Source organism: Oncorhynchus mykiss, chromosome 28 (genome assembly GCF_057628025.1).
Source record: "Oncorhynchus mykiss isolate SJ-2025 chromosome 28, ASM5762802v1, whole genome shotgun sequence".
Classification (NCBI taxonomy): Eukaryota; Metazoa; Chordata; class Actinopteri; order Salmoniformes; family Salmonidae; genus Oncorhynchus; species Oncorhynchus mykiss.
The window spans coordinates 12,729,380-12,855,418 of NC_143049.1; the positions used below are offsets into that span (position 1 = coordinate 12,729,380).

The window sequence follows — 126,039 nt, forward strand, 5'->3', positions numbered from 1 at the left end:
GCATGATGCTGCCACCACCATGCTTCACCGTAGGGATGGTGCCATGTTTCCTCCAGACGTGACACTTGGCATTCAGGCCAAAGAGTTCAATCTTGGTTTCATAAGATCAGAGATGTTGTTTCTCATGGTCTGAGAGTCCTTTAGGTGCCTTTTGACAAACTCCAAGCTCGCTGTCATGTGCCTTTTACTGAGGAGTTGCTTCTGTCTGGCCACTCTACCATAAAGGCCTGATTGGTGGAGTGCTGCAGAGATGGTTTTCCTTCAGGAAGGTTCAACTCCCATCTCCACAGAGGACCTATGTAGCTCTGTCAGCTCCCTGACCAAGGCCTTTCTCCCTTGATTGCTCAGTTAGTCCGGGCAGCCAGCTCCATGAAGTCTTGGTGGTTCCAAACTTCTTCCATTTAAGAATGATGGAGGCCACTGTGTTCTTGGGGACCTTCAATGCTGCAGACCCTTTTTTGTACCCTTCCCCAGATCTGTGCCTCGACACAATCCTACCACAGAGCTCTACAGACATTCCTTCAACCTCATGGCTTGGTTTTTCCTCTGACATGCAGTCAACTGTGGGACCTTATATAGACAGGTATGCGCCTTTCCAAATCATTTTATTTACCACAGGTGGACTCCAATCAAGTTGTAGAAACATCAAGGATGATCAATGGAAACAGGATGCACCGGAGCTCAATTTCAAGATCATAGCAAAGTGTCTGAATACTTAAGGAAATAAGGCATTTCGGTTCATTTGTAATACATTTAGAACACCTTCAAAAAAACTTTTCGCTTTGTCATTATGGGGTAGTGTGTTGATTGATGAGGGACATTTCAAATAAAATATATATTTTAGAATAACACAATGTGGAAAAGGTGAAGGGGTCCGAATACTTTCCAAATGCACTGTAAATATAGACCATCGGAGGGAAAGATACCACTTACCATCTGTGTGCTGGGTAAAAAAAAAGACCACTGTGAGGTTAAGGGGAGACAGTTGGGTGAACAGCTGGATGAATTATCCCTTTAAAACATAGCTTTGCTGTTTCTGTTGTGTTGCACAGTATGTTATGTGGCCGGCCCAAGGGGGTCTGGTCCTTGTCCTGAGCAGTGGGTGTGTGATCAGCAGCAGATAGGCAAGGCAGGCAGTCTGCTGGGGGGATCCAATCATGGCTCAGACCCAGCCAGGCCCAGTCGTCCATTCAATCATCCATCACCCTGACTGACTGACTGCAGCACTGCCACCCCGTCGGGGTGCTGGAGACAGCACTATCTTCGCTGGCCTGAGGATTGGGGAGAATAGCTGTGCTGCATGAGGGGAGGGCTGTTTGCTGACAGGGTCGTGAGGGGTCGGGGGTCGTTATTCCCCCACCAGGCAGTCAGTTTGTCAGTTAACCCCTGCTGGGTGCGAGTGACAGGAGCCCATTAGGTCCTGCCCGTGTAAGAGAGGGATGGAAATGACAGTCACACCAGGACACTGACTGTCTTTGACCCCCCTCCCCCCAGCAGTGGATTTAGGTACAGGCGACATGGGCAAGCCGCCCAGTGCAGCAAGGGACACCCGCACAATTATTATTTTTTGAATATTCCAAATGGTGACTTTTGCACGATGGGTTTTCTATCGCTCATTCACACATCACGTTAATGATATCATGTCACTGTGTGAGACTGTGGGTCAATTAACCTGGTCGGAGCGGGCGCCCTGATTGCAGTTTGTGAGCTAAGCAGGCTACTGCCTGGGAAGGTCTACCACTCAGAAGTACGAGATGGGGAGGGAGGTGGGGGTAGGTTGACTTCAGATCTCCCCACTGGAAGCCAGAGGTAGGGGGAGCGGGGGAATCTATCAAATAGCTCACCTCTTACTTTGTACAGTACTAATGCAATTAGTTGCCCAATTTAGTTTATGTGTTTCTTGTTTGAAGTGCAATAGTGTAATAATCAGGCTCTCTTCTTTATAAGTGTGTTATTCCATTTATGTATTTTAGTGATATAGGATTTGTGAAATGTAGTTGTTTTTTTGTTAAAAGTAGTGTACCCCAATGTGTTTCAATAAGTATTTTTCTTTTTGTATACATTTTTATATGTTTTTAAATGTTTTGATTATAATGTATTTATTTGTGTAAAAATTTGTTAGTGCAGAATGGTGATTTTTTTTTTTGGGGGGGGGGGGGGTCACCCAGGGAGCCATACAAGCTAGAACCACCACTGCCCCCCCAGGACTGTGCTGTGATCAGTGAGGGAGATCATAGAACCATTCCTAGTGTCTGCTGATTTACCTTAGTTTGCAGCCCTTCAATTTTGTTTAGTCAATCATTGTTTTGTATATTGATGCGATCAGCCAAATGCCTCTAAATGTAAATTTGTCAAAAACAAAGACAGTGAGACGCCAGCCTACACAGCAGGGGAAAGGCAACATGCTAATTAATTGTCCATCAAACATTTATAAATAAACAAGTTGACACTGTCGTCCTTCAGTCAATTTACGTTCACAAGAAACAAATAAAAAAAGGTACCTGTGGTTAGGATGTCCCAAGGTTCATTTTGAACTTTATTTCAGCTATACGTTTGTTTTTTAAAGCACTTTTAAGCAATACAATGACCAGCTTTCATGATACATGTTGTACTGCATACATCAAACATTCATGCCAAAAAAAAGGAGAGAATACTACCGAAACCTTTTTTAAATCTGAACAGATATAAGTATGGAAAATAAGGTACAAAATAGGCCTTTATAACAACTGCATCAAGACAATACTACGATAAAGCAATATTAGTGCTTCAAACTTTTAAAACGTTAACGTGATCAGTGAAAGGAATAAAAACGTTATTTCCTATAAAAAAAAAAGAGCTCGTTTGCACTGGCAAACCCATTTGCGAGGGAGCTGGTCACCTTATACAGAAGTGATCTGCTTTTCCCTCCAGAGAGGGATGTGCTGTATTAGTGTCAACATTGCCAGGGGAACCATGTTCTCCTTAGCCAAAAAAAAAACAAACACTGGTAGAAGGACACATGAAGAAGCTGACAAAAATATATCCCTTTCCTTATCAATCAATCTTACTATTGACTCTGAACATGTTAGACTTGCAGAGACAAAACAAGATATAAAATAATACTTTGATAATTTTTGTTGTTGCTGGAAGTCAATCAAAATAAAAGACCAATTTCAACATTGATATTGAAGCAGGATGTGTGGGTGTGGGAGAGGCTACATATAGATCCTATTTATGGGCAGCAATACAAAATAATTTACTCTATATTATCGTTTTGGCTTTCCATTAGATTTTACACTACCTCAATACATTATTTTATATATATTTTTAAATAAAATACAAGGTAAAGAGCACCTTATCCCCAAACAACTTCTTTAACAGGTACATAATTTTTGGAAGCAATGGCACAGGAATAATCAATGGTTATTAGCGGTGCTTATAAGAATCATAGGATGGATGAATATCAGACAGACAATACCACCTATAGTCTCGGGAAAAAAGCTCCACAGCAACTTGTGACATACGTGTTGACATACATGCTCAATAATGTGCGAATTCATCCATCCAGCGCGTACATGACGGACACTATTCACTTAGAGAAGGAGGCTGAATGAGACGTGTCTTGACTTGCACCTCCACTGGGCGTACAGTATTTAACCGCTGCAGCCCAAAGGTGACGCAATGCTAAACATGTGCTGCCTGCCTGCATTTCTCCACAGAGAGAGCGCGCGCGCGAGAGAGAGCGAGAGGTTGGTAAACAAGGTACAGCTGATGAGGTGTTGCCTGGCGATTGGACGACCGCCGTATCACTACGTTACCAGAGTTACGGTGGCGGTGGACCTCCAAAAGACCTCAGAAAGAACAGCACTTTTGCTTTTACGTTCAATCAGACGTTTTTTCTTCTACCTAGAGAGCATGCCAACTAGTGCAAACCGGTCCTGTTGGATTGGTATTAAACACGCCGTAGGGGAGCATGTCACAACAATAACCCGACCTCGAATATGCACGTGTCGCAGGAGACCGGCTGAACTTTTTAAAAACGGACATTGCATTTGTACAAACATGCCATCATACTGTAATTATCATTGATTAACGTTGAGTAAACTCCAAAAGAACAGAATATCCCAGTCAGTAGCTTCCATTATGAATACGCTTGCATAAGAAACACAATTCCAATAGAACCAATGATGAATGGGCTTTAGATTTAGCATCAGAGGCACTCTTCCAGGCTATTTCGCAAAGCCAAGAGTCCAACATGACAGGGCTGCGTGCCAAGGACCCCACCACAGATATCATTATAAGAGGACGAGTTTCTCTCCCGAGAGAGAGAGAGAGAATATTTGTAGAATCAATGATAAATGGGCTTTAAATTTAGCTTGAGGGAGTCCTTCAACAGAAGAGTTGACATGTCTTCCGGGCCTGTACATTTCCCAAGGCCAAGAGTCCAACACAACAGGGCTGCGTGCCAAGGACCCCACCACAGATATCATAACAGAAATGGTAAGAGAGAGAGATAGAAAGGAAGGTGAAAGGGCATTCTGAGGAGCAAAGCACTTTTTCCTGACACAGGGGGATCAAGAGACTAGTCTGCTGCAGGCTTTTAACTGAGATACAACACCAAGGTTCTCTGAAGACAATGTCAGCTTTTTTTTTTTTGTAACAAGGTTTCCATTTTTAAAAAGAAGCCACAATTGTAATGCTTAAGTCTATGTTTTGTTTTTCTGGTTGTAAGACGTCCTACGCTGGGCAGGGCTAGCAGACACAGAGGGGAGAGCAGTGAAGTTCAGAAAGATGAGAGAGCAGCAGCTGGTGTTGTTGGTTGTTGATGGGGGGGGGGGGGGGTATGGGTGGTATAGTAGGCCAAGACTGAAGCCTGGGACACTAGTAGAGGAGGATGCGTCTCTCGATGGCCTTGCGGCAGATGGGGCACTCGCTCATGCGGTCGCCACACAGCTGGCAGGTGCCGTGGCCACACATGAAGATCATGTTCTTCAGCCGGTCCAGGCACACAGGACACATGGTCTGGAGAGATACGCACAGTAACACTTAGTACTCATCCCAGTTCTGATATAAACATACTGTATTTGGAAAATGGTTGCTGTAAGACATGGCTACAGATGCCAAGAGAGTCTAAAGCCATGTCTAAGGGCAAGTTAAAGGTGTTTAATATCCCCACGCTACTGTGCCATCAGAAAGTATTCACAACACTTGACTTACACATTTTGTTGTGTTACAGCCTGAATTCAACATGTCTCACCCATCGACACACAGTACCCAATAACGACAAAGTGAAAACATGTTTAGACATTTTTGCAAATTCAGTGAAACAAAACAGAAATCGAATTTACACAAGTATTCACACCTGAGTCAATACATGTTAGAATCACCTTTGGCAGAGATTACAGCTGTGAGTATTTCTGGGTAGGTCCAAGAGCTTTGCGCACCTGGATTGCACACTCTTTTTTATTTTTTATTCTTCAAGCTCTGTCAAGTTGGTTGGTTGAGCATTGCTTGACAGCCATTTTCAAGTCTTGCCATAGATTTTCAAACCAATTTAAGTCAAAACCGTAACTAGGCCACGCAGACCTTGGCAAGCAACTCCAGTGTATTAGGTTAGTGTCATGCTGAAAGGTGAATTTGTGTCCCAGTGTCTGTTGGAAAGCAGACTGAACCAGGTTTTCCTCTGGGATTTTTGCTGTGCTTAGCTCTACTCAGTCACCACCCCCAAACAAAAAAACCTAGCCCTTGACAAGCATTCCCATAACATGATGCAGGCACCACCATGCTTGAAAACATGAAGAGTGGTACTCAGTGATGTGTTGGATTTGCACCAAACGCTTGTAAACTCATTTAAAAAAAAGGTCCCTTTTTCAGGACCCTTCCTTTCAAAGATAATTCGTAAAAATCCAAATAACTTCACAGATCTTCATTGTAAATGGTTTAAACATGGTTATCAATGAATCTTAAACAATTAATGAACATGCATGCACCTGTGGAACGGTCATTAAGACACTAACAGCTTAGACGGTAGGCATTTAACACAGCTATGAAAACTTAGGACACTAAAGAGACCTTTCTACTGACTCTGAAAAATCACCAAAAGAAAGATGCCCAGGGTCTCTGCTCATCTGCGTGAACGTGCCTTTGGCATCCTGCAAGGAGGCATGAAATTGGGCAATAAATTGCAATGTCCGTACTGTGAGACGCCTAAGACAGCGCCTACAGGGAAACAGGATGGACAGCTGATCGTCCTCACAGTGGCAGACCACGTGAAACAACACCTGCACAGGATCAGTATATCTGATCATCACACCTGCGGGACAGGTACAGGATGGCAACAACAACTGCCAGAGTTACAACAGGAATGCACAATCCCTCCATCAGTGCTCAGACTGTCCGCAATGTTGTAAGGCAGGTCCTCACCAGACATCACCGGCAACAACGTCACCTATGGGCACAAGCCCACCGTCGCTGGACCAAACAGGCCTGGAAAAAAGTGCTCTTCACTGACGAGTTGCAGTTTTGTCTCAGCAGGGGTGATGGTCGGATTCACATTTATTGTCAAAGGAATGAGCGTAACACCGAGGTCTGTACTCTGGAGCGGGATCGACTTGGAGGTGGAGGGTCAGTCATGGTCTGGGCAGTGTATCACAGCATCATCGGACTGAGCTTGTTGTCATTGCAGGCAATCTCAACGCTGTGCGTTACAGGGAAGACATCCTCCTACCTCATGTGGTACCCTTCCTGCCAGCTCATCCTGACATGACCCTCCAGCATGACAATGCCACCAGCCATACTGCTCGTGATTTCCTGCAAGACAGGAATGTCAGTATTCTGCCATGGCTAGCGAAGAGCCCGGATCTCAATCCCATTGAGCACATCTGGGACCTGTTGGATCGGAGGGTGAGGGCTAGGGCTATTCCCCCCAGAAATGTCCGGGAACTTGCAGGTGCCTTGGTGGAAGAGTGTGGTAACATCTCACAGCAAGAACTGGCAAATATGGTGCAGTCCATGAGGTGGAGATGCACTGCAGTACTTAATGCAGCTGTTACTTTTGATTTTGACAACCCCCCTTTGTTCAGGGACACATTATTCCATTTCTGTTAGTCACATGTTTGTGGAACTTGTTCAGTTTATGTCTAAGTTGTTGAATCTTGTCATGTTCATACAAATACTTGCACATGTTAAGTTTGCTGAAAATAAATGCAGTTGACAGTGAGAGGACGTTTCTTTTTTTGCTGAGTTTATTTACGAAATGAAGTTGTATTTTTGCAGTTTTACTTTAGTGCCTTACTGCAAACAGGATGCATGTTTTGGATTATTTCATTATGTACAGGCATCCATCTTTTCACTCTGTCATTTAGGTTCGTACTGTGGAGTAAATACAATGTTGTTGATCCATTCTCAGTTCTCTCCCGACACAGCCATTAAACTGTTTTAAAGTCACCATTGGCCTCATGTTGAAATGCCTGAGCGGTTTCCTTCCTTTCCGGCAACTGAGTTAGGAAGGATGCCTGTATCTTTGTAGGGACTGGTGCATTAATACACAATCTAAAGAGTAATTCACCACAATTCATCACCACGCTCAAAGGGATATTCAATGTATTTTTATTTGTTAAAAGTACCGTCTACCAAAGGTAGAAAAGGTGCCTTTCTTTGCGAGGCATTGGAAAACCTCCCTGGTATTTGTGCTTGAATCTTTGTTTGAAATTCATTGCTCAACTGAGGGACCTTACAGATCATTTTGTGAGTGGGGTACAGAGATGAGGTAGTCATTAAAATAAATTATGTTAAACACTATTATTGCACACAGAGTGAGTCCATGCAACCTAATATGTAAAGCACATTTTTACTCCTGCACTTATTTAGGCTTGCCATAACAAAGAGGTTGAATATTTAGACTCAAGACCTTTCAGCATTTCATTTGTAATAAAAAATAATAATAATTTCCAAAAAAAACACACTTTCCCTTTGACATTATGGGGCATTGTGTGTAGGCCAGTGACACAAAATCACAATCGAATCCATAGTAAATTCAGACTGTTACAACAGAACGTGGAATAAGTTCAAGGGTGTGGATACGTTCTGAAGGCATTGTAAGTGAATGGTTTGTGCCGAGCATACATAAAAAAGGGAATGTTCAACATTTGTTTATTACAATTAAACCAAATCTGAACCAAGAACAGGGGCAGAAAAGTATTTAGTCAGCCACCATTTGTGGGTACACTTCAACTATGACAGACAAAATTAGGGAAAAAAATACAGAAAATCACATTGTAGGATTTTTTATGAATTTATTTGCAAATTATGGTGGAAAATAAGTATTTGGTCACCTACAAACAAGCAATATTTCTGGCTCTCACAGACCTGTAACAACTTCTTTAAGAGGCTTCCTCTGTCCTCCACTCGTTACCTGTATTAATGGCACCTGTTTGAACTTGTTATCAGTATAAAAGACACCTGTCCACAACCTCAAACAGTCACACTCCACTATGGCCAAGACCAAAGAGCTGTCAAAGGACACCAGAAACAAAATTGTAGACCTGCACCAGGCTGGGAAGACTGAATCGGCAATAGGTAAGCAGCTTGGTTTGAAGAAATCAACTGTGGGAGCAATTATTAGGAAATGGAAGACATACAAGACCACTGATAATCTCTCTCAATCTGGGGCTCCACGCAAGATCTCACCCCGTGGGGTCAAAATGATCACAAGAACGGTGAGCAAAAATCCCAGAACCACACGGGGGGACCTAGTGAATGACCTGCAGAGAGCTGGGACCAAAGTAACAAAGCCTACCATCAGTACCACACTACACCGCCAGGGACTCAAATCCTGCAGTGCCAGACGTGTCCCCCTGCTTAAGCCAGTACATGTCCAGGCCCGTCTGAAGTTTGCTAGAGAGCATTTGGATGATGCAGAAGAAGATTGTTAGAATGTCATATGGTCAGATCAAACCAAAATAGAACTTTTTGGTAAAATCTCAACTCGTCGTGTTTGGAGGACAAAGAATGCTGAGTTGCATCCAAAGAACACCATACCTACTGTGAAGCATGGGGGTGGAAACATCATGCTTTGGGGCTGTTTTTCTGCAAAGGGACCAGGACGACTGATTCGTGTAAAGGAAAGAATGAATGGAGCCATGTATCGTGAGATTTTGAGTGAAAACCTCCTTCCATCAGCAAGGGCATTGAAGATGAAACGTCGCTGGGTCTTTCAGCATGACAATGATCCCAAACACACTGCCCGGGCAACGAAGGAGTGGCTTCGTAAGAAGCATTTCAAGGTCCTGGAGTGGCCTAGCCAGTCTCCAGATCTCAACCCCATAGAAAATCTTTGGAGGGAGTTGAAAGTCCGTGTTGCCCAGCAACAGCCCCAAAACATCACTGCTCTAGAGGAGATCTGCATGGAGGAATGGGCCAAAATACCAGCAACGGTGTGTGAAAACCTTGTGAAGACTTACAGAAAACATTTGACCTCTGTCATTGCCAACAAAGGGTATATAACAAAGTATTGAGATAAACTTTTATTATTGACCAAATACTTATTTTCCACCATAATTTGCAAATAAATACATTAAAAATCCTACAATGTGATTTTCTGAAATTTTTTCCCCTCATTTTGTCTGTCATAGTTGAAGTGTACCTATGATAAATTACAGGCCTCTCATCTTTTTAAGTGGGAGAACTTGCACAATTGGTGGCTGACTAAATACTGTATATAAACTCAAATGATGCATGGCGTTTAACAAGGTCTTTAGTACATACCACCATGTCGTCTTTCGTACATACCACCATGTCGTCTTTCGTACATACCACCATTACATACCACCATGTCGTCTTTCGTACATACCACCACGCTTACCTGCTCCTTGATGTCCTGCAGTTGCTGCTGCAGCTTCTGAACGTCAGCGTTGACATTGGTGTTGTCTTTGTCTCTCTGCATGGCCGGGATGTTACCGCTGGCTGTAGGGGGGAAACAAGGATAGAACGCACACAAAGTTGAGAAAGTAACCAACAACCAACATATGCAGGCTCTCAAACTAGTGGCCCCCGGAGCCGTTTCAATGCAGCCTAGAGAGACCGCAAGCGGGAGAGATTGAGAGAGAGAAGGGGAGATGCCTTTCATTCTGTTGGTGGCAATGTCAACGCAAACCTCCCTTATATTGACATGCTGCTCTAAAGGCCAAACGAATCAAGCAATCATACAGCCCCGTCTATGTGGGCCATTCTGGGAAGAGTTCTACACTTGAATCCAGGCCTTTTTTTAACAAGCAGAGATTTCAGAGTTCGACACATGCACTTCCCCAGACAGTGTTCGGCCGAAAGTGGTCCGAGGCCACGTGCTTGAGGGCACAACCTGTCTGAATGGTGGAAATCAGTGTAATTGTGGGTGTGTGCGATTCTGTGTGTGGTGTGGAGCGGTGAGCGAAGGACCGCTGCAAAGGAAAAGGGGGTTTAGGCAGCAGGGCCTAGGCCAGGCACGGCAGACAGCAGAGGGGAGTTTTGAACCAGGGCAGAGGATGAGATACTTACACCAACTTAGCGCCAGATTGTTGGGCTGGAGCAGATCCTGCTGCGACCCCCCTGCCATTAGAGCTGAGTTAGAGCTACCTGCTGAGAATAACCAGTCACAGTGTTATAGCAGGAGCCCCAGATACAACTCCACAAGACAAGGCCTGAGGAGGAGCAGTCTACTCTCTATTAAAAGGCCTCGAGAGACAGACAGAGAGAGAGAGAGAGAGAGAGAGGGCAAGGAAAATGAGGTTATTAAATCAGAAATAGATGTTAGGTGGGAGGTGGGGGGTGGGGGGGTGGGGGGGGGGGAGTCTTCTCTAGATCGAGTAAGGCAGCTGGCTGCAACCGCTTCCTCCCAAGTCGAAAAACAAAAACACACTAAATAGTGTTATTAGGACCAGGAAAAAAAGCTGTTTGGGTCAGCAGTACCCAGCAGGTAACCTGACAACTCTTTAGTGCTCCCCATTAAACACTAACACTAAGGCTAGGACAGTCTCGTCTAGGTTGGCATCCCTCTTCAAATGTCAAGGGACATACGGGAATGTGCATGTGCGCATCTGTGTGTGATAGACGATGTACTGTGTATTTGAAGAGATCGGTGTGTGTGTGTGAGTATGTGTGTGTTTGTGCGGTATGTGAGTTTGTGGCAACACACAGAAAGATCTTTCGACAAGCGAATCTTCGGCAAATCAATAGAAAAATCAGTGAACTTACAACAGTTTCCCCTTTAACTCAACATAAAATAATAAGGACAACAAAATAAAGGGAACTGCGTGTGAGGTGCAGTCATAAAGGAGGGACAATAATGTGATCGAAGACCGTGGGCAACTTAAAGACAACACTAGGGGATGGTGAACGTAACCCAAAATACACACGTTAAAAGAAATGACCAACATTGTACCGTCACTGCTTAGCTAACAGATTGATTTGGATGGAGAAATGGACTGATGGCGATATTGGAAGCAGTTTGACAAATATACTTCTAGGGGCCATTTAAGGGAAAATGAATAGCCAGTTATGGATGCCAATTTCTGTTAATCACATGAGTGCATGCTGCTAAAATGTTATAAAACTGACGTGACTGAATTACATGTTATGATTAAACACATTCCATTAAAATTGGTCAGCCAGTTCTCGTCTGATTAAGTTGACGATCATAGATGACGCATTAAATGACCTCAACTAGGGAGGTGGTGTCCAAGTCTGGGAAAATAACACACTCGACTAAAAAACACAAAACAATGACAACGCTTGAATAATGAGTGAGCAAGACGGCTGTGAATCAGAAAAACCAAAGCCAACAGCAACAGAACATGTTCATCGTGGGGGGTGGGGGGGAAACGAAGGGACGGTGAGTCATGACAAGAAAGGAAGGAGGATAAAAAGGGAATTAAAAGGGAACGTGTGGAAGATTCACTCACTAAGGTCCTCATCATCCTCATCATCATCATCATCATCATCAGCTGCATCATCCTCCATACCTTTCCCTCCACAACACAGGACGAAGGGCGTGCGGCGTTCCACAACAGCCCGGCATTGTACGCACTTCTTCATGAGGCTGGCACAGTCTGCAGCGAGGGAGGGAACAAACACGGACAGAGTCACAGGTCAGTAAGGCCCGCTGGAACAGGCGACAGGGCCCCATTCCACAGGGCACGCCGGACGCGACCTAGGCTGGTTCACTTAATGTACTTACTCTCACAAGCGCACATGTGACCGCAGGGCTCGAAGAGCACGGCAGCCTTCTTGTCGGAACACACGACGCACTCCTCAATCTGTACGGAGACAACAACAAAAAACAACATCCGATGTCAATGAAAAGAAGGAGAAGAAAAAGTCGTACCTCCGATTGGAGGATGTCTTTACCACCCCCCCCCACCCCCCGCCCCAAACAGATTGAAAACATCTATCAATTGATTCTCTCATTAGCAACTTATTCAGCTTGATACTTACCGAAGCGCAACAACGGTTAGCGTAAATCATTCAGGGACATCAATGGGAGACTAAAGATCCTAAGTCAGAACCCCTCCCTAAAATGCTCCAATACAGACATGATCACTTTATTGAGGCTGGGTGGGTGTGCAACAGTACCTTGGTTCTGGACTGGACCTGGTCCTTGCAGATGAGACACTTCTTGACTCGGGGGGAGCAGAGAGAGCAGGTGGCGATGTGTCCGCATGGTCCGAACAGGGTGTCTCTCTTCATGTCAGAACACACCATACACTCCTCCAGGGTCTCACCGTTACTGTTCAGAGACGGGCTGCGAGAGCCCACCTGGCCACTGGAGGGGAGACACGGGGAGAGAAGAGGGCGTTGGTGAGAAAGAGGAGACCGGACACAACGGAAGGTAGGGGAGACAACTACTTGAAGCGCAACAACCGCGTTATAGTGTGGGTTATAAGGTCTGGGCTGGGAGCTGGGTAAAGGAGCTGGGGTTTCTTACCTGGTCTTCTCCTTGTGGCACTTGGCCAAGGCCTTACAGAGGCTGGGGTCGGGGCAGAGGTCCAGAGGGGACTGGCCCTTCTTGTTGCGGATGGTCAGGTCTGCTCCGTTAGCCGCCAGGAAGCAGGCGATGGACGCTGCACTCTTCTTCTCTGCTCCCTGGGTGCCCAGGCCCATGATCAGCTGTGGAGGACCAACACACAGGAGTCAGTAACGCGGCCTTTTTCTGTCTCCCTTATTCTTTCACCCATTCTCGGTCTTTGTCCCATTCCATCTCCCATTTACCACCTCCCCCTCCCAGCTCCACCAGACAGAGGAGAGGAGAGCAGAGCAGACAATGTGTAATTAGAATGTGTGAACTAGCGTGTAGGGCTGTACAGGTTGAGGCTGGGTCACTCTCCCATAGCATCACTTTACAAGACGGCAGTTGAATTAGCCACCCAAATGGCTCCATCAGTACAGATGTAAGCCACTGGTTAGAAAGAGTCAGACATGTTGAGGATAAATGATTTGGGAGACGGGGGGCTTTGAAAAGGCCCAGCCAGCCGAGTGAGGAGCTGTCTCTCCTCACTCGGCATAGTAATCATTCGAAACGGTGCTTGCAATCACAATGAAGCATGCCCCTTTATGTAAATCTCTCAATGGGACTTTCTTGTTTAACCCATCTAGATAGTCCATTGATGCGCCAGCGAGTCAAAATCCCAGTCAAAATCCGTCAGTATAAGCTAGATATCTGTTTTTTTGTTGTTGCTTTGGATGTGTCTCAATCCACCACATCCGCCAGTGTCGCACCTCCGCACCTGCGGTGAAAGGCGGCAGAGCAAGAGCGTGGTCTGTTAGACCATGAGACATCCCAAAAACGGTTTGGCCTACAACCTATAATGACCACTCTATGGAAAGGGGAGACTCCCCACGAACGCGATGGTGTTCTCCATTTGGCTCTACGACCCCGCAAGTGTCACGGGATTCATCTCAAGGTAACCGGTACCGGTTTAAAAGAAACAAATGAAGGTATGAAGGTACAGTGCCTTGCGAAAGTATTCGGCCCCCTTGAACTTTGCGACCTTTTGCCACATTTCAGGCTTCAAACATAAAGATATAAAACTATATTTTTTTGTGAAGAATCAACAACAAGTGGGACACAATCATGAAGTGGAACGACATTTATTGGATATTTCAAACTTTTTTAACAAATCAAAAACTGAAAAATTGGGCGTGCAAAATTATTCAGCCCCTTTACTTTCAGTGCAGCAAACTCTCTCCAGAAGTTCAGTGAGGATCTCTGAATGATCCAATGTTGACCTAAATGACTAATGATGATAAATACAATCCACCTGTGTGTAATCAAGTCTCCGTATAAATGCACCTGCACTGTGATAGTCTCAGAGGTCCGTTAAAAGCGCAGAGAGCATCATGAAGAACAAGGAACACACCAGGCAGGTCCGAGATACTGTTGTGAAGAAGTTTAAAGCCGGATTTGGATACAAAAAGATTTCCCAAGCTTTAAACATCCCAAAGAGCAATGTGCAAGCGATAATATTGAAATGGAAGGAGTATCAGACCACTGCAAATCTACCAAGACCTGGCCGTCCCTCTAAACTTTCAGCTCATACAAGGAGAAGACTGATCAGAGATGCAGCCAAGAGGCCCATGATCACTCTGGATGAACTGCAGAGATCTACAGCTGAGGTGGGAGACTCTGTCCATAGGACAACAATCAGTCATATATTGCACAAATCTGGCCTTTATGGAAGAGTGGCAAGAAGAAAGCCATTTCTTAAAGATATCCATAAAAAGTGTCGTTTAAAGTTTGCCACAAGCCACCTGGGAGACACACCAAACATGTGGAAGAACATCTGGTCAGATGAAACCAAAATTGAACTTTTTGGCAACAATGCAAAACGTTATGTTTGGCGTAAAAGCAAAACAGCTGAACACACCATCCCCACTGTCAAACATGGTGGTGGCAGCATCATGGTTTGGGCCTGCTTTTCTTCAGCAGGGACAGGGAAGATGGTTAAAATTGATGGGAAGATGGATGGAGCCAAATACAGGACCATTCTGGAAGAAAACCAGATGGAGTCTGCAAAAGACCTGAGACTGGGACGGAGATTTGTCTTCCAACAAGACAATGATCCAAAACATAAAGCAAAATCTACAATGGAATGGTTCAAAAATAAACATATCCAGGTGTTAGAATGGCCAAGTCAAAGTCCAGACCTGAATCCAATCGAGAATCTGTGGAAAGAACTGAAAACTGCTGTTCACAAATGCTCTCCATCCAACCTCACTGAGCTCGAGCTGTTTTGCAAGGAGGAATGGGAAAAAATGTCAGTCTCTCGATGTGCAAAACTGATAGAGACATACCCCAAGCGACTTACAGCTGTAATCGCAGCAAAAGGTGGCGCTACAAAGTATTAACTTAAGGGGGCTGAATAATTTTGCACGGCCAATTTTTCAGTTTTTGATTTGTTAAAAAAGTTTGAAATATCCAATAAATGTCATTCCACTTCATGATTGTGTCCCACTTGTTGTTGATTCTTCACAAAAAAAATACAGTTTTATATCTTTATGTTTGAAGCCTGAAATGTGGCAAAAGGTCGCAAAGTTCAAGGGGGCCGAATACTTTCGCAAGGCACTGTAGTTTACCCAAAAAAGGCATTATATATGTATTAAATAAATATATATATTTCATCAGTTTTTTTAATATCTCCAAGATTTAGGGCAGACACGTCAAAACCTTGATTCTTATGATTTATTTTCGGACTGTCCTTTTTGCCATTTATGAATGTATTACTCAAAAAGGGTCCTAAAATCCCAAATCAAACAGCTAAATGATCCATTGTTTGACCATCTTAAAACAACTCCATATGTTAGCTTAGCACCCCCTCTCCCCTCCCTCGACGTCTGAGACTCTAAATAATTCAGTAAATAAATAACCCTGTACCGTGTTTTTGGATGGTTCCCAGGGCTCCACCTTGCTGACGTCCTGCATGTCCTGCAGCTGGCGGAGCTGGGACAGCGTGTGGTGACGCAGCGCTTCGTGGAGAGGAGTGTCCCCATCCTTGTCCTGCACGTCCAGCTTGGCTTCCGCTCGCACCAGCAGCTGGAGAGAGACACAGAGCGTTCCAAATGAACATGGTGCTAATTTACAATGAGCATTTATTTATATAACAGTTCAGTACCAATTTTTAAAAGCGATCATCATCCAAATGAGTATAGCACCATATCGTAGCAAGACGTCCAGAACATGACTGTGGTCGTGCTGTGCCAGTCTGAGGCTGCACTTGCCAACCACTCCACAAGATGGCGATGTAACAGCTTTACCCAGACAGGAGCCCCATTACTCCCCTCTCACGTTCCCTCCCAGAAAGCTTTCTCCTTTCTTTGGCACTACGTCAGCTTGGACCGAGCGGGCTAATTCTACTGCAGGAGATCCTCCATTTTAAATGAAACGTGGGTAACTGTCTTTGATGTTCTCAACAGCCTTTAGTGCACCGTCAGGGGGACAGATGGCGAGATAACTACAGATAGCATCTTCAATTAGTGGTAGGAGAGAGGGAGTGAGAGGAGAGGAGCGAGGGAGTGAGGAGAGGAGCGAGGGAGTAAGGAAAGTAGAAAAGAGGGAGGGAGGGAGTGAGGAGAGACTGACCCTGACTATCTGTGTGTGCTGTCTCTCCACAGCCAGGTGCAGGGCCGTCTGTTGGTTTACATTCTGGATGTCCAGGCTGGCACTGCCCTGAGAGGAGGAAACAGAGGGAACACACAGAGATGGGGGGGGGAGAGAGAGAGAGAGAGAGAGAGAGAGCTATCGTTCAAATAGTCCTGTATAAACTCCCCAGTATAACATGCTGGTTCTGTGGTGTACCTCCTAATGTACACTACAGTACATTGGTGCATGACTGCATGGTTTAAGCTAGGGCTGAGCAATATAGCAAATTCATACACATTTATATAAAAGGAATTGGCGACTAGTTCTCATTCTGAGAAACAAGCGTCTTCTTATCCAGGTAGGCGACTTGATTTCAACATCTAAAAAAGTGGACAGGCTAGCATGTTGTTCAAACAGACAGAGATGGACAGAAGGGTGTGTTCAGAACAGTTCAACTCTTCTACCTTTTTAGCAAGAAAATACATCTAAGTTGGCTAGACTTTACATATAAAGATTAGCAGGTTACTCACTAGCACATGGGCTTGTGCTTCAGGGATTGTTTGAGACATTTTCTATAATGCCTGCTACAAGAACTTGGTCATTCTTAGTGGGGATGTGCATTGTACATGGTTCTGGTTCAATTTGTAACCAAAAGGGCATTTTCATAGCCAGATCAGTGACTATTGAAAAAAGCAGGTTCCAACTATTTCGATAAAATAAAAATGATAACTCGTATGGTTGTGGAAGGCTTATATTTGGCCTAGGTATAATTTTACAAGCCCAAAATTCATTCGGCTATTCCAGACCGTTTGAAATGCAGTGGTGTGTTAGTGTGTGTCCTACCTGGTGAACCAGCAGCTCGGCCACCTCCACGTGGTTGTTGAGTGCGGCCAGATGCAGGGCGGTGTAACCATCGTCCTTCTTCTCGTCTACGATCCAGGGCCGCGGCAGCTTGGACAGCAACACACGCATGGCACTGCAACGAGAGAGAGAGAGGAGAGAGAGAGGAGAGAGAGAGAGTGAGAGAGAGAGAGACAGAGAGGGAGGGAGAGAGAGGGAAGAGCAGGAAGATGACAGTTTGGTGCATGACAACAGAATCCTAGGAAGGAAGGAAGGAAGGTCATGGGGGCGCAATCAATTGATCAGTGCTGAATGACTCGGGATGAGTCCCAAATGGTGCACTGCCTTTGACTAGATTCCTGCCGGCCCTATGGGATAGGACAGTGATGGTCCAGTCACGTGGCCAGGATACATTTTGGAAATATGATAACATTCCTCAACGTATCTATAGATTCCATATCTCAAAGTCCAATACGTCTATTGAAAGGCATCACTCCACTGAGGACCAACATACACTACAGAGAAAGGTGCCGAAACACACAGCAGTGCACCCCCCCAAAAAAATCAATTTTTAAAAAACACATACACCAGTTTGATTTTTTCCAACAGTACATTCATTCTTACATGGAAACTACTAGAATGCTAAGGATGGCCTTGGCTAGTGGCACAACCACAGCTTCTATTTAGGCTAACCTTTGTGGAGTAGTGTACGAGTGCCTGACGGAATTTGAGAAACCCACATCCTCAAGTCAAACCCAGTTGAAAGAAGAGAGAAAGTCTCTCCCTGGTGAAGCAGCACAAAAGCCCCCGTTAATTGAGAGGCAAACTGGTCATTACACCACAGTTAGCTGCTTTCAGTCAGCTCTCCTTATGGGACGGGGGGAGATCTATTGTTTAAACAGGGTTGTTTAAGAGGGGTGCGTTGCGAGGCAGCAGCGAGCGGCTATGCTCCTGTTTGAAGGTCATTTGGAGGTTACATGCCTTATAGAGAGATGGCTGCTGCACGGGGAAACGACATGACGAGAAGGCAGGTAGTAGTGTGTCCGGACTGGAATAAGGCCTATTGACAATCTGCAGAGCACTTGGAAAAGAGAGCCAACTATGCAATGACGCCACACCAAAACAGAGAGGGGATAGAACATTGGACTGGAGAGAGCAACATTACAATGGAAAACTGGCCTATATGGGCAGACCATATTTGAATGTGGGAGAGAGGCGGAGCGGTAGGAGGACAGAGACAGGCATGCGACAAACCCCACTGCTGAGCAGACTGGGTCTTCCATCAAACCTCCACAGCTAGCCAACACACATCCAAGTATCTCTCTATCCATCTCTCCATCCCCTCTTGCCCTGCCCAGCCCAGCGTAAGCAGCCTGGGCTAGAAGTGACCAGCCCACAGACCAGTCAAGTGGCTCTCATCCCAACACACACTGCATGCAGTGAGGCAATATCGTAACCTCCCTAATACAGTCAACTAGGCCAATAGTCAAAGACTAAACCTGGCTATATCTACTGACTTTGTTGGGGAACTTTTCACCTCGGCCCGCCCTAGCCGTGGAACGGCGTAGGTTGCATCTTTGAACTGCGACAAAAAGAAACACACAAAAAAAGCCAAGTTCAAAAGGGTTTTGCCTTGCCAGGACTTTACAGCCGTGTCATGTACTAGAGAACCAGCAGTGGAAGGAAGAGGGAGCGCAGTAGTTGCTAGGTAGATATTAGGTCCTTATACACATGTAGTAGTGAAACAAAAAGAACGATAGAGGAAGAAAGAAAGTAGAGAAGCAGGCACACGCTGGGAGTAGAGTAGGCTTTGGGGCTCGGAGCTCTCTGGAGTACCATTTAGCTGCAGGGTGGATTCTGCTAAACCCACACTCTCTCTCTCTTTCTTTAGAGTAATAAATAGCATCAGCATAGTAACCCTCCAAGCTGCAGCAGAAGTTCAGTATACATCTGTACAGAGCCGAGCTGACTGCTGTATTACTGCAGTGCTGCAGAATACCCTGATCCCTAGTCTCTCTCTCTCTGTCTCCGCACAGCGCCTGTCTTAAGCACACCTGCATTGCTTGCAGCCATCTTAAAATGCTTAATGCAGGAGAGCGTGGCTTAAACGTGTTGCCAACCAGCCGCAGCTCTACTGCTACCAATTCTCTAAACGGTCAAGACGTGTCACTGCGAAATAGTGCAGTTGTTCGTAAGATACGATGTAATGATCACGTGGAACACTTTCGAGAAATTTCCCTCAAGAATATTTAAACAACTGTATAAACTAATAAATATTTGACTGCTGTATTCTTATTCTCTATTCTACAGCACTGTTGAGTTGAGAGAGAAGATAATGTTGTCATCCCAAGAACTCTCTACAGCGTGACATTGAGAGTCAACCTTCCTGAGTTTGCACTCTCCTTGACGACAAGAGTTTTCATGAGATCCACAGGCAACCATCCCATGCAAAAGCTTTTGTTCTCTGGTCCTTGCTATCTGGTATCCTTGGGATGTCCCTACCCCACATTGAAGATGAAAGGTAAAATGGTTAACGCTGCAATGTGTAACTTTTTGGGCGACCCGACCAAATTCACATACAAATGTGAGTTATAGATCTGTCATTCTCATCGAAAGCAAGTCAAAAAAAGTGGTAGATCTGTTCTATGTGCACTACTTCTATGCTTCCCGTCAAATTTGGTTTTTGCATCTTTTACTTTCAGTTTTGTATACCTGCTTCAAACAACTTAAAAAAAATGTTTTAAGTTTTTTTGAAAATATATTTCACCGCGGTTTAGACAGTACAATGATTCTCTCTCTACCGTATACATCGTTTTGTCAAACTTAAATTAGCAGATACCCATAGACTTCCAGTCATTGCGCTAAAGCTAGCTAGCATTGGCTCGCAAAACTACCCCTCTAACTTCCTTCTTACTGGACACAGAGACATAAGAAAGGTAACCATGAGCTCATCTGACTGTGGAAACAAATAAAGGGCCTCATTGCAAAATAGCCTATCTTGACTTTGTGTCTGTGAAAACTAGTGACAACCGGAAAATGACGCAATTATTCCAAAACTGGAGCTCATTGTTGGAACACATTTTAGGTTGTGTCCCGCAAATTCGCATGTAAAAATGGAACAGAAAAAGCAAATGAACATCGTCTTCAAGAGTCAGTCAGACCTACAGACGTTTTCATGGGAATACTGATTTTCGTAATGTCTCATGGTCTCACAAACACCGCTGTAGCTCGGCCACCTTTCAACGCAGATGCGGAAGGCCGACAGAGACAGATGGGGTGGATAGAGACGCAGCCAGACCAACAAACATCACTAGCTTAAATTAATGGATTTTGATGGCCATTTTTTAAATTTGACAGATTGAAGATTTAAGGATTAAGATTTAAGGATTAAGGTAAACTTAAAGTTACAGGTCCCCAGTCCCAGGTCCCCCACCAAAGTGACTAGGGCCTGGCAGCAGACTGGTGGCCTCTGGTGTTTGTTAGGTGGTACTGCAGCACTGTGCTGCACTGGTCAATTAGTGCTGGTTGGGGTGGAGAGAGACAGAAAGGAGAGTCTCTCCAGTAAAGAAGAAGCTTGACCATAGAGATGGATAGAAGTCGCATTTGCACACTGCATGGACAGTGCCATCGAGGACTTTTACATTAGCTATCATGGCAAAGATAGGTACTCTCTCTTTCCAGCTCTATGAGGTTGGATAGATTGACAGGCTCCCTGCCACGCTGGGTGAAATGGGCAGACATTAATATTAATGCACCTGCCATGCTGCCTGGCCGGCACTGCTGCAATGCAGTTAGCTATTTGCCGAAGAGGCAAGATTTTTTATTTCTTTTAAAAGGGAGGATGGATGAAGAAATAACATACTAAATATCTCAAACTAAAAGCATAATTTTTGGGACAAATCACTCGCTCAACGCTAAACCTCATTTAGATCTATTACTAAATAATGTGAGCATTGAGCAAGTTAAGGAGACTAAACTGCTGGGTGTAACCGTAGATGGCAAGCTTTCAAGGTCAAAACAGACACAAATGGTTGCTAAATGGGAAGAGGTCTGTCCATGATAGGGCGTTGGTCTGCCTTCTTAACATCAATGCACAGTATTAAATAGAGCAATGACTACAAGTAACTTATCCACCCCAGGTAACTCAAACCAGCATTAAATCCAGTTTCAAAAAACAGATAAGGTTTGACATTTTTGCAAATGTATATTTTTTTTAAATACAACATTTACATAAGTATTCAGACCATTTACTCTGTATTTTGTTGAAGCCCTTTTGGCAGCGATTACAGCCTCGAGTCTTCTTGGGTATGACGCTACAAGCTTGTCACATCTGTATTTGGGGAGTTTCTCCCATTCTTCTCTGCAGATCCTCTCAAGCTCCATCAGGTTGGATGGGGAGCATCGCTGAACAGCTATTTTCAGGTCTCTCCAGAGATGTCTGAGCTTGACTGGGCCACAAGGACATTCAGAGACCTGTCCTGAAGCCACTCCTGTGTTGTCTTGGCTGTGTGCTCAAGCTCGTTGTTGTCCTGTTGGAAGGTGAACATTCGCCACAGTCTGAAGTCCTGAACGCTCTGGAGCAGGTTTTCATCAAGGATCTCTCTGTATTTTGCTCTGTTCATCATTCCCTCCATCCTGACTAGTCTCCCAGTCCCCGCTGTTAAAAAACATACCCACAGTTTGCTGCTGCCACCACCATGCTTCACTGTAGGGATGGTGCCAGGTTTCCTCCAGATGTGATGCTTGGCATAAATGCCAGAGTTCAGTCTGTTTCATCAGACCAGAGAATCTTGTTGAAAAAGTCAAGGGGTCTGAATACTTTCGGAATGCACTGTAGATCTTGTATTGTAATTTGCACTGTACCATGTATTAGACATATATATTCTTTGTATGTACTGATATGTAGGCCGTGTGTGTATTTCAGTCCCTTATTCATCATGTTTTATACTATGTATTATGTCATGTTTCATGTAGACCCCAGGAAGAGTAGATGATGCTTGTACAGTGGCTAATGTGGATCCTAATAAATACCAAATACTTGATGTTTTATCTTGGTGGTGTGTGAGTGTGTTTTCACTGTGAGAAAGGGGTTATGTGGGAAAGAGGGGGAGATAGAGGGAGAGAGCACATTGGAGATGGGAGGCAGAGGCTGTGGACAAGAGGTCGACCAATTAATCGGAAAGGCCGATTCTGCGTTGCATATAATCGATGCAGTGCGCATTCGCAAAAAAGGACTGTCGTTGCTCCAACGTGTACCTAACCATAAACATCAATGCCTTTCTTAAAATCAATACACAGAAGTATATATTTTTAAACCTCCATATTTAGCTAAATGAAATCGAGGTTAGCAGGCAATATTCACCAGGTGAAATTGTGTCACTTCTCTTGCGTTCATTGCACGCAGAGTCAGGGTATATGCAACAGTTTGGGCCGCCTGACTCATTGCGAACTAATTTGCCAGAATTTTACGTAATTATGACAGAACATTGAAGGTTGTGCAATGTAACAGGAATATTTAGACTGATGGATGCCACCCGTTAGATAAAATACGGAATGGTTCCGTATTTCACTGAAAGAATAAATGTTTTGTTTTCGAGATGATAGTTTCCGGATTCGACCATATTAATGACCAAAGGCTCGTATTTCTGTGTGTTATTATGTTATAATTAAGTCTATGATTTGATAGAGCAGTCTGACTGAGCGATGGTGGGCACCAGCAGGCTCACAAGCATTCATTCAAACAGCACTTTCGTGCGTTTTGCCAGCAGCTCTGCTGTTTATGACTTCAAGCCTATCAACTCCAGAGATTAGGCTGGTGTAACCGATGTGATGTGAAATGGCTAGCTAGTTAGCGGGGTGCGCGCTAATAGCGTTTCAAATGTCACTCGCTCTGAGACTTGGAGTAGTTGTTCCCCTTGCTCTGCATGGGTGACGCTGCTTCGAGGGTGGCTGTTGTCGTTGTGTTCCTGGTTCGAGCCCAGGTAGGAGCGAGGAGAGGGACGGAAGCTTTATTGTTACACTGGCAATACTAAAGTGCCTATAAGAACATCCAATAGTCAAAGGTATATGAAATACAAATGGTATAGAGAGAAATAGTCCTATAATAACTACAACCTAAAACCTCTTACCTGGGAATATTGAAGACTCATGTTAAAAGGAACCACCAGCTTTCATATGTTCTCATGTTCTGAGCAAGGAACTTAAACATTAGCTTTCTTACATGGCACATTTTGCACTTTTACTTTCTTCTCCAACACTTTGTTTTTGCATTATTTAAACCAAATTGAACATGTTTCATTATTTATTTGAGGCTAGATTGATGTTATTGATGTATTATATTAAGTTAAAATGTATATCATTATATAATATATCATTATTACACATACATTTTAAAAATCGGCCGATTATTCAGTATCGGCTTTTTTTGTCCTCCAATAATCGGTATCGGCTTTGAAAAATCATAATCGGTCGACCTCTACTGTGGATCTCCAGTAGTAGCAGGGCATATAGACTTGACCAGGGCGTTAACACAAAGGAGGCTTGGAGAGAGATTCCGGAGCTCATGGAGGGAGGGAGGGAGGGGAGAGAGGCCAAGTGTTAAAGGATGATGGAGACTCGAGCTGGAGAAATAAAAAGGCAAGCTCCTTTTGTTAGGCGCTGTGTTAAAGCTTGCAGGCAGCAAGAGAGAAAGTGCCTCAATGCAGAAGGGCACAGCGGAGAAAGTACGGGGGGGGGGGGGGGGGGGAAGAGCGAGAGAGCGAGAGAGCGAGAAAGGGACCAATACAGATGGGGAGAGAGGGATAGAGAAAGAGACGGAGGAAGAGAGAGCAGAAGTGAAGGCGTTGATGGAACTGGGTCACGCTGCGGGAGATCTCAGAAGTCCCTCAGGAGCACTCTACCAGGGCCTGTTGTCTTGGGCTGCAATTTGTCATTGACTGGGAGCCTGTATAGCGAGGGTGTGTGTGTGCATGGGTGGGTGGAATGGTCGACAAGGCCATTCTGCTACCCTTGCCTAGCTGACAGCCATCTGTGTGGTGGTCAGTACCTGGTACCCACAATGCAACAGGAGGTGAGCGGGAAAATAACTAATATAGGATAGAGCTAAATAAGAACAGTGTGTTCCATAATGTTTCGCTGAAGAAAAAAAAAAGAAATCCAGACTTATATATTTGGTGTTGTCAATATTTTATTTGGTGTTGTCAATATTTTAAGTTAACAGATAATGCGCTGTTTTCATCATGCAGGTATTTCATTGAATAATATGCAAGATGGAAACCTGTCTACTGCCAACTCCTGGCATTCAGGCTACCATCCTCTAGCCCTCTCTCTGGTGTGAGTCTGGGGAGTGACAGTCTTCAGTGAGAGCTCGGCTAGATGATGTAAATATATGATGATGTAGCCTAAATAAGTAAATCGAGCCCCACAGGATGGTCTTGGCTATTAAAAGGGGTATGGATGCCCACTGACCCAGTCCCACCGTTGAGATGGACTCCACCCTCTACTCTCTCTCAATGTAGACTGAAAGGCTAAATAAACCAGTGCAGGCCAAAGCAGCACATCACAGAGGAACCAGGCTCCAGCTCAATAGAAAAGCCTTTGATTAGGCTGGCGTGGCTGGAATAATTCTCCCTGCAAAGTGACCTTTGCTGTCTACCTGTCGTAGGCCCTGCGTGTGTGTGCTTATGTTAACCACTATTTATTTGCATATAACAGGATGGGAAGAAAGTTAATTGACTTGTGCATTTCTATGTTTTGGTTTGAATTGCTAAGCAATATATTGAATTGTGTGGTGACTGAGGAGACAAATAAAAAATAAAAATAAAAACATTATCATTTTTTAAAGCAACCGACCCAGATTTGGTTTTGTCCATCTGTGAAGTAGGCAATGATCATGCTTCATTTTTTAAAATTATCCTTAAATCACTTTGCATTGTGGAACATTCTGATTCATAGCGATTTAAGAAAACAGAGGTAGACAGTGAGGGGGACCTGAATGGCACATTAATGTCCCATTGGATCTATATGACCCAATTACTTTCCCACAATGCTCCTCTGCCCCTTGCACTTGCCTCACTCATCTCTGCACCAGCCATAACACACGTCCTGCCATAATACTCATAATCTACGTCCTGCCATAACACACGTCCTGCCATAATACTCATAATCTACGTCCTGCCATAACACACGTCCTGCCATAATACTCATAATCTACGTCCTGCCATAACACACGTCCTGCCATAATATTCATAATCTACGTCCTGCCATAATACACGTCCTGCCATAACTTATAATACACGTCCTGCCATAATACTCATAATCTACGTCCTGCCATAACACACGTCCTGCCATAATACTCAATCTACGTCCTGCCATAATACTCATAATCTACGTCCTGCCATAACACACATCATGCCATAATACTCACAATACACCGCCTGCCACAATACACACCCTGCCATAATACTCACAATACACGTCCTGCCATAATACTCACAATACACGTCCTGCCATAACACACATCCTGCCATAATACTCATAATCTATGTCCTGCCACAATACACATAATCTACGTCCTGCCACAATACACATAATCTACGTCCTGCCACAATACACGTCCTGACATAATACATGTCCTGCCATAACTCATAATATATGTCCTGCCACAATACAAGTCCTGCCATAATACTCAATCTACGTCCTGCCATAATACTCACAATAGACGTCCTGCCATAATACTCACAATACACGTCATGCCACAATACACACCCTGCCATAATACTCACAATACACGTCCTGCCACAATACACGTCCTGCCATAATACTAATAATCTACGTCCTGCCATAATACACGTCCTGTCATAATACTTAATTTACGTCCTGCCATAATACTCATAATACACGCCCTGCCATAATACTCACAATACACGTTCTGCAATAACTCATAATATACGTTCTGCCATAATACACACCCTGCCATAATACTCACAATACACGTCCTGCCACAATACACGTCCTGCCATAATACACGCCCTGCCATAACTCATAATATACGTTCTGCCATAATACTCAATCTACGTCCTGCCACAATACACGTCCTGCCATAATACTCACAATACACGTCCTGCCATAATACTCAATCTACGTCATGCCACAATACACATCCTGCCATAATACTCACAATACACGTCCTGCCACAAAACTCATAATATATGTCCTGCCAAAATACACGTCCTGCCATAATAGTCATAATCTACGTCCTGCCACAATTCACATCCTGCCACGATACACGTCCTGCCACAAAACTCATAATCTACGTCCTGCCAAAATACACGTCCTGCCACAATTCACATCCTGCCACGATACACATCCTGCCACGATTCACGTCCTGCCACGATTCACGTTCTGCCACGATTCACGTCCTGCCAAGATTCACGTCCTGCCACGATTCACGTCCTGCCACGATTCACGTCCTGCCATGATTCACGTCCTGCCACGATTCACGTCCTGCCACGATTCACGTCCTGCCACGATTCACGTCCTGCCATGATTCACGTCCTGCCATGATTCACGTCCTGCCATGATACTCATAATTTACGTCCGGCCACAATACACATCCTACCCCAACACACGTCCTGCCACAACACACGTATAATTCACGTCCTGACATAATATTCATAATTCACGTCCTCAAGCAGGGGAATGGATCCAGAAAATTGAAAAGAGGAAACACAAGGGTGTGTGTACGTAGATCAAATCACATTTTATTTGTCAAATACACGTGTTTAGCAGATGTTATTGCGGGCGTAGCGAAATGCTGCAATATCTTTTTTACATTTGTATTTTATTTTAATTTCCCCCCAATTTTGTGGTATCCAATTGTTAGTACTATCTTGTCTCATCGCCCCATGGACCGCCCGGTCACTGCCGGCTGCGACAGAGCCTGGGCTCGAACCCAGAGTCTCTGGTGGCATAGCTAGCACTGCAATGCAGTGCCCTTGACCGCTGCGCCACCCGGGAGTCTAACAGTAATATCTAACAATTTCACAACAATACACACAAATCTAAAGAAAAGGAATTAAGAATATATAAATATTTGGGCTAGCAATGACAACACAACAACGTTCCAAGTCACATGGACTAATGGACAAAATAGCTGGTAAACTATTACAGAACATACTTTCACTATTCCGACCCTGCCAATTTCATTCACTACAATCCTTTACCCTCATGATTGATTTCCTGACCATTTTTTCACCACAACTACCATGACTCGGACCATCAAAAATGGCACAAACAGCACACAGTATAACATAAAAAATATTCTTGCCCCTGGGGATTTTTCATGCTGTTTCACACTGGAGGTTAAGAAGCCATGCTTAGAGGGATTGACTAGGGGTTTGCAGAGCAAAACAGTGGTGGAGAATTAAGCTGCTCGAAGCGAGGGCCTTCGATCGACGGCCAGTCAGGCAGCCTCCTGCCTGTCAAAATATGGTCGACCGTCTGAGAGGCACCAAGGATCTACAGCATGCTCGTAAATCTAGCACTCTAAATCACCGGCTGCCTCGGCCCCCGGCCACACACACACACGTTTACACTCCAACGGATGGCTGAGTTCACTCTGTAGTAGATGAGCTGCAAGGGTACCAGCCACACTAGAATATAATAAACCAACACCTTTAAACCAATAACAAAAGGAGGAACAACCCTTTACCAGATTCTGTACATAAGTAAAGTGCAGTAATTGTAGAAGATCCAAACAGAGATTAAGAGGCTGCTGCAGTGTTGCGGGGATGGATGGGCATCCTGTGGTGAATTCTAACTTCTCACCCTCTTCCCAACTACAAATTACTTTGGGGATTGAAGATACACGGGCAGAAAGGAGTCCATATAGCTAATTCAAATGTATCCATTGTTTGCAGAGGAAAAATTGTGAGTAAAATGCTTTGTATCCAATACCCCCCGAAGCACTGAAACAACAGGGCCATATGCCCCAGTGCAATCCAGAGGATATGTATAATGTGGCTCACGAGGGAGCTGGGCTGTTTAAATGTACATTGTTGTACAGATAAGAACGAGCCCATAAAAACATGAATAAAATCCAACTGTAGTCCACCAGATCCATGGGGGTGCAAAGACAAAGAGTACCATACAGTTCTCAAGTTCTTGCTTTTCGTGTCCAAGCTACAGGCTAAATAATGGACTTGATAACTTCTGTATGGTTTTCCTTATTCGCAATTCCTTATTCAATGGTGTTGTGCTGGGGTGTCAATTATTTTTTGCCCCAGGTTGCTGCAGGGTAGCCTAGTGTTTAGAGCGTTGGACTAGTAACCGAAAGGTTGCAAGTTCATATCCCCGTTCTGCCCCTGAACAGGCAGTTAAACCCACTGTCCCTAGGCCGTCATTGAAAATAAGAATTTGTTCTTAACTGACTTGCCTAGTTAAATAAAAGGTAAAATAAATTTGGTCTTCAACTGAAAACGGATTACACATTTCCTCGCCATCAAAACTTGCAGAAAATAATCCTCCATCCATCATTTTTTGAATTTTCAATATTTCATGTCTGTCTAGCTTTAATTTCAGTGATTATTAGCTAGCTGAACAGTCAAAATCGGTATAAATGTAGGTCAATTATCTCTACACAGTTTCGATTTCGTTAGTCAGTCTGCACCTACCCCCCGATACACAAATCCACTGCGGACTGGACCCCCTCGCTTATTTTATGAATATATACAGATTAAGTCTGAAGTTTACATACACCTTAGCCAAATACATTTAAACACTTCTTCACAATTCCTGACATTTCATCCTAGTAAAAATTATCTGTCTTGGGTCAGTTAGGATCACCACTTTATTTTAAGAATGTGAAATGTCAGAATAATAGTAGAGTGAATGAATTATTTCAGCTTTTATTTCTTTCATCACATTCCCAGTGGGTCAGAAGTTTACATGCTACCAAATACTAATAGAGTATATTGCCTTTAAATTGTTTAACTTGGGTCAAATGTTTCAGGTAGCCTTCCACACGCTTCCCACAATAAGTTGGGTGAATTTTGGCCCATTCCTCCTGACAGAGCTGGTGTAACTGAGTCAGGTTTGTAGGCCTTCTTGCTCGCACACGCGTCTTCAGTTCTGCCCACAAATTTTCTATAGAATTGAGGTTAGGGCTTTGTGATGGCCACTCCAATACCTTGACTTTGTTGTGCTTAAGCCATTTTGCCACAACTTTGGAAATACACTTGAGGTCATTGTCCATTTGGAAGACCCATTTGCGACCAAGCTTTAACTTCCTGACTGATGTCTTGAGATGTTGCTTCAATATATCCACATAATTTTCCTGCCTCAAGATGTAATCTATTTTGTGAAGTGGACCAGTCCCTCCTGCAGCAAAGCACCCCCACAACATGATGCTGCCACCCCCGTGAGATACAGTGAATTATAAGTGAAATAATCTGTCTAAACAATTGTTGGAACAATTACTTGTGTCATGCACAAAGTAGATGTCCTAACCGACTTGCCAAATTTATAGTTTGTTAACAAGAAGTTTGTGGAGTGGTTGAAGAACGAGTTTTAATGACTCCAACCTAAGTGTATGTAAACTTCCGACTTCAACTGTGTGTGTGTGTGTGTGTGTGTGTGTGTGTGTGTGTGTGTGTGTGTGTGTATACAGTGCCTTGCGAAAGTAATCGGCCCCCTTGAACTTTGCAACCTTTTGCCACATTTCAGGCTTCAAACATAAAGATATAAAACTGTATTTTTTTGTGAAGAATCAACAACAAGTGGGACACAATCATGAAGTGGAACGACATTTATTGGATATTTCAAACTTTTTTAACAAATCAAAAACTGAAAAATTGGGCGTGCAAAATTATTCAGCCCCTTTACTTTCATTGCAGCAAACTCTCTCCAGAAGTTCAGTGAGGATCTCTGAATGATCCAATGTTGACCTAAATGACTAATGATGATAAATACAATCCGCCTGTGTGTAATCAAGTCTCCGTATAAATGCACCTGCACTGTGATAGTCTCAGAGGTCCGTTAAAAGCGCAGAAAGCATCATGAAGAACAAGGAACACACCTGGCAGGTCCGAGATACTGTTGTGAAGAAGTTTAAAGCCGGATTTGGATACAAAAAGATTTCCCAAGCTTTAAACATCCCAAGGAGCACTGTGCAAGCGATAATATTGAAATGGAAGGAGTATCAGACCACTGCAAATCTACCAAGACCTGGCCGTCCCTCTAAACTTTCAGCTCATACAAGGAGAAGACTGATCAGAGATGCAGCCAAGAGGCCCATGATCACTCTGGATGAACTGCAGAGATCTACAGCTGAGGTGGGAGACTCTGTCCATAGGACAACAATCAGTCGTATATTGCACAAATCTGGCCTTTATGGAAGAGTGGCAAGAAGAAAGCCATTTCTTAAAGATATCCATAAAAAGTGTTGTTTAAAGTTTGCCACAAGCCACCTGGGAGACACACCAAACATGTGGAAGAAGGTGCTCTGGTCAGATGAAACCAAAATTGAACTTTTTGGCAACAATGCAAAACGTTATGTTTGGCATAAAAGCAACACAGCTGAACACACCATCCCCACTATCAAACATGGTGGTGGCAGCATCATGGTTTGGGCCTGCTTTTCTTCAGCAGGGACAGGGAAGATGGTTAAAATTGATGGGAAGATTGATGGAGCCAAATACAGGACCATTCTGGAAGAAAACCTGATGGAGTCTGCAAAAGACCTGAGACTGGGACGGAGATTTGTCTTCCAACAAGACAATGATCCAAAACATAAAGCAAAATCTACAATGGAATGGTTCAAAAATAAACATATCCAGGTGTTAGAATGGCCAAGTCAAAGTCCAGACCTGAATCCAATCGAGAATCTGTGGAAAGAACTGAAAACTGCTGTTCACAAATGCTCTCCATCCAACCTCACTGAGCTCGAGCTGTTTTGCAAGGAGGAATGGGAAAAAATGTCAGTCTCTCAATGTGCAAAACTGATAGAGACATACCCCAAGCGACTTACAGCTGTAATCGCAGCAAAAGGTGGCGCTACAAAGTATTAACGTAAGGGGGCTGAATAATTTTGCACGCCCAATTTTTCAGTTTTTGATTTGTTAAAAAAGTTTGAAATATCCAATAAATGTCGTTCCACTTCATGATTGTGTCCCACTTGTTGTTGATTCTTCACAAAAAAATACAGTTTTATATCTTTATGTTTGAAGCCTGAAATGTGGCAAAAGGTCGCAAAGTTCAAGGGGGCCGAATACTTTCGCAAGGCACTGTATATATATATATATATATATATTAATATATATATATATATATTATGAATGCATTTGAATTAACAGGTGTGCCTTGTTAAAAGTTAATTTGTGAAATGTCTTTCCTTAACACATTTGAGCCAATCACAAGTGTTGTGACACGGTAGGGGTGAAATACAGAAGATGGTCCTTTACCAAATAGGACTAAGTCCATATCATGCCAAGAAAAGCTCAAATAAGCAAAGAGAAACAACAGTCCATCATTACTGTAAGACATGAAGGACAGTCAATATGGAAAATAAAACCCCTTGAATGAGTAGGTGTCCAAAATGTTGACTGGTACTGTATAACGTAATGTATATAATGAGAAGGGCTTTCTTTGAGGGGGGGAAGCAGCGTCTTACTTGCACGCAATGCATCACATAGACTTTTCACTTCATTCTCCTGTCAGACTGCATTTATATGAGCGGTCCAACTTAACCAGGTAACTCACTGTGAATTATTCAGCAGATGTCAGATTATGAACATCGTAGAACCAGATCTTTCCGAGATCAGAGTGTGTACCATGCATGCAGTAACGTGGTGGCTAAGAACACACTAGATTTGAATGTGTACCATGCAGTAGCAGGCTGCAGTATTGTAGTCCTTGGGGGTGACTCATCCATCAAGATATAATATGTTCTGCATTAATCTAACATGGACTACTAAACCGGTGTGGTTCATTGAGTTCATGTGCACAACATGATGTAGGCTAGATCCCATTATGAAGCTTTGCGCAATCAGAATTCGGGTTTCATTACATCTACAGTAATCATGCATGAAACACAAATGATAACATAGTCAACAGTGTCCAAAAGGTGTCCTCCACAACACAACACGCCAAAACACTATCATTGACTATAAAGAACTATCAAGTTGTGTCCGAATAGAAATTACGACCGCCGTTCCAATACATCAAATGAATATAAACGTTTGTTTTTAAAAATGGAGTGAGAAAATATTCATAGACCCCTGTCAGCCGTGTAGTAAGGAGTATATCCCCTTCATATCCTATATTTATCACCTGCATTGCTGAAGCACTTAAAGGGAAACAACACAAATAAATCCTGCTCTTTCTAGGTTTGGCAAAGAAGAGCAGGGCACAGTATACACACAGTACCACTGCTTCCTATACAGTACAGTGTTTTTTCTTGATCAAAATGGGACTGGGCTGTGGGCAGGGTGGTGGGCACGGCAATGGGTGCAGTCAGCCCGTCGACGCAGCTGAATTTTAGAACATTTTTTATTTAATTTTTTGTTTACCCTTATTTTACCAGCTAAGTTAACTAAGAACACATTCTCATTCATAGCAACAACCTGGGGAATAGTCATTGGGAAGAGGAGGGGGGATGAATGAGCCAATTAGAAGCTGGGGATGATTAGGTGGCCATGATGGTATGAGGGCCAGATATGGAATTTAGGCAGGACACTCTTCAAATCAAATTTTATTGGTCAAATACACGTGTTAAGCAGATGTTATTGCAGGTGTAGCTTGTGTTCCAAGCTTCAACAGTACAGTAATATCTAACAATTTCACAACATCAACAAATATAAAGTAAAGGAATAAGAATATATAAATATTTGGACGAGCAATGTCAGAGCGGAATAGACTAAGATACAGTAGAATAGAATACAGTATATAATTATGGTGAGTAATGGAAAATATGTAAACATTAAAGTGACTAGTGTTCCATTATTAAAGTGGCTAGTGATTTCAAGTTATATATATATATATATATATATATATATATATATATATATATATATATATATATATATATATATATATATATATATATATAGGGCCGCAGGCTCTGTGCTAGTGATGGCTATTTAACAGACAGAAGCTGTTTTTCAGTCTCTCGGTCCCAGCTTTGATGCACCTGTACTGACCTCGCATTCTGGATGATAGCGGGGTGAACAGGAAGTCACTCGGGTTGTTGCTGGCCTTGATTATATTTTTGTCCTTCCTGTCACATTGGGTGCTGTAGGTGTCCTGAAGGGCAGGTAGTTGGCCCCCGGTGAATCTCTGGAGAGCCATGGGTAGCGGGCGGTGAAGTTACCGTACCAGGCGGTGGGTGATACAGCCGAACGGGATGCTCTCAATTGTGCATCTGTAAAAGTTTTGTAGGGTTTTAGGTGACAAGACAAATTTCTTCAACCTCCTGAAGTTGAAGAGGGGCTGTTATGCCTTCACCACACTGTCTGTGTGGACCATTTCAGATCATTAGTGATGTGTACGCCGAGGAACTTGAAGCTTTCCACCATCTACACTGCGGTCCAGTCAATGTGGAAAGGGGGGTACTCCCTCTGCCGTTTCCTGAAGTCCACAATCAGCTCCTTTGTTTTGTTGACGTTGAGTGAGAGGTTATTTTCCTGGCACCACACTCCCAGGGCCCTCACCTCCTCCCTATAGGCTGTCTCATCATTGTTGCTAATCAGGCCTACTACTGTTGGGTCGTCAGCAAACTTGATGATTGAGTTGGAGGCGTGCTTGGCCACGCAGTCATAAGTGAACAGGGAGTACAAGTATTCCCAGTCACCTTGTCATGGTTTAACGCGGTGGTTTGCACTTTCAGTTTTGTGCGAATACTGCCATCTATCCACGGTTTCTGGATAGGTTTTGATAGTCACAGTGGGTTTACCATCTCTAATACACTTCCTGATAAACTCAGACACCGTATCAGTGTATTCGTCAAAGTATTTCTCGGTGGGAACCCAGAACATATCCCTGTCAGCGTGATCAAAACAATCTTGAAGCGTGGATTCCAAATTGGTCAGACCAGCGTTGAACAGTCCTTAGCACTTCCTGTTTGAGTTTCTGCCAATAGGAAGGGAGGAGCAAAATGTAGTTGTGATCAGATTTTCCAAAGGGAGGGCGGGGGAAGGCCTTGTAGGCATCCCGGAAGTTGGAGTAGCAGTGGTTGAGTGTTTTAGCAGAGCGAGTACTACAGTCAATGTGTTGATAGAACTTGGGTAGCGTTTTCCTCAAATTTGTTTTGTTAGAATCCCGAGCTACAATAAATGCGGCCTCAGGACATGTGGCTTACAGTTTGCATGAAGTCCAGTGAAGTTCTTTGAGGGCCGTTGTGGTATCGGCTTCAGGGGGAATATACACGGCTGTGACTATAACCAAAGAATTATATTGGGAGGTTAATTATGAAACATACACCCCCACCCTTCTTCCTGTATGCGCGATGAACTTAGAACCCAGCTGGCTGTATGGACAAAGGCAGCATATCCCGAGAGAGTTATGTTTCCCTGAAACAGAGTATGTTACAATCACTGATGTCTTTCTGGATGGAAATCCTCACCCTGAGATCAACTTTATTCAACTTTATTATATAGAAAACTGAACATTAGCGAGTAATATACTCGGAAATGGTAGGTGGTGTGCGCGCCTCCTGAGTCGGACTAGAAGTCCACTCGGAATACATCTTCTCCACTGGCTGTGTTTTGGATCAGCCTCTGGAATCAGTTCAATTGCCCTGGGGGGTACAAACAAAGGATCCGATCAAGGAAAGTCAAATTCTTGGTCACAACGCTGGCGAGTTACCGCAACTCTGATATCCAAAAGTTCTCTCCGGCTGTATGTAATCAAACCCCCAAAATTAATTGAAGTAAGAAATAACAAAAAAAAAATGGAAAGTTGTCTAGGGGCACGATCTATCGGCACCATTTTCCTTATGATAAATGCCATGGGATCTTTAGTGACCAGAGGGTAAGGACACCAGTTTAATGTCCTGAAAGACAGCACTTTATATAGGACGATTTCCCCAATCAATGCCCTGGGGCAATGGGATATTTTTTGATGGCCAGAGGAAAGAGTGCCTCCTACTGACCCTTCAACACCACTTCCAGCAGCATCTGGTCTCCCATTCAGGTACCATCCAGGACCAACACTGCTTCGGTTCAGAGACAAACCAGCAGTGGGATGCAGGGTGGTATGCTGCTGGCAGTGTATAGACATTCTTGCATTTTTAAGCATATTTCCTGCAATTATTCAAAAATTCTTCATGGAACAGAGTATTTCTGGTCATTTTAAAGCGAATTTCCTACGATTCTACATATTTTGCCATGGAGCTGAGAGAAAATGTTGTACTTTTAAAGCAAATTTCCTGCAATTCTATGAATTTTGCCATGGCTAAATGGTGTGTTTGCTTAAACGTAACAAAATCAATACAGCTAAATTTATGTAATTTTCAAATCTCCCTGACAGTCTAGCTTTTATTTAGGTGACTATTAGTTGTCAGATTATATTATTTAAAAATACACTGAGTTTACCAAACAATAGGAACACCTAATATTGAGTTGCACACCTAGGGCTATTACGGTGATTGCACTACCGCCACATCAGAGGTCACGAGTCATGAAGGCAGTCAAATTCCAAGTGACTGTTTAGTCATGGTAAATTGGCTTCTCCAAGCTCTGACGCTGCTGATGGTCATTAGTAGCCTACCAAACTTACTAACTGCCTTGTACTCTGCACTCTTATTGTCCCTCTAATCACTCTTATGCAAATGTCATCGAAAATCAAAATCTGGCACTTAATGAGAGCCCATGAGCTCATGTTGTGCAACGTTTTCATATCCTTTGGAGAAAATATTTATATTTTATTCAGCATTGTTCAATTGTATTCTTCATACTATAAAATAAAGCCATGGAATTCTAAGCAAATATTGTCTGCTAAATTACCTCGTGTAGCCCACAGCCATATCAGGAGCTAACGTAAGGACAACGCAGAGTATGCTATTCTGTTCTTCCGAAATATAAATTTTCTTCACATCATCTTTCTTTAGACCTGTAAAATAAATAATGGATTCATTGCGAAGGTGTAGGGTATATTACATTCATTTAGACTTTTAAAAAATGTATATGTTCCAAAAGGTTTTCATCAGTGGCTTGTAGGCTGTGTGTGGAATCCAGGAGATGCTACATTTGTTTATGTTAATTAACAGTCAATTACTGTGAGATTACAGGAAGTTATTTGCTTGACAATCACCGGAGGACAATATTTTGTGACCGCCACAGCCCTAGGTTGCACCCGCCTTCAGAACAGTCTACAACAACGTGTCGAAAACGTTCCACAGGGATGCTGGCCCATGCTGGCCCATGCTTCCCACAGTTGTGTAAAAGTTGGCTGGATGTCCTTTGGGTGGTGGACCATTCTTGATACACACGAGAAACTGTTGAGTGTGACAGACTCAGCAGTGGATTTAGCAAGTGACGTCAAAAATAAATCATAGCTTTCTCAGTCAGTCTGTCATGGAAAGAACAGGTGTTCTTAATGTTTTGTATACTCAGTAGATCCATTATCCTTTCTACACCATTTAAATCTGGCTTCAGTCATTTAAGTTTGGATTGAAAGTACCCCCCCCCCCCCCCCCCAGGGCATTAACATGGAGTTGGTTCCCCCTTTGCTGTAATAACAGCCTCCACTCTTCTGGGAAGGCTTTCCACTAGATGACAGAACATTGCTGAAGGGACTAGCATCCATTCAGCCACAAGAGCATTAGTGAGGTCAGGAAGTCTGCGTTAAAATTCATCCCAAAGGGTGTTTGAGGTCAGGGCTCTGTGCAGGCCAGTCAAATTCTTCCACACCAATTGACAAACCATTTCTGTATGGGCTCCCGAGTGGCTCTGCGGTCTAAGGCACTGCATCTCAGTGCTAGAGATGCCATACAGACCCTAGTTCGATCCTGGCCTGTATCACACCCGGCCGTGATCGGGAGTCCCATCGGGCGGCGCACAATTGGCCCAGCGTCATCCGGGTAAGGGGAGGGTTTGGCTGAGTTAGGCAGTCATTGTAAAATAATCATTTGTTCTTAACTGACTTGCCTAGTTCAAATGGACATCGCTTTGTGCACAAGGGTATTGTCATGCTGAAAGAGGAAAGGGCCTTCCCCAAACTCTTGCCACAAAGTTGGAAACACAGAATCATCTAGAATGTAATTGTATGCTGTAGTGTTATGATTTCCCTTCACTGGAACTAAGTGGCCTAGACGAAATCATAAAAAACAGCTCCAGACCATTATTTATCCTCCACCAAACTTTACAGTTGGCACTATGCATTGGGGGCAAGTAGCGTTCTCCTGGCATCCGCCAATCCCAGATTTGTCCGTCGGTCTGCCAGATGGTGAAGCGTGATTCATCACTCCAGAAAACACGTTTCCAATGTTCCAGAGTCCAATGGCTGTGAGCTCTACACCACTCCAGCCAACGCTGGACGAGCAGTTCTTGTGCCGATGTTGCTTCCAATGGCAGTTTGGAACTCTGTAGTGAGTGTTGCAACAGAGGACAAATTATTTTTACACTCGGCGGTCCCATTCTGTGAGCTTATGTAGCCTACCACTTCGCGGCTGAGCTGTTGTTGCTCCAAACGTTTCCACTTCACACTAATAGCACTTACAGTTGACCCGGGCAGCTCTAGCGGGGCAGAAATTTGACAAACTGACTGGTTGGAAAGGTGCCACCTCATAATGACAAAGCAAAAACAGGTTAAAAAAATGCCAAGAGTGTTCAAAGCTGTCATTAAGGCAAAGGGTGGCGATTTGAAGAATCTCAAATATAAAATCTATTTGGTTTGTTTGACTTTTTTGGTTACGACATGATTCCATGTGTTATTTCATAGTTTTGATGTCTTCACTATTATTCTACAATGTAGAAAATTGCAAAAATAAAGAAAAACCTTGGAATGAGTAGGTGTTCTAAAACGTTTGACCGGTAGTGTAAAACATCACTGTTTGGATTTAAATGGCAGAAAAATCCCAGCAGTAGGTAGGTAGTCTACACAATACAAAGGTTACATTTGAGTGAGTGTGTACATGCACTTGTGTATGTAGGTGGACTGAGTGGACACTGGCTGGGTTGGGGATGATGGAATTAAAGTCCCTCTCTGCGTGTCACTTGGGTTACAACAGGTTGGAAGGCGGTGTCATTTAGGTGTATGGTAAAACTGGCTCTTGGCAGGGCTCTACGCTTGACTTAATTTTTTTTTACAAGTAACATGCGGTCACCTAAGATAAAAGGTAGAAATAAAAAAACTGACTTTTTCTAGGTGCACTGCGTGCTACTAAATCAAAATTCAAGGTCACACAGCAAAATATTCCGACTCATATAAGAGTCAAATGGTCCTATTAGGTTCTAGACACACACAGCGAAAATGTGGTCTACGAGTGCAGCTCATCTCGTCTGCCTTCCAAAGGTTACCTGGAGTAACGCAACTCGGTGAGATCACATATCTTTTAATGAATTACAGAGCCCTCATCGCAGTCCTCCAGCCACCCAATCTGGAATTAGGCCAGATCAACTGGGGAAAGGACCGATCACACACGCACTGCAGGTCAACAACAACAAAAACGTATCGTAATACAAATACAAAAAAAGGCCTCTGTATGTAACTGGGTGTCCCCTCTTGGTTTTATCCTGCAACGAGGAAAACGCTCCTATGTTCAATGTGGCTCAGGGGAATTGTTACTGTGTGTGCGAGTGAACATAAGGCAACGGGGTGGTAGCATTGCATTATCCTCGTCAAACACCTTCCCCGTCAGCTCCCTTTATTGACACTGTGCAAACACCTGTCTTGGTCCTCTCCCATAATACCATATGAATATGAAAAACCATCAGGTCAAAATGCCAAACATACAGAGTGTGCATGTATGTACCATACACACCGGGTATACCAAACATTAGGAGCGCCTTCTTAATATTGAGTTGCCCCCCCCGCCCCCTTTATGCCCTCAGAACAGCCTCAATGCGTCGGGGCGTGGACTCTACAAGGTGTCGAAAGCGTTCCACAAGGATGCCGGCCCATGTTGACTCCAATGCTTTCCACAGTTGTGCCAAGTTGGCTGGATGTCCTTTGGGTGGTGGACCATACGTCAAACACAAAGGAAACTGTTGAGCGTGGAAAAACCCAGCAGCGATGCAGTTTGTGACACAAACTGGTGGGCCTGGCACCTAATACCATACCCCGGTCAAAGGCACTTAAATATCTTGTCTTGATCAATGTCTTGATCATTCACCCTCTGAATGGCACACATACACAATCCATGTCTCAATTGTCTCAAGGCTTAAAAATCCTTCTTAACCGGTCTCCTCCCCTTCCTCTACACTGATTGAAGTGTATTTAACAAGTGACAACAGTAAGGGATCATAGCTTTCATGTGGATTTACCTGGTCAGTCTGTCATGGAAAGAGCTGTACTTAATGTTTGGTATACTCAGTGTACATGTGCAGTGTGTGTGGGCATGCTTGCCTTTGTGGGTTTGTGTGTATTTAATTGTGTGTGTTTTGTGTGTAGCTTCCCCTGCAGTGTGGCTTGATGGAACAATGGCAAGAGGATCAGAGGCTGAGGTTGGCTGCAGCCACAGGCTAACCCCTCCACCACGCACACAGTCACCCCCCCCACCACCACCACCACCACCACCACCACCGACCCCCTGGTAAGGTTAGCCATTCATAAATCACTTTTATTCCATCCGGTGCTCAAGAGCCTTACCCTCCCGCAGCGGTCTTCGGCACTGCATCTCAGTGCAAGAGGCATCACTACAGTCCCTGGTTCGATTCCGGGCTGTATCACATCCGGCCGTGATTGGGAGTCCCATAGGGCGCCGCACAATTGGCTCAGCTTCGTTCGGGTTTGGCCAGGGTAGGCCGTCATTGTAAATATGAATTTGTTCTTAACTGACTTGCCTAGTTAAATTATGTAAAATAAAACATTCTGGGGAAAAAATGGTTGGGGGAGGAGGGAAAGATAAAGTAAAATATATATATATATATATATTTATTAAATGTAACCTTATTTAACTAGGCAAGTCAGTTAAGAACGAATTCTTATTTACAATGACGGCCTACATCGGCAAAAGCTGGACAACACTGGGCCAATTGTGCGCCGCCCTATGGGTCTCCCAATTACCGTCTGGTTGTGATACAGCCAGGATTCGAACCAGGGTGTCTGTAGTGACGCCACAAGCACTGAGATGCAGTGTCTTAGACCGCTGCGCCACTCGGGAGCTCCAAGAAGGGATGAAGGGAAGAAGATTCTTGCTGATGGAAGGAAGAGTGAGAAGGATTAACCTCAAAAGTATGGTAACAGATCTGTGTGCGCGGTCTTGCCAACTTCTATGGTCATCATTGTCATCGATGATCACAGGAGTTGGCAAAATAGCACAAAGAGATCTGGGACCAGGCTACAAACTAGACTCAATCGAAAAAAATAGGTTATAATCCCGCAATGGTGTTGGTGTGATACACAGAGCTGAGCCAGGATCACAAAGTCAAAGACCTTGAAAAAGCTTCAAGATGATCAGAAGGATCGTCAACAAACTTCTGCTGACCATCAATTTCGAGAGGATCTCTTTCAAGTCCAGAAATTTGTGACGGAAGCTATGTCAATCACATGGGAGAGTATCAATTGAATAGCCCCCCCAAAAAGTACTTTCAAAAAAGCTGTCCAAACTGAGAGCACCGTGTGAATGTCGAGAACACATTGCTCAAACTCATCCACTCATTCTGGCACATGGAAAGTCCAAAAACAAGTTCCTGACGAGTTTTCAAAAGCTTTCATGGTTTTTGCACACCGAAATGTTCGGTTCTAGAAAGGAACCGCATTGAGGCCTACCAAAACACTACGTTGCCAATCAATCTCTTATAAATGGCTTGTCTTAGGGGAACTCTTGGTTGAATGGAGGAGTCGTCTTAAGACAGAGTGAAAACCCCCCACCCCTTTATCCAACTGAAACCATCCAATCAATTAGTGTTGTGGCCCCTTCCTTCGCATATTGATTGATTACCTGCTCAGCTTAACATCCAGCCCGTACTATTTATCACCCAGGCAGGGAGGACGCATGTGAGGCCGCTGGGGCTGGTTGAGTGATGCTGCTTCAGAGAAAGATGCTTGCCTGTCTTGAGGTAATTCTAATTAAACTGCTGGGCTTGGTTCAGGTTGGGCTGGGCGAAACGGGACCAGTAAGACAAACCACTGAGGGTTTAGCATTATGGACTGGAGTTTTTCCCCTGACTTACCAGGTCACCTGACCAGGCTAACTCCAAGCTCTAGCCATTGCCTCTAACGTGGGCCTGACTTTGTTCGGTCAAAGTCCATGGGTTTGCGAAGCAGTACCTCAGCGGGAAATTTTTGAGCGACCGCTTCAGGTGAAGCAAACTCAACGGCAGCACACTCTTAAACCACACATTGGCGGGAAAATGGCTGCTGGCTCGGCTAGAGCAGAGAAACTCACTATATGAAGGCTAGGGTGTTTTTACGAGAAGTCAACCGATTAATCGGAATGGCCGATTAATTAGGGCTGATTTCAAGTTTTAATAACAAATCGGTATTTTTGGACACCGATTTGCAATTATTTTTTTTTATACCGTTAATACAGTTAAGAACACATTCTTATTTTCAATGACAGCCTAGGAACGGTGGGTTAACTGCCTTGTTCAGGGGCATGATGACAGATTTTTACCTTGTCTGCTCAGGGATTCGTTTTTGCAATCTTCCTGTTACTAGTCCAACGCTCTAACCACCTGCCTTACATTTCACTCCACGAGGAGCCTGCGTGGCAGGCTGACTACCTGTTACACGAGGGCAGCAAGAAGCCAAGGTAAGTTGCTAGCTAGCATTAAACTTATCTTATAAAAAACAATCAATCTTAACACAATCACTAGTTAACTACACATGGTTGATGATATTACTAAATTATCTAGCGTGTCCTGCGTGGTATATAATCGATGCGGTGCCTGTTAATTTATCATCGAATCACAGCCTACTTCGACAAATGGGTGATGATTTAACAAGCGCATTTGCGGAAAAAAGCACTGTCGTTGCACCAATGTACCTAACCATAAACATCACTGCCTTTCTTTAAAATCAATACACAAGTATATATTTTTAAACCTGCATATTTTGTTAATATTGCCCAATAACATGAATTTCTTATAATTAGGGAAATTGTGTCACTTCTCTTGCGTTCCGTGCAAGCAGTCAGGGTATATGCAGCAGTTTGGGCCGCCTGGCTCATTGCGAACTGTGTGAAGTCCATTTATTACTAACAAAGGCCGTAATTAATTTGGCAGAATGTTACGTAATTATGACATAACATTGAAGGTTGTACAATGTAACACCAATATTTAGACTTAAGCCATCCGTTAGATAAAATACGGAACGGTTCCATATTTTACTGAAAGAATAAACGTTTTGTTTTCGAAATGATAGTTTCCAGATTCGACCATATTAATGACCTAAGGCTCATATTTCTGTGTGTTATTCTGTTATAATTAAGTCTACGATTTGATAGAGCAGTCTGAGCGGTGGTGGGCAGCAGCAGGCTCGTAAGCATTCATTCAAACAGCACTTTCGTGCGTTTGCCAGCAGCTATTGCGCTGTTTATGATTTCAAGCCTATCAACTCCCGAGATTAGGCTGGTGTAATGGCTGGCCAACCTGAAAACATCCTAATAAAAGTGTGTCAAGCAAGAATTAGCGGGACCTAAAGTGGTAGACAGCAAGCATCAAATCCTAGTCAATAAGTTATGAAATAATAATGTTGATGTACAATATTTAATGAGAAAGAAAAAAGCTGGCTAATAAATTAACTTAAAATCAGCAGAGAGCGCAACCATTAGTGCGACTGGTGGAGCCCTGCTTGAAGCCTCCCTTCCAGGCAGTGGGACGGCCAGCCTCCGCTTTCCTGCTTCTTACTGCATAGTAGACCTACATCACACACAGGGCTGGGCAGTATACCGTATTTTACGATACACCGGCATTGATGCACGGGACCAGTTTGGGTTTTTCCTTTACCTTCTATAACGGTATTTGAATGTTTGGTTTGTTGAAATGTGATATGCCGTGTGTAACTCCCTTTTTTATAGTTTACTCCGCTACTTCCGTTCTCTCCGCTCGCGCCATGCTGCTTTCCACACAGACCTAGCCCCACCCCGTCAATCAAGCAGCGCATTTGTTACTTGACAACGAGACACTTACGTTCAGTCTGTATGGTCAATGCAGCACATGCAACAAATGTTGATGACAACGATGCTGTTTCCACTTTGTTTCTTAATAGAAATCCACAATTACACAGCTATTGTGTTTTCTTAGCCCCAACTTGCTAAGTCGTATTTGCCCCTATTGCTAATCGCTGGTTAGCTGGCTAGATGTACTGAGTCAGAGCAAATGTAGCTAGCTATGCAGCCTGATACCAGTGATGGTGTAACATAAATCAGCATGTTGTTTGTTCAACAGTATCTTTTAAATCAGAGGAATAGTAAAAGCATGAATATGTTCGCTACATAGAGTGGCTAAGAGAAAACATTGAATGTGTTCAAAGATTATTATGTCCCCTAGGAAACACTGACCAACACTTTGGTTCTTACCCTGGTATTTTCATTCGTTGTGTATTCTAAGTGCCCACTATAATTGTCCAAATATAGATTTAGAATAATCATTTTTCCACAGTTCACCCAAGTGTGTTGATCTAAATCACAAGTCAAATAGCCACATTTGATAAAAAAATAAGACCTAGATTTTTTGCTCATATCTTCCCACCCTAACGTGGCAGTGTGGAAATTCTCTCAATGAGTGCAGGAAATGCAGAAATCGATGAAAATGCAAAAAAAAGTATTTGGGTTTAAGTTTAATTGAACAGTATAAAACAATCAGAGTGGAGAGTGACCCATTGAAATCTCAGGCTGTTCACCCCTTCAAATTAGTGGATTCGGCTATTTCAGCCACACCCATTGCTGACGGGTGTATAAAATAGAGCAAACAGCCACACAATCTCCATCGACAAACATTGGCACTAGAATGGTCTGACTGAAGAGCTCAGCGACTTTCAAAATGGCAGAGTCATAGGATGCCGCCTTTCCAACAAGTCAGTTCGTCAAACTTCTGCCCTGCTAGAGCTGCCTCGGTCAAATCAAATGTATTTATAAAGCCCTTCTTACATCAGCTGATGTCAAAGTGCTGCACAGAAATCCAGCCTAAAACCCCAAACAGCAAGCAATGCAGGTGTAGAAGCACGGTCATTATTGTGAAGTGAAAACGTCTAGATGCAACAACAGCTCAGCCGCGAAGTGGTAGTCCACGCAAGCGCTCAGGACCGCCGAGTGCTGAATCGTGTAGCATGTAAAAATCGTCTGCCCTCAGTTGCAACACTCACTACCGAGTAACAAACTGCCTCTGGAAGCAGTGTCCACACTGTTCGACGGGGACTTCCTGAAATGGGTTTCTATGGTTTCTATAGGAGCTACCTGCCCCAATGCCTAGTGTCAACTGCAAAGTTTGGTGGAGGAGGAATAATGTTCTGATGCCGCTTCTCATTGTTCGAGCTAAGCCCCTTAGTTCCAGTGAAGGGAAATCATACAATGACATTCAATAGTTCCAACTTTGTGGCACCAGTTTGGGGAAGGCCCTGTTTCAGCATGACAATGCCACCGTGCACAAAGCAAGATCCATACAAAAATGGTTTGTCGAGATCAATGTGGAAGAACTTGACTGGCCTGCATAGCGCCCTGACCTCAACTCCATCAAAAAGCTTTGGGATGAATTGGAACGCCGACTGCGAGCCAGACCTAATCGCCTAACATCAGTGCCCAACCTCACTAATGATCTTGTGGCTGAATGGAAGCAAGACAATGTTCCAACATCTAGTGGAAAGCCTTCCCAGAAGAGTGAAGGCTGTTATAGAAGCAAAGAGGGACCAACTCCATATTAATGCTCATGATTTTGGAATGAGATGTTCGATAAAAAGGTGTCCAAATACTTTTGGTCATGTAGTGTATGTGTTGCCACCCGAGGGTCACACACTACTCATAAAGAACATTTTGACCTTTTATAATTTAAAACCATAAAAATGCCATAATTCAAAAAATAAATAAATACTGTGATACTGGCCATATCACCCAGCCCTACTCACACATACATAAAGTAGCGGCTGGACAATGCAGCAGTGCCTGACAGGAGGAGTGCGGAAATGACGAGCTGTTGAGTGTGTAGCGTTGGATAATAGCGGGGGGGATGTAAGCACGATGGTTGAGTGGAGATGGTCAAGTAAGGAATACAGTTATGTAGTGTAATAAAAAAAGGGCTATGGTCGGAAGTAGTGCACTACACAGGGAATAGGGTACCATTTAGGACAAACACCTAATAAACATAGGACTTCCAGAGACAGGGATTTGAGCCGAAACCAGTTGAGAGGAAAACAAAAAGACCAATAACTTAAGCACAAACCCACACCACCAAACACAGCCCTCCTCCCTCTCTGATCTGATGACACTAAGTGAAATTATGTCTGTTAGCAGTGGAGTTGTGACTGGTTTGATTTAAAGAGGGCCCTGCCTATCTGCTAAAGGAAAGTGGAGAGACTGTGGGACTCCTTTTTAGAGCCCAATAACAGGTGGACGTTCCAGGCCTGCCATTTATACAGTTGCAATTCTGCACTTTCATTGGCCATGTAAGGTCAAGCTTTGAGCAGACACATTAGCCTGGAATGAATCCATTCCAACCTGGCAAATGGTCAATTCTTGTAATAGCCATAAAGATAACTTAATCGAAAAGCTATAAATTTTACTGACAATATATTAATTGAGTCGCATACTTAAATCTATGCAAGGATTTCTTACACTCGCCCCATAAAAAAGCCAGGGATATAGTTTTGCTATGGTGGAGATGAGGAAGTGTTGCCAGTGAGCTTGTTAGCAACGATATATAAATCAAATCAGCAGATATGCTTTGGAATTTAGAGCATTAGGCTAACGCAAGACGCTAGGCTACTCTTTTTGATGACAACACACTTTCCTCACAACATGAGCCCCTCTCCATCTCAGCTACTGTGTCTCTGAGCGGTTTTCGTTCTCTTTTATAATGACACAAATACCTCAGAGACATTTCCATATGATTACTTCTTGCAGGGGACATGACAGTAAATGGTGTGAAAAAACATCGGCCTGGAATAATGAAATACACATCCTTGGGCGATGCAGTTAAATACAGGGGGTGTGGGGCTGGTGCCACTACAGGTTGCAGGAATAGTCAAGACAAGCGCTGCGCGAGAGAGAGAGAGAGAGAGAGAGAGAGAGCGAGAGAGCATGCGAGCGAGCGAGAGAGAGGGAAGAGGACACAGAGGACATTCCAGGCAGTGCAGTAGATATGCCCTGTGACGAGACCAACCGATTCTACGTGCCTCGGCAAAGCTAGAAAAAGCCACTTGAAAATGAATTCAAAAGCTCAAAAGGAGAAAAGACAAAGCCTTTGGGTAACACGCGCGCACTAAGCTTCGAGGTGAGGCTGACACATGCACAACTAGATCAGCTGCTCTCCAGTACCCTTTCCACTTCTCACCAGCACAATCTCTTTCCCTCCCTCCTCCTCCTCCTTTTCTCAAATGCGCAGTGTTTCTAAGTATAGAGCTTGAGCAGACGCGAGCTCGACCATAAGCAGTGTGCTCCAGCGCTATTTAAAAAGCGGATAGGGAGAGAGTGAAGGGGGGTTCAAAAGGAGGGAGAGAAGGGGTGGGGGGGTTGAAGTAAAACAGGGGAGGGGGAAAGAAAGACTCAGGAATATACAAGAGGAACCATAAGAGGGAGACCACTTTATTTTAGCGGTACTAAAAATAGCGCAGCAGACAGTGTGGGGTTTGCCTGCTCGGCCGGGCCAAACCAACCTACACTACTCGCCTCGCAGGACGGATGGACGAGAGGTGCAATCGATAGGCGGGGGAACTGGACGGAGGCTCCGCGGAGCCTGTGGCCAACAGTTGCTGAAAGGGGTTTACGGAAGGGGAGTGACGCGGAGACACACTGCTTGACTAAATATGGCCAGGGAGGTGGTGGTGGAAAGAGTGAGACACCGGAGCAGCCCAGCAACCTGGGACCAATTCTGAATGCGTGTTTCAAATGCTTGGCTAGCCATAAAGAGAGAGTCAAGTAACGAACGGTAGCTCTGCTTTCTGTACTGTGCGGAAGGGACACAACAGAAATAGACTCATAGAAATGCCCTTTCTAGTCATTGTATTTCTATGGGGGACACCACCAGTTAAGTTTGTCTCTTATTCGCTATGTGCTTTTTAAGTGTGCGTGAGTTAGCTGCCCTACCTCCCACTACCACCCTCTCTAGGCTGTGACCTTCTCCCCCTGAAGAGGTGACCCCTGCTGGGTTGGTTTGGCCTAATGAGGGTGTCACGTCTACTGTGAAGACTTCAGCTGTGTACTATGAACGGCGTCATAATAGCTCCAGTTCACCCTAGGGAGAGGCTTGTTTTTTTTTTTTTACCCCACCCCCCAAAAAACGAAAAAACATATATTTTATTTTTTAAAGGAACTCAGTCCGGCTCTTGACAGTTGTAATAGTTCACATGGTGCATTATCGAAATTGGGTAGTGCATTATCGAAATTGGGTAGTGCATCATCAGGTCATCTTGTCACGTCAGTCATTGCATACCTAAGAGAGCTATTTATAAGTTTGTCTTAATTTTGGTGTCACTCAAATATGACATGAATACACATAAGACATGGCAAAATGTATACAATTGCAAGAAAATTTGCTTTAAATGTGTAAGATTTTACCCTTGATAAAAATGTGTAGAATTGCAGGAAATAAGCTTTAAACCTGCAAAATGATCTAGACCAACAAGAGGGGTGTGAACAGTTTGTGTCAAACAGTGCTTGTGCCTATAGAAATAGACGTGGTACTGGAATTGTATTTTCAACTGTTTGAAGCTTGTGTACAAAACCAAAAGTAAAAGATGCAAAAACAAAACTTAAGAACAGCAACACAGAAACAGCGTTACATAGAACAGATCTACCGCTTCTTAGACTTGCTTTCAAAAACAATGACAGATCAATAACACACATTTCTACGTGAATTTGGTTGGGATTGCCTAAAAAGTGACACATTGCAGATTTAAAAAAAGGTTAGTAAAATAAGCTACCCTTTTCCTCCCTTAACTGTGTTTGCTAACTGTAGCATGAGCGAATTGCTATCAAGACCTTTTTTTTTAATGCCAAATATTTTCAAAACTACTCGGCTGACTCCCTCACTCTTCTCTTGTGAAGTAGTTGCACTGAATAATAAAAGTGATGCGTTTTAGAAATCCCCAGCACAGAAAGCGCAGAGGCTGTATGTGTGTCATATGAATAAGAAGAAAGCGGGAGCGGGAAGAAGGGAGAGGGAGAATACGTGCTACACTTTCTGCCGGTCTCCTACAGACCAGGGAATCCTCCCTTCCGTCTCTCCCTCAGAATGCACATGGTACAGAGGAATGCTGCAGTTTTTTTCATTCCTCCAACACCTTTTTCAAACGGCAGCTAGCTCCTCATGTCAGTCTTTCCCCTCCTAAAGGTATGGCTTGAGAGTGTGAGTGTGAGAGAGAGAGAGAGAGAGAGAGAGAGAGAGAGAGAGAGCCCCCCCCCCCCCACCTCTCCCTGACTCTGATGCTCTCCCCCAACCAGAGAGCTGATTCAGCGAGTCAGGCATGCACCCAGCACACGATGGCTGCAGCAGCTGGAGCGCAAGCTCTCTAGGTCATTATGGTTCTCCTCACTACGGAAGAAGAGAGGAGGATGAGGAGGAGGAGGAGAAGAGGAGGAGCAGCACCAGTTAACAAACTGACCTGACAGGTAACATATGCGCCCCCCTTTTCATTCAAAAGGGGGAATTTGCCCGACGGGGCCCTGACGCCTCTTCCCTCTCCTCCGTCCTCTTCTATCTCTTTCAGGGGAGGGACGCAATCCATTATTAAGCGCATGGCTTGGCTGTGAGTAGCGTAGTCAGTCGGAAGGGGGGAGTGGAATTTACTGTTCTGCAGTAGCAGCAGTCAGCAGCACACAGTAGCAGCCAGCCATTAGGACAGAAAATAACTTAACCAACCAACACCTTGGGGCTTCTCTCTTCTGGGGTCTCTTGCTGGCTGCCTGGGTAGACCCACAGGAAGAAAAAGGGAACACCGGCCGGGAAGGAAGGAATGTGGAACGAAAAAATGAGAAAGAAGAAGCAGGTGAAGATGAAATGAACGAGGAGGGAAAGTTGCTGTCTGTTCAGTTGACGTCCACATGGATATTTTTGTTGTTTCCCTCTCTCCCTCCCCCACTCACCCGGTTGTGCTGTGGCCGGACATGCTGCTGCAGCATCAGAGCTCCCGCTCTGCCTGGCTCATTAGGTGTCACGGTTGCAGCCCCTCTGATATCTAATGACGGACTCGTTAGCTCAAACCCACACTGACGTGGAGACGGAGGCAGCCAAAGACAGAACCATTCGCTCTTCCGTCTTCACACTTTGTCCTCTATCTACCTGATGGGGAACTCATCCATTTTCTTACGTCCACTTGCTAAAGGAGATATCTTGATGGCGATAGAACATTTCTGGGTATTTGATTACCCTCGTGCCTTTTCATTCACTAGCCGAGATGAGACCTAAGACCTCATTTTTGGAACGAGGTCATCATCATCATCGTCGCCTTTTCTTTAAACTGTAGGGGTACGTTTTGAAGACCCGAGGATGACAGCCGGATGTTCGGAATGTGGATGATATCGTCGGTGGGGATGACGACGAGGTGTCAGCAGCCATAACGAACGGCGTCGGTTGCCATGGCGAACAAACGGCACTTGAGTTTTAAACAGAACAGGGGAGGATGAAATGGCCCGGATTGACGGTACAAAGCTGGGTCAGTGAATTAACACCGATGTGGAGGTAGAGGGGTGGGGACAGGGGGGGAGGAGGGCTGATGGGGGTTACGGCTGACTGAGTGGATGTGTGTCACTGGCTGGCTGAACCCATGCAGTGGTGGTAGTAACCCAGTTTCTCTCACTCTTCCCCCCTCCCTCTCTCTCTCTCTTTCTCAAAATGCTAGGGGCAGGCAGGCAGGGCACAATACTGCAGTGCTACTGTATGTCTCAGACCACACCAGAGCAGGCCGGGGCAGGGCCAGACAGCAAGGCACCAACTCTGCTCATTCACTCCTTCTCTTTACGTCAGTCAGTCAGTCGCTAGTTAGCTAGTCCTCCAGGAGGAATCCCCTCCCCTCACTCATTCTCTCAGGTGGCTGTGACTTTTCCTAAACGGGACGTCACACCAACACAGCAGAGCTGCCTCATCCATCCATCCATCCATCCACCCACCCACCCAGCCCTGCCACATCTTTAAGCTGAGAACAACTGGACAGGACACCTCTAATTCTCAACGGCCAACTCTTCATTCAATCCTATTTCCAGAACCAGAACTCACAAATACGTTTCACTATATATGGCATTAACACATCCACACTCGTCATCCACATTCACAAACATAAGTGTTTAGAGGTAACATGTAAACTAACTCTCCCCCACAAAGCCATAGCCTCAGTCATCCAATCAGCACCTAAGCTAGACTGCTAGTGGTTGAGAGAGGGGGGTTGGGAGTACAAGCTGCCACCAGGCAGTGTTGACTTGTGGAATGTGTTGAGCTGGGTTAAAGATTCATTAGAGACTCGCTGAACTTTTCACGCCGTTGCGCAAATCGTTATTGATCTATCGCCTCCTATCCGTCATATTCTCCCCCTCCCGTAAACACGGGACGGGCAGGTGAGGAGGAAGAAAGAGTGACAAGAAGAAAGGGAGCGAAACGCCCACAGAACCAAGGAACAGAGAGAAAGTGGTGAAGAGTAAGGGGAAGGAAAAAAAAGAAGAAAAAAAAGAGCAGCGCCACCCACGGCCAATCAACATACAAGTGCTGAGTGGGCAGGCCAGCAGTATTAGCGCATGCATGTGACCTCTGGCCTGCCTGTTTTGTGCTGCCTGCCTGTTCTGCACTGCCTGCCTGTGTATGAGCCTAAAACCCAAATCCTGCTCACAATAGCTTCCTGTTCCACTTGGATAGATCGCCACCCTCGTTTTCAAACATCAGCAGGAGGCAATGGGCCAGCAGGGAGCTGGGTGGACACACCGCTCGCTGGGGGGCGAGGGGCAGACAGTGACACCAGAGACATGTATGGGACAAGAACGAGGAGGGAGGGAGGTGCATAACTGGTTAGGGATATGGGGAAGAGGGTGGGAGTAAGAGAGAGAGAGCGAGAGAGAGAGAGAGAGAGCACGGGGGGAGGATCGGGGAGGTGTAAAAGTATACCATGTAGCCTACGTAACTTGAAAGTGCTCCCCTATTTCCAGGACAGTAGGATCAAGCCTCATACAAGACAAGGTGCACAGAGGCTAACCACCTACCAAGGACGCATAACCAGCAAAGAACAAGTCAACTACCCTTAGTCTCTACCGCTTTTGAATTTTTGACCCACCCCTCTACACTCGTCCTCCTCTTTCTTTTTATTTGCTGGAAGAAGACCAGGACAACCTTCTCTTGCTGTAAAAGAGAGAGAAGAAAAAACCTCCCTGTTCCCAATGGTTTGTCCCAGTTCTCCGGAGGACTGATGGAATCACTGGGACCAACAGCAACGACTGGCCTAGAACACTTCTGAAAATAAAGAGGGGGGGGGCTGGTTCAACTTTACTGGGTGGCTAAAGAAAAGCAGCCTCGAGTGTTGATCTGAAATCACGCTCAAAGTCACCTTACGGTGCAGACTCACACTGCATTCTTAGGAGGGGGGAAAACGGTGAGAGAGAAAATCTATGCTGCCACTACTAGCTGCTCCGTGCGACCTTGTGAATTCCCTGTGATTGCCTACTTGGTGTACATACTTCTTTATGTACCCATATGAATATATGACAGCTATGGAATGTAAAGAAGTATGTATTCTTGGTGAGGTGTGGACCCTCGACTGACGGAGCAAAGGGGAATGTTTCTTGATTGACGAGTCGCTGTTTGTTTTTTTGTTGACGATCTATATCGCTGTGTGTGGAGATGATTGTGAACCCGACTGCGATTTCGGGGGGGGGGGGGGGGGGGGGTGTAAATTAGAATAGTGGGCGGAGTGGAGAGAGGGGCGAAGACATTAGCTATACTGTTTTGGGGAAGTGTTCCTGCAGCAATATAACCGCTGTAGGGACATAGTTAATGCTGGTTTCTCTAACTGGCAATATGATCCACACCATTAACCAAGCAATCAGAATATTTCCCAAAACAATGTTTTAGCCTACATGTGTCGACCAGAGTGGAGATACAGGGTTAGTGTGTTTGGCTGGTATTATTCTCCTGTGTGGCGGAATTAATTGGTTCTGTCAGTTCCAGTCAGTTAGGAACGACTTGGTTGGAGCTAGTAAGGAACGACTTGGTTGGAGCTAGTAAGGAACGACTTGGTTGGAACTAGTAAGGAACGACTTGGTTGGAACTAGTAAGGAACGAGTTAGTTGCGTCACCGACAAACTCAGAAGTAATAATGACCCCGTGACATCACCATAGGAACAGGTCCTCCATTCAACAATGGTGGGTTTTACTGCATTATGGCCTTTTGAATCACAGCCAGCTGCAACTTAGCTTGTGACCAGTACAGGGGGAGGGAGAGAGAGAGAGAGAAATAGGTATGCCAGAGAGCCAGGCCAGAGCTCCACTATTAATACTATAATCTTTTCCAAAGGTCCCTCGGGACGGGAAAATAAGGAAGGTGAATTATGGCAAAATGTTGCCATCTTTGTTTAATAAAAGCGCGGCGATGGGATGAAAACGCAGCAGAGGAGAGTTGCTAAGGGGCAGGAAGGCAGTTGCTGCCGTTTAAAAAGCTACTGGCTCTGCCACAGTGCTGGATCATTCGGCAGGCATGGTGTGTGGCGTTAGCCCTACTGTGTGTCCAGTCCAGCTATAGCATTAGCCATGTCTCTCCCAACATACCCTCCGACCCCTCTGAAAACCCCTCTGCACCCCTCCCCTTCGCTGATTCCTAGCCTCATTGTTCAGTTTGCTATGCTTGCCAAATGCTTTGCTGCGCCGCACGGCTGTTGGCAGTGCAGCTTAGGACCGTCGAAAAGTGACAATGCAGGATCAGGGCCAGCTTCGGCCCTGTCAGACGATTCCAATTGTATCACCGCTTCAAACAAATAAAGGCCCACAGGAGAGAGAGGAGGGGGGGGGGAGGGGGAGAGGGCTGTGGCAGCTGAAAAAGGTATAACAAAACTAAGAAAGCGTTTCCATTGCGTTTTTTTGTCTGCAGCGTAAAACAAAAGCTTGCGGAAGTTGTTGTAGTGAGCTGAGCAGTGCGCTAACACAGAATCTGCTAAAAGCAGCACAGTGCAAACCAGACCATGCTAGCGCAGAGCAGTCAAGCAATGGAAAAGCCTAGAGCTTCGTCTGGGACACCTTTGTGCTATGGGACTCGTTTAATGAAATACAACACAATGGCACTCCCGTTGTGGTTTGGTTAACCTGCTGAGGATGGCGCTGCGAAGACGTATTCCATTTGCCATCCATGATAGAAAGTGAAAGGCGGTAGGGAAGAAGCAAGACTCTTAATTCAGTCTTTGACAATGTGCACCAGTGCCATTCCAGCGACATCAAGACAGGAACAAAAAAAAATGAATCAAATAAGTCACATTTTTAGACTTCAGAAAGAGAGAGGTGGAATTTGTAACCTACTTGTCCCCTCTTAATACATTCTGGTTTTTCTTTTTACCTCAGTGAGGTCATATTTGATTCATGGAGATAAAACTGGTGGTACATGCACTCAAGATTCTCTGTGGTGTAAACTAAAATGCTTGAAGACTGAGACAGACCTGCGTTTGCCTTTTCTATGAAGTGTAGGCTAGCTCAGAGTGCAGCTACGCCTTAGGGTAAGCTAAGCCGTTACTGCTTGAAGGAGGGGGTTTGGAACTCGGAAATGAGAAAACGTAGAGAATAGTATAAGAGACCCTCCAATGAGGGTAGGTTGAAATGGTTACGTCAAGCTCAAATGTCATTTCAAGAGACTATCCGCACAGAAGATTAAAGCTACTAAATGTATTTCTCTTTCGTTAACCCCCCCCAGTCTAACCTTTCTCAGTCCTTCTGTCAATAACCATCTGCGTACGTCTCATCCCTCAATCTCTCCCTCCCTTTCTGTAAAACCATAGCAGCTATTCTACCAACTGTCTACGGGGTCTCTCTCTCTGGCCACAACCTGCTGCCTGACTGACACCACACAGCAGATGCTGACATTATCAAATGCTCAGTGCCTGCCTGTCGGTCTGTCCACCCCTTTGCTTTTGCCCTGTTATGGACAGTGGACGAAATGGTGCAGCCGGCCCCCACCCATCTGACTCATCTAGTGTGTGTGTGTGTGTGTGTTGCAAATAGCCTCTCTCCTGTGCCATACCGAGCTGATCTCTCTATCGCTCTCCCGATCTGTCCCTCAGCTGCTGCTCTGCTCTTAGAAAGTGGCTCTTAGGTGCACTCATAGAGTAACCTATTCGCATCAAAACTGTTCCGAAAATTGGAGCAACAAAAAAGGTATAATAACTAAATGACAGTTAAAAAGCACAGTTAACCAGCAGGCCTATGACATTCATTGAAAGGACCACCATGGAAGACATGAGAACGCTCATAATTTAAATACATACTATTTTAAAATCAGTCTACGACTGATATGAATGACTGGGCCAAAGTAATGGCCCCTTGAGCACTGCATTGGGAGTGTGTGAGGCTGACTGCGGAGGTATGGGTGTCGGCCTCAGTTTCTGTGACCTAGAGCGCGCGCGCGCACACACACACACACACACACGCAGCAGGTCCCATCCGTCACAGGCTGTAATTGCTACATGACTCCGGGACATTTGACTTAAGTGCACCACGACAGATTATTATCCTTTTCTTAGGGAACCATTTTTCCTCCTTCTCTCAGATAACTTCTCCTAAAACATGGCAACAAGGATAAATAGACTGGCTGGGAGGGCAGAGCGTGAGGGAGATATGGCTGTGGTGTGGGAAAGGGGAGGGGGGGGGTAGAGAAGCGATTTTAGTTAATGGAGCGGACAGACATAATACTTGATGGCTAATGTCCTAATTGCAGTATTAATAAACTACACACTTCCCTGTACTGTATTATACTGTATGTTCATGTTTCCAGCTTGTTCCATCTGGGCTGTCTACACTCCAGTTCGTGGCCCAGTGAACGACAAACACCTAATGCCTTGCTAAAGCTGGTAAAAAGGAACCAAATCACCTCTTGAATGGATTTGGTCCCCTTCAACCAGCTGTAGCTATGCTTTGATGACTACATACCATCCCTACCGGAGCGCCTCTCTCTTCAAATGCTCTGACTGACTGGATGACGGTGTCAATGATCGTGTGTAGCGTCATGCCTCGACTCACCCACGTCGGCTCTCATCTTCACTAAGCGATTATTGATCAAGTGTCATGTTTCACTGTTGAATCTGTCTGCCTTTCTTCTATCTTGACTAATAAAAAGAAGCCAACAGAGATTCAACAAACCGCTGTAGCGTCTCTTACTCGACCGTAGAATGCATATACAAGACACGCAACTCAACGGCTGTTTAAAAAAAGCGGGGGACGTACAGGTAACTGCCAAAACAATGGAAACACTTGAGGGGTATACAAAGTATATTGAAAGCAGGTGCTTCCACACAGGTGTGGTTCCTGAGTGGATAAAACAATTAACATCCCATCATCCATCTATAAAAATCCTGGGTAGGCCATTATCACGGCTATGCCCCCATAGGATGGCAATGCTCCCATCAACAGGGCACAGGTGGTCACTGAATGGTTTGATGAGCATGAAAACAATGTAAACCCTATGCCATGGCCGTCTTAGTCACCAAATCGCAACACAATTGAAGACCTACAGGAAATGCTGGAGCGGAGCCTGAGACGGTGCTTTCCACCACCATCTACAAAACTCCAAACTATGGAATTTCCCGTGGAAGAATTGTGTCGCATTCCTCCAATAGAGTTCCAGACACGTGTAGAATTTATGCCGGCTCTGTTAAGAGACTTTATGTTGGTGTTTCTTGTATTTTTGCAGTTACCTGTACGCGTTAGAAACATACAGCATTCCGCACCGAGTTAACTCACACGGGTGCGTAAAGAACGCAGCGGCAGCCCAGGGGCCATGCCAGAACTAGCTCCTCCAACTGACTACCACAGGGTGATTTATTAACATACAATTGGTGTTGAGACGTGGGGAGGCAAGCCAACGCAGCACAGTGGGGCCACATAAAACGGTTTGAAAGTGCAGATCTAAGGGAACGTTTTATAGAGAGCGAAGGGGAGTGGGGAATAGTAGACCAGCTCCGGACCCCCTCCTTGGAGAAGCCTCCTTTGTGTGTGTGTGAGCGAGAAGAGGGGGAGATAAGAGCCAGATGCTCCAGAGGACGGGAGCTAAACGCACAAATCATAAAAGGAGCAGACCCCTCGCAGACTGACATACACAGCCGCAGTACATGCAAGCAGATCAAACCATTCCTCTGCACCCGCCCTCCCCCCCACCACCACCTTTCTGCCTCTTTACGTTACTCGCTCTCTCACATACAGAATTGCATCACACTTGGCTTTCATGTTTAATGTCAATCTGACCTGACCTAGCTGTGACATCACACACCCTAAAGCCATGGATATAAGTGACTCAAATGGGCCAACATCTGGTCGTATTTTGTGATCTAAAAAAGGGATATGTTAAATTAACAAAACAAAATATATGCCTATGAAGAACCTGAAGGGTTGCACTTGTAATTGAGTGGTTATTGCAACTACTTACTTACTGCCATTATACTATTTATAACCACAAAGTAGCCTAAAATGTTTGATTAGCTTGTATATATATATATATATATATATATATATATATATATATATATATATTTTAAACGTTTTCAGCTGCAGCCGCTCAAGAACAATAAAGATTTATTGAATTGAAAGTTAGAATTAGAAATGTTGTCTTTGGCTTCACCACATAAAAACAGACATAAAACTCCATCATGAGCACGCCATTTCTTGAGATCGTTAAATAAACTGGACGCAGTAATAAAAAGTGCTAGACAGGGCTGTTCCAAGTTGATAGATTTTGCATTGTTGGTCTAAAGCAATAATCATAGAGTGTTCATCATAAGAGTTTATCAACACGTCAGTGGTTAAAAGACCACCATCATCAAGATTGAAGGGCACCTGGTCATCTCCATGACTCTGATCATCTTATGCATGTCACGGTCTGAGACCACCGTTTACAGAAAAACGTTACACTTTATCCTTGAACTACGAGTAGCCTTGCACAACTTCAAGTCAGGGATTTTTCTGCCATTGTAATCCTTGCGCGGCCTGCCTAAGTGTTTTTCGGGTTGCCTAAATCCATTGTTAAGTTAATACATTTTAGAGATGGAAAAAGACATTCAGTGTAAAGTTAAATGACTAAAATGGATATAAACTACGTAGAAAAGGTAATGGGCCTATATATTTTTTTTAGGGCTGACCCCAATTAGTCGACTTGTCGTTAGGCTGTTGGTCGACAGAGATTGTTTTAGTTGAGCAGTAACAAATACATACAGTACTAATCAAAAGTTTAGACACACTTACTCATTCCAGGGTCTTTGTTTTTACTATTTTCTACATATAACAGTGAAATAACACATATGCAGCAACAAACAAAAAAAAGTGTTAAACATATCAAAATATATATTTTAAATTTGAGACAGATTTGTACCTTGTCAGCTCGGGGGTTTGAACTTGCAACCTTTTGGTTCCTAGTCCAACGCTCTAACCACTAGGCTACCCTGCCGCCCGACTATTGGCATTCTCTCAACCAGCTTCACCTGGAATGCTTTTCCAACAGTCTTGGAGTTTCCACATATGCTGAGCACTTGTTGGCTGCTCTTCCTTCACTCTGCAGTCCAACTCATCCCAAACCATTTCAATTGGGTTGAGGTCGGGTGATTGTGGAGACCAGGTAATCTGATGTAGCACTCCATCGCTGTCCTTTGTCAAATAGCCCTTACACAGCCTGGAGGTGTGTTGGGTCATTATTCTGTTGAAAAACAAATGATAGTGGGACTAAGCGCAAACCAGATGAGATGGCGTATCGCTGCAGAATGCTGTGGTAGCCATGCTGGTTAAGTATACCTTGAATTCTAAATCAAATCCCTGACAGCGTCACCAGCAAAGCACCTCCTCCTCCATGCTTCACAGTGAGAACCACATATGCAGAGATCATCCGTTCACCTACTATACATCTCACAAAAAATCAGCAGTTAGAACCAAATATGTCAAATTAGGACTCATCAGACCAAAGGGACAGATTTCCACCGGTCTAATGTCAATTGTCTGTGTTTCTTGGCCCAAGGAAGTCTCTTCTTATTATTGGTGTCCTTTAGTAGTGGTTTCTTTGCAGCAATTCGACCATGAAGGCCTGATTCACGCAGTCTCCTCTGAACAGTTGATTTTGAGATGTGTCTGTTACTTGAACTGTGAAGCATGTATTTGGTCTGACATTTCTGAGGCTGGTAGCTCTAATGAACTTATCCTCTGCAGCAGATGTAACTCTGGGTTATCCTTTCCTGTGGCGGTCCTCATGAGAGGCAGTTTCATCATAGTGCTTGATGGTTTATGTGACTGCACTTGAAGAAACTCGTAAAGTTCTTGAAATGTTCCGGATTGACTGACCTTCATGTCTTAAAAGTAATGATGGACTGTTGTTTCTCTTTGCTTATTTGAGCTGCTCTTGGCATAATATGGTATTTTACCAAATAGGGCTATCCTCTGTATACCACTCCAACCTTGTCACAACACAACTGATTGGCTCAAACGCATTAAGGAAAGAGGTTCCATAAATTTACTTTTAACAAGGCACACCTTTTACTTGAAATGCATTCCAGGTGACTACCTCATGAAGCTGGTTGAGAGAATGCCAAGAGTGTGCAAAGCTGTCATCAAGGCAAAGGGTGGCTACTTAGGAAGTCAAATATAAAATATATTATGATTTGTTAAACACTTTTTTGGTCACTGCATGATTCCATGTGTGTTATTTCATAGTTTCGATGTCTTCACTATTATTCTACAATGTAGAAAATAGTAAAAATAAAGAAAAACCCTGGAATGAGTAGTTAACTAATCCATCGTGGAAGCCTCGACTAATAGCCAATTTATTTTTTATCTGAAAATATTGTCAGAGGCTCCATATGGAGGGTGTGACGCAATTGCGGAGCCTCCAGAGACATGCAGATGGAAAATCGAGCTCCGTACCGCATCGCCATGTGCCTCCCAAATTTTGTAACAATGCGGAAGGCTCTGTATAGCTTCGCATTGACATGATTGGTTGACGGTAGCTCTGCACTGCTCCGTGAAGTGCAAGAAGTATGAATGACCTTGACATCTGCTGCATCTGCTATCACCGTAAATGCTGCATGGTCAATGCAGAAGTCGAATTGACCATTCACCCATACGCACAATGTCCTCTCTCCCGCCAATTTGTGCACATTCATTGTTTCATAACTTCATTGTGTGAATTGTTTGCGTTTGATTGTTAGTGTATATCAAATCCCCATTACATATATCACCTGTAGTACATTTACCGTTAATTCCTAATCTACAATGTTTGTTGCTTTGGTTACGGTAATTATTTAAATGCATTCAAAATTATTATTCCAGTCTTCCCGTTCTCATTGTCTGAGTGGACACATTGTTTGCAGAGTGCCCAACCTATGCTATACTTGTGAGAAACAAGTTTTGGTTCATTTCATTCAATTTAGTCATCGTCCTTTGTTTGGAGTGCTCCTGTCAATGTTGAGTGAGGATGCGCACACATAGAAGTAGGCCTATTCCTTTCAATAACCACTCAGCGTGAAAGCGAAAAAATGTCATGCTCTGATCCAGTAGAAACGTCATAAAATAGGCCAACCCGGTACTCGGCTCCGGTGAGCTGCCCAAGTCAAGCACCGCTTCTTATCCTTGACGCAAATGCTCACTACAGGGTAAGTGAGGGCCCAGAATATTTTGTACAATGTTGCAAGTTCGCTAACACACGCTTCAGGTTTGGACTCAACTTAATAGTTGATACAATGTTTCAAGTTCATTGCAGACAGGACTTACGTAGCCAGTGTGATTTATATGAATTTGTATTTATTTTTAATCAGGATATTTTCTACCTGCAGGCTGCAATTTTTTATTCCTTGGCTTTATGTAGGCAGTATTCATTTTATTATTATGTTTGAGCAAGAACGCAGCATTATAATTGCAGGAAACTAGAAACCTTTAGGGTATGTGGGACGCTAGCGTCCCACCTGGCCAACATCCAGTGAGATTGCAGAGCGCCAAATTCAAATACAGAAAAACTCATTCGAAAAATTCAGAAAAGATACAACTATTTTACATAGGTTTAAAGATGAACTTCTTGTGAATCCAACCACAGTGTCAGATTTCAAAAATGCTTTACGGCGAAAGCATACCGTACAATTATTTGAGAACATAGCCCAGCAGACAAATCATTACAAACAGTAACCAGCCAAGTAGAAGAGAAACACAAGTCAGAAAAAGAGATCAAATTAATCACTTACCTTTGATGATCTTCATATGTTTGCACTCAATAAATGTTCCTTTTGTTCGATAAAGTCTCTTTATATCCGAAAACCTCAGTTTTGTTAGCGCGTTTTCTTCAGTAATCCACAGGCTCAAACGCAGTCACAACAAGCAGACAAAAAAATCCAAATTGTATCCATAAAGTTCATAGCAACATATCAAACAATGTTTATATTCAATCCTCAGGTTGTTTTTGGCCTAAATAATCGATAATATTTCAACCGGACAATAACCGTCAATATAAAAGGTAAACAAGAAAGGCACTCTCTCGGTCACGCGCATGAAAAAGCTCTGTGACACGGCATTGTCCACTCATTCAGACTGCTCTTACTCCCTCATTTTTCAGAATACAAGCCTGAAACAATTTCTAAAGACTGTTGACATCTAGTTCAAGGCATAGGAACTGGAATTTGAGTCCTAAGTCAATGGAATTTGAGTCCTCAGTGTAATGGCATTGAATAGAAAACTACAACAACAAAAACATCCTTCTTCCTGAATGGATTTTTCTCAGGCTTTCACCTGCCAAATCAGTTCTGTTATACTCACAGACATTATTTTAACAGTTTTGAAAACTTTAGAGTGTTTTCTATCCTGAGTAGAAGGCAGTTTAATGTAGAAATGTAGTAAATTAGCTTCAAAAACAGCAAAAATGTCTCAGCTCCATGGAGAATTGTTTTGAATTGCAAGAAATTGTCTCAAAATTGCTACCTTAATCTACACTGCCAAGACGGGGGCCTATAAAATGTTCTAAAGTTAGGCGCGCCGATAGTCCGACCACGTGCACCACCTAAGCCCCCTTTCGATAAAAAAACAGCAGCCCTGGAGGTGAACCTAGCCTGGTAATAATAGCATAACAGTCTCAATCCCAATTGTCTCCCAGTCAGATTAAGCTAATCTCAAAGTACCTACTTCAGGTGGTAAAACCCTCATTGTCATTCCAGAAATGTCTGCCCTGCAGCAGCAGCAACGATCCCAGAAACCAAACAAACATCCAACACAACCATTTCACAGCAGGCTTCACTACAGGCCTCTGTAAAATATATTTTTGATGTAATTATGACCCGTTACTATGACCAACAGTAGAAGCGATCTCCTCTCTCTAGTCTCCATTAGTTCTGGCAGAGTGAACCGGTGAGTGCGCCTGGTAACCCAGCAGGTCAGGTAATTAGTACTATACGGGGTGTCCTATCTGTTTGTTGGTGCGTTAAAACTACATTATGCAACTTGGAGAAGGAGAAAAAAAAGTGTCCCGTCTACTTGACCATTGAACAGATTCCCAGATCCCAGACTGTAGCGTTAAAGGAGATGTTGAGAGCTGTATTAAAAAAGGGTGAGAGGCATGTAAAAAAGGTGGCGGAGCGGTCTGGTCTGCCACTGCAGGGCCTGCTCTGTTTGGAGCCCCGTACCGTTTATGACTCACGGCTATTAATCGTATTGTTTACAGTGCTGTAGAAGCTAGCGCCTTCCAGCCTTGCAGCCAGACAGAGCCAGAGCTGCTGAGAGGAACCAGTCCCCCCGCGTCAGGGGCAGAAGCAGCAGTAAACACACACGCACACACACACACACGCACACACACGCACGCACGCACGCACAAGCTTAACCCTCCATACCCAATTTAAAAAGGTGTCACCTCAACTCCTCCTATTTACCAAGTAGCCTAAATTACACACTAATTGTAAAAGACACAATAACTGTCTCACAAAACCTGTTGCTTTATATGAAAACACAACCATTTCAATCTGCTTTCAATCTCTCTCCCTCTCTATTCATCCGTCTTCCTCCCTCTCTCAGACAAGCACATACAAAACGTGACGCGGTATGTGTGAGTAATGACAGCGGTGATATATAGTTCAGCTCCCTCATTAGAAGGCGCCCCTGCTGGTAGAGTTTATTTGTCTCCGCGTTTGGGCCTCCACTCCACAATCCATTCCACACACACTGCCAGATGCCAAACTCATCTGTCACCTCAACCCCCCACCCCTTCATCCTCAACAACATTTACCCACACCTGGAGGGCACTACCACACACGCACGCACACTGGCTGCCCGCCATTACTGTCTGATGTTTGAACATATGGCTGATGGGTGGCCTATTTAGTGTACATGGAGGGATTGTCAGATTTGTTTCTCTGGTCCCAGATGATGCACAAGACATGCAACTTGGATTATAAGTACAATCAATACAAGAACATCCCGTGGCAGGAAGTATTCATCCATAACGGAACATAAATAGCCTGAACAGAAGCTTGAGTCATGTACCACTGAACAATAATCATTTCAACTGAACAAACACCACCCGACAGATATTTAGAGGGAAAGGATTTCCTTTCCCAACCTATTTTCAAGGGTTTGGCATCGACACTGGCGGCCACTAAACCACCTAGGGTGCTTTTGAAGAACACGACACTACTACCTGCAGTAAAAACCTACTCTCAGGCCCAAGCACTCTATCAGGACTCAAACGCCATTGCACTAAAGCACTGCTAAAATAAATACATTCACTTCAACCAAGGGAGATGTCCTTTTCAAGGGGTTTAAGACGTGCTCCAGTCCAGGCGGCCATTTTTCTCTCTCTCTGCAATATTGTGGAGGAGTGTGAAATCAATGTAAACGCCATACACATCTTGGCTTCTCTGAAGGCGAGGGGGACAGAGGTTGGGTGGAAAGCAAGGCAGCACGTCACGACAACAACACGGGCCCTGGCCTGTAACAAATACTGACTCCAGCACTTTTCACCTTTACTGTACAGTTGATATAAGACTGACAACTCCCACACACTGGAGGGAATCAGGGTATGAAATGAACACCCACCAAATGCGGGTAGATTAAGATATTGGCGGGTAGGAATGTCTATTTCACCAGCCACGTAGCCGGGTGGTCAATTTGCATGGCTCTACAGCGCGAGTATTACATTCACATTTGCAAATAACAGTCAAAAGTCAAGTATGAGCACTCGCTAATTTCTGCCATTTTGTTTCATAGCTGCTAATCGTACGAAGAAATACGAATCATGTATCCCACCTCACACAGCAACAATACCTGGCTGTGGAGCTTTGCGCACTAAGTTAAGTGCTGACAATAGCGTGCAACTGCAACCTGCAATTCGGGGCATTCTTGCATGTGGGCGTTCCAGCACCCCCCCCCCCCCCCCCTGAAACACACTCAGAGTTCAAGATGCATATGAAACAAACAAAAAAGAAGAAAAGCAGAAACATTTGTCTCCCATCTTTTGATGCCATTAACTGGTTAAATCACCGCATTATGACAAATGACTTCAATGCGCCTGACTGAGGCCACAAGGCTTGTACAGTAATTGGCAGGCCGGCACAGCGAGGCAAGCCGATTGCAATCCAGATTATTGTTTTAACTGGCTATCTATCAGTGGCAGGCAGTGCCATAGGAGGACTCAAGAGGGGCTTAATGTATTCCAGTGTTATACCACTATTACTCCGCTGTATTCCAGTGTGCTACTGCTGTCTGTGCCACTCCCAGTGGACTACACCATACCAGACTGTGTCAGGCAGGGCTGAAACAGCAGGTGCGCCAGAGTCCTCTGACCCCAATTCCCTCTGTCCTCGTGCCAATGGAATGTGTGTCAGCTAAGGGGAATGATAATGTCCCCTAGCTAGCCCTGACCTGACCATACACCACGAGCCAGACCGACAGCCCAGCCACAAGGGCAGCGGCTAGTGTGTGTGTGTGCACTCTCCACCAGTCTAGAGAGAACATGTTTATGTCCAAAAAACCCAGGATTCTCAAGCTGACCGGTATATTGTAGTCTCTCTTAGCTACCTGCCTTAATGTGTGTCTCATGCATGAGAATAGCCCATAGCTACAGAGTGGAGCAGAAGAAACCAGGTGGAGCTAGAAATAGACGTGGCCAAGGACGAGGCGGCTACTGACAGAGGCCGTAGACTTGCCTAGTCTAACAGAAACGAACACATCAACCTCAAAAAGTCATTTGCGGTTCAGTGTGTGCATAAGCCATTTTCTAGCAGTACCATTCAATTTGTTCATTTGCAATCAATAAAAGTAAAACGTGTCTGAAACACTTAAACTTGACAAGCCACAAACTCAACTGTATAGACGCCAGGGCCTCCCATTCACTTGGTTTCCTGTGTAGCCAAAAGGCAGATTTCCACATTGATTTTTTTCATCACCAGCTCTGGCTTGGCGGTTAAGGCCAGGTAAGTACCCGTGTCGTACCTGGGGTTCCCTCGGAGGGCAGCGTGGTGCAGGGCGTTGAAACCGTTGTTGTTGGTGATGGTGACATCTGCACCCGCCTCCAGCAGCACAGACAGCATGTCATCTCTCTTCTTACTGATGGCATCATGTAGGGGGGTGTCTCCCTCTGAGTCCTGTAGGGGGCGACATTATACCAACGTCACTTTGACCACCTGCACCACACCCATTATCACTAACAACACCCATATAGAGTTCACCTTAACCCTTGAGTGCAGCGAGATCTACCCAAATATTTGGTTCGAGGTTGGATACATGACAGCGCTCCAAAGCAGGTATCTGCAAACTCCCATCTCCTGAATGTTTGTACATTCATTCATTCTGCGACAGCCAGACTGACTCATTCCTAAACATCGGGGACAATTCGTGTAGAAATATCCAATGCCCTATAGAGCATTTATCATCTTAGGGTCAAGCATAAAATATCACAGACCAAAAGAAAACAAGAAGTACAATTTATGGGTGAATCAAAATCAAAAGAAAACGTACCTGCCACCACTCCACCGGCATGACACGCTTTACAGCTGAAGACTCAAAACACTGTCTACTCATGTATACATTTACTCACTCATCTGTGTGTGTGTGTGTTCTGAGTGGTTACCTGGAGGCTGGGGTGGCAGCCAAAGTCCAACAGGGTCTTGACCACCTGCAGATGGCCCTTGTTGACAGCGATGTGCAGGGGGGTCTGTCGGCGCTTGTTCCTGGCGTTCAGGTCGGCCCCGCCCCTCTGCAGCACCTCGATCACGGAGCCCTCGTCTCCGAAGGATGCGTGGTGCACCGCCCGGTCTCCATCCTTGTCCTGGGAGGGATATTATACACAGACTGACACACTGACCCGATGTCTCCACTGTTTACATCACTGTGTAACTATGACTGACCAGGTCAGCTTTTTAGAGTACGACGCGAGACCTGTGTAGGTAGACTGGGTACGGAAGAAGAGAGCGGGATTGGTTTCTCTAAAGTGGTTTCTCTGTTCATTTTGGTGTTGAGAAAAGAGTTTAACTACATGGGTATTGAGAGGGGACTATAGTATTGATTTTCAGCATTGAGGAGGGACTGTTGGATGTACAAACCTCGGCCTCCAGGTCCACGTTGTGTTTCAGCAGCAGCTTGAGGACGTCCACGTGTCCGTTCTGACTGGCCGCCTGCATGGCTGTGTGTCCAGCACACTGCCCGTTCACCTACAAAACACACAATATAACACTGTTTGTGTATTTTTGTATTTATCCAGTGCACTGCCTCGTCACTTGCAAACAAAATAAATAATATGCGTGTGTATTTCATTGCCAACTGCGGTACTGCAATACTTGGGGCATAAATATTAATGCAGGCTCCTTTGGGAGTCACAGAACGTGTCTTGTCCTGGCGGGCAGATCACTTGGCACAGCTCACCGAGCTTTAAGCAATAATTTCACTGAAAGGCACCGGGGCACCTGGCCAGCCCTCACAGCACTGACACACACACAGCCGCTGAGACTGCTGCAGAACGCTAAGATGATCTACTCTAAGCAGCTCTCGAAAGGCAATAGGAAATAGGAGAGTGCGGACAGCTCTCCTTAGGGGAAGGTTGTTGGCCTGGTTAATGTAAGGATGCAAAAAGGGACAGGAGTTTTTCCTGACTGTGGCCCCCTGACAAGGAAAAACTCTGTGCCCCACCTATAGCGTATAACTAGGCCCCAGAGTTGTCCTAGTAACGTGGACAATTGGCCCTAGACCATAACATGGTGTATGTTCACCATGTCGAGGTTGGTGAACGAAGCAAGCACTGCAGTGCACTCCAATGACCTGGATGCTTGCACTGGGCCGGAGCGGAATGTTTTTAAGATGAGGCGTGAAGTAAATGGCTGTGACGGACTGCAGTAAGCGGTGCTGTACAGAAGGCACATCAGAATGTTTACCTGTGCCCTGGAGAAATGTCTTTCTTTATAGCATTGTTTTGCCATCTCAATTTGCAATAAATAGATCTTAAGGAGAAAAAAAAAAGGGGACTAAATTAAACCCTGAAGCTGTGTTGAATGCAGGGATCACTTACGTCCACGTCAGGTCTCTTGAGGATGTCCTCCACCTTGGCCAGGTCGCCATTGGCTGCTGCTTTGACCAGCTCCTCGTTGATGTCACCAGACTCTTGGGTCTCAAACAGCTTCTTCAGCAGCTGAGACAGACGCTCTACACACACACACACACACACACAGATGGAGAAAAAAATGTTCTAAGTTCATCCTCTAGATCTAAGGAGTGAAGAATGTGTGTGGTGTGTACGAGTGGTCAGTGTACGTGCATGCCCACTTATAAATGGGCTAGAAGCAGATACGGAAAAAATATTTGTTTATGGTCTGTGTATCTCTGTGTGCACGCACATCCACTACGTGTCTGTTCTGACTGTGTGTGTGTGTGTGTGTCCTGCCTACCTCCGGATGCATTGGTGACAGCGGAACCAGCGGGGGCCACTTTGGTGACGGCAGCAGGGTTGTAGGTCCATGACGTTCCACACACCTCCACCTTCAGGTCGCTGTCTGAGTAGATCTGCTGCACGCGGCCCACCTTGCCCAGGGTCTGAGGGAAACAATACATTATTATGTTGCTACAGCGTTTCATTACAATCACAAAAGAGCAGAAACACATCGTATTGATACATTGTTAGTTTGTCTTTGACGACAAACCAGTGCTGCGATGAAGGAGCTTTCTCATAAATAAGTACTGAAGATTATTAAAGTGAATTCTGAAACTCCTTTGAGCATTCTGGTGTCTAACACAGGGAGGGTAAATGATCTAAGACATAACAAAGATATAGAAAACAAAAAGCAAAAACCCCCCCATCGCCAAATAAATGTCACACAAAAAAAAGAGATGCCGTGTGTCTATGCACCCAATTTCTACAAAACCCTTTGTTCCTCGTTCAGGAAGAAAGACTTGGCCCTTTCTTTCCAAAAACATGACAGGAAAGAATAATCACAGATGACTAAAAGCACTGTTCTGATTATTCATTCAACGGGAAGGGCAGTTGAACGGCTGAGCGAACGCCAGACTTATTTCTCATCTATATAGCCAATTACCTGGGACCTTATTGATGTCCGTCAAGGGACACACACACCAGAAAATAGTTCCACTGAAACGCTGTACGAGTTGAGTAATGAAAGGCATTTGCTGGCTGTCTCGCCGGTTCGTTTCAATATCCACAGTCTTCAGCATACTAGATAAACGCAGTGTGTCGGGCATGCATTCTTTCTACACAGTATGCTAATGTCAAATATTAAAACAGACAAAACACTAGGTCGCAATATTCACTCGGTGGCCAGTGTATTAGGTACACCAACCCATTCACGAAAATGGTTCGCGCCAACAGATAGTGAGTGCCATGGCCGTGGCATGCTATATACAGCAGGCAGACGGGCATCGAGGCATTTAGTTACCGTTCAATTGAAATGTAGGATGGGCAAAACGAGTGAACTTTGAGCGTGGTATGATCGTCGGTGCCAGGTCGCGCCGGTTCCAGTATCTCAGAATCGACCGGCCTCCTGGTCTTTTCACACAGTGTCTACGGTTTACCGAGAATGGTGCGACAGACACACAAAAAAAAAACAGCTATTCAGCAGCAGTCCTGTAGGGCCAAAACATCTCGTTGATGAGAGGTGGAAGGAGAATGGCATGAGTCATGCAAGCTAATAGCCGACCCACAAAGAATCAAATAACGCCGCAATACATCAGTGGTGTGGAGAACGGCATCTCGGAACGCACAACTCGTCGGTCCTGGTCACGGATGGGCTATTGCAGCTGACGACCACACATGCTAAAAACAAGAAGCGATCACCAACACCAGACAATTGAGTAGAAAAACAACTTGTTATTTTAGGTTCTGGGCATTTGTTTTTCAGTCCAACAAAAAAATTAAAAAGTGCCTATACAAAGTCCTCAATGTCACTCAAACTAATTCCAGTATCAGCCTGCCAGTTTAAAATCTTTGCCCGTGTGTACACGTGTAGGCTACCTGCACCTGTGGGCCTAATTCAGATCATGTAAATCACATAAGATGCGCTTCAAGCCGAGCCTCCTCCACACCTTCTCTTGCTCTCTCCCCACACGCATCATTTCAGTCACCCTACACTTGTCTGTCCAGTGCATGTGAACAACTATTGCATCGGTGGTGAAGTCATTTAATGTTGAGCTAAAGGAAGAAAAAAAACTAGAGAAAAAAAAAAATGTCAGATGTATCAAAAGGAACAAAAGCAACCAGTACTTTTTGGGGTTTGAACCGGTTCAGAACTTTATTTTGCTGGTCAGAAAATTGGAATGGAACCAAATAATAGTTATATTCAGGAACAAAATGATTGCGTGTGCAACTATGGGGCAAAACAAACGAGGTTGGCTTAGATTATTGACAGCTTGTCAACTAGATTTAGTCTCCAATGTTTACTGAAAACATAAAAGTTGCACAATGAGCACTCATCTCTCAAGTTCATCGTTACATTGGTTGGTTAGCTAGCAAGCAAATGTTTGCCATATTAGCATTGGAGTGACAGTCAAAACAAGACATGGTATCAAGAACAAGATCCAACGAGCCACTTACGATTCCCCACATAGTAGTTCCTTGTCACTGTGACTAGCTATCTGCCCATCCAGAATCATAACAACACACAGCCTTCTGCCCCTTTGAAGAGCGTGCGTGGTTTTTGTGACGGCTAACCCGTCTATAGGGGGTCTGTAGCAGGCAGGCGGAGAGCAGCACCATCAGTGGGTCGTGATCAAAGGAAGTACCTATCACTGGGTTTTAAAGCTCGTTAGCTGCCGAGGGGGTTGGTTTTAGTGGAGTGTTGGATGATTGTAGTGTGATGTAACATACAGTTTGTTGGGACGAAGCAATGACGATCCACAATTATGCTAGTTTACAGACTTTCAGCCTAAAATCACAATAGCCTAGTTTCTGCCATAGTCATCACATAACGTTACACCCCAGTGATACGGTCATTGTTACGTGGGAGGTGAGAAGAAAGAAAAATGCCTTTATGCTGACGAAGGAAACACTTCCGTTTGACCACTGATGCTGCGAGTTCTGGCTTTTATTGCTTATACAAAACCCTAGTCAGAAAACACAAGATGTCAGTTTAAGGGTTTTAAAAAGGTGTGTTTGTCTGTTACAGGCACCATGGCATAGGCCCTCCAGTTATGAGGTTTAAGTGTGTGTGTGTGTGTGTGTCTGTCTTACAGGCAGCATGGCCTCGGCCCACTCCCCGTGTCCTCTCTGCAGCAGTTTAATGCGGTCGATGTCGTAGCAGATCTGGACCAGGTCTCCCACCAGGAACTGGGAGCTGCCGCCCTCTGCCCCCGCCGCAACACCTTCCCCACTACGCACCACGTTGGCTTTGGTCAGCACCGCAGGGTTGAACGTCCACCTGGAAACACACGTTGGTCACGCTTTATTTCAGATGTGACATGGAAATTAGTGTCGGAAATATTTTTTCATTAGGCCAAATACGTTTCAAGTCCATGTCATGCTCTTGTTATGACACAGAGGGTGTCGCTTGTGTCATGACTGGATTGACCTGACACCCCTGTACTTGTGCACTGGTCTGAATCCTGAACTGGTAGAGCTCACCTGTTCCCGCTGGGGTACTGCACCACAATGTCGTGGTCCTCGTCAATTCCACACACGGTACCGGTGGTGGTGAGGGTCTCGAACATGCCGTCTGTCCAGCCTCCGTGGCCGTGCTGCAGGGACTGGACTATCTCCAGGTCCAGGTCGATGTTGACCAGGTCTCCAATCTGCAGACCGCCTGGGTTCCTGTTGCCATTCTGTTCGCCTGTGGAGAGAGTGCAGGGGGAATACATACTGGTTACACAGTAGAAGGGGGGGGGGGGTACATTCCTTACACTATGTAACCTTTATTTATCTAGGTTGGTCTCATTAAGATAAAATAAGGTGGACAAATCAGGTCCTGGAGAGCCTTGTGTGATTATCTAATTTGGTTTCTGCAGTGCTGCATCAGATGCCTAACATAACCCAGGTATCCCTGGACAGGAAAATCTGAGAGAAGATAATCATTTTCCCAGCCAAGGAGCTGGGATTGTGGGAATGCTGTGCCAGTGTGACCTGTGACTGCACCCAGGCTGTCTCCATACAGCCTGGTCCTGTCTGTATCTGTGTGGTGCTGCCACCTAGTGGACGCTACCAGTAACTGCAGCCTGGCATGGATGTGCTCCTGATGCCCTTGGACTCCACTGCAGAACACTGTGCTGGGGAGAAATTGGTGCAATATTGACGGTAGGTGTAGTGCAACGGATTACTAATACAGTACTCACCTAGAACAGGGCAGTGGTCTCTGTAGAAAGAGCCTCCTTTGGCATCCTGGACACATTTCAAATCCGACTGAAAAGGAGAGACGGGGGGAACAAAGTGTCAGCTAATTATCGACTTGATTCAATCTATTAGAACTGCAGCAGAAAAATGCGACAGAGTAAAATCACACTGTCTTAATACTGCGGCGACATTCTGTTAAAGTTACTGCAGGGTAGCGTGGCAACAACGGCATTACCCTCAGGGCTCTGAAGGATATGGAAACATTGCATTACAAGGCTCTGGCTCGGCAGGGCAAAGAAGCCACTGCATCATGTCATTTGTGATGACTCAAATGTGGATGTGTATCCACTGTGACATGGTTAGAGGGCAGCCGTGCTGATTACAAGGCAGTGCAGACATCTATCCAGAGATGAAGGAACACAGCAGGGTTCACTAACAGTTCTGTCCCAAATGGCACCCTAGTCCCTATATAGTGCACCACTTTTGGTCTAAGGTAGTGCACTTTAAGGGAATAGGGTGCCATTTGGGATGCTAGCCATGTTCATAGATGTGTGATATCAACCAACTTGACTCTTTTTGGTGCCCTTTTGCACAAAACAAATGTGTAAAAAGATAAGGGAAAGGAAAGCACGCTGAGGAAATGCAGTCTTTGGTAAATGTGTGAACCCAAGAGACCAGAAACTACTTTGTCAAAGTGCAGTTTCTTTGACCTTGTCAACAGTGCTCTTTTTCAGTCTAACTACCAATAACGTCAAAGCGTGTTACAAAAAGTGTTAAAGTAACAGATCATTTAAACACAAACAGCAAGGTTGACCAATGACCAGGATATCAAATAATATTTATTTTTTATTATTTTTGGGGGAGCAGCACATATAATCTGTGCTGCAGTTCAGTCTTAAATTCTGGGTCGAGACCCAGTCTGAGTAAAAAAATGTAATAATGTTTTCTCTTATAATTTTAGGACTGTTTCAGCTTACAGTTGAGACGAAGAATAGTAGAAAACACAAGGTGCAAGTTTAAAATGTTGAAAATGTTTTGTTGTTGAGAGAGTCACTCAATTAGCCGGGCATGTGCCCAGGCGCCCTAACCTCCAGGGGGCCCACATTGATTTTATTATTTAGTCTCACTCAGATAACATAAGTCATGATAAAATGTGTAGAATTGCAGAAAACTTGCTTCAAAACAGCAACATTTTCTCTATGCCCCATCACATAATGGTAGAATTACTGGGGGGGATTGCTGGGGGTAAAAAAACATACATTTCGCTCCGCCGTCAAGGGGATTGGGGGGGCACTAAAATGTTTTGCCTGCAAGGTGGGGGGCCTCCCAACCAAATCTTGTTTAGGGTACCTAAAAGGGGGCATGTTTTCATGAGCTTCAATCTCAGGAAAACATAGAATTTCTAATTTGGGTCCCAGAATGAAAAAGCTTAAGAACCCTTGTTTTATTCAATCAGATGCCGTATACCTGAACCCCTCAAACCTACCAGACCTATTAGAATAACAAAAGACAAATCTGTTACGCAACCCAGTGCTCTGATTGGCCGTGTTCATAAAAAGCAGGAGTGTTCCGCACCAATCAGCATGCTGCCTGCCTGTCATTTGTGGCTCGTGTGAGACCACTCCTCCTTTTCTCTCCACCCACTGAAGCTGACCTCCATGTTTGCTCTCTTCCTCATTAAGAAAGAAGGGAACAGATTGCCTTTCTCATGTAGATCCCCCCTCCCTCCTTCCAGCTGCCTGCCACAATGGGGCCCCGGCTGCTGGCTGGCTCTCCACCACAAAGGCTTGGCAGCACAAAAAAGACCCCAAGCTCTGTGGTCAAACACAAAGACCAACTGACAGCTGATCTTTTGTGAGTGAGAGAGTGAGTGAGTGAGTGAGTGAGTGAGTGAGTGAGTGGTGCTTTACTCACCATCCCCTCGAAGCCCACCCTGTAGAGGTTCTTGGCCCCGTTGTCCCAGAGTACGTAGGCTGCACTGTGGGGGCTGGCTGCACTCCAGTCCTGGATCTCTGTCACCTGGGGAGGAAGAATGAGAGAGGAAAATATGAAAAGAGTGAGGAACTAGCAAAGACATTCCCATCTAAGAATCATGCTAAAGGCATGCCTTGGGGTTTTCATACACACTGTTGGATATGTCAAATGTATTTCGTGGATTTGGGCAAATAAACAAATAATGGCACCTAAATATATATCATAATATATAATTTAACATGGAACCTCAGACAGAGCCTAAAGAGTAGAAATGATGGAGTGGGTATACACAGTGCATTCGGAAAGTATTCAGCCTTGACTTGTTCCTCCTTTTCCTACGTTACAGCGTTATTCTAAAATGGATTAAATTAACTTTTTCCTCATCCACCAACACTCAATATCCCACAATGAATGAGTGAAAACAGGTTTTTAGAAATTTGGGAAAATACAAAACTGACATAAGTATTCAGAACTTTTGCTATGGCACTCAAAATTGAGCACAGGTGCATCCTGTTTCCATTGATCATCCTTGAGACATTTCTTCAACTTGATTGGAGTCCACCTGTGGTAAGTTGAATTGATTGGACATGATTTGGAAAGGCACACACCTGTCTTTATAAGGTCCCACAGTTCACAGTGCATGTCTTTGCAAAAACCAAGCCATGAGGTCGAAGAAATGGTCCGTAGAGCTCTGAGACAATATTGTGTTGAGGAACAGATCTGGGGAATGGTACCAAGAAATGTCTGCAGCATTGAAGGTCCCCAAGAACACAGTGGCCTCCATTCTTAAATGGAAGAAGTTTGGAACCACCAAGACTCTTCCTAGAGCTGACCATTCTGAGCAATCGGGGGAGAAGGGCTTTGGTCAGGGAAGTGACCAAGAACCCGATGGTCACTCTGACAAAGCTCCAGAGTTCCTCTGTGGAGATAGGAGAACATTCCAGAAGAACAACCATTTATGTAGCACTACACCAATCAGGCCTTTATGGTAGTGGCCAGACAGAAGCCACTCCTCAGTAAAAGGCACATGACAGACCACTTGGAATTTTCCAAAAGGCAACTAAAGACTCTCAGACCATGAGAAATACGATTCTCTGGTCTGATGAAACCAAGATTGAACTCTTTGGCCTGAATGCCAAGCATCATGTCTGAAGGAAACCTGGCACCATTTTCAGCGGCAGGGACTGGGTGACTAGTCAAGATCGAGGGAAAGATCAACGGAGCAAATTACAGAGAGATTCTTGATGATCATCAAACCTCAAACTGGGGAGAAGGTTCACCTTCCAACAGGACAACAACCCTAAGCACACAGCTATGACAACGCATGAGTGGCTTCGGGACAAGTCTCTGAATGTCCTTGAGTGGCCCAGCAGGAGCCTGGACTTAAACTCGATCGAACATCTCTCAGACCTGACAACGCTGTCCAACTTTATAGAGTACCAGACGTGCACACCAAATTGGGGTTCTCTTTCTCCGCGCACGCTGTTTGAATCTGATTTCAGATGTTCTAAATTGATAAAATCTCAAATCTAGTGCAAAGGCGTTTTAGAAGCATTGCCTCCATAGCTAAAACCAGACAGTCATTCAGTCTTCTAAACTCCAGACTCCATTTAATGCCAAGATGATTATTTATTTTCGATTATACTTTGGTAATGCTTTTTGTGACGAGTAATATAATGTTACATGGAAAATATGGAAAACTAACTAACTAAATGTAGAACTAAATGTATATCACACTCGCACAAATGCGACCAGTTATATTTCGTATTTGCATTTCATTTCTTTCACTAGCAAATGCGAGTGAACTGCTGGCACTTTAGAGCCCACTGAAAGTCCATCTTTTGTTTGCTAACATTAGCTTGAAAAAATGTGTTTACCTTTCCACAAAACAGAGTCGAAAAGGGATTTGTGTTTACGTACAGCTGACAAACTCCGCATCACAACAAACAGGAGGGGCAGACATGGGGTAGCTACATCCAATAATGGTGTATTAATCTCCATGTCCGTTGACACAAACTCCGTGCATGTCTGTGTGTTGCAGCTTGAGAATCTGGAAGTTAGATTTACTCAGTGGATTAATTGTTTATTAAAAAAGGTTTAAAAAAGTGTATAAGAAAATGTTTTAAATAAAAAATTCATAAAAACAAAATCAGGCCCTATTCATTTGAGCATACTTTTAACTCGTAGTTGGCAGGTCTGATCTCTGGAGAGACCTGAAAATAACTGTGCAGGGTCGTTCCCCATCAAACTTGACAGAACTTGAGAGGATCTGCAGAGAAGAATGGGAGAAACTCCCCAAATACTGGTGTGCCAAACTGGTAGCATCATATCAAAGAAGACCCAAGGCTGTGCTTCAACAAAGTACCGGTTTCTGCTCTCGTAAAAGCCTGGGTTTTATGCACGTTAACACCAGAAGCTAATTATCTTAAATGGATCAATTTAAAGTGTGGGTTCACAGCTCCAACCAGACGTGTTGGTCATTACTGAGACGTGGTTAATAAAGAGAGTTTTGAACACTGATGTGAAACTTTCTGGTTATAACCTTTTCGGGAAGACAGATCTTCCAAAGGTGGTGGGTGGAGTGGCAATCTTTACCAATGAACACCTTCAGTGCTTGGTTATCTCCACCAAGTCTGTCCCCAAACTATTCTATTTGTTGGTTTTACGCATTCAACTTTCAAATAACTCCGTTGACTGTTGCTGGGTGTTATCCGCCACCATCAGCACCGGTCTGTACCCTGTACCCTTGCCTATGCCGCTCGGCCATCGCTCATCCATATACTTATATGCACATATTCTCATTCACACCGTTAGATGTGTGTGTATTAGGTAGTTGGTGGGGAATTTAGATTACTTGTTAGATATTACTGCCCGGTTGAAACGAAGAAGCACAAGCATTTTGCTACACTCACATTAACATCTGCTAACCATGTGTATGTGACCAATAAAATTTGATTTAAACGTAACCCCCAAAAACACCTGGGTCAGATGGTTAAGACCCTTTCTTCATTAAAGTTGCTGCGCCTATCATCACCAAGCCTCTCCAACCTTTTTAACCCGTCTCTCCTCTCTGGGGAGGTTCCCATTTCTTGGAAGGCAGCCACGGTGCATCTTTTATTTAAAGGGGGAAATCAAGCTGATCCTAACTGTTACAGGCCAATTTCTATGTTGAAGTCAGAACATCTGCTGTCTCAGCCACTGCTTGTCACCAAGGGAGTACCCCAAGGCTCGATCCTAGGTCCCATGCTCTTATCAATTTACATCAACAACATAGCTCAAGAAGTAGGAAGCTCTCTCATCCATTTATATGCAGATGATACAGTCATATACTCAGATGGCCCCTCACCAGATTTTGTGTTAAACACTCTACAACAAAGCTTTCACTGCCCTTAACCTTGTTCTGAACACCGCCAAAACAAAAGGTAATGTGGTTTGTTAACCTCTCTGGGGTAGGGGGCAGTATTTTGACATCCGGATGAAAAGCGTGCCCAAAGTAAACTGCCTGTTACTCAGGCCCAGAAGCTAGGATATGCATATAATTGGTAGATTTAGATAGAAAACTCTAAAGTTTCTAAAACTGTTAAAATAATGTCTGTGAGTATAACAGAACTGACATAGCAGACAAAAACCCAGAGGACAAACCATCCAGGGGTAAAAAAAAATTGGGGTCATAGGATTTTCCAATTGGTTTCTATGGGATACCCTTATTATTAGGAACCTGGTTGCAGTTCCTATGGCTTCCACTAGATGTCAAAAGTCTTTAGAAAACTTTCAATGTTTTTCTTTTGAGAAATGAAGAAGTATTCCTATTAATTCAAGTGTCACTCCAGGTGGACTCTACTGTTTTGGTGTGGGTGAACAGGAGCGGGCTCCACGTTGTTTTTATCCGGTATTAGAAACAGTTGATTCCGTCTTAAATTTGATTGATTATTTACTGTTAGGGTACCTGAGGTTGGATTAGAAACGTTGTCTGAAATGTTTGGACCAAGTTAACAGGTAATTTATTAGATACTATGTAGGCATTTTGGGCGAGATGAAACCAGTGTATTTCTGAATCAAACGCGCCAAATAAATTGACATTTTTTGGGACATAAAGAAGGACATTATCGAACAAAAGGACCATTTGTGATGTTTCTGGGACATATTGGAGTGCCAACAGAAGAAGATCTTCAAAGGCATTAATTATTTGGCTATTTCTGACTTTTGTGGCACACCTGCCTGGTTGAAATATGTTTTGCATGCTTTTGTATGCGGGGTGCTGTCCTCAGATAATCGCATGGTGTGCTTTTGCCGTAAAGCCTTTTTGAAATCTGACACAGCGGCTGGATTAATAAGAAGTAAAGCTTTATTTTGATGTATAACACCTATTTTCAAGAACGTTAAATATTTTAATTTAGTATATTTTAATTTCACGCGCCGCAATTTCACCGGATATTGGCGTCCCACCTGCCCATAAGAAGTTAAGAAGAATGCCCCTCTCCCCACCGGTGTGATTACTACCGCTGAGAGTTTAGAGCTTGAGGCATGGCTAGAAGGTACATTGTCCTTCTCTCAGCACATATCAAAGCTGCAGATTACGGTTAAATCTAGACTTGGTTTCCTCTATCGTAATCGCTCCTCTTTCACCCCAGCTGCCAAACTAACCCTGATTCATATGACATTCCAACCCATGCTAGACTATGGGGACGGAATTTTTTCGATTGGCAGCTAAGGGTGCGACTAGATGTTCTTTACCATTGCCGAGTTAAATAAAATAACCTGAGTAAAGTGTCTGAATACACGCGATTTCCTTTGTTTCCCTTTAATAAATCTGAAAAAATTCTACAAACCTGTTTGATTGATGTGGGGGAAAAAAACTATTTATCTATTTTAGAATAAGGCACAACAAACGTAACAAAATGTGGAAAAATGTCTGAAAATATACAGTGCACTCGGAAAATAAGACATTTTTTTAAGTACAGCTATGAGGCTAAGGCAAGATTGGAAAAATATTACAATAGAACAGTAAATAAAGTATCCCTTTAATTAAGTCTGACCAACTTCCCTCTTTTACGTACAGTTGAAGTCGGAAGTTTAGCCAAATACATTCCAACTCAGTTTTCACAATTCCTGACATTTAATCCTAGTAAAAATTCCCTGTCTTAGGTTAGTCAGGATCACCACTTTATTTTAAGAATGTTAAATGTGGGAATAATAGTAGAGATAATTATTTATTTCAGCTTTAATATCTTTCATCACATTCCCGGTCAGAAGAGGACATTTCTCCAAAAAGGACAATCTTTGTCCCCATGTGCAGTTGCAAACCGTAGTCTGGCTTTTTTTATGGTTGTTTTGGAGCAGTGGCTCCTTCCTTGCTGAGCTGCCTTTCAGGTTATGTCGATATAGGACTCGTTTTACTGTGTATATAGATACTTTTGTACCTGCTTCCTCCAGCATCTTCAAATAGGTCCTTTGCTGTTGTTCTGGGATTGACTTGCACTTTTCGCAAACCAAAGTACGTTAATGTCTAGGAGACAGAACGCGTCTCCTTCCTGAGCAGTATGATGACTGCGTGGTCCCATGGAGTTCATACTTGCGCACTATTGTTTGTACAGATGAACGTATTTGGAAATTGCTCCCAAGGATGAACCAGACTAGGAGGTCCACAATTCTTTCTGAGGTCTTGGCTGATTTCTTTTGATTTTCCCATGATGTCAAGCAAAGAGGCACTGAGTTTGAAGGTAGGCCTTGAAATACATCCACAGGTACCCCTCAAATGATGTCAATTAGCCTATCAGAAGCTTCTAAAGCCATGACATAATTTTCTGGAATTTTCCAAGCTGTTTAAAAGGCACAGTCAACTTAGTGTATGTAAACTTCTGACCCACTGGAATTGTGATAAAATGAATTATAAGTGAAATATATTTGTCTGTAAACAATTGTTGGAAAAATTACTTGTGTCATGCACAAAGTAGATGTCCTAACCGATTTGCCAAAACTATAGTTTGTTAACAAGGAGTGTGTGGAGTGGTTGAAAAACAAGTTTTAATGACTCCAACCGAAGTGTATGTAAACTTTGAACTTCAACCGTATATACTTAAAGATGAATTATATTCTTATTCAGGCCCAAGTTCTAATTCTCACTTTGTGGGGTAAATAATATTCATTATAAACTAACAGTATATCTGCTGCTGGGCTGGGGAACTTGAAATAGCAGTTGAATGTGTGGAGGCGGGAGTTGCCTGAGCAAATTGCTTTCAGCATCGTAAAACAAATTATACTATTAAATAACACAGCAAAATGAGTCCTTTAAAATTGACTGTGGGGAATCTTATATTGAATACAAGTGGAGTCTAGACCGGAGCAGGATCCAGCGACAGAGCAAATCAGTTGGACGGGCATTTGATTTCCATAGGGGAGCAAGTTCTCTCGCCAATGGACCCCCTATTTTTTTATGGGCTTTTAAGACATGTAGCCTAATTTAACTGTAAAATGAGTCAACATGTACTACATTTTAATAGGGTGTATGGGTCAAAATGAAACTTTGGTTGTGGTGTTATAGTTTGTATTCCATGTTGCAGAGCAGCTTCTCAGGAACACAGAAGACTATTTCAAGAGGATAGGACTTAACATTACTGAGATATCTTACTCAAGTAATTGGTGGTGGAGGGGAAAGTAACCTCGCCAAAAAGGCACCAAATCACCTGTCTGAATTCTTAATTTCATTTTGGTCATATTGTTATGACATTTTCAGGGCTGATGTAGAACAGAAACGATTCAAATAATTTTGTATTTTATGAAAATATGCACTAATATGCAAATGAGTCTGTATGGAATACATAATTACAGGAACTTAAGCCCAATCATTTAAGGTAGGGTGCTACTATTTACAAATCATAAAGCTTTATAGAAAACAGAGTTTGTAACAATGTTAAACTTTGTGAAAATCAAAAATATCTGTATATGTTATGCAAATGAGTTACATACTAACATGCTAATTAGTCACACAGAGCCTGGCACACAGACACACACCTTTCACCAAGTATGTACTGTAACAAAGGCTAATAACATGGCTTACTTTTAAGGTAGGCCTACACCTGAGTTGGGTTACATTGTAATGTTATTTTTGGTGTTGATGAATTAACTGCATCGTTTCAAGTAAATAATTAGCCTAGGCTCAGAAGAGTGAGTGGGATGCCTGCTAGCCAACAGCACAGCAAGATAGATGGAACACGTTTTCAAATTCACTGGTATTTAGCTGCTATTTTAATTGATTGTAGTGCTGCAGCCACATAATACTGGTAGTTTCCCCTAGAAAGAATAAAACAATCAATCACAAAATTCGCCACTGGTACAAAACAGCCAATGCTGAAATCGGGGTGGCGGACGTGAATTTGGTCATGTCCCTGACAACACATACATCAAAACGTAGCTACGAAGCTCTGCTTTGCAACCTGCTACATTTATTGTGTCTCTGATGGAAAAAATACAACGTTTCACCTTATACTTCAGTCCAAGGATGTCCAACGACCGTGAAAGAACCTCAAGATTTTCCAATACTTCTAAGCATTACAATGACACATCGATCTTACTCTGGTAGGTTGAGGAATGAATACCTTCCACCAAAAGCAAATATGTACACAAAAAGGGCTTCCTCCACAGAGTAGAACGTTCTTAGCACGGCACTTGCTTTACATTTCGGGTTCATATCTCGTAAATGTCATAAATTAAACTTTGGGGATTTTTAGACATGGGTAACAACAGCCATATTCATGTTGTTTTCAAAGGATTTATTATAGTTTGACGACCACAATATTGCCATTTAGTAAAAATAGATTTTATAGAATTCTTGCATAGCGTCCATGGTTTGTTGCATCACCCAACACCCTACTTTTAACATGGCATGAAGACAACCAGTCATGCTTTCATCATTGTCAAACAAATCACTTCAAAAGTATGTTACCGTAGCACGTTATTCCAAAATAATTCTGGTATTTAAACAATGCAATGTGCACCCACTAACTTTCCTTCAATTAGCAAGTGGTTGAAGCTGTCTCACTAGAGCAGGGCCTAAAATGAACACCCACCACCTGCAGGTAGATTTTGGCATTGGCGGGAAAAATGTCTATTTCACCAGCCACATTGGCGGGTGGTCAGGGCTCCACAGTGCAAGTATTTCACTCGCATTTGTAAGTAAGAAGTCAAGTATAAATGCTGCAGTAGCTGTTTTCAGAGTACTTCCGCAGTGTTGTTTCATAGATGGTAAATTAAATCGCACAAAGTCAAAGAACTATGAATCCTATATAGCCTATTCCACCTAGTGCTGCAACACTGCCTGGCTGGGGGCTGTGTGCATGTGAAGAGCTGAGTGAGATTCATTTTTAGACACGCTAAGCGTAGGCATAAAAGTTAGTCTAATTTACTTGAAACAAAAGTCTACTGAAGTGAGACTGTCATTGTGTATCTTGGCTATTTATTTACATCATGTTATTTGTCACATACACATGGTTAGCAGATGTTAATGCGAGTGTAGCGAAATGCTTGTGCTTCTAGTTCCGATAATGCAGTAATAACCAACGAGTAATCTAGAGCTCTATGGAGCTGTTCTCTTCATAAATCTACAATGTGAATGTTGAAGCTGGAATGGTGAAACTGCAATGGCCATTTGCAATACCACAACAAATTTAGGGCAAACAACCAACACTTTTTATCCCTCTGACATCATTGCACGAGCAATACAACAGCATCATATGTACTACATTGTTTTTTGCCACGATCCACAACACTCCCCAGCTCTGCTCCGTCAACAAAACAAAGTGTATTGAAATGTATTCTGTGGCGATGAAGTATGCACGTCTTTTCACAATTATACTTATGTAGGGGACTGACTGGGATGGAACTAGTCAGTCCAAAGGAACTAGGCTGGTCCCCACAGTCTTCACACTCCTCCGATCACCTTCTGGAACCTAATGGAGGAAATCACACCGTAGCAAGACATTTTTTCATGGTACATTTTTTTGCAACAGAATGAGTACCTTTCCTCTCCTGCCGTTGCCTCCGTCCTGGTCCTCCCACTGCCAGTCCACTCCCCTCACCACCCGGCCACCTGTGTAGATGCCTCGGGCTGTGATCTTCTTCGACTTGCGCCGAGACTCCAACAGGACTCTGTCAAAATAAACAAGAAAATGTATGTTCAATTTACTGACAGTGGGTAGGTGTATGACAATAGTTGTAATTTGATGGGTGTTGAAGATGGAAATATTCAATCAATGTTGGATAAAGCTGGACGTTTATTTATGGTGGCATTGAAATACCTATTATTGGGGACATCATGAAGTTGATGTATTAGTCCATCTATGATTTAGGTCTACTAGCTATATAGGTTTTTACAATGTTCATTCAATGTTATTAGCCAAAAACTAACTTTGTTAATATGCCAATTTAGACCTTTTCAAGACCTGAGCATCTTTGGTCACTAACGTTAGATAGGTAGAATATTTCAAGATGTCCGTCAAAAACATACCAAGACTCCTCAACTCCATCTCTTTTGATGAAGGCTTAGAGCTGCTAACTGGATTTGAGAGGAGACTAATCGAGGATGTTTAACTGCGCAGTGTACTAAAAACGGTCCCAGTTTTATATTATTGGGATGAAAAGCCATGCTTGGCTAGCCATGAAAACAGACTGAACCATTACCACAACAGCGAGCAGTGCAATTGGCTTGCCAGATGGGCCTGCCTGATCGTCAGAGCAACAATACCAACATATCTAGGCTATACACTTAGTTTAACCACTGCCAGTGAAAAATTAACTCTACAGCCCATTGCCAGCACAACAATGGATTAGGCTACCCCAAAGTAGCCTCATCCATAGTGTCTAACGACATGTTAAACTTATTATGGCTGGGGGGCAGTATTGAGTAGCTTGGATGAATAAGGTGCCCAGAGTAAACTGCCTGCTCCTCAATCCCAGTTGCTAATATGTCAAACACAGCCACTATTGAAGTTAGTGGGATATTGGTCATGTTGCACTTCCTAAGGCTTCCACTAGATGTCAATCGTCTTTAGAAACTTGTTTGAGGCTTCTACTATGAAGGGGGGCTGAATGAGAGGGGAATGAGTCAGAGGTATGCCAGCAGTCACGCACTGGTCACGCGCATTTCACATGAGGTATCTCCCGTTCCTTTGCTTTTCTGAAGACAAAGAAATTCTCCGGTTGGAATATTATTGAAAATATGTTAAAAACATCCTAAAGATTGATTCCATACATCGTTTGATCTGTTTCTACGGACTGTAACGGAACTTTTTGACATTCCGTCTGCAACTAGTGAACGCGCTTCGTGAGTTTTGATTTGTTTACCAAAACGCGCTAACAAAAGAAGCTATTTGGACATAAATGGACATTATCGAACAAATCAAACATTTATTGTGGAACTGGAATTCCTGGGAGTGCATTCTGATGAAGATCATCAAAGGTAAGTGAATATTTATGTTTTTTTCTGACTTCTGTTGACTCCAACATTGCGCATATATGTATTTGTTTGTCTGAGCGCCGTACTCAGATTATTGCATGGTTTGCTTTTTCCGTAAAGCTTTTTTATTTTTTTAATCTGACACAGCGGTTGCATTAAGGAGAAGTGTATCTAAAGTTCCATGCATAACACTTGTATTTTCATCAACATTTATAATGAGTATTTCTGTAAATTGATGTGGCTCTCTGCAAAATCACCGGGTGTTTTTGGAACTACTGAACATAACTCGCTATTTCTGCTTTTTGTGACACCTCTCTTTGGCTGGAAAAATGGCTGTGTTTCCGTGGCTTGGCTCTGACCTAACATAATTGTTTGTGGTGCTTTCGCTGTAAAGCCAATTTGAAATCAGACACTGTGGTGGGATTAACAACAATATTACCTTTAAAATGGTATAAGATACTTGTAGGTTTAAGGAATTTTAATTATGAGATTTGTTGTTTTGAATTTGGCGTCCTGCACTTTCACTGGCTGTTGTCATATCGATCCCGTTAATGGGATTTCAGCCCTAAGAAGTTAAAAAGATTGAGGGCATCTGGTTCAAAAACATTGCGCAATTACTTGTGTCAAACCTCTATTTGGGTATCAGCAAATAATCACATTTCAAGAAACCTTGTCTTGTCTTTGACCTGGATATTCCAGCGCTTCAAAATAACAAATAGGATTTGGCTTGTTTTATTTACTAGTTGCTGGCATGCATCTTTCAGACTCTGGGTCATCCTGGGTTAACCCTTGCACACTGTCTATTGAGAGTAAACAAACATAATGAACAGCCTATAGTGCCTAGACTAGACACCTTGATTTATTCCACATTTTGTTATGTTCCAGCATTATTCTAAAATGGATTATATAAAAGCAAATCCTCAGCAATCTACACACAATACCCCATAATGACAAAGTGAAAACAGGTTTTTAGAAATGTTTTAGAAATGTTTGCATATATACATATACACATATATATACATACATACACACACACACATACATACAAAACAATACCTTATTTACATAAGTATTCAGACCCATTGGTATGAGACTCAAAATTTAGATAAGGTCCCACAGTTGACAGTGTACGTCTGAGCAAAAACCAAGCCATATGGTTGAAGGAATTGTCTGTAGAGCTCTGATACAGGATTGTGTCAAGGCACAGACCTGGGCAAGGCTGCCAAAAGATCTCTGCAGCATTGAAGATTCCCAAGAACACAATGGCCTACATCATTCTTAAATGGAAGAGGTTTGGAACAACCAAGACTCTTCCTAGAGCTGGCCGCCCAGTCTAACTGAGCAATCAGGGGAGAAGGGTCTTGGTCAGGGAGGTGACCAAGAACCCGACGGTCAAGCGTCATGTCTGGAGGAAACCTGGCTCCATCCCTACGGCGAAGCATGGTGGTGGCAGCATCATGCTGTGGGTATGTTTTTCAGCAGCAGGGACTGGGAGACTAGTCAGGATCGAGGCAAAGACGAACAGAGCAAAGTACAGAGAGATCCTTGATAGAAACCTGCTCCAGAGCGCTCAGGACCTCAGACTGAGGCGAAGGTTCACCTTCCAACAGAACAATGGCCCTAATCACACAGCCAAGACAACGCAGGATTGGCTTCGGGACAAGTCTCTGAATATCCTTGAGTGGCCCAGCCAGAGCCCGGACTTGAACCCGATCGAACATCTCTGTAGAGACCTGAAAATAACTGTGAAGCAACACTCCCCATCTAACCTGACAGAGCTTGAGAGGATCTGCAGAGAAGAATGGGAGAAACTCCATAAATACAGGTGTGCCAAGCTTGGAGCGACATGCCCAAGAAGACTCAATGCTGTAATCGCTGGTAATTCAACAAAGTACTGAGTAAAGGGTCTGAATACTTATGTAAATGTTTTATTTCAGTTTTATATTATTAATAAATTAGCAAAAACATTTTGGGCACTGTGTGTAGATTGATGAGAAAAAACAACAATTTAAAACAATTTAGAATAAGGCTGTAAAGTAACAAAACGTGGAAAAAGTCAAGGGGTGTGAATAGTTTCGCAGGTATATATTTGGAAAAGTATGCATCATGAAATTGTCTGCTCCGTAGCATTGTTATTACATGACCGATGAGGCACGCATCCATTTATGCTTCAAACCCAACTTTATAATAGATTATATTTTACTCAAAAATCCATGACTTACTGTAAGTCATTGTTGGCAGAATAGATGGATGCAGTTCAATGCATGACTCATATAATTTACCAATACATTTCTTGGTAGCTATCAAGTTGTAAATCACAGCTGGCCTGGTACATTGTTTGCTGCCTCCACCCATTCGGGATGTACTGCTCAAGTTTCAAATACTCAATATGAAAATGTAAAATAAAAACTGACAACTGTAACTAAGGATGTCAACACAATTCATCTAGCAAGGGCAATGATGACAAGTCCATAATAACGTGGCAATTAGACTAGCGCACATGTCAAACAAGGCCCACGGGGCAAATAGGACACAAAAGCGAGTATAAATGAGTGAACAGTTGAGTCATCTACTTTATGAAATTACAGTCTGATGCACTTGCATCTGTGAATTGAACTTCCATTGCGTTGCTTTTGTGTGTCCCGTTTACAGCGCGCAGCGGTGGGAAAGTGTACAGACACATGTCAGAGTCCTAGCTAGGCTACCAAACTGTTGCAGTCTGGCATCGGTTTTTAAAGTTTGACAATGAATAATCAAAAAACAAAACCTGCAAACCATCCAAAAAACCATGTGTATCCAGAAAAATGTAGGCCTATTACAGGAACATTTGAGCAGTAGCCTAGGCTGGCTACTCAACTACAAGACATTTTGAGTGCACCATACACCAGTGCTGCATTCAACCGCACCGGTGATCCATGTAGTGCAACAAAAATGAAAAACATGTTTTAAGTTACAACATATTGCTTCGTTTTTGTTTTTTGGAGTTATTAGGGTCGCGGCATATTATGCAGATCTGCAAGCAGAGCAGCAAAGACAAAGAATGTATGGTTTAACAAAAAGTATTTATCCCTTTTGTTTTAATATGTTAAAATGCTATATACAGCACCCATATGTACATAGGTGCACACTATAAAGTAGCAATTTTTTGTCAAATCAAATAGGCTAAATTTGGCCCGCAAATTAGTTGTGGTTTTTCCAATATGGCCCGCTAGCTGTTGGGAGGATGTCATGAAATTGGAGTTGTTGAGTGACCGACTTTTCACTCATATTGTTTTTTTGGTGGCTACAGCTAGAGATGCAGGTGTCATTTGGTTAGCTAGCAAGAAATGAGAATTGCTATGCTAGCTAGCTATGGTGAATTTGAACAATTTATCCACAGTTAGCGTCTCTCTTAGTTGCCAATCAAATGCATTTGGCATTGATAAAATGGGCGGGCAGGGAAGTACACATTCAGTTGTCAAAACGTGGGTTTAGACAAGCATGCATTGGCAAGCAAGCGGCAGAAGGATGAGCAGGCTAGAGGTCGACCGATTAATCAGAATGGCCGATTAATTAGAGCCGATTTCAAGTTTTCATAACAAAATGTTGTTGTTTTTTTACACCTTTATTTAATCTTTATTTAACTAGGAAAGTCAGTTAAGAACACATTCTTATTTTCAATGATGGCCTAGGAACAGTGGGTTAATTGCCTTGTTCAGGGGCAGAACGACAGATTTTTACCTTGTCAGCTCAGGGATTCAATCTTGCAACCTTACGGTTAACTAGTCCAACGCTCTAACCACCTGCCTTACGAGGAGCCCGCCTGTTACGCGAATGCAGTAAGAAGCCAAGGTAAGTTGCTAGCTAGCATTAAACTTAATCATAATCACTAGTTATAACTACACATGGTTGATGATATTACTAGTTTATCTAGCGTGTCCTGCGTTGCATATAATAGATGCAGTGCGCATTCGCAAAAAAGGACTGTTGTTGCTCCAACGTGTACCTAACAGTAAACACCAATGCCTTTCTTAAAATCAATACACAGAAGTATATATTTTTAAACCTGCATATTTAGCTAAAAGAAATCCAGGTTAGCAGGCAATATTAACCAGGTGAAATTGTGTCACTTCTCTTGCGTTCATTGCACGGAGAGTCAGGGTATACGCAACAGTTTGGGCCGCCTGGCTCATTGCGAAATAATTTGCCAGAATTTTACGTAATTATGACATAACATTGAAGGTTGTGCAATGTAACAGGAATATTTAGACTGATGGATGCCACCCGTTAGATAAAATACAGAACGGATCCGTATTTCACTGAAAGAATAAACGTCTTGTTTTCGAGATGATAGTTTCCGGATTCGACCATATTAATGACCTACGGCTCGCATTTCTGTGTGTTATTATGTTATAATTAAGTCTATGATTTGATATAGCAGTCTGACTGAGCGATGGTAGGCACCAGAAGGCTCATAAGCATTCATACAAACAGCACTTTCGTGCGTTTTGCCAGCAGCTCTGATGTTTATGACTTCAAGCCTATCAACTCCCGAGATTAGGCTGGTGTAACCGATGTGATGTGAAATGGCTGGCTAGTTAGCGGGGTGGGGTGCGCACTAATAGCGTTTCAAACGTCACTCGCTCTGAGACTTGGAGTAGTTCTTCCCCTTGCTCTGCATGGGTAACACTGCTTCGAGGGTGGCTGTTGTTGTTGTGTTCCTGGTTCGAGCCGAGGTAGGAGCGAGGAGAGGTACAGAAACTATACTGTTACACTGGCAATACTAAAGTGCCTATAAGAACATCCAATAGTCAAAGGTTAATGAAATACAAATGGTATAGAGAGAAATAGTCCTATAATTCCTATAATAACAACAACCTAAAACTTCTCACCTGGGAATATTGAAGACTCATGTTAAAAGGAAGCACCAGCTTTCATATGTTCTCATGTTCTCATGTTCTGAGCATATATTGCACTTTTACTTTCTTCTCCAACACTTTGTTTTTGCATTATTTAAAACAAATTGAACATGTTTCATTATTTATTTGAGGCTAAATTGATGTTATTGATGTATTATATTAAGTTAAAATAAGTGTTCATTCAGTATTGTTGTAATTGTCATTATTTCAAATACATTTTTTAAAATTGTCTGATTAATCGGTATCGGCTTTTTTTGTCCTCCAATAATCTGTATCGGTGTTGAAAAATCATAATCGGTCAACCTCTAGAGCAGGCTACTTCTCCCCAACGTTTATCAGTTCAATTTTGACGGCCAACTAGCTGAAAAGGTTTGAAAGGGTTTATCTAATGTTCCCTTGATAGATTTTAGCTCATCTGGCTAGCATTAGTTGTCGATCTTAATTAATGCTGTTTATGTGCATAACCGAGGGAGCGATAGCCTACCTGGTTGTTTGATCAATAGGACTTTTAATTTCCCAAACGTAAGAGGACTCCCGTGGTATTTACATATTGGAAGAAATCCAGTCAGGTATGTTTTGTGCATTTTGGCGAATGCGTTCTAATGGTGGACAGCTTGAAGCATGGGGGTCTGCTGTCCCCACTTGCTTCAAGATGTCTACCATTGTTCCTGTAACCAAGAAAGCAAAGGTAACAAAACTGACTATCGCCCCGTAGCACTCACCTCTGTCATCATGACATGCTTTGAGAGGCTAGTTAAGGATCATATGTACCTTACTTGACACGCTAGACCCACTTAAATTTGGTTACCACCTTAATAGATCAACGCAATCGCCATCGCACTGCACACTGCCCTATCCCATCTGAACAAGAAGAATACCTATGTCAGAATGCTGTTCATTGACTATGAAACAACACCTTCACTTCGCTGACCCTCAACACTGGGGCCCCACAAGGGTTTGTGCTCAGCCCCCTCCTGTACTGCCTGTTCACCCATGACTCCAACTCAATCATCAAGTATTCAGACAACACAACAGTAGTAGGCCTGATTACAAACAATGACAAGACATCCTAGGTGGTGTAGGTGAGGGCTCTGGGAGTGTGGTACCAGGAAAATAACCTCTCACTCAACGTCAACAAAACAAAGGAGCTAATCGTGGACTTCAGGAAACAGCAGAGGGAGCACCCCTTATCCACATCGACGGGACTGCAGTGGAGAAGGTGGAAAGCTTAAAGTTCCTCAGTGTACACATCCCTGACAAACTGAAATGGTCCACCCCATAGACAGTGTGGAGAAGGCGGCGCAACTGCGGCTCTTCAACCTCATGATGCTGAAGACATTTGGCTTGGCACCTAAAACCCTCACTAACTTTTACAGATGCACAATTGAGAGCATCCTGTCGGGCTGTATCATCGCCTGGTACGGCAACTGCACCGCCCGCAAACGCAGGGCTCTCCAGAGGGTGGTGCGGTCTGCACAATGCATTACCGGGGGCAAACTACCTACCATGTCCTTCAGCACCCGATGTCACAGGAAAGCCAAAAAGATAATTATGGACAACAACCACCCGAGCCACTGCCTGTTCACTCAGCCATCATCCAGAAGGCAAACTCGGTAATGGTGCATCAAAGCCGGGACAGACAGACTGAAAAACAGCTTCTACCTCAAGGCTATCAGACTGTTAAATAGCCAGCACTAGCACAGAGGCTGCTGCCTATATACATAGACTTGAAATCAATGGCCACTTTCAATATGGAAAACTTGTCACTAATGTTTACATATTTTGCATTACTCATCTCGTAAATATATACTGTATTCTATTCTAATGTATCTTAGTCTATGCCACTGACATTGTTCGTCCAAATATTAATATATTCTTAATTCCATTCCATTAGATGTGTGTATTGTTGTGAAATTGTTAGATATTACTTGTTAGATCTTACTGCACTGTTGGAGCTAGAAACACAAGCATTTCACTACACCCGCAATAACATATGCTAAACATGTGTATGTGACCAACAAAATTTGATTTGATGATGTAAAGTCTCACTATTGCTACTGCCTGTAAAGACACAGTCCAGTTCAAAGTGAATGATGGCAGACCCGTGTGGCAAATGGCTTATTTGCATATAGGCCTACTGTAGCCCTGGTCGGCTATGGCGTCCCAGTCTGCGTACGCTCCGATCCTGAACAAGACAAACTTTTTTATTAGGTATTATTTGCCGCAGTGTCTATTAATTGTCCAATCGCACTGCCGCTTTCCCACTCCATATAGCTATAGGATTTTTACAAATGCCTTACCATGTTATTCCCAAACGTTCTATGAATTTATGAAAATTACCTTAAGTACTCGCTTGTCAGAAAACATTTTTAAAAATTCAAACAAAAACAATAAGTGTCTTTCTTCCTTGGGGTGTATACGAACAGATTTTTTTAAATGTTCATGTTGACAAAATGCTGTCAGTTCCACTTTAAATGGCAATTGGTCAAGAGAGAACCCACAGACTCATAAATAGCCAGACTGCCGACAGTCAGTGTGGCATAACAAAAAAAAGTCCATTGTGTCTTCAATTCAGAGCCGTGTCTGTGGGGGGGATGGGGACAATTAACAGTCTCAGGGGAACCGAAGTCACAGGTCGTTGAAAGGGTGCCAGCGGTCTCGCCATGCGTTTGGTTTGTCCCTTTGGATCTAATAAAGGGCTTGAAGCAGTTGGAGGGACTGCTATAGCAAGAAAATATATCCACTGTATGTAATAATGCAGTAACATGTCCTGGTTGCATTCTCTGCACATTACGTTTCAGTCAGTTCACTTTGAAAACCACAGAAACACACTAATTTTTGTTTTCATAAACTAACTTTTCAGCTCCTTTTTTTATTGGGGGAGGCAGGTAGCCTAGTGGTTAGACCGTTGGGCCAGTAACCGAAAGATTGTTAGATAGAATCCCCGAGCTGACAAGCTAAAAATCTGTCGTTCTGCCCCTGAACAAGGCAGTTAACCCACTGTTCCTAGGACGTCATTGTAAATAAGAATTTCTTCTTAACTGACTTGCCTAGTTAAATAAATGTAAAATAAATAAATTCTGACTTTTACATTTCTGTCCTATCATAACCATTGAGGTTCAATAAGAACTGGAGACTGAGTCCAAGATGTCAGACCATTGTTTTCAAGGTAATCTACTCATTTTCGTATATGACGATTCATACGGGTTCAATCCGGTTTATACGGACCAACATCACATGCGTACTAGCACGACTTCATAACATCATCCAAAAACATGGCAGACATTAGATGAATATAAATATAAAATGTTAATATTGTCAGCTGTGATTGATGGGGGAAAAATTAGGCTCAGCAACAATTATTTGAATAATTCCATTAATGTGTTGCGCACAAAAGGTGATGACTAAAGTGTCTTATTAGGAATTTTCAAATCTGACTTCCCTATGTAGCAGAACTGTCGGAGCAGTCGAAACCGTGCTTCTTGACCGGAACCCTGGCCCGTTGACCATAACATTCTCAAGACAGGTTTGTTGTTATGATTTGGCATTTTATGCAGTTATGCTTTGTCTTTCATTTGTAAATCTTCTAGGGAAGCAGATAAAGACAGACATGGACAGTAACATGGGATTGGCTGAGGCTCCAACAACATCGCTGCTTCTGAAATAGAGTCTGAGCAGTCGCCTGGCAACAGAGAGCCATGATCGGTGGCCACATGTTGAGTCTGCCTAGAAGGCTGGGCTCAGGCACCACTTCTCAAATGTCAGAGACAGACAGACAGCCAGGGAGAAACAGAAAGCCACAAAACAGAGAGTAAAATGGGTGGGTCCCTCAATATAAATCAACCAAAGGATGTAGATTAGAATTGTTATCATTTAAATCATTACTAAACCATAGAGTTTGTCATAGACGTGGGGCTGAGTTGACAAAGCATCCCTACACATTGGTTCCACGTTGTCTTTATTGCGGTCACACTGCATAGATAATCAGATCTCACACTGAGTAACATGACTGCATTGAAAATGACCTGGAACGTAATCATTAGCTTCAGAGGGCAGCTGACAGTACTCACCTCTCGCTGCCAGGGGTGGTGATCCTGTAGAAGCGGTGTCGCAGGTGGTGCTTGTCTCCGTGGTAACAGGTGGTACAGAGGTCATAGTTGGTGCACTCCGCACACTTCCAGCGGATACCGATGATAGGCTGCTGACGGCAGGTGTCGCACATGGTACCGTCATGCTTGATACCTGAGTAGTAACAAGGCAGTCAGGAACATTTCTGCTGGGCAGCAGGTTGCCTAGCGAGTGGCGCAGGTGTCTAAGGCACTGCGTCGCAGTGTTGCGGCGTCACTACAGCCTGTGTGTCTGCTAAATGACTCAAATGTAAATGTTGGAGGTGTCAAGTGTGAAGCAATGATGCCTCTGCCCACAGCTCTGGGGCCTGTTGAATTGCCATCTTCGTGCTGTACCATCCTTCATCAACACAAATAAAAGGAAGCATACAGTACTCTAGGTCTAAACACTCAGAGGGCGAAGTTAATCACAATGCTTGCTTTGATGAAGATATCTTAAGTAGTCATCCTCACGTCTAACTCTCTAGATGTCAATCAAACTCAACGTGCTCCATGTAGCACGCTTGATGCATTGCAATAACTTGTAACGTGGCGGTATGCCAAACAACCGTGTACACATCAACACCCAAATGCATAGGCTAATATAAACAAATTATTAACAGAAACAGGACATACGATATGTTTAGCGATCACAGAACCAGCAGGGCAACATTACCTGTGGGAGCACTGTCAAATATCCTCACGTCGTATGCACCAGAGCACCGATAGTTGGCCGCAGTCCCGTTATCCCAGACAACAACCACTTCTTCCGGACTTTCGAAACTCCTGACGGTGCCGACATGTCCCTCTCCACCATCCTGTTTTCCCCATTTCCAATCGGGTCCACGGATCACTCTCGCACCAACTCCTTCCATCATCACACGGTTATTCCTGCCAGTAGTCATTTACGAAAAGGTCTCGCAAATAACGTAACACAAAAAATATATAGCCAACTAGCAGGATATGCTAACTAGCTAACTACCTGTGTTTGGCAGGATAATTTTGAGAAGCAAAACCGTTCTGTTGTCCAGAAAAACACAATTTAGCAATATCTTGTTAGCTTGCACGTTTCGTTAACTAGGCTAGCCTGCTTGCGGTAAAGTTCCAAAACAATATAGCAGACACAAGCTAACAGTTAGTTGCAAAGGCAAATATACATTGCTAGTCAAATGTATCGTAGTGTAAATGTAACAAAGGTTTAGTTAGCTTGCTTGATAAAACAACGCGTTGTACTGGAAATCAAAGCCAAGCTAAGCTAACTCACTAACGTTAACTGTTAGCTAGCTAGCTTTGCCAACTAGCAACTGCCAAACATTAGCTACCAAAGTAAGCTGTTGAATGGCACGCACTTTCCACTCCACAAGCTGTTCGTCTGCAATGTTATGTAAATAACTGGTATGTCTCAGTATCCCCTTTCATGTGCTTTTCGTCCCAAGAGCACAAGACATTGTCACCCCAAGAGCGTGTAAAGTAGCCACATCGTCACGAAATGGTATACCGTTATTAGCTAGCTATTTAGTTAGCTAGCTTGTGCCTCTGCATGAATGCCACCTCCACAACTTAACGTTAGACCACTAGTGTAGATTCGTCCTTTTTGTTGGATAAATAATTTAATTCGTAGGTACGTTTAGCCTATGTATTGGATTTATGTCTCAAATGTATTTATTTTGTCAAATGGCTCGCAGAAGTAAACTCAGTATAAACGCGTCGCCATTATTGTCAATCACCAAGCAGACGGAAGTTTACCACAGATAAACAATGAGACAGATATTTCCCTGGATGTATAAATGTGAAGCATCCGCTTGATGTTTTCTCTCACTACCAAATTTGGTAGGGAGAGGAAGCCCACTGGCGAGTGCAGTGGGAGAACATGGAACGAGATGGCTTTTGGCCGATATTCTGCACATTTTATCATCATGAAACCTTTGATCTCAGTACAGTTTTCTGTTCCCAAAATTATAATATGTTATGAAGAGTGGACTAAGTTTTGTAGACTTTGCCATTGGGGAAAACAATCGCTGTTTAGAAGGAGTGCAAAGGCGAATTAAGTTACTGCACACAAACACTTCAGAATAGGCGTTCTCCAACGGAAATATGCAGATAAAGCTAGAACACGCCAATAGGATCTCTCTAGCTCGTGCTTGGCTCTGCCCACCTCCTGGCTTGTTCCGCACACTATGACTCATTTGTTTCCATTGGAAACGACAGGCATATGTGTATCTTGGTTTAGTTGTAAAAATCTTTGGGTTGACGACGAAGATGTTTTGGTTTGGAAAGCAAGGGGTTTGCCGCGTTCAAACACTAGTAGGAACTAGGAAACGCGGAAATATCCGACATGCCGATTCGTTGTACACGGCACGTGCATAACTACAAACATATAAAGTCCGATGTTTCTGCGTTGTTCAGTTCCGAATAGCACATTAACCCAGCAATAGACAAGCTCAAGGGGTAATTTGACAAAGCGCAAGGTGGGGCAATTTGTTTTGTCGAAAACGCAACATGCAAATGTTCTCAAAATCCAATTTCTTCCTAAATACATTTCCTCTGTTTTAGCCTGATGTAGATGCAGTCTTTGTAGGACTATGATAATGAAGCAGCCGAGGCATATGATATACACTGCCCAGTATATCAGATAAACCACCCTGTTCACGAAAATAGTATGCTCCTACAGACAGTGAGTCACGTGGCCGTGGCTTGCTATATAAATCAGGCATTGAGGCATTCAGTTACTGTTCGATTGAACATTAGAATGGGCAAAAAAACTGACCAAAGCGACTTTGGTCGTGGTATGATCATAGGTGCCAGGCGCGCCAGTTCCAGTATCTCATGCACGACAGTGTCTAGTGTTTACCGAGAATGGTGCTACAAACAAAAAACATCCGGTGAGCGGCAGTCCTGTTGGCGAAAACAGCTCGTTGATGAGAGGTCGAAGGAGAATGGCAAGAATTGTGCAAGCTACCAGGCAGGCCACAAACAGGCAAATAACAGTGCAGTACAACAGTGGTGTGCAGAACGGCATCTCGGAACGCACAAATCGTCAGTCCTTTTCACAGATGAGCTATTGCAGCAGACGACCACACTGGGTTCCACTCCTATCAGCTAAAAACAAGAAGAAGGGTCTCCAGTGGGCACGCAATCACCAACACTGGACAATTGAGAAGAGGAAAAACATTGCCTGGTCCGACGAATCCTGGTTCCAGTTGCGTCATGCTAATGGCAGGGTCAGGATTTGGCATGTGCAGCATGAGTCCTGGTGGCGGTGTGTGGGCAATGTTTTCCTGGCAAACGTTAGGTCCCTTAAAACCAAATGAGCAACGTTTCCATGCTCTGAAGAATTCAGGCTGTTCTGGAGGCAAATGGGGGTCTGACCCGGTACTAGATGGGTGTACCTAATACTCTGGCCACTGTGTGTGTGTGTATATATATAAACACACACACACAGTGGCCAGAGTATTAGGTACACCCATGATTTTATATATACATGTATATAAAATATCATGTTTTAACCAAAAAAGTGCTCAACAAATCAAAATATATTTTATATTTGAGATTCTTCAAAATAGCCACCCTTTGCCTTGATGACAGCTTTGCACGTTCTTGGTGGCAACATCATGTTGTGGGGATTTTTTTGTCAGCGGCAAGGACTGGGAGACTAGTCAGGATCGAGGAAAAATGAACGAAGCAATGTACAGAGAGGTCCTTGATGAAAACCTGCTCACCGTCAATTTATCCCCCGATTGCTCAGGTTAGCTAGAGCTCTAGGAAGATTCTTGTTTTTTTACATTTGGAAAAAGTCAAAGGGTCTGAATACTTTCTGAAGGCACTGTGTGAGTGTGTGTGTGTGTGTGTGTGTGTGTGTGTGTGTGTGTGTGTGTGTGTGTGTGTGTGTGTGTGTGTGTATATATATATATATATATATATATATATATATATATATATTAAACACTCTGTTCAAAAATTTGGGGTCACTTGTTTTTTTTGTCCATTAAAATAACGTCAAATTGATCAGAACTACAGTGTAGACATTGATATCTACATAGGCACACAGAGGCCCATTATCAGCAACCATCACTCCTGTGTTCCAATGGCACATTGTGTTAGCTAATCCAAGTTTATAATTTTAGAAGGCTAATTGATCATTAGAAAACCCTTTTGCAATTATGTTAGAACAGCTGAAAACTGTTGTTCTGATTAAAGAAGCAATAAAACTGTCCTTCCTTAGACTATCTGGGGCATCAGCCTTTGTGTGTTCGATTACAGGTTCAAAATGGCCAGGAACAAATAACTTTCTTCTGAAACTCGGCAGTCTATTCTTGTTCTGCGAAATGAAGGCTATTCCGTGCGAGAAATTGCCAAGAAACTGAAGATCTCGTACACCGCTATGTACTACCCCCTTCATAGAACAGCGCAGAATAGAAAGAGGAGTGGGAGGCCCCGGTGCACAACTGAGCAAGAGGACAAGTACATTAGTGTCTAGTTTGGTTACATATTTTTGGTTATGTAGTGAATGTGGACACCTGCTCATAGAACATCACATTACAAAATCATGGGCATCAATATGGAGTTGGTCCCCCGTTTGCTGCTATAACAGCCTCCTCTTTTCTGGGAAGGCTTTCCACTAGATGTTGGAACATTGCTGCAGGGACTTGCTTCCATTCTGCCACAAGATCATTAGTGAGGTCGGCACTGATGTTGAGCGATTAGGCCTGCTCGCAGTCATCGTTCCAATTCATCCCAAAGGTGTTTGATGGGGTTGAGGTCAGGGCTCTGTGCAGGCCAGTCAAGTTCTTCCCTGCCGTTCTTGACAAACCATTTATGTATGGACCTCGCTTTGTGCACGGGGGCATTGTCATACTGAAAAGTTGAAAGCACAGAATCGTCTAGATTGCCACCGTATTCTGTAGCGTTAAGATTTCCCTTTACTGAAACCAAGGAGCCTAGCCCAAACAATGAGAAACAGCCAGAGACCACTATTCCTCCTCTACCAAACTTTATAGTTGGCTGCCATCCACCAAACCCAGATTCTTCCCTCGGACTGCCAGATGATGAAGAGTGATTCATCACTCCAGAGAATGTGTTTCCACTACTCCAGAGTCCAATGGAGGTGAGTTTTACACCACTCCAGCCAATGCTTGGCACTGTGCATGGTGATCTTATGCTTGTGTGCTGCTGCTCGGCCATGGAAACCCATTTCATGAAGCTCCTGACAAACAGTTCTTGCGCTGATGTTACTTCCAGAAGCAGTTTGGAACTCAGATGTGAGTGTTGCAACGGAGGACAGAAGATTTTTATTAGACAACTTTGGCAAAAGCAACTTTTCAACTACCTACTACTTTTTTAGCTACTTTGCAACTACTTAGCATGTTAGCTAACCTGTCCCTTAACCTTAACCCTTCTCCTAACCATAACCTTAACCCTTTTAGCTAACCCTTCTCCTAACCCTAAGCTAACCCATCCCCTAACCTTAACCCTTTAACCTAACTCCTAAACTTAACCCTAACCCCTAGCTAACATTAGCGAGCTAGCTAACGTTATCCACCTAGCTTGAATTCGTAACATTTCATGCGTTTCGCAAATTTGTAACATGTAGTTTTTTGCAAATTCGTGACCTAACATGTTAAGCAAATTAGTAACATATTGTACTTATTGCAAATTCATGACATACAGTATAATACGAATTGTAATTCGTAGCATATCATATGTAATGGGTGAAGGACAAATTAATGAATACATATATAACTCTAAATGTGCGCAATTGTTTTGCATGGAATAATCGGAAATGTGTAGTTCTGACTATGCTCAATAGGCGATGATATTAAAACCAAATAGTTAGAACATTTAACAATCCCTTGAAAATGGCACGTAGTTGTCAAAGGTCTTAGCGGAGCTGGGGGTCTCCTTGCCCCCCAGCAGTCAAATCGATCGTATTGTGGCGTTTTATTGAAACCGACCTATTCCTGTGACCTGTAGCCTGTATTATACATTTGAATATACAGTATTTGCTTCCTTGGAACAATGTATTTACCACCTATTCCGTGAACCCAGTCACTGGTTTTCTTTGAGGGGCTGTGGCTCTTATGTAATGTATCCTTCCTTTCTTTCTCTCTCGAAGATATCTCTGATCTAATTTATTGTGATAAGATCAGTGATTTAGACTGGATGTAAAGGTGCATTAGGCAGGCTAAGGGCACACTGATTAGATCTAATTCATTGACCGTAAAAAATTACTGGACTTAAAGATCTCGTACATTTTAATGGATTCCTAAGAATCGTCCAAGTGACAGACCATTATGACAACAGACACAACAGTCTGTTCAGGCCAATAGATGGCACATGCAGTAGTGTAAAATACTTAAGTATAAATACTTTAAAGTGCTAGTTAAGTCGTTTTTGGGGTGTCGGTACTATATTTTTTGGCATCTTTTACTTTTACTTCACTACATTCCTAAATAAAATTATGTACGTTTTACTCCATACATTTTCCATGACACCCAAAAGTACTTATTACATTTTGGATGCTTAACAGGACAGGAAAATTGTCCAATTCACGCAGTTATCAAGAGAACATGCCTGGTCATCCCTACTGCCTCTGATCTGTCAGGCTTACTAAACACAAACACATATTTTATAAATTATGTCTGAGTGTTGGAGTGTGCCCCTGACTCTCTGTACATTTTTAAAACAAGTAAATGGTGCTGTCTTTGCTTAATATAAGGAATTTGAAATAATTTATAGTTTTAATTTTGATGCTTAAGTATATTTAGAACCAAATACTTTAAGACTTTTACTCAAGTAGTATTTTACTGGGTGACTTCCACTTTTACTTGAGTAACTTTCTATTAAGGTCTCTAGCTATACATTTACTCAAGTATGACAATTGGGTACTTTTTCCACCACTGGGCACATGCAACATGGCCCTTGCGTAATTCCAGTCGAGGTGATGTGACACAGCCTTGACTGTCCCCACACACTGGGTCATGGCTAGAAAGGTACAACTTTTGTGATATTTATTTCAAAAGTTATTTTTTATTGTTGCATTTTAGCTAACCCTAACCTTCACCCTTTTCCTGACCTTAACCTAATTATCCTAACCTGCTACTTTAATCATCCTAACCTGCTGCGTAAGTTATCCTAACCTGCTACGAAAAATATACATCGGACAAAATGTGTATTGTTTCTTATCAAAACCCGCTCCCGCTGTCCCGGATGCAATGTTGGCTGCTTCCACTGCATGTGTTATATAGCCTAATATTGCGTCTGCTACAGCTCAGCGCAGTCCGGGCAAATAGCGCCATCGTCTGCCTCTATATATATCGCTCCCCTTGACTTTCCCCTTCACATTAGTGCATGCATCCAGAGGAGCAGAGGTTTCACTCGAACCTGGCCGCTATACCTGAAAGCGCGAGATAACAGGGACCTGGCAATGATCTCACTGGACTTCAATTTGAATGTTTTGACAAGGGACCTGTCACTTTATCTGGAAAACCAAGTGAAAGTTGGACTTTTTGGATCTGGAGTACTGTCACTGGTGCTCGGCTTCAGCGCAGCTTATGTCTACTATTACTTGATCTCTGTCGCGAAGGTAGGAGGTCACAGAGGTTGCTTTGAAGAATCATTATTTGGTATACATTGTAACCTGCAACTTGTCTTTTAATTAATAGAACGTGGCATACCGGTTATTATGAGGGACATTGCTCGCGCTTTTGCGCATCAAACCCGCTCAGCTGCTGCATGGTCTGCTGAGGGGGCTGATTTATTACAGTAGCATACGAGCATCTGCGGTACTGCACGTGCGATATAACCTCTCAATAAAATGCTATCGTATGATTTTTCTCCGGACTAAATGTGAATTAGGCCAATTAGGCCAAGGCTATATATTTACAAAAGTTGAATTGCTATTTAGGCCGCATATATTTTATCGTGAGTCCTTTGTTGGTCTTGTCATCTGAAATGTCGATCATGTAGGCTCGGTTTAGGCTATTGTCATACAAGCCGTCAGAAATCTTCATGCAGTGATTGTTCCTTACCTACTGTAGGTCTATTGAATATTCCGAAATGAATGGGTTTTGTCCAATATTCGATTTCCCCAATAATGAAAAGCATAGGCCTATATAACATTAGGCGATCGTTTGATAATAATAAAACTTACAATAACGGGCCGTGCATTCCATTTTTTTGTTATACAGGTTCAGAGATGTGCTGCACATGTATAAGGACCGATATGCTCTGATAGGACAGATGTGTTTGATATTGTGGTGACCTCATATAATCCCATTTACAACACTGCCTACTGTCACTGTATTCTCATTACCAGTCCCCTTCATCTCCACTAGTGACTGCAGAATGTCCTTAAAACTCACCAACACATTTAATATTTCCTGACACTTTATACAGTCCTCTAGACCAAAATTAGAGCAACATAAAATATTGAGTTTCCAGTCTTGATGTTGCATTACAATTACACTATAGTTGTTGAGATCCTTCCTTTGGAATCAATATTCAAAATCATCTGATTTCAGTGAAGCGGGGCTTCACAATGTTTTTTAAGGGTATTGTATGGGAGGAGTGGTGTAGATTGTGAATGATGAAGCATAATGAACTGTATTCAGGAGATTGTTTTTGTCGTCTGTAGTATACACTGCGTACATTCAATGTAGGAAAGGCAGAACAATGTATCTTTGACTTGCATGGTCAGACATTCCTCCTCCAATTCCCCTCAATAACGTGAACGCCACATCACTCACACACTTCATGTCTTGTATTCCAGAAGCCCCAACTGATTTCCGGTGGTAAGAAGTTCTACCAGTTCCTGCGGGACCAATGTCCCGTGGTGTCAGAGATCTACTACCCCACCTTCTGGTGCTGGGAGAGCCGGATCCAGACGGTGCTTAGGCCATTCGTCACGGCTAAACCGGGGGTCAGCTACAGAAAGTAAGACTTGTACAGGATCAGAAGTGATAGTAGTGGTGTTATTGTTGAAAGAACTATCTCAAAATTAACATATTGCGAGAGGATCTTTAGCATGTGAAGGGAAGAGTTTCCCTGGTCTGATGATGAAATGTACTCAGAAAGTACTCAGACCCCTTGACTTTTTCCACATTTTATTACGTTACAGCCTTATTCTAAAATGAATTTAAAAAATAAAATCCTTAGCAATCTACACACAGTACCCCATAATGACAAAGCAAAAACAGGTTTTTAGACATTTTTGTATATAATAAATAAAACATTCTGCATCATTGATGGTCCCCAAGAACACAGTGGCCTCCATCATTCTTAATTGGAAGAAGTGTGGAACCACCAAGACTTCCTAGAGCTGCCCGGCCAAACTGAGCAATCGGGGGAGAAGGGTCTTGGTCAGGGAGGTGACCACGAACCCGATGGTCACTCTGACAGAGCTCTAGAGTTCCTCTGTGGAGATGGGAGAACCTTCCAGAAGGACAACCATCTCTGCAGCACTCCACCAATCATACCTTTATGGTACAATGGCCTGATGGAAGACACTCCTCAGTAAAAGGTGCATGACAGCCAGCTTGGAGTTTACCAAAAGACACCTAAAGACTCTCAGACCATGAGAAACAAGATTCTCTAGTCTGATGAAACCAAGACTAAACTCTTTGGCCTGAATGCCAAGCATCACTTCTGGAGGAAACCTGGCACCATCCCTACGATGGATGTTTTTCAGCAGCAGGGACTGGGAGACTAGTCAGGATCGAGAATGAACAGAGCAAAGTACAGAGAGATCCTTAATGAAAACCTGCTCCAGAGCGCTCAGGACCTCAGACTGAGGCGAAGGTTCACATTCCAACAGGACAAAGACCCTAATCACACAGCCAAGACAACGCAGGAGTGGCCTCGGGACAAGTCTCTGAATGTCCTTGAGTGGCCCAGCCAGAGCCCGGACTTGAACCTGATCGAACATCTCTGGAGAGTCCTGAAAATAGCTGTTCAGCAACACTCTCCATCAAACCTGACAGAGCTTGAGAGGATCTGCAGAGAAGAATGGGAGATACTCCCCAAATACAGGTGTGCCAAGCTTGTAGTGTCATATTCAAGAAGACTCAAGGCTGTAATCAATGCCAAAGGTGCTTCAACAAAGTACTGAGTAAATGGTCTGAATACTTATGTATATGTGTTTTATATATATATATATATATATATATTTTATTTTTTTTGTAAATTAGAATACTTTTCTTAAAACCTGTTTTTGCTTTGTCATTATGGGGTAGTTGTATGTAGATTGATTGACACATGTTTATTTTATTTTATCAATTTTAGAATGAAGCTGTAACCTAACAAAATGTGGAAAAAGTCAAGGGGTCTGAATACTTTCCGAAGGCTCTGTATATAACGTATATAATATAGTATATTCCACAGAGCTAGAATCAAAATAGTGATTTGATCTGATTTACTGACCGGAAATACCAAATTATTTGATCGTCGTCATTAGTTACTGTATTTATGTACACTGTCCACTAAGGAGCAATATCATCATCAACTTCAATAGCCAATCAAGATAGAGTAGACCTTCTGAAATGTTTACTACTATTGCTGAAAGTGGCACTATAAGTAACTAACCACAGAATGGGACTATAGGCCATCTATTACTATTGTCCTGGCCTTGATAGCGGTCAGACAGACTTGCCCTAATCTGACCCAGTGACTCAGAAGGATGCCCTAGTGCCAAGGGCATTCCACTTCCATTGGCCTTTGTTTGACCATTGTCCAATCAAGCAGCGACATGTTTCCCACTTCCCACAATGCACCATGGCAGAATGTGGGTCTCACCCACCACCTGTCTCAGATCAAAGTGTGTGTGTGTGTGTGTGTGTTTAGCCAATGATATTTGCTGGAGGTTATTAGTCATGAGGGAAGAGAAGACCTCTACTAACCATAATCAAATCTACACAAGGACAGAGCATAGAAATTGCATTACTAGAATTGGAAATGTGACTCAGACCATGGCAATTTGACTATTTTACCCACCATGGAATGTTGAACTGAATGGGAAAGAGATCCTTGAAAGCTGACCATGTTTTTCTCGACTATTGCTGGCTGTCGGAGTGAAAGTTCTCTCTCTCTCCCTCCACTCATCCGCATCTGGGATTAGCATGTCTATAAAAGAGGTGTCCTCCTGTTTCTGCTTGTGGGTCGTGCTCGCTCTCGATTGGTACACGTCCCAACCAGCTGGCTCCAGATTGGTGCACGGCCCACGACCCCAGTGGCTGCTCTAGTCTCGCCTTTAAGTGCATATTTAATGCTGGTGTGGTTCTGTAATTTCATTCCTCCTCCAGTCATACAGACATTGACAACCAATGTTGTCGTCTGGTCGCTAAGGTTGGTTGGTTGGCGTGAGATGGATTGCACTAGGACTCATTGACCCCAGCTAACGGGGTAGGCTTGGGGAAGCTATACATTTATTCTCCATAAGAATTCACTGCAGCTGCAGACAACAAAAAAGCTGCAGACAACAAAAAAGTTTGATCTGAGCGCCCAGACGGAGGTCGCAAATGGAGCATCAGAATTGTATCAGGATTGAGATCCACATATGGATGTGATTTAAATTGGAAGTCAAATCAGATTACATGTTTTTTTTCTGTTTTCACTTTAGGGAAAAGATCAGATATTCTAAATCATTGTCAAAAGATCTGAATTGGGCTGCCTGTAGCTTGTGAGGCTGATCACTAGTGAAATAAAGTGGTTGTCAAGAAAATGGTGCAGGTGGGACTGCACGGCTGCAATTGCACAGGCAGCCCAATTCTGATCTTTTGCCCAATTAGAGGCAAAATATCTGATCTGATTGGTCAAAATACCAATTAGGTGGCAAAAATGATCTGCATACTAGGTTCAGTTTGGTCCACCAGAACTCGGCCAGGTGAAGGGAACGTCCGTGCCTCTTATACTCTTTTACAAGACCCTTCGCTTAAAAAACACAATATTACTTTGTCCCTCTTGAGACGCCATAGCAACAACATAGTCAGTATACAATTCCTCAAAATAGTTAGAATGAATCTAAGATAAATCGGTAATTCATTTTGGCGTTTTTGCCGAGGAGGTCTGGTCGCACAATTTTACATCTAAGTAAGATGCTTGGTGCAGTATTTCTCAAGTGAAAATATAGATCCATATAGGTTCCAACAAGAGAATAAACATTACTATAAGGGCACAAGGCAGATGGTAAGAGTCTTGGTAGTTTATTTATAATCCAAAAGGAGAAGGCAAGAGAAAGGTCGTGGACAGGCAGAAGGTCAAAACCAGATTCTGAGTCCAAGAGGTGAAAAGAGTGGCAGACAGGCTCGATGTCAGGGCAGGCAGAAGGGCACAAGTCCAGAAAAAAACCTGCAAAGGTCAAAACAGGGAAGACTAGGAAAAAGATCATAGAAAACAGGCACATGGGAAAACATGCTGGTTGACTTGAAAACATACAGGACAAACTGGCACAGAGAGACAGGAAACACAGGGATAAATACACTGGGGAAAATAAGTCACACCTGGAGGAGGTGGAGACAATCACAAGAACAGGTAAAACAGATCAGACAATTACAGTTGTTAATAATTCTATACTTTAAAGTATTCTATTTCAGATCTCTCTTCCTCTCTCTCTCTCTCTCTCTCTCTCTCTCTCTCTCTCTCTCTCTTTCTCTCTCTCTCTATATATATACAGTGCCTTGCGGAAGTATTCAGCCCCCTTGAACTTTGCGACCTTTTGCCACATTTCAGGCTTCAAACATAAAGATATAAAACTGTATTTTTTGTGAAGAATCAACAACAAGTGGGACACAATCATGAAGTGGAACGACATTTATTGGATATTTCAAACTTTTTTAACAAATCAAAAACTGAAAAATTGGGCGTGCAAAATTATTCAGCCCCTTTACTTTCAGTGCAGCAAACTCTCTCCAGAAGTTCAGTGAGGATCTCTGAATGATCCAATGTTGACCTAAATGACTAATGATGATAAATACAATCCACCTGTGTGTAATCAAGTCTCCGTATAAATGCACCTGCACTGTGATAGTCTCAGAGGTCCGTTAAAAGCGCAGAGAGCATCATGAAGAACAAGGAACACACCAGGCAGGTCCGAGATACTGTTGTGAAGAAGTTTAAAGCCGGATTTGGATACAAAAAGATTTCCCAAGCTTTAAACATCCCAATGAGCACTGTGCAAGCGATAATATTGAAATGGAAGGAGTATCAGACCACTGCAAATCTACCAAGACCTGGCCGTCCCTCTAAACTTTCAGCTCATACAAGGAGAAGACTGATCAGAGATGCACCCAAGAGGCCCATGATCACTCTGGATGAACTGCAGAGATCTACAGCTGAGGTAGGAGACTCTGTCCATAGGACAACAATCAGTCGTATATTGCACAAATCTGGCCTTTATGGAAGAGTAGCAAGAAGAAAGCCATTTCTTAAAGATATCCATAAAAAGTGTTGTTTAAAGTTTGCCACAAGCCACCTGGGAGACACACCAAACATGTGGAAGAAGGTGCTCTGGTCAGATGAAACCAAAATTGAACTTTTTGGCAACAATGCAAAACGCTATGTTTGGCGTAAAAGCAACACAGCTCATCACCCTGAACACACCATCCCCACTGTCAAACATGGTGGTGGCAGCATCATGGTTTGGGCCTGCTTTTCTTCAGCAGGGACAGGGAAGATGGTTCAAATTGATGGGAAGATGGATGGAGCCAAATACAGGACCATTCTGGAAGAAAACCTGATGGAGTCTGCAAAAGACCTGAGACTGGGACGAAGATTTGTCTTCCAACAAGACAATGGTCCAAAACATAAAGCTAAATCTACAATGGAATGGTTCAAAAATAAACATATCCAGGTGTTAGAAGTCCAGACCTGAATCCAATCGAGAATCTGTGAAAATAACTGAAAACTGCTGTTCACAAATGCTCTCCATCCAACCTCACTGAGCTCGAGCTGTTTTGCAAGGAGGAATGGGAAAAAATGTCAGTCTCTCGATGTGCAAAACTGATAGAGACATACCCCAAGCGACTTACAGCTGTAATCGCAGCAAAAGGTGGCGCAACAAAGTATTAACTTAAGGGGGCTGAATAATTTTGCACGCCCAATTTTTCAGTTTTTGATTTGTTAAAAAAGTTTGAAATATCCAATAAATGTCGTTCCACTTCATGATTGTGTCCCACTTGTTGTTGATTCTTCACAAAAAAATACGGTTTTATATGTTTATGTTTGAAGCCTGAAATGTGGCAAAAGGTCGCAAAGTTCAAGGGGGCCGAATACTTTCGCAAGGCACTGTATGTATCAGTTGGTGACAGAAACCTTTTTTAAAATAAAATGGCCTCACAATGGGCCTCAGGATCTCGTCACGGTATTTCTGTGCATTCAAATTGGCATTGATAAAATGCAATTGTGTTCGTTGTCCGTAGATTATGCCTGCCCATACCTTAACCCCACCGCCATCATGGGGCACTCTGTTCATAATGTTGACATCAGTAAACCGCTTGCACGTCGTCTGCAGTTGTGAGGCCAGTTGGACGTACTGCCAAATTCTCTAAAACGACATTGGAGGCGGCTTACGGTAGAAAATAGTACATTCAATTCTCTGGCGACAGCTCTGGTGGACATTCATGCAGTCAGCATGCCAATTGCAGGCTCCCTCAACTTGAGACATCTGTGGCATTGTGATGTGTGATAAAACTGCACATTGGCCTTTTATTGTTGTTACGTCCATTGTTAGAATGAGACCAAGGTGCAGCGTGGTAGGCGTACATTATACTTTTATTTTAAATGACACCAAAAAAACAACAAAATGCAAAACGAACGTAAAACTATATGCAGTGCAGAAAGCAACTACACACAAACAAGATCCCACAACTGAAGGTGGGAAAAAGGGCTGCCAAAGTATGTTCCCCAATCAGAGACAATGATAGACAGCTGCCTCTGATTGGGAACCATACCCGGCCAACAAAGAAATAGCCAAACTAGAATGCCCACCCAAAATACACCCTGACCTAACCAAATAGAGAAATAAAAAGGCTCTCTAAGGTCAGGGCGTGACAATTGTCTCCAGCACAAGGTACGCCTTTATAATGATCATGCTGTTTAATCAGCTTCTTGATATGCAACACCTGTCAGGTGGATGGATTATCTTGGCAAAGGAGAAATGCTCACTAACAGGGATGTAGACAAATGTGTGCACAACATCTGAGAGAAATAAGCTTTTTGTGCATATGGAACATTTCTGGGATCTTTTATTTCAGCTTATGAAACATGGGACCAACACTTTACATGTTGTGTTGATATTTTGTTTAGTGTACATATAGATATACACTATACAGTATATACAAAAGTATGTTGACACCCCTTCCAATTAGTGGATTTGGTTATTTCAGCCACACACGTTGCTGACAGATGTATAAAATCAAGCACACAGCCATGCAATCTACGTAGACAAACATTGGCAGTAGAATGGCCTTACTGAAGAGCTTAGTGACTTTCAACGTGGCACTGTCATAGGATGCAACCTTGCCAACAACTCAGTTCGTAAAAGTTCACTATTGTGAAGTGGAAAATTCTAGGAGCAATAACGGCTCAGCCGTGAAGTGGTAGGCCACACAATCTCACAGAATGGGACCACCAAGTGCTGAAACACGAAGCATGTAAAAATGGTCTGTCCTCGGCAGCAACACTCAATACTGAGTTCCAAACTGTTTCTGGAAACAACATCAGCACAGTAACTGTTTTTCAGGAGCTTCATGGGTTTCCATGGCCGAGCAGCCGCACATAAGCCTATGATCACCATGCACAATCCCAAGCTTCGGCTGGAGTAGTGTAAAGATTGCCGCCATTGGGCTTTGGAGCATTGGAAACGCATTCTCCGGAGTGATGAATCACCCTTCACCAGCATGTACGAGACAGCGCAGAGAAGCAGGAAAAATGTTATAACGGTATTTTGACATGCATAACCAAGAGAAGTGCTTTTTGATAATCCAACCTATGGATTACAGAATAAAGGAGTCACGATTTTGGGTTTCAGTGGGATTGCTCTTGGACGAGAAGATACAATTTTCCCTCATGTCTCTCTGAATTGTTAACAGACTTCATGACAAAGATGCCTACGTAGTGAATTGTGCATAGGCCTATCAAATGTGTGACAGTCTGAAGACTTACAATGACAGCTCAAAGAGACACACGTTCTTTAATAGACTACACTGTAGGGGGTTTCCTTTAGGGTTTACTAACTGAATTCAGGTTGCTAATGCAGTCCGGCAAGACCGGCAGTGTCAATTTTGCGTGCACTTTGAATTTATGGCCACTTGGTGTGAAGTAAACAACCTGAAGTAAACAACCTGTTTGGATAATGTTCTACTGCGTTTTTTTGCTGATCTGATGCCGTGGAATTGTATTAGTGCAGACATTGGGGAAGAAATGAGTCATCGTTTTTCTTTTCGAGAAACGTGAAGTGTTCTCGGGACAGTCCCGGGATCCCGGTTACCCATGATAATCCCTACTGCTGTCTTTTTCTACCCGACCTGTCCCGCTTCCCTTCTGACTGTTATGTCTGACCTCCTCCACTCTGCAGTGAGCTCATTGGAGCAGCAGATGGAGGGCAGATCTCTCTGGATTGGTTCGACAACGATGACAGCGCCTCCCACCCCAACTCGGCCACGCGCCCCACCGTCCTGCTGCTTCCAGGCCTGACCGGCACCAGCAGAGAGTCCTACATCCTCCACATGGTCCAGCAGAGCAGGGAGCTGGGCTATAGGTATGTGTGTTCTTGGCTAAAAGTACTAGACAGTACTGCACCGTTTTCATTAGTTCAAATTGTTGTTCCATTCCATACTGTGGATTAGGCCTATATCATCGCCCGTCTAAACACTGTGTACAGTCAACTCTTGATAACACACTCATCTGTTTCAGTGCATTGCAGTTCAGTAGTCCAAATTCAAACACATGTTCTTTGCAGTGAACATACTAAATGTCAGGAGTTGACCGTACTTTCAACCGCATTTGTACATTGTGTGATAACAACTGTGTATGAACGGATTTAGGGTTACTTGAGGTAGGCAGCTGCAACAATAGAGAGGCTAGCCAAGCTCCCAGTAGGCAGAGCAGAGCTGCTTTGGAAAGAAAGAGCTGAACGTTGCACAAGCACTAAGAGATGCCGAGGGAGGCAGTTTCTTCTCCTCCAAAAAAGCCCCTCTGTGTTCTCTGTACTCGTTCTTCAAAACAGTGGGAGCAGTTTAGAGAAGGTGCGGGAGGGGGGCAGGCAAGCAAACGGAGCAGGGAAGGGAGGGGGGGGGGGGGGCAAGCAGGCAGGCAAACTCAGCATCTTTCACCCCTGTCCTGCTAGCTTAGTGAATTACAGCTTACTGGTACAAGCTTTGCAGCAGGAAGCAAATGTACGTCCCCACTCCTTGCTGTGTCCACCCCCCAATCTACATTATGGCCCCACCCCGCTGCTGAGTTTTACAGATGGAAACGGCAAGTTTGAGTATCTCAGGTAACAGATGAGTAGAGAAATGTATGACACTGCTGTTCAGCACTAACAGGAAAACCGATTGGGGGCAGCTTGTTATGTTGAGTCATGCAGTGCACCTGGAAGTTAGAACATAGTTATCACACACAGTCTGCTGGCACTCGCTTACATTTAGGAACGTAATCATATTAGCATTGGTCTCGTCATTTCTCAAGGAATGCAAGGAAAGAAATGGAGTGAATGGAATTCAAAGGGTAAGGTCCATGTTTTTGTGTTTCAGGTGTGCTGTATTCAACAACAGAGGGGTGTCTGGAGAAACTCTCTTGGTAAGAATCTAATGTTCATACAAAGTACAGTTTCAAAAAGGATTTGTGCACGTGTGCCTTTTTTTTGGTTTTAAATTCAGACATGCATTCAAGAACACAACCGTTTGCAACGGCTATATTACTCTGTACAATCCTAAAGGGATCTTCATCTACACGGCTACGCCAACACTCACAGCATGACAAAACATAGGCCCTACATCCTAGTGGTGCTCTACATGCCCTGTGCAGGCTTTCCCCTGCATTGTCATTGGTGCTATTTATCAGTCTGACATCCCCTTCACCATGTCACCGAGCAGCCCATAGCATGTCTGTGTCATGTGTAACCCATAGTGTGTAACCCATCATCCCCCGTAGGGAGCCTAGTCCAGACAGGGTGCAGACAGACTATGTTGTAACATAGCAGGGATTGAAGTTACAGGTTGATAGATAGTGTATTCTAACACTGGACCATAGAGCAGAATGACATTGCCCTGTCTTCACCAAGCACATGCTATTCTGACACCCACTGTAGCTCACGCTTTATCTATGCATCTATGCCAAGTTCCAGATCTATTTAGCCAACGATTAGGGTGTCAATCCCCAGTGAAGTGAGGAGGTGCTATGGTGCTATTCAAGAGATGCTAATGTACATCAATTATATCAGGTGTCGGTGTCACCCAAAACTGCTCAGCCAATCGGCAAATGGAACCTTGTATCATGCCATAGTTTGTGGCCACAGTGTTCGTTTTGAGATCTGTGCTCTCAGAATAAATAAATGGGTTGTTTCGTGTCTTGTCGTTGTTGTATTCACATGCACAGTCACAAAGACAGACACACATGCACTCAAGCATGAACACACACTCACACACATGCACGAACACAAACATGAACACACACACACACACCAGTTACTGTTATCTTGTAACCCAGGCCAGGGTTTCATCTGAAAGGGCTATTCTCAGGTGCCAAACTGGGCCAATACTGTAGTGCACACAGATAATTAGGAATTAGAGTACAAGTAATTTAATAAGATCTCTATGAGTGGACATGTGAAAAAAATCTAACAAACTTCACGTGTTGTCTGCATGATGAGGTAAGAAGTACTCTAATTATGCCTAGTTAAATAAATACTTCCAGTATTTTGTATGTACAGGTATGTATATATACCAGTACTATGATCTCTGAGTATAACTATTGCACTACATAACGTGGTGGTAAGAAAGGAATGACCCTTCTTCCACTAGCTTTGAGGTTTTATGCAAATGCCTACACATTTATAAACCTTTGACTGTTTTCTTTGTGGCCAGTTTCGTGTAAATGGGGTCCATTGTCTAAATAGGGCACAGTGTTAGAATGAATGTCCTGCTGTGTGAGAGGTTCCCTCTCGGAGCTAATTCAGTTCTTCAGGTTTCGAACTGCCTCTGTTTTACACGTAGTTGGTCCATTTGAGTCGCATCATATTTCAGAGTAATATTTACCATTTACTACAAGAAAATGGATGGTTATAGGACATTGAACAGTGTTGTATTGTAGTAAACTTTAGTACCGTATCATCAAAAGGGAAATTGGTTCAAGCTGTTTTTATTGTGGATATTATCGTTGTAACCGTAACCACTACAGTTCCTACTCCTCTCAAGTCGTCTACTCAAAAACGTAGGCTACGAGGACACAGCAAGTGGATGTGTCTGCTGTGAAGAAAATAAAAAAAAAAACAGCTTCCACTTTGGCTGAGCGTTGAATATTGATGAGGAGAGGTACTGGTATGCAGCCACAGAGATAGACAACATGTCTGCCTGAGAAATAGGATATGTCAAATGGACTTGAAATGCTGAAGTGATGATGTCGGGGAGTATAAAGTTATAAAACCTGCTCCTTTAAGGTTATTTTACATCCATGTGTTGTCAGTTATTAGTACTTTTAGTGTTTTTTTTAGGTACAACATAGAACAGTTGTAAAGCTGTAGCCTGTCCCATTTTAGATTGTACTAGTATTTGAATTCATTGTCACCTTTAAAACCCTGTTATGTTTCATTTAGTTTCGTCATTGAATGTCCCGAGTGGCGCAGCGGTCTAAGGCACTGCATCTCTGCACTAGAGGCGTCACTACAGACCCTGGTTTGATTCCAGGCTGTATCACAACCGGCCGTGATTGGGAGTCCCATAGGGCGGCGCACAATTGGCCCAACGTCGCTAGGGTTTGGCCGGGGTAGGCCGTCATTGTAAATAATGATTTGTTCTGAATTGACTTGCCTAGTTAAATAAAGGTTAAATATAAAATAAATTGAGTTTTTTCTCAAACCTTAGTGGCCCATTATTGTTCTCCGTGTCTGTGGTCTCATTTGACTAAGCGGGTGACTTGCTTCATGTTTCACAAGAACTTCTTGCATTAATTGATAGTGATGGACAGATGCTACAGTCCAAAGGCTATCCAGCTGCAGGCTGCATGCTACACAGCTCTGACTGCTCTTTAATGGTGCTAGAACTGCTCCTTGTGGTTGCTACTGCGCTAACTCCAAATAGCCTGAATCAGCCATTCGTCATGCCAGACCTTCTTTTTCTACCACTCATTAATAGAGCACCATGAAAACTACATAGCGTCATGGAGATTGTTTGGCCTCTAAACCACAAGCAGTGTTTGTGCACACGTGTGAGAGAAGGTACGAAGGCTTGAGTGTAATTCATGTACCGTATGTGCACGTCTGACTATAGACACCCTAACAGTGTGTGCACATGCAGGGAAATACAGTAGACACACTGTACACACACAGTACACACACTCTGCAAAAGCACACACGGTGAACTCTTCTTGTCTTTTGTGTGCCACCCAGACCCCCAGAACGTACTGCGCTGCCAACACAGAGGACTTGGAGGCTGTCATCGAACACATCCAGAGGACAAATGAGGACGCCCCTCTCATGGCCGCTGGGGTCTCCATGGGCGGGTAGGTGCCTCTTCATGCCTTCTCACTTCAATGGACAGTGACACGATACACGGGGCGAAAATCCCAAGCACGTGCATTACTCAGACTTATGCATCCATCGTGTATTATTGTAGCTTATTGACGTATTACTTCACTGAACTGTGGGAGTCAGTCGGAGGCGAGTACGGCTTATGTAGAGCCTCGAGAGCGCACTTGGTCATCCTTAGGTTTTTAATGATATTCAGAAAAGGTCAACGCACACCAGTAGAAAGGATGTCATGGGTTGGTTATGTATTTTTGACATTTTGCAGCCTCATGCTTTCCCCCTGTCAGAAAACAACACTTTTCAGTTGATTCAGAGAGCTCAGCCTCTCAGTAGTGCTTAGACCATGTCAAAAGAGGTATTCAAGCTATAATCTCCTAGCTAAGTGCAGATTGATGAAAAATGTAACATTTCACAATCATCCTCTGCTCTCCCCCCTCCCTTCTCCCCACGACCCTCTTCCCCCTCTTTTGAACCCCAGGATGATGCTGGCAAACTACCTGGGGAAGAAGGGCAGGGAGACGTGTCTGAAGGGCGTGGTTGTGTTCTCGGCAGGCTGGGATGTTTTTGCGTGCACAGCGTCACTGGAGAAGCCTCTGGACCGCTTCCTCTTCAACTCTTACCTCACTAGCTGCCTGCAGGCAGGTGTGGACAGGTGGGTGGGGGCCAGAGGAAGCTGGAGCCTGGGCTGGGGGATTAGCCTACTTTAGCTGTTAGTTGCACTGAGCTACATTGTTTTCCTTTTAGCGGCTAGCACCTGACCCCTGAGGGTTGCGGAGGGTGTGAACTAGCTTGGCCACAAGCCTCTCTTTCTTTTTCTTTCTTTCTTTCTCTCTTTCTTTCTTTCTTTCTTTCTTTCCCTCTCTATCAATCCCTCTCTCTCGCTCTCACTCCCCTCCCTCTCTCTCGCTATCTCTCTCTGGGGATCCTGGACATATTTTATACTCTGTACTTTACTCTCAGAACCCAATTATATCATGAACATTGCCACTGGATATTAAAGCAAACTCCCATGCTTCCCCATGATCCCCATTGAAGCAAACCTACTTCCTGCTTCCTCATGTTTTTCTCTCCTCTAGACACAAATCTGTCCTTGAGAAGAGTTACGACATTGATCATGTGATGAAGGTAAAATGCACTTCCTTTTTAATGACCTCCTGTAAATCCCAATCAAAGTCAAAGAAAGCAATCTATTCTATCCACGTTCTAGTCTCGTCCTTATGGCCCTCTTGGACTGCTGCCAAATGTTGTTTATCCCAACCCCCATGCAGGCCAAGACCATCCGTGAGTTTGATGAGAGGTTCACGTCTATAATGTTTGGCTACCCCACCAACGATGACTACTACCACGATGCCAGTCCCATCCACAAGCTCAAGTCTGTGCAGGTGCCCATGTTGTGTCTAAACGCTGCAGACGACGTCTTCTCCCCCTGTCATGGTGAATCCACAATCACACCCCACCCCTGGCCCTCCATGTTGGTTGCTTAGCCGATGAGCAAGGCCTATACGGAAAGACAATGCAGGAAAGACAATGAGTGTTGATATAGAACAGTGGTTCTCAAGCGTTTTGGGGTTGGGGACCCCTTTTGTGATAACAAATTCATCAGGGACCACCTTTAAATCAGAGCACAAGAAAATATCATACATGGAGTTCTGCTATGACTTTGGCAGTGCATGCCGGATGAACCACGTCTCGGGCCCTGGGAAGGCACATTTTGGCACACGTTTTGCCATGAGGCAGAGAGAACTTTGCAATTTTAAAGATTGCATTGCAGTGCATTTACAGTGCCTTCAGGAAGTATTCACACCCGTTGACTTTTTCCACATTTTGTTGTGTTACAGCCTGAATTTAAAATGGATTTAATTGAGTTTTGTGTCAACGGTCTACACACAATACCCTATAATTTCAAAGTAGAATTATGTTTGTAGAATTCAAAAAGTTTTCAACATCTTTGTTATGCAAGCCTAAATAATTTCAGGAGTAAAAATGTGCCTCACAAGTCACATAATAAGTCACAATTAGTTGAGCTGTGAATTTCAAACACAGATTCAACCACAAAGACAAGGGAGGTTTTCCAATGCCTCGCAAAGAAGGGCACCTATTGGTAGATGGGTAAAAAAAAAACAGTAATTGAATATCCCTTTGAGTATGGTGAAGTTATTAATTACACTTTGGATGGTGTATCAATACACCCAGTTACTACAAAGATACAGGCGTCCTTCCTAACTCAGTTGCCGGGGGGGAAGGAAACCGCTCAGGAATTTCACCATGAGTCCAATGGTGACGTTGAAACAGTTCGAGTTTAATGGCTGTGATAGGAAAAAACTGATAGATCAACAACATTGTAGTAACTCAATACTAACCTAAATGACAGAGTGAAAAGAAGGAAGCCTGTACAGAATAAAAAATATTCCAAAACATGCATCCTGTTTGCAAATAAGGCACTAAAGTAAAACTGCAAGAAATGTGGCAAAGAAATTAACTTTATGTCCTGAATACAAAGCAAATACATCGCTGAGTACCACTCTTCATATGTTCAAGCATGGTAGTGGCTGCATCGTGCTATGGGTATGCTTGTCATCTGCATTTTTTAAATAAAAAGAAACGGAATAGAGCTAAGCACAGGCAAAACCTGGTTCAGTCTGCTTTCCAACAGACACTGGTAGAAATTCACCTTTCAGCAGGAAAATAACCTAAAACACAAAATGTACACTGGAGTTGCTTACCAAGACAACATTGAATGTTCCTGATTGGCCAAGTTACAGTTTTGACATAAATCGTTTTAGAAAATATATGGCAAGACTTGAAAATGGCTGTCTAACAATGATCAACAAACAACTTCACAGAGCTTGAATTTTTTTTTAAAGAATCATGTGCAAATATTGCACAAGCCAGGTGTGCAAAGCTCTTAGAGACCTACCCAGAAAGACTCACAACTGTAATCACTGCCAAAGGTGATTCTAACATGTGTTGACTCAGGGGTGTGAATACTTATGTAAATTAGATATTTCCAAAATATGTTTTCACTTTGTCATTATGGGGTATTGTGTGTAGATGGATGAGGGAAAAAAATAAATTTAATCCATTTTGAAATCAGGCTGTAACACGACAAAATTGCTCTGAATTCGCTGTCCGAATGCAGTCTAAGCTATAACCACTTTTGGAGCTAACTAGTGCTCTCAAATCGTGTCCTGATGTGGACAGCAGATGGGAGCCAAGTATTCATTGCTAACTTAGCCCCCTAACTTACATTTTGAGAAAACAAGTTATGTTAAGTGGCTGCCTAGCTATCTAGCGTTCACAAGCTCTGCATTTCAGGAACAACAGTAGCAATTACTCCTGGTGCACTGTTCAATTATTTAATAATAACTACATACATTTTTGGAAGAAAACTCTGGTTTTGCTATAGCCCTCTCCGGCTTTCATTGCGTTGAAACGTGAGCTTGTCCGAGGTGTCGGACTCGACTACAGTTGCGATCCGTTAGAGCGCAGCGATTGGTTGCCCAAAATTCGGGGATGGGGCTTAGCGAATGGTCAATTGGTGGAGTACTGTGGATATCATAAAAATTGAATAAAAGGTTTATCTTTTTTATTCATTCTATTTCTTTAATGGATACCAATATCCCTGTGAGCCTCCCAGGCCCATGTTGCCCAGGGTTAAGAACATCAATTGGAGATGAATAACATTGCATTGTATTGTATTACACCCTCTAAACTTATTCCACGGTCCCTTGGCCAAAATTCATTTAATCTGTTAGTAATATAAAAATATATAAAAAATATAATTTTATATCTACCTGTACATTTCTTGCAATGCCTTAATGTGTATGTGTATACAGTATTTCTGTGGGGTTTTGGAAGTTAAATTGACAATCTACTGTATGGTGCTCGGTATATGTATCCATTGCTTGACTGCAAGATTATTAACAATGCGTTTTGTCTCGTCTCCTCCTCAGCCATTCCAGTGGAGGCAGTGAAGCAGAACCCTAACCTAGCCCTCCTTATCACTTGCCATGGGGGCCATATAGGTTTCCTGGAGGGCCTGTGGCCCCGACGGAGCACCTACATGGATCGCGTGTTCAAGCAGTTTGCCAAGGCCGTCATCGAACAGGGTGGTGACCTGAATGACCTTTCCAGCTAGTATGACCAGTTCTTCTCTTTTTCCTTCTCTCTGTCGTTCCTTCACACCTTCATTTTCTCCCTCTCTCTTTCCTTCATTCCTTTTCTCCTTCCCCCAGTCCTTCTCTCCTTACTTCCTCGTCTCCATCCCTCCCTACAAGCAAAAAAAACATTTTCTTTTGAAGTGAACACCCTGTCACAATACAACATTTGTCCGTCCATTCATGTATTCCTTCATACATGAATTCATTCAATGTATGTCCCCATGAATTCATACGATGCTTATTCGAAAAAGTGATTGCAATTGCTCATGTCGACGGTGAAAAGATGAGTACGTTCACATTAGTTGTGCTAGCTAAATGTGTGTGGTGGAAATACTTTTTCAAGTTAACAGAAGTACTGCAGGACATATTTTCCTCTGTCTTTCCCTGTCCTTCAGTGTTCTCAACAACAACTTGTGTATCAGTAGGATTTTAGTCCTCAGGGATTGTATTTATTTTTACATAGTCTGTCTCTGTCTGTCTGTCTTTGTTATGAATGTGAACGTTTTATGTTGAAGATCGTTAATTCCTTTTTAAAGAAAACACAAAAAAAACTATATCTAATCTCTCATGACAGACAGCTAGCTGCTAGAGTAGCGTGATACTTGGTTCTTGGTTCGAGATGATAACTTCACCTTACCCGAACAGATCACAGTATTTATGTTCTCTTGAATTGTTCTGCATGCATTTTTATTCACACATTCTACCTGTGCGCACACCAAATAGCTCTAACAATGTAACTCATTATTAATGATAAGGAATGTGAAATTGCACTATCTTAGTTTGAACGACCCATGCCTCTAATTCCTTCATGCAAACACACTTGACTTCAATTATTTTTAATATGTAAGTAACTATACCCAAAAGGCCTAATAAATGAATATACAAATACCACAGGGAGGTTATTGTTGTCCAGGTTGTTAAAGACACAGCCAAGTCTTAGTTACTTCATGGACCAGTACTGTATTTTACCCTACTTGTAGGGTATTTGCTGAGCATATCAACCTGAAACCTCATGTTAAAATGAAGGTGCTAGATTTATTTTACTAGGCAAGTCAGTTAAGAACAAATTCTTATTTTCAATGACGGCCTAGGAACAGTGGGTTAACTGCCTGTTCAGGGGCAGAACGACAGATGTCAGCTCGGGGGTTTGAACTTACAACCTTGCGGTTACTAGTCCAACGCTCTAACCACTAGGCTACCCTGCCGCCCGATACAGTGACGTGTATGATATATTGCACATTTGAACATAGGATTGTGTTACAGTAAGATGGGATGTATGCATACCCTCTGTGTTGACTGTGATCCTGCGCCAGATGCATATTTCATCAATGCAGCCTGGTTGCCAGTTTAGTTCTGCTTAAGACAACAATGAGAATGGAGTTGTTTACCATAAAGGAGTTCGCAAAAGTAGCACCAGATTTGGCAACCGGACTGTCACCAATGCACTGTTTCAGACATTGTCTGCATACAAAATGGCACCACATTCCCTATATAGTGCACTACCTTTGGCCAGAACCTCATGGACCCTGGTCAAAAGTTTTGCACTCTGTAGGGAATAGGGTGTCATTTCAAATGCACCTATGACTTTATTCCTGTGGAATTTGTATGTTTCTTTATTCTGCCCCGTGGCCATTAAGTAGCATGTGTCTCATCGCCATCACGTCCTGAACCTTACGACTTAGAACACCGCATCATAATGAGTAGCACAAAGGACATATTTTGTTAGTCATTATATTTATGATATTATATTTCATTTTATATTATATTTAAAATAAAAAATAAAAACATTCTATTTAACATGCCTAGCAATAAGATTTTCAAATTAAATTGTCTATGTGGTAAAAGTACCAGTATATACATGTATCAATATGAAGTGAATTTTGCTGTATGTAATACATTACTAGATTAAGCCTACTGCAGTGCAGTTGTCTGGTGTCTCTCTTCTCTCAAGTGCTCTGCTTGTTAATGCATTTCCTCAGTTGACTCTGCCTGACTTGATTGACTTTTAAGGGTTTGGTAATTTGGTCAGTGCCCCACTGTTGGCATCAGCTTCAGTATCATCCAAGAGATGTGTAATGCCACGTTCACGTCATGTCAGAAACTTGGGACCTCTGAGTTCAAATGTTATTTGTGTAGAGCTCCCTATTGGTTGATTCTGATACTTACCGAGTGGGAAACTCTTTCTACAATGAGCAAGCAAGTCGGAAATGTCTGAGTTTCCGACATTAAGTGAATGTGGCATAATAACATGTATGTTGTATCATCCATCCCTATTTCCACCACTAGAATGAAATGAAGACGCGATATGTTTCTACTTTTGACTCCTGAAAACATACTCCAATGTAAATACATTTTATATTAACATCTTTGCTGAATGCAGGCAAATCATCTGTAATCTGATTCACATGGTAATGGTTCTCTGCTAAGCTCTGGTCCACGGGTCAGACGACCTCACACAGCCTCTTACGACATTCAGAGGTCCTGTGGAGGTAACATTCGACAGCACACAGAACAGAAGCCGCATGGCTTATCATATAACCCATCACGTGCCACACAGCCAGGTCATTAGGTTATGACACATGTGCCGGGCTCTCTGTTTATGCCGGGCTCTCTGTTTTTGGTTGGCCGGATTTGGCCGACTCACTGTCATTGGCTGTCCTGGTGTTGTGTTTCGACCAGACCTTGGTTCAAATGGTACTGCTGACACTGGGCTATAATCCTTCACACGCACAAACACACACAGCTCCCAGACAGTGTTGGTTTCAGCTAAATGGAAAGCTTGGGAGAGAGAGTCGTTAGAGTAGACAGTGGACAAATGTCATAATATCAGGAATCTATGTGACCTGTATTGTATTGACCAGACACAAACAGACACATAGGGCTTTCAGAACTTTTTGGAGGGGAAAATGTTTGACCGTTAAAAAAAACTATTTCCACTTAACCTAACCCTAACCCCCAAATCGTAAACCTAACCCTAACCCCCAAATCGTAAACCTAACCCTAACCCCCAAATCGTTAACCTAACCCTAACCCCCAAATCGTTAACCTAACCCTAACCCCCAAATCGTAAACCTAACCCTAACCCCCAAATCGTAAACCTAACCCTAGCCCCCAATTCGTTAACCTAACCCTAACCCCCAAATCGTAAACCTAACCCTAACCCCCAAATCGTAAACCTAACCCTAACCCCCAAATCGTTAACCTAACCCCCAAATCGTTAACCTAACCCTAACCCCCAAATCGTTAACCTAACCCTAACCCCCAAATCGTAAACCTAACCCTAACCCCCAAATCGTTAACCTAACCCTAACCCCCAAATCGTAAACCTAACCCTAACCCCCAAATCGTTAACCTAACCCTAACCCCCAAATCGTTAACCTAACCCTAACCCCCAAATCGTAAACCTAACCCTAACCCCCAAATCGTAAACCTAACCCTAACCCCCAAATTGTAAACCTAACCCTAACCCCCAAATCGTAAACCTAACCCTAACCCCCAAATCGTTAACCTAACCCTAGCCCCCAAATCGTTAACCTAACCCTAACCCCCAAATTGTAAACCTAACCCTAACCCCCAAATCGTAAACCTAACCCTAACCCCCAAATCGTAAACCTAACCCCCAAATCGTAAACCTAACCCTAACCCCCAAATCGTAAACCTAACCCTAACCCCCAAATCGTTAACCTAACCCTAACCCCCAAATCGTAAACCTAACCCTAACCCCCAAATCGTAAACCTAACCCTAACCCCCAAATCGTTAACCTAACCCTAACCCCCAAATTGTTAACCTAACCCTAACCCCCAAATCGTTAACCTAACCCTAACCCCCAAATTGTAAACCTAACCCTAACCCCCAAATCGTAAACCTAACCCTAACCCCCAAATCGTAAACCTAACCCTAACCCCCAAATCGTAAACCTAACCCTAACCCCCAAATCGTAAACCTAACCCTAACCCCCAAATCGTTAACCTAACCCCCAAATCGTAAACCTAACCCTAACCCCAAATCGTTAACCTAACCCTAATCCCCAAATCGTTAACCTAACCCTAACCCCCAAATCGTAAACCTAACCCTAACCCCCAAATCGTTAACCTAACCCTAACCCCCAAATCGTTAACCTAACCCTAACCCCCAAATCGTTAACCTAACCCTAACCCCCAAATCGTTAACCTAACCCTAACCCCCAAATTGTTAACCCAACCCTAACCCCCAAATCGTTAACCTAACCCTAACCCCCAAATCGTAAACCTAACCCTAACCCCCAAATCGTTAACCTAACCCTAACCCCCAAATCGTAAACCTAACCCTAACCCCCAAATCGTTAACCTAACCCTAACCCCCAAATCGTAAACCTAAGCCTAACCCCCAAATCGTTAACCTAACCCTAACCCCCAAATCGTTAACCTAACCCTAACCCCCAAATCGTTAACCTAACCCTAACCCCCAAATCGTTAACCTAACCCTAACCCCCAAATCGTAAACCTAACCCTAACCCCCAAATCGTTAACCTAACCCTAACCCCCAAATCGTTAACCTAACCCTAACCCCCAAATCGTTAACCTAACCCTAACCCCCAAATCGTTAACCTAACCCTTAAACTTAAAATAGCATTTTAACAAGAAGTTCTTGTTTTCCTACCTTTTCAGGACATTCAGGTGAATTGTTTGGACATTGGGGTCCTGATAATGTAGGAAAACAAGTACAGACACACACACACACACACACACATTTATCTAACTAAGCAATGAGGTTCAATTACTTCTGTTTCATAATTCATTATGTCAGATATTTAATATTTTAATCATGTAAAATGTGCGTGGTTAGATTAAGTACAGTATTGCCAGCTAGAGAGAAAGTAGCCTGAGGGCTGAACGACTGAGAATAGTTTTCAGATGGAATCCTCAGGAGAGGGGCAATAGGCTTCTTTGTTAAGGGCAATGTGACAATGACATTTTACAAAGCAATGTAGTTACAATGCAATTGAAATGGTAAAGGTGGACAAAGTGTGCTATACCGGGATAATATTTCTGTTACAACTATACATGTGGAAAGAGAGGAGGGGGGGGGGGGGGGAGGTGCACATGTAACCCAGGAAAGACTTACTATACAGATGTTGTTTATATTCCTGGAGGATTAATTATGTCTTACCCACAAATGGTACACCTAGGTCATCAGTAGTGCTCTGAGAGACAGGGAGTGGGGGAGAGAAACAGACAAATACACAGTGAATCAAGTATAGTTGAAATCACAGTGTTATATTTTAGGGCGGCACTCTAATGGGAGTTATCTTAACTCTCTAGTGAGTGATACGCTCCCTGGAGCTGGTGTTGATAACGGGAGTTAATTTGGACGGAGTACTTTTAACTCCATTATTGGTAACCAGAGACAGGGAGTTAAATCTATGGAGTTATCCACAGACGGATTGTCATATTTCCCATCATGCTCCGTTGCAGGTTGATTTTTAAAATAGTTTGTTTCAATATCTGTATTTTCGCATGTACTGATTGTTTTTAATCTTATGCTACACAAAGATAAGAAACGTATATTTTTCTAAACTAATCCAATCTGTAAGTGGCTGGACTTATAGCAACCGTTAGTGAGATACAGTGGGGCAAAGTTCTCCCACTTAGAAAGATGAGAGAGGCCTGTAATTTTCATCATAGGTACACTTAAACTATGACAGACTATGAGAGAGAAAAATGCAGAAAATCACATTGTAGAATTTTTAATGAATTTATTTGCATATTATGGTGGAAAATATGTATTTGGTCACCTACAAACAAGCAAGATTTCTGGCTCTCACAGACCTGTAACTTCTTCTTTAAGAGGCTTCTCTGTCCTCCACTCGTTACCTGTATTAATGGCACCTGTTTGAACTTGTTATCAGTATAAAAGACATCTGTCCACAACCTCAAACAGTCACACTCCAAACTCCACTATGGCCAAGACCAAAGAGCTGTCAAAGGACACCAGAAACAAAATTGTAGACCTGCACCAGGCTGGGAAGACTGAATCTGCAATAGGTAAGCAGCTTGGTTTGAAGAAATCAACTGTGGGAGCAATTATTAGGAAATGGAAGACATACAAGACCCTGATAATCTCGATCTGGGGCTCCACGCAAGATCTCACCCCGTGGGGTCAAAATGATCATAAGAACGGTGAGCAAAAATCCCAGAACCACATGGGGGGACCTAGTGAATGACTTGCAGAGAGCTGGGACCAAAGTAACAAAGCCTACCATCAGTAACACACTACGTCACCAGGGACTCAAATCCTGCAGTGCCAGACGTGTCCCTCTGCTTAAGCCAGTACATGTCCAGGCCCGTCTGAAGTTTGCTAGAGAGCATTTGGATGATCCAGAAGAAGTTTGGGAGAATGTCATATGGTCAGATCAAACCAAAATAAAACATTTTGGTAAAAACTCAACTCGTCGTGTTTGGAGGACAAAGAATGCTGAGTTGCATCCAAAGAACACCATACCTACTGTGAAGCATGGGGGTGGAAACATCATGCTTTGGGGCTGTTTTTCTGTAAAGGGACCAGGACGACTGATCCGTGTAAAGGAAAGAATGAATGGGGCAATGTATCGTGAGATTTTGAGTGAAAACCTCCTTCCATCAGCAAGGGCATTGAAGATGAAACGTGGCTGGGTCTTTCAGCATGACAATGATCCCAAACACACCGCCCGGCAACGAAGGAGTGGCTTCGTAAGAAGCATTTCAAGGTCCTGGAGTGGCCTAGCCAGTCTCCAGATCTCAACCCCATAGAAAATCTTTGGAGGGAGTTGAAAGTCCATGTTGCCCAGCAACAGCCCCAAAGCATCACTGCTCTAGAGGAGATCTGCATGGAGGAATGGGCCAAAATACCAGCAACAGTGTGTGAAAACCTTGTGAAGACTTACAGAAAACGTTTGACCTCTGTCATTGCCAACAAAGGGTATATATCAAAGTATTGAGATAAAACTTTTGTTATTGACCAAATACTTATTTTCCACCATCATTTGCAAATAAATTCATTAAAAATCCTACAATGTGATTTTCTGGATTTTTTTTCTTCTCATACAGGCCTCTCTCATCTTTTTAAGTGGGAGAACTTGCACAATTGGTGGCTGATTAAATACTTTTTTTGCCCCACTGTACACCCCAAAATGGTGTTAAATTTCCATAGAAGTTACATTTACTCTGTAGACGTGGAATGACATATAACCTGGTGTCACACCACACTGGGGTTGGAGGTGAATCAAACACCCATGTCCCAATACTACCTCCCATGGCTTATAAATAGCGTAGTACAGTACATGGGTTGACCATAGAATTAGGAATTAAAATACAACTCTCAAACTTTGAATACCACTAGAGGGTCATTGTAAAAGGTTGAAAAAGGTTATGGGATAGATTGACAAAAAAAAAAAACAGTGTTACCAAACTACAAGCATTTCGTAAGGAACAGATTATTCTAAAACGTAGCCTCGGGGGATTACTTTAAAAACAAGAATGCTACGCAGGAGAGAGGAAGTAAACTTGTGCTTTTTAATCGAGCAATATAACAAACAGATGGATCCACCTTTTGTAGTACCCGTTCATTGAATTTGTTTAATGTGAGCACAGTTCACCTTATAAAACAAAACATCGTCACAACTCCCTAGTTTATTGTAATGTCACTTTATTAGATTCAGAAATTCCAACAACAAAAGCATGTTTCACCAAAGTTAAATGTTCACAGCCCACATATTGAACAACCGCAATAGTCAACATGAGTTAGATGACTCTGTGGCCAAGCCTACCATGGGTTGGGTCGCCAAATCTTTAGCAAGACACTTAAATACCCACAACAGATAATACTTCAGTGAAGATTGTGAGAAGCAAATTGCATAAGTTACTGCATGTGTTCATCTAATTATCTACAAACAAGACACATTCTATGGGTCAAAAGGGTATGATCAATATTGAAGGGTCTGATCATCAATCAATCAGATAAGTCAATCAACACTGTCTGTCTTTACTGATAGTGTCATCAATATTTTCTCGGTGTCTTTGTTCATCATTTAC

The 126,039-nt window shown here is 43.3% G+C and overlaps 2 protein-coding genes and 1 long non-coding RNA gene across 11 annotated transcripts; 2 read left to right on the forward strand and 1 right to left on the reverse strand.

The window, feature by feature from the left end:
- Nucleotides 1-2,507: 2,507 nt before the first annotated feature.
- mib1 (MIB E3 ubiquitin protein ligase 1) lies at nucleotides 2,508-94,924 on the reverse strand. Of its 6 annotated transcripts, none has more exons than XM_090225397.1 (23): nucleotides 94,449-94,859; nucleotides 93,776-93,990; nucleotides 93,064-93,235; nucleotides 82,660-82,789; nucleotides 73,586-73,690; nucleotides 71,674-71,740; nucleotides 70,970-71,174; nucleotides 70,580-70,766; nucleotides 67,788-67,932; nucleotides 67,412-67,545; nucleotides 66,453-66,560; nucleotides 65,981-66,178; nucleotides 65,344-65,495; nucleotides 17,432-17,564; nucleotides 16,589-16,675; nucleotides 15,884-16,042; nucleotides 12,938-13,119; nucleotides 12,586-12,775; nucleotides 12,191-12,269; nucleotides 11,916-12,062; nucleotides 10,513-10,590; nucleotides 9,842-9,942; nucleotides 2,508-5,001 (listed from the first exon to the last, which is right to left on the reverse strand). In XM_090225397.1, exons 2-23 carry the CDS (start codon nucleotides 93,975-93,977, stop codon nucleotides 4,861-4,863), a joined length of 3,102 nt encoding a protein of 1,033 aa, XP_090081523.1. In that variant the 5' UTR covers nucleotides 93,978-93,990; nucleotides 94,449-94,859; the 3' UTR covers nucleotides 2,508-4,860. The 6 variants fall into 6 exon arrangements, with proteins under 6 accessions (XP_090081523.1, XP_036822781.1, XP_090081525.1 ...); XM_036966886.2 differs by having other exon boundaries at nucleotides 10,513-10,593; XM_090225399.1 differs by having other exon boundaries at nucleotides 11,976-12,062; nucleotides 93,776-94,924.
- Nucleotides 49,214-56,048, forward strand: LOC110508558 (uncharacterized). 2 transcript variants are annotated; one of them, XR_002471329.3, is made up of 2 exons: nucleotides 49,214-49,346; nucleotides 55,685-56,048. It is a non-coding gene; the product is annotated as an uncharacterized LOC110508558 (long non-coding RNA). The 2 variants fall into 2 exon arrangements; XR_016492835.1 differs by having other exon boundaries at nucleotides 49,278-50,389.
- A 5,431-nt stretch (nucleotides 94,925-100,355) lies between the features above and the next one.
- LOC110508559 (phospholipase ABHD3) lies at nucleotides 100,356-119,909 on the forward strand. 3 transcript variants are annotated; one of them, XM_021589146.3, is made up of 9 exons: nucleotides 100,356-100,681; nucleotides 101,867-102,030; nucleotides 109,664-109,846; nucleotides 110,841-110,886; nucleotides 113,693-113,805; nucleotides 114,309-114,482; nucleotides 114,907-114,955; nucleotides 115,099-115,264; nucleotides 117,784-119,909. In XM_021589146.3, exons 1-9 carry the CDS (start codon nucleotides 100,523-100,525, stop codon nucleotides 117,966-117,968), a joined length of 1,239 nt encoding a protein of 412 aa, XP_021444821.1. In that variant the 5' UTR covers nucleotides 100,356-100,522; the 3' UTR covers nucleotides 117,969-119,909. The 3 variants fall into 3 exon arrangements, with proteins under 3 accessions (XP_021444821.1, XP_021444822.1, XP_090081526.1); XM_021589147.3 differs by having other exon boundaries at nucleotides 100,378-100,681; nucleotides 115,099-115,212; XM_090225400.1 differs by lacking the exon at nucleotides 101,867-102,030 and having other exon boundaries at nucleotides 100,437-100,681.
- The last annotated feature ends 6,130 nt before the right edge of the window (nucleotides 119,910-126,039 follow it).

What these genes read in the sequence shown, in the direction of transcription:
- mib1 (XM_036966884.2), bottom strand. Translation starts at nt 94,004, where the DNA reads ATGACTACTGGCAGGAATAACCGTGTGATGATGGAAGGAGTTGGTGCG. An exon ending in GGGCCGAGGCCATGCTGCCT is followed by an intron (nt 67,933 to 70,579) that starts GTAAGACAGACA and finishes TGTTTCCCTCAG; the next exon opens with ACCCTGGGCAAGGTGGGCCG. An exon ending in TCACATGTGCGCTTGTGAGA is followed by an intron (nt 12,063 to 12,190) that starts GTAAGTACATTA and finishes CCCTCGCTGCAG; the next exon opens with ACTGTGCCAGCCTCATGAAG.
- LOC110508559 (XM_021589146.3), top strand. Translation starts at nt 100,523, where the DNA reads ATGATCTCACTGGACTTCAATTTGAATGTTTTGACAAGGGACCTGTCA. An exon ending in ACTTGATCTCTGTCGCGAAG is followed by an intron (nt 100,682 to 101,866) that starts GTAGGAGGTCAC and finishes CTTGTATTCCAG; the next exon opens with AAGCCCCAACTGATTTCCGG. An exon ending in CGTCTTCTCCCCCTGTCATG is followed by an intron (nt 115,265 to 117,783) that starts GTGAATCCACAA and finishes TCTCCTCCTCAG; the next exon opens with CCATTCCAGTGGAGGCAGTG.